This window comes from Phodopus roborovskii, unplaced genomic scaffold (genome assembly GCF_943737965.1).
Source record: "Phodopus roborovskii unplaced genomic scaffold, PHOROB, whole genome shotgun sequence".
Taxonomy (NCBI): domain Eukaryota; kingdom Metazoa; phylum Chordata; class Mammalia; order Rodentia; family Cricetidae; genus Phodopus; species Phodopus roborovskii.
Genome location: NW_026126418.1, coordinates 72,690,317 through 72,817,907, shown reverse-complemented (window position 1 = coordinate 72,817,907; position 127,591 = coordinate 72,690,317). Strand labels below are relative to the sequence as shown.

The 127,591-nt window shown below is 49.0% G+C and overlaps 3 protein-coding genes and 1 pseudogene across 3 annotated transcripts; 2 read left to right on the top strand and 2 right to left on the bottom strand.

Moving 5' to 3' along the window:
- Window positions 1–6,118: 6,118 nt before the first annotated feature.
- Fibcd1 (fibrinogen C domain containing 1) lies at window positions 6,119–36,131 on the top strand. The gene is made up of 7 exons (XM_051185138.1): window positions 6,119–6,606; window positions 13,004–13,477; window positions 16,921–17,080; window positions 17,446–17,582; window positions 30,733–30,829; window positions 34,946–35,125; window positions 35,587–36,131. Exons 1-7 carry the CDS (start codon window positions 6,535–6,537, stop codon window positions 35,844–35,846), a joined length of 1,380 nt encoding a protein of 459 aa, XP_051041095.1. The 5' UTR covers window positions 6,119–6,534; the 3' UTR covers window positions 35,847–36,131.
- Window positions 36,132–42,818: 6,687 nt separating this feature from the next.
- Window positions 42,819–43,590, top strand: Qrfp (pyroglutamylated RFamide peptide). The gene is made up of 2 exons (XM_051183876.1): window positions 42,819–42,881; window positions 43,093–43,590. The coding sequence occupies exons 1-2, from the start codon at window positions 42,819–42,821 to the stop codon at window positions 43,489–43,491; spliced, it is 462 nt and encodes a 153-aa protein (XP_051039833.1). The 3' UTR covers window positions 43,492–43,590.
- Window positions 43,591–48,486: 4,896 nt separating this feature from the next.
- Window positions 48,487–93,111, bottom strand: Abl1 (ABL proto-oncogene 1, non-receptor tyrosine kinase). Its single transcript, XM_051185137.1, has 11 exons — window positions 92,954–93,111; window positions 77,959–78,132; window positions 77,256–77,551; window positions 68,929–69,201; window positions 61,749–61,833; window positions 61,240–61,417; window positions 59,024–59,208; window positions 56,311–56,463; window positions 54,942–55,031; window positions 54,303–54,467; window positions 48,487–51,800 (listed from the first exon to the last, which is right to left on the bottom strand). Exons 1-11 carry the CDS (start codon window positions 93,030–93,032, stop codon window positions 50,110–50,112), a joined length of 3,369 nt encoding a protein of 1,122 aa, XP_051041094.1. The 5' UTR covers window positions 93,033–93,111; the 3' UTR covers window positions 48,487–50,109.
- A 17,059-nt stretch (window positions 93,112–110,170) lies between these two features.
- On the bottom strand, window positions 110,171–110,884 carry LOC127221932 (glyceraldehyde-3-phosphate dehydrogenase-like; annotated as a pseudogene).
- Between the last annotated feature and the right edge of the window lie 16,707 nt (window positions 110,885–127,591).

The window sequence follows — 127,591 nt, the reverse complement described above, 5'->3', positions numbered from 1 at the left end:
AAATGAGGGTGACATGGAAGGGGGCTGTGGGGCTTGGATTCTACCTGCATGTGGGAGTGTGGATTGGTCCAGCTGCATAGGAAAGAAATCAGGCAGTTTTGGGGTGGGGAACTGGGGTTGTGTGCTTGGCATTGGTGGGGGCTGGGCACTGAAGCCCACAAGCCTGGAAGGAGATGATTGATGTGCCCTTCCTTCCCACTGACACTGTTTCTAAGTGTTGACCCAGGCATCAACCTCCTCAGAGGCACAGTGACAACCACAGCATTAAGACCAGCCCTCTGGTATCCCATTGAGCAGCTTTCCCTGGGGACAGTCACCCCTCCCCTCAGTCTAAGGGTCCATACTGAATGAGGCATGCTGTCTTGCATCAGCATCCCTGGGAGCACATCACCACCCAGCCTCCCATGGGCAGTGGGAAGGGAACCAGGTGCTTGCACTTTGCCCTTTGTGGGTCCCCACAAAGGTGGTGGGGTAGCCACCATGCACAGCAATTTGGTCAGTTCTGTTGGACTCAGATGCCCTCCACTCTATAATCCTGCAGAGTGCCCAGAGGACATGTATGAAGTGTGTGTGCACCAGGAGCATGTGCACAAGTGCTCACGGCAGCTCACACCATTCCTCATGGCAGCTCACACCAGTGCTCACACCCTTGAATAGAAACAGACCAGAGGCCTACCAACACAGAGACAGCAGCAGTAGCCAAGGGCACACACACACAGGCAGATGAACAGTGCGGTCCAATGACAAGCAAAGGAAATTGGGCTGCCAAGGTGCACCACATGGCTCACACTTGAAGTATTTAGGAAAAGGGAAAGCAGGACTGGGTGTAACTCGATAGGTTAAGCCCTCACCTAGTATACAAGGAGCCCTGGGCTCCGTGCCCAGCACCAAATGGTGGTGCACATTCAGCACTGGGAAGGTAGAGGTGGGTGGATCATGAGAACAAAGTCTTTCTCGACAACACAGAGTTCAAGGCTAGCCATGGTTACAGGAGACCTTGTCCAAACAACAAAAACCAAGATGAATCAAGAACAGTTGTAACATTGGAAGGAATAGGACCTTCTAGGAGTCCAAGGTGCCAGAAGTGGCCTACATGTTGGTTGGCATGATGGACAAAACTCCCCTTAAGATCTACAGATTTGAAAAGCCGGGCAGTGGTGGTGCACACCTTTGATCCCAGCACTAGGGAGACAGAGGCAGGCAGATCTCTGTGTGTTCGAGGCCAGCCTGGTCTACAGAGCTACACAGAGTTTGTCTACAAACAAACAAACAAACAAAAAGATCTACAGATTTGGAACTGGGGAGGCAGCTCAGTGTTCTTGCAGAGGACCAGAGATCAATTCCCAGCACCCATGTGGAGGCTCACTACCATCTGTAACTCCAGTTCCAGGGGATCTAATACCCTCTTCTGTTCTCTGCAGGTACTGCACACACAAGCAGGCAAATATATATATATATATTTCAAAAAATCTTTGTTTTCAAAAAAGGCCTGCCATTTGGAACTGGGGAAATGGCTCTTATTAAGTAAAGTGCTTTCAGGCATGAAGACCTGAGTTTGGGTTCCAAAACTCACATAAAAAACTGGGCAAATGGCATATGTTTATAATCCCAGCCTGGTCTACAGAGTTCCAGAGCAGGCTCTAATGCTACAGAGAAACACTGTCTCAAATAAATAAAGAAAAGAAAAAAGATGTGCAGCCTCGAACAGGCACTATCCTCCATGGATTTCCCTAGTCTCTTCCTGTCACGTGGGTATAAGAAGGATGCTCAGAGATTGGGCACACAGCAGACACACAAACAAGAGGGCCTGGCCTCCCGGGTACTCTCTGTTCCTCCTGCTTGGCTTTTCTGCCTCATGGTGGACTCTGTGTATCTGGAGTTCCCCCACAGCCCCCCCCCGCTTCCTCTCTTTCCCGCCTTCTCTGCTCCGGCCTTAGGGTGCCAAGCTCTTGGGAAGTACCCTACTTCACCTCTGCAAGGCCTGCTCTGCCCAGTTTCCACCCTCTCTTGAGTCTCTCTCTGTCCTCTCCTAACCTGGTTTCTTGTGTCTCTTGTTCTGCCCTCTCCTCTCCAGTGATCCTTGAGCTTCCAATAGATGGGTGTGTATGTGTTCACACACGTGTACACATGCACACACGCATGCACGCATGTGCGCGCACACACACACACACACACACACACACACACACATTTTTTTTTAGGCTAAAGATCTTACTGAACATGACACTTGCCATTTTGGTAATGTTGGCTGACCAGCAAGAGCCAGGAATCCTGTTCCTATATCCTGGTGCTTGGCAATCACCCAGCTTTTATGTGGATGCTGGGATCCAAACTCAGGTCCTCATGTTTTCAGAGCAAGCACTTTACCCACTGAGCCACCTCCCCAGCTCAGTGAACCTCCAGTTTCGACAACTAAATGGCTCATCAGACTATTCTGTCCAATAAACCCGGGCTTCCTCCTGAGAGAGACTCTGCTTAAATGTTTAAAATGACATAATTCCTTTGTGCCCTGTATTTACCGAGTGCTGAGTGTGTGTCTGAGGATCTGGGCGAACTAGGGACACAGATGGAGGGTGAAGATGGCATCCATGTGTATTAGGACTGTATTGTCCAGTTCCCGGGTGCCAGTGTTGGTTGTGACACCTGAGACTTGCACATATTTTTCCAGGATGGTAATATCTGACCCAGCAGACTTACTTCAAAATGCTGAAAGCTTCATCCTATCGGACTCAGGTCACACACACACACACACACACACACACACACACACACACACACACACACACGGTCCCTGCTAATTCTTGCCTTTGATGGCAGTCTCTGGCTTGTCATCATGTTGACAAAGCAAAAATAAAAAAAAATAAAAGAAAGAAAAAGAAAGAAATCCACCCTGTCACTCGGACTCCCCCATCCCTGCCCAGCTTGGCAGCCCCCAGCCACCCCCGCCTTTGTATTATGAGTTTGTGTCAAGGTATGTTGGATTCTAAATTAAATGTCAGCCCACTGTACATTTCTGGCTCCAGTGTAGAAAATGAGGCGCTGGCGCTGGAGACCATCCAGTTGTTCGGTTCCCCGCACCTAACCACGAGGGTGACAAGCCCACTGAATCACTGCACAGTACCTTCCTGTGCCAAGGGGAGCCAGGATGAATTTATTTTTAATGATAAATGTGACTGTCAGAGGTGAGTGAAACCGCTTTACCAGGAGAGTGAAATGCCCTGGGCAGTGTAGGGGGAGAGGTGGGTGGACGAGGGCCAGAGGTCCTGACCTCTTGGCCAGCTGCCCCCAAGCCTCCAGAGACAGACACATTTGACATGCGGCCCACGTTCTGGAGCCCTGCTGCAGAAATGCTCTCTGGGTATCTCAGGCCAGACAGGGAGTGCTGAGACATCTGAGGAGAGATAGGCTCCTGAAGAGCACAGCCCTGGATTCAAAATCTGGATCTACAAACTGCTGTGTGTTCTTGGTCAAGGTGTTTAACCTCTCTGGGCTTCAGTTGCCTCATCCTTAAAATGGGGTACTAAAACCACTCACGGGTCTTCAGAGAGGAGACAGTGAAATCTGTCGCTATTGCAAATGGACAGTGTTCAGTGTGTGAGAAATCCTTAGTAAGTGACGATTCGGCATTAATTGCATTGTTTTAGGCTGTTAGGCGAGGTGTTTGACTGTATTTCTGTGTTTCTGACTATGTTTCATCATCCATGAACAAGACTAACAATACTTAGATTTATCGAGATAGCTGGGGGACCCTGCCTCCCCAGACAGGGCTGGATGGAAGGGTGTTGCTCCACAGTGCCACTCCTGAATTGGCACTGGAGTGTGTTGTCACTCTAGGTCCCCAAAGTGGCTTGTTTCCTGGTTGTCTCTATTTTTGTCCTCACTGCCCACCCTGTAGTCCTCCGTGTGAAAGCACCCAGGAGCCATGACCTCCTGCTGAACTGCAGTAAGATCCCTGGGGAGGACAGCTACCTTGGGCCAGCTGACAATCTGTGACTGATGGATCCTGGCTCAAAAGGGTGGGCAGGGCCTGGCCAGACCCTCTCTCTAGAATCTCAATTAAAATTTCCAGAGTTGCTGCCCTGTGGAGTCATCACCCAGGGCACCGTAGGAAGAAGGAACAGGACCGGAAGAGATGGTGAGTCGGAGTGGGGGGACCAGAGCGCCAGGCAGTTTTAGATTAAGTCTTTGTACCTCATGAGTACTGGGTTCTGTGTTCCCTGAGGCCCTGCCTGGTCCCTGAGCTGGCTGAAAGGCCAGTGGCCAGGATGCTGAGTGCCAACAGACTTGTCCCTGATGCTTGGCCTCCTTCTGCCTTGTAAAGGTGTTGGTCTGTGAAGTGGCCACTCTTCCGGTTAGGGTTAGGCTCATCCTAAACCCCTGTGGGGCTGATGAGACTGTGCCTGAGGTGAGTGCAGAGTACGAGGACTGAATGTGCTCTTGCCAAGGCTAGTCCACCACTGATCCTCCTGGAGTCACCTGAGCCAAGAGCTCCGTGCAAAGTGGTAATGGAGTAAGGCCCACAGCTCACCCCTCCCCACCACCTGCTCTCCAGCAGGCAGGAGAGTTGAGGACTCTTGCTGAGTAGGTGACCGATCCCACCAGCGAACATTGCCAGGAGGAGCCGCTAGGTGGCCCCCGCTTACCTGTCCTTCCACAGGCCCAGGAGCAAACGTGCTGGAGGCTCCTCTGCGCACCTGCCTGGTTTTCCCTGGTCTGTCAAAGCACCGTCCCGACCGGGGACCCTAGAGGCGCTGACTACTCTCCTTTGAACCCTTTCCCCCAGACTCCCGTTCAGAATTGCCAAGGGTGATTTTTAGTATACACCTGGCCTGGAATCAAATCCTGTCACCTGCTTCTGGTGAGGGTACCCCGGGAAACCCCACAGCTCTGCTCCCTCCTTGCTTGCTCAGTGAGGAAACTGAGGATCTGAGAGAAATGAAGCCTGGTTGAGGTCACAGCAGGGAAGTGCCCCATAGATGCTTATGTACGGCCCCTGCTTCAGAACCAAAAAAGCCCTTCTGAATGAGGTGTTGTTAACCCTTTGGATATAAGGAGAAACTGAGTCAAGAGAAGTTCAGTGACCAATGACGACAGTCTTCTGCCCTAGGCCTGAGACCACCTAACCCCCTTAATTGGTGTAATGGGTGGTTGGAGGGACACAGGTGCATCCCAAGGAGCTTTTCCTAACCCCAGCCTGGGGTTACTCAGTAACACCAGCAGTAACACCAGCAGCTTGCTAGTGGGAAGCCGGGCGGGGACCGCAGGAGATTCCAACCAGCTGTAGCGCTAAGTTCGTGCAGACTGGGACCCAGTTTCTATCTGGTAACAGTCTGGGAGGGCATGTGGCCATGGTGCCTAGCTCCAGCTCTGATGCCAGGGACCACTCTGCCCATGTCAGGCTCGGGCCCCACCCTCAAGAGGCCTGCCCCACGCCTGCCAGACGCCTACAGGGACGAGACGAGGGACGAAGACAGGGCGACAGACTGGCAGCCGGTGGGAGAGAGATGAAGACGGTGCCAGGGAACAGCAAGGCGGCCAGAGCCGGAAAACAGCTTTAGGGAGTAGCAGGGGGCCCGGGCATCTCTGCGGAGCTGGGGGAAGGGCGGCCGGCGGGGCCCGGCGTGGGGCGCGTGGGAGCCACGCGGTCGGAGCCACAACAGCAGCTCGTTAACCGCGCAGATTAAGGACTTTGTCAATTACCTCCGAAGGCTGCTCGGGCGGATTAAACGCTTTAAAAAGTGTTGCTGGTGGGAGGGACGACTAAGAAGCCCCCACTGGGATGGCTCACATCCCTCCTCCCGCGGTCGGGACAGCTCTAGGCCAGCTTTCGGGGACCGCATCGACGGGGACCCGGAATGGGCGGGTGCCGTGGGATGTGCAGGAGCCCGGCTGCGGAGTCGGAGACTCGAGCACGAGACCCCGGAGCTGGAGACAAGCGGGCCACGCGCACACTTGCCCGGGGACCTGGATCCCCGGAGTCCCGCAAGGGGCACTTGGTCTCCTCCCAGCCCTTTTCTCGGGGATGATCTCCGACTTAAGCGAGTCCCGATAGGAAGTTTGCACCGGGCGCGGCAGGACGCGCGGGCTCCTCGGGGAGCCCGTGGCTGTCGTCGCGCCTGCTGCTGCTGACTAGTCCCCGCCACCCGCGGCCAGGCTGGAGCGGGAGTCACTTTTGGAGTCGGCGGGGCGCGCACGCGCGCGCCCGGAAGCCGCGGGGAGCAATAAAAGGCCCTAAGAGTCCGAGAGGGAGAAGACGCGGAGACTGAGGCGGGAGGAGGAGGGCGGAGGGAGGAGCGCGCGGGAGGCGCGGGAGCGGACGCGGGGACGGCGCGGCGCGGGCGGCTCTCGGAGGCTCGCGCCCGCGCTCCCCGCGATCACAGGCGCTCACACGCAGCCTTGCAGGCGGCTGCCGCTCTTGGGCCGCCTCTGGTCCCCTGCACCGAGGGGGCCTCCCGCGCGCGCAGCACACCCGGTGCACCTCGTGCCTCCCTTGCGTTCGGCCGCGCCCCGCGCCTCCGCGGGTCCTGCGGGAAGATGGTCCACGAGCGGTGGAAGACCGTGGGCGGCGCGTCCCAACTTGAGGACCGACCGCGCGACAAACCTCAGGTACTCACGGGCGCGGGGACGGGTGCGGGGGCTGGAGTTTGGGAGCTTATGCCGGGCTGGGGGAACACCTGCTCTCCTCCCTCAGCGGAGACTTGAACTCGGGGCTCCCTGCAGAAGGCACTCGCTGCAGCCAGTCCCCACCCCCATCGGAGACCCCCGTGCTCGCTCATGCAGAGGAAAGAGAGGACCTATAGTTGGTTGTGGACCAGCCCTTCAGTTGGGGACAGCTGACAGACAGATGATCTGTGTGCTGAGTCCCATTCGCCCACAGCCACAATGGGCATCCTCCCCACTTGCAAGTCTTCAACCTGTGCCAGGCTCCTCGCACATCCTTCCGGGCTTCAAGATCAGGACCTGCCCCCCCCCAGCCGCTCCTTCCCTCTCCCTCCCATCTCCCTCTTTACCCAGATGCTCAAACCCAATAGGGGACAAGAAAATATTTATCTCCTATGAGAAGCCTGGGCACTGCGCTTCTCCCACTTTAAGACCAGGAGAGCAAGACTCAGAGATGTCCAGCTCCCGCCTGAGGCCATGCAGGGCCTGCAGGGATTTGAACCCCGGTCTGCCTGGTCCTCTCTCCCTACTGCATCTGCAGGGACAGTAAAGTACCCCAGCTCCGAGGGTGCCCCAGGGCTGTGCACTGCACCAGCTGGGACAGAGCAGGGAGGAGCTACCAAGGGCTGGGCAGAGGGGTGGCCGCAGGACTGCCCCAGGCTTAGCCATCAAGGGACTGGGATAGACAGGCATGTTGAGGAGGCCATTCGCCAAGGAGAACAGATAATGGGGCTACCCGTTTTAAATTTTAAATTTCTCCCAGACAGATGTCACTGGGGAAGGAACAGTGAGCGTTTGCCACCAGAGAAGGAGGGGGTGGCCAAGGCCCGCCCCTCACTCTTTAAAAACTGCAACCTGCTTTTCTTTCTGGAGCCACACTTGTCTGTCAGGGGGACCGGCTGAGTGCAGTTTGCAAAGCCCTGATGCTACCTCACTTTCTCTCGTCAGTAGCTCTTCACAAGTATACATTCCCACATCACAGGCAAGGATCAGAAAGGCTGAGGAATATGCCGAAGCCACATAGCACTTGGGCCAGAGAGTGAGAACTCTATTGTCCTTCTAGCCACAGTCCCTTTGGTTGCCATCTTGGGCACTCTGTTCCCCTCCTTACCTGCCCCTGTCTTCCCTGTATGCCACCCTGCCCAGTGCCAGGGCCCTTCCTGCTGAGATCTTAAAGAAGCTGTGGTAACTTCAGGAATTGTCCCTAAGGCTGTCCCAGCTGGGTTCAGTCTTCCTTCCTTTAGTGGCTTACTGGTCCTGACTGCTTGCCTTTTCCCTCCCTGGGCTATAGTCCACTTCTAGAGCTTTTCTCTGTTTTGATTGGCACTATCAGGGATACCCTACCTGTTCTTCACAGGACTGGAATGAGGCTGCCTCTTCTGGGAGGCCTCCCTGGATACCTGGGGCAGGGCTCTTAGTCCAGACAGTTTTGTTTTAAAGTATGCCCCTAGCTCTAGATCCCTTCTCTCCTCTGAGTTCCCTTAGGTCTCCCCTGCCCAGATTGTATTCCTTCCCAGAAGCCCAGGTCAGTTACTGAGGTTACCTGCTTGGTGCTTGGCCAGGTGGAACATGGGAGAGGAGGGTGGGAGCTTCTGGGGGAGTCTACTACAAAATGGGACTTCAAGGTGTACTGGGCAGGGTGTGGCCTGGGGACCAGCTTCCAGCTGCCCCAGGCAGAGCTCAGCCGTCTATGCTGGCTATGGAGATATTGGATACCCATTTCGTCATCGAATAGTGACCCAGTATGCACCAGGGTGGGTCTTGTGCCCACTGTATGCTTAGCCCAGAGGTCAGGACCTACGAGGAATGCAGAGAGAGTAGGGAGTGGAAAGAGGCTGGGCCTCGCTCTCTTTGGGGGACTTCTCCTTCCATCTTAGTTTTATCTTTGTTTCTGATTCATGCTGAGTTGCTGTTTCTCGCTGTTGCTTCTGTGAAATGGGACCAACTGTCGTGTTCTTCCTCGCCTCCCCTATAACATGGTGAGCTAACAAGGGAGTCACCGCTCAAAGTGCTGTGTGCCCACAGAAAGGCTGGTTCTCCCAGCACCCTGTCCCTTATCGCAGGGCGGGATACATGCGTGCCGAGACTGCACCCCAGCATCAGACCAGGCATAGCTCACTTCTTGTTCACACCATCATAGGAGGCTGGCAGATATGATAGAGGAGGACCCCTGGGACCAAACCAGCGGCCCGAACAAGTGAGGCAAAGGTGAGGGGAGAGAGCCTGTGTCCTTCCCTGAAACCACTGCTCTCCAGAGCTCAGTCACTTGGACAGTGGCTCCAGCCCTTCCTCACGTCTAGGCATGGCCACTCCTGGGGACCTCCTTAGATCTATCTGCCCTGCCTGGCTCTGTCCCCGAATTGTCTCTGCATTGGGTGAATGACCTTGACCAAGTGACTAACTCCAGCTTCATTAGGGTGTCTTCCTGTCCCTGCACAGCAAGGGTCTTGTATGCCTTGGGGCAGGAAGACACTGAAGTGATATTTGCCAGGTGTTCAAATAGTACTCTGGAACTTCACACCAGCTTCCAGTCCTGGAATGTCTGAAAGATGTCACCGTGAGCTGTCTCCTCGGAGGGAGTGGTGGCTTCTTGCCGAGAGAACCCAGTGGTTCCCCAGCAATTAACCTCCCAGTCATAACCTCCCAACCCTGTGTTTCAGTTATTTCAAAACTTCTAGAAACATTCCAGAAAGCAAGCAAGCTATTCTGTTTGGGAAGTCTTTCCTGAGGTCTAACCTTAGTCCTTGCTGTATTTAATTTATTCATATGGCTATTTACGGAGATCCTACATCATACCAGGAGATTCAGCCAACACCTCAGGAAACATGGAGTCCTATGGGGCAAACACACAAGTCAGGAACTGCCACAGGTCATGGTGGGTGCCATACAAGAAAGATTTCCTTCTCATTTACTAGAGTTGAGAAGTCACCACATCAGATTGGGGTGGGGGAGGACCACTGGAGGCCCCCATTCAGCAGTCTTTTGAGTCAGCATGGCCTGCCTGAGGCTCCCAGGCCCGGCAGAGGTGGGCAGGGAGAGTCACATAGAGCTGCTGATGACATTTGGCTGCCAGGGACCTGGGTATATGTGGCCCTAGGGAGGGAACAGCAGACACCAAGTGTGTACACTTGGGCTGGTCATGGCTAAACTGCCAGTGTCTGGGGCCTGGAAGGTTATAAGGACCCAGTGTTTTGTCTTCTCTTTGTTCAGGCCAGGGGTGACACTCAATGACTCTGGGGCAGGTGATAGAAATGTGGCCAGCTTTGGGGCTCAGAGCTAAGGCTCAAGTGAGCCATGTGGAGGAGGCCAGTATATGGGGGCCCTTCACAGACACCCAGGAAAGCGAGAGCCAAGCCGAGAATTCCCTAGGGAGTGAAAATGTCCTGAGCCTCTAGAAGGGATGGTGCGGGCGGTTCCCACATCATCTCTGTCACCTTGGGTACCTTCAGCAGCTGCCCCTAGGACCTTCCAGAAAGCCAGAGCATCCCAGTTCTCCCATGCAAAGTCAGCAACACTGGTCCACCCTAAGCGTAGCCACAGCCTCTGGCTGAGGCGCCTAGGCTGGGGAGACACCATGGCTGTCCCATAACACCCTGCCTCCCTGGCCCACATGAGACCTCTTCATTCAGCTGGTGGCCACGATGAGGCTCTCTGTCTAGGACCATGGAACCGAGCCACCAGGGAAAGAAGAGGAGGGGATAGGTGCCATATGCAGGGATGGAGTTCCCAGGGCCCCTTGGTACTATAGACACTCAAGTTGTTCTTAAAGACTGGCGACTCCAAAAAGTATATTGGACAAATGTCACCTTCCCATAGAGGTATTCTGGGAGGCGTCTGCTTCCCTCCCAAGGCAAGCCCCACTTAGCCTTCCATTGGACAAGCACTTAATTTCTTTTTAATTTTTATTTACTTTGTGTTGTGGGCAGCAGGGTTACACGTACTACAGTGCATAGAGAGGGCAAAAGACAACTTGGGAGCTGGTTCTCTCCTCCTATACATTAGTTCCAAGGATTGAACCCAGGCTGTCAGGCTCTCCAGCAAGCACCTTTACCTGCCAACCATCTCAAGGCCCAGCCACTGACTCCTATTGCAGGGATCGTAGACATCCCTTTAGCTGGGGACATGCAGCCTTCAACCCCGTCTCCTGACTTAGGCTTCTGCTTCCTTCTAGGCTCTATGACCTGTCCTTGGGAGGCTCTGTGCTGCCCTCCACCCCACCTTGTATGGGAGGATTGGGGTGCACTGTGTTCTACCTGACCAAAGACTGATTAATAAGCTCCAGCCTGAGGCACAGCGCTCGCCGCCTGGCCCGGGCCCCCTTATTATCTTGGGCGATTTCTCTGCGAGGCACGTAAGCCGCAGCCTATAAAAACGAGCAGCTCTTCATCTTTGGAGTTGATCTCTAAAGACTAATTCTCCTCCAAGAGCAGCCTGCTCCATCACTGAGCTCCCATGCCACACTGGTTCCAAGGGACCCTGCAACCCCCTCTTCCTCTGCCCCCTCTGTCCCCACTCCCCTGGGAAGACTGTGCCCAATCCATCAGGATGAAGTCCTGGAGACCCAAGCTGCCTGGGGACCTCAATGCCACACAATCAGAGGACAGGGCTTGGAAGTGCTCAGGTGTGACAGGCACCCAGTTACCAACAGCTTTGTCCCTGAAGCTCCAGCCTTGCTTAAGCAAGGAAGGAATGTTGGGGGACATTCAACCCACAGCCACCAAGCCCCAAGTTGTCTCTAACATTCTTCCCCCACCCCCCCCCGTGCCACTTCGGGATTGTGTCTTTGCTCACTGAGCCTCAGTTTCCACATCTGCACAATGAGTTCAGCTGCAGCCTTCACAGCAGGGGCTGCTTTCAGGCTTCAGAGGTATGGACATGGTACATGGCTGCTGGCCTGCCTGGGGTGGGGGGCTTGGTGCAGCCTGGGGTTACCTCCATTCTGTGTGTATCATCATGAAGGGGAGGTAGCCACATCTCAGAACCTCAGGCTCAGGCTCTGCCTGGAGGGCCTGAGGCTCTGTGGAGCCCGGTGTCCCAGCTTGCCCCAAAGGCATGGCCTGGCCCACCCACTTTCTCTGCCTCTGTATATCCATCCACTTCACAGGTCAGAACTTAGCTGTGCCAGGTGGTCAGACTGTGTGGGTGGGGCCGAGGTCCAGGCAGGTGTCCTTCCCATGTCTTACCAGTTCCCAGATCCTCAGCCTTTGTCAGAGCTCCAAAGGGATTGTGTCCCCAGAGAGGTTGAGAATCAAGTCATGGACACAAATGCCCCTGGAAGGGACACAGGGTCTGAGCCTGCACTGATGTGTCTTTTGGAGAGTCCCTGAGCCTGGCTCATGGGACTTCCTAAAAGTGATGAAATGGGTGACTGAATCGAAAGCGATAAAATCTGTCCTGAGCAACGCTGGGGGAGAGAAGGAACAGTCAAGGAGGGCTTCCTGGAGAAGGCAGTCCTTTGCCCTCAGCCCCTGCTACTCTCCTGCCAAGAGACTCGGGAGCTATCTGTGGTCTTGGGATTTGTGGGAGAGAAGCAGTTGGCATCTTAGTAAACACAATGGGTATTTTCTACATGGCAGGAAAGCAAGCTAGCAGTTAGCTACACCATAAGATCTTACCGTGTATGAGAAAGGGAAGGTGTCCTCCCAATGCAGAGGACACACAGAAATAACGCTCTGGGTGGAAGATAAAAACCACCTCCAGATGCTCTGAGCACATTGATCATGAGATAATAAAAGCCACTAATATTTATTGCAGAAGTGTAACGTGCTAGGCACAGCTCCAGGGGCTTTAATATACTAACTCATTTAAAGAGGCATCTCAAATTCAGAAGTTGAGAATGTAGGGGCAGTGTGTGTGTGAGAGAGTTGAGATTTGGTTACAGGAGGTGCCTAGCCACTGCCCCCCCAAAGGCGGGAGCTTAGGGTCAAATCAGAACTCTGTTTCTAATTGGCTGAGTGATTCTGGGCAGGCATCTTGTCCTCTCTGGGCTTTAGTTTTTCCCACATATAAATGCTCAGGGGCTACAAGTGACTTGGTAGAATGAGTGGGTCCCAAGACATTGTCAACACACAGTCATGGCCCCATTTTAAGTGACACTCTGGCTTTGGCTTCAGTTGTTCTCGGGCCACTTTTAGGACATCTTGGTTCACCAGCCCTCTGCAGCTTCCTTCGGGGTGGGGGTGGGGTGGAGGGGTGGGGGGGGTGAAGGGTGGTGATGGTGGTGGTGGTGTTTCTCTTTCCTCCCAGACTCCTGAGCCTCTCTGCAGTCACAGGCACAGGCTGGCCTCTAATGCTTGTCTTCCTTTCTCCTCTCTGTCTGTCTGTCTCCTGGGCTGACCTACAGCGACCAAGCTGCAGCTACGTGCTGTGCACGGTGCTCCTGTCCCTTGCAGTGCTGCTGGCCGTGGCTGTCACTGGTGCGGTTCTCTTCCTGAACCATGCCCATGTGCCAGGCACACCCCCTCCACCCATTGTCAGCACAGGGTCTGCAGGGGCCAACAGTGCCCTGGTCACCGTGGAGAGGGCCGACAGCTCCCACCTCAGCCTTCTCATCGACCCTCGCTGCCCTGACCTCACGGACAGCTTTACTCGTCTGGAGGGTGTGCAGGCCTCCATGCTGCGGGCACTGAGTGACCATCAGGCCCAAGCAAGGCTGGATGGTGCCCCCGAGCTGCTGGATGCACTGGCTGACCAGGTGCCCCGGCTGCTGGCCCGGGCCTCTGAGCTGCAAGCTGAATGTGCTGGACTGCGCAAGGGACACAGCATGCTGGACCAGGGCCTCAGCACCCTGCAGAGTGAACAGGGCCGCCTAGTCCAGGTAAGGGCCCTCTGGCGGAGGGTGTCTCCATTTGAGGGGTGGGGTCACTGGGCCGGTGCTCCAACTTGGGCCTTGTACTTTCCAGTTGTGGAGGGCTGTGTTCTCACATACATGAACAACATCCCAACCCAGCTTTTCTCCCACAGTTTCCTGGTAGCCCTGTAGCCTTGCAGACCCAGTGCTAGAGGGCCTCCCAGGCCCCCTGAGAGACTGAATTGCAAGCAAGTTTGCTATTACCCCGATCCCCCATCATTAGTTGCAAACTAAGGTAAGGAGGGTGCAGCTTATTCTCAGGTTGTCTTATGACAGCTCACTGTCCATGGGAGCTGTCACTGCTCTGTTCTGAGCTGCCCACAAGTTTCCAGGGATGCAGGGCCATTGAGGGGAACCTAGCCAGGCCTCCCATCTCCTCCCTCCCCACCCCTACCGGGTACCCAGCCAGGTTCCTGCAAAGGTCAAGTGGAGTTGGGGGTCAGGTTTTGGCTTTGGCTCTGTCACAAAGCCCTCTGATCTCCTTGGAGGAGGAAGGACTCAGAACTGCCTTGTTTACCTCTGCTGTTTTTAGAACAAAAATTTGAGGCTTGGAGAGTGGTGCTGGTGTGTCCTCGGTACCCTGCCCAGCTCCCAGCTCTGTGCTACTTCACCCCTCTGACTCAGCCCTACCCCACTAGCCATCCCTGCCATTTCTATACTCTCCTTATTTGGACACCCAAGGTGACCAGGCATTTGGTCATCCAGAGCTCATGAGCAGTCGCCTCTTCCCTCCCCTTGAAGGCTGCAGCTGGAGAAATTATAGCCCTTGTCACTCTGTCTGGGTGACTGACAGGGTGATGGGTCCCCTGGGTTGGGGGACAAACAGCCAGCTTCCTGCTGCCCCTCCCCCGGGCCCATCAGCAGAGCAGGAGATTGCCAGGACCTGGGTGACAGGAACCCCACTCTGCCGTCCCTGAACTCAGCCCTGGTGAGCTCAGGCTGGCTACAAATAGCCCTCTGAGCTGGAATGCCCCCCATGAAAGGCAAGATGGATAGTGTCCCCAGTCTCCAGTGCTGCAACTCACCTGGTACAGGGCCATCTGAGATGTTTTCTGTCCTTGGGGATCATTCAGAGACAACCAGCCATGTTCCCTCAGCCATCTTGCAGCACCTTCTCGAAACCCCTGATTCTGTTCCCAAAGCCACAATTTTCAGAGGTCTGTTGCTCAGGGGCCCAGCTAAAGCTAGCATTTCTTCCTGTTCACTTGAGGATACCATGTGGGGTCCATCTTAGCTTCGGCCACTAGGTAGGTTCTTCCCACTGTAAAATGGGGTACCAGGCCAAGCCCGAGGGAATGCTGGTGTTGCTGACTGCACAGGGCTCAGCAGGCTTCTAGCATGTAGAGACACCCACTATCTGTTCCATCCCTCCATCCATAGGCTGTTTAGACTGAACCTCCATTGAAGACCCTTTGTGAGTGCGATGGTCCACTTCCCTGGGGGCGGGGCCTTTGTTGCCCCACTCTGCAGAGGGGCACATTGAGGCTCAGTGGTGAGGAGCCTGATAGAAGCTTGGTCACTGTTGAGCTTCGCTGCAAGCAGCTGCCCTGATTTCACGGCCTCTGGTCGCCGCCAGCTCTTCTCATGATGGTTCGTGCGGCTCAGCGAGCAGGGACTGACTCCCTATTAATTCGGGGCAGGTTTATATGTTTCAGTGGTAATCATTTGCTAGTTTAAACCGAGGTCTCCTCTGCCTGCCAGGGAGTGGGAGGGGCCGTGCCTGAGCTGCTGAATGTCATGCCCATGGCCACTCAAAAGGATGGTCTGTGCAGTGGGGTTTCCTGAGGGGTCTGTGCCACCCCCTCACCAAGGGCTGCCTGTGTCCCCACAGGGGCTCCATGGAGCCTGACCAGAGGTCACTGTGGTAAGGCAGCAGGCTTCCCCTGCTCACTGCAGTGTTCCGGGAGATCACTGAATCTCCTGCTCAGCAGAGGGGAAACCAACAAGGCCGAGAGCTTCACTGGGCCCAGCCTTTGGACAAGCCGAGAATCATATTTTGTAAACTGCTGGCTGGGTGTATTTCTTTCTCTTTCTCCGATGGGCTATTATCTGGCGAGTGGCAGGTTCGGCGAGCAAGACCTAGCTTACTTTGTGCCGCCAGCTGTCCACTGTCTCCCACTCCACTGGGTCCCATAGCTCTCTGAAGCCCAGGGTGAGGATGCAGGGAACCCCCACCCCCTGCATCCAGCCAGCACAGTAAGAGGTTCCTGGGGGAATCGATGTTGCTCTATTGAGCTCCTACCCATGGACAGTGATGGAGGGGGAAATGGGAGGAGTATGTGTTACCTCAAATGGCCGGAGCGTCCCCGAGAACATTTGGTAGTGACAGTCCACCCCAGAAAGACAGGCCCTCCTCCTGGTCTGCAGACAGGGCAGAGAGGGTGTCACACAACTGATGTGGCACAGGACACTGGAGCCCAACCTCCTCAGGGAGCACCAGGGCCTGGCCCCCACCCCCACCTGGGTTGGTCCCTCCCCCTGCCACCTATCCGCAGGAGGAGGCAGCATGAATCCTGATTCTCAAATGTCTTCCTCCTCTGAGGCTTCAGGTTCCCTTTGGGAACGTGGAGGTAATGGTCTCAAGTCCTGGCTCTTTGCAGCACGAGAGGGCCCTGTGAGGTGATGGGTATCAGGCATCTGTGGAGATTCCCTGCAAGTGGGGAGTGGCGAAGGGAGCAGAGGGTATCCTTGTTTGGGACCCATTTTGAACCCAGTGACTAGTGCCCAGGCTCTATGCCCTTCCCAAGACTCAGGCCCATTCCTCCAAGTGCAGGGAACCATCCCCACCTTAGCCTCCTCATGTGGGGGCTTTAGAAGAAATAATGGTTATGATGCACCACAGCCAGGAAGGTAAATCGAGGAAGACCTCACTGGGGCCGATGCCACACTGGTGCTGTGTGTGTGGTCACAGGTCCCCACAGCAGCTAGGCTGGGGAGGTGACAATAACTCATTTCCCCCTAATAACCGAGGCTTGCTGGGGTGTTCCGTGTGGCTCAGTGGGTAGTGCTTGCCTGTGAAGCCCCAGGCTGGGTTCCCAGCACTGCATATACTGGGTGTGTAATTGTCTGGGTGTTAATATAGACATATACTGGTCTGTAATCTCCATTCTGGGGAGGTGGGGGCCGGAGCATCAGAGGTTCAAAGCCAGCCTGACCCACAGGAGGATGAGCTCAGGCTGATGTCTGCTGCTGCCTTTTCCTGCATTGGGTGCATAGCAGTGGCCAGGCTTCACCCAGAGTGCCCTCTGAACCCTTTAGAGCTCTACTGACCCCTCCAACTGCCATGAACATGACCCTGAGGCCAGGGCAAGCGGGGGGGGGGGTGAGGCAGGGTGAGGGGAGAGAGAAGGATTCCCTGGCAGGGGGCTCCCCAGGTCTGTGTCCCCTCTAATGTCTTCCGTGCTCTGCAGCTTCTTTCTGAGAGCCAAGGCCACATGGCTCACCTGGTGAACTCTGTCAGTGATGTTCTGGAGGCTCTGCAGAGGGAGCGGGGCCTGGGCCGGCCCCGTGTCAAGGCTGACCTTCAAAGGGCCCCTTCCAGAGGAGCGCGGCCCCGGGGATGCGCTAATGGTAAGTGAAACACACTTGCTTTCTCTGGGGGGCTCTGGTGCCCACTTCCAGGGAGAAAGTTGTAGTGAGGGTTGTCTGCCATCCTCTACCACCTTGACTCTGATAGACAATGACATGCTGCTGCTATAGAAAACAGACTTCCTGTGGGCCAGGTGACTCAGAGCCTGACCTGGTGAGCCATGAGCCCATTTTCCAGATGAGGAAAGCAAGGCCCCAGGGATTTACTCGGGACTGAGGGCCTGTGCTCTTTGCAAGCACAAGGTGGACAGACTTTTCCAAGAGAGCCGGGGACCTCTTTGGAGGGAAGAGATGATAGAACATAATGTCTGGGCCACCGTCACCCTGATCTGGGTCCCCTGTCACAGGCTCTCGGCCCCGGGACTGCCTGGATGTTCTCTTGAGTGGACAGCAGGATGATGGTGTCTACTCAGTCTTCCCCACCCACTACCCGGCTGGCTTCCAGGTCTACTGTGACATGCGCACTGATGGCGGAGGCTGGACGGTGAGTGTGTACATTTGTCTGCAGAGGCAGCCCACCCAGCATGCTCTGCCTGCCTAACTCCAACTCCTCCCATTCCCTGTAGACACCAGGTGAGTCTGCCCTCAGGGAGCAGAAACCAGATAAGAGGCACCATTGCTCCTGAGCCCTAAGCACCCATGCCTTGGTTCTCAGGGTGTACTGTGGAGTGGGGTGTGGCCTTAGGATAGAGGTGCTAGGGACCTGACCCTCTTGTGGACTGAGTAACACTTCTTTATCTATCCAGGGTAGGTACATGTTGGGGAGGAAGGGAGGGACTCTGAGCCCTATTCCTCCCTATGTCTGCGTGATTGGACAGTGGAAGATTGGGATCCTACCAGGCTGCAGGGATGGTGTAGCCAGCCACAGGTACCCTGAGGTTCCTCTGAGCTGGGGAAGCTGGGGCATCCCGAAAGCCTGTTGTCTGCAGAGTACTGGGCAAGAAACAGACTCGGGCTCAGCAAACGCTCTGATGTCTGCAGGAGCCATTCATTGTAGGGGAAATATGACAAAAAGGAGCAGGGGTGGCTTTGTCTCAATAGCTGGGCTGTTCTCACTGAGACCTGAATGTCACAAAATGCTCGCATATTCTTCAGTACTCCTCAAAGGACATTAACCCAGGCAGCAGGCAGGGACATCCGTGCACTGTGACTTGCTGTCCTGGCCGAGAGCGAGGGTACTTCAGGAATCCCTTCCCCACACCTGAGGGCTCTGACCCTGTAATGAGCCTCCCAGGCTTCTTCGAACCATTACCACTGTGTGCAAATTTAAAAATGCAAATCCCACAGCTTTAGTCCCAGCACTTATGAGGCAGAGGCAGAGGGATCTCTGAGTTTGAGGCCAGCCTGGTCTACAGAGCTAGGTCAGGACAGTAGGGGACACAGAGAAACCCTGTCTCAAGAACAAAACAGCCAATCAACAACAAGAAAATAGCTTCTAGATGTCAGAGCCATATAAACCAAAAATAAATAAATAAAGTGCAAATTCCTTCTTCCTTTATGCAGAATGAAGTGCTGTGCTTGACCCAAGGAAGCCTTGCTCTGTTGGCTTGGTTCCCTTGAACACCTACATGCACTGGGGGCCTCGGAAGTGTAGCAACGGGGAGACCCCTGCCCTGTCTGGTCAAGGGGCTGAGCATGTGCAGTCATTCAGTCTGGAAGTGTCCTGGGTTAGGCTCTTAAAGTACCAGGAGGGTGGGAGGGGTTTTGAGCACAGGCAGTGAGGAGCAGGTGACATCCGGAGGTCACAGAGTCCGCTGGGGTGTGTGGCACCCGAGGAGACCAGTCAGAGACAGGCACTGGGGAACACGGTGGGGTGGGGAAGAAGGAAATGAAGCTTCCGCAGAGGCCTGACTGTGATCTTGGGCAGAGCAGGGACACTCATTCTCAAGTGTCTGCTGTTACAGGTGGAGTTCAGTCAACAGGGTTGTGATGTAGTCCTCTGCTGAGGCCTATAAGTAATACTTGGGCTCTGGTATTCATCAATGGGTCTGGCAACAATGTGGCTTTTGCTGTGTGATCTTATGTAAGTTACTTAAGTTCTCTGAGACCTGATTCTTCACAAGATTGTTATTTATTAATTTATTTTGCTTTTTAAAGGCAGGGTCTCTCTGTGTAACCCTGTCTGTCCTGGACTGGCTTTGGAGACCAGGCTAACCTTAAACTCACAGAGATCTGCCTGCCTCTGCCTCCCAAGTGCTGGCATTAAAGGTGTGAGCCACTCGCACCTGGCTTCATTTTTCATTTTAACTCTGTGCACTTGTGTATATTCATGTACAGGTGCCCTTGGAAGAGGGTGTCAGATACCCTGAAGTTAGCACCGGTGTGGGTGCTGGGTGGGATTTGAACTCAGTCCCTTGGTAAGACTGGTTCAGGTTCTTAACCACTGAGCCATGTCTCTGGCCATAGCATTAGAACTTTTAAAGTCAAGCACCAGAAAGTGGCTGATAACAGGACAAGGAATGTGTGGGGCGAGCAGGAGATGAGACACCAGGTCAGGTCAGGGCTCCAGGCCTGGCTGGGGTTGGCCTGATATGAGCTCGTTCCAGGCAGCTGCCACTGGATGTGAGACATTGTGGCTTCGAAGCTGCCCAGCCAATCACCCAGAGTCCCCTCCCTGATGAGGCGGGGGTCATATTGTGACTCTGGGAACCAGGGTTTAACAGTTTTAGTCAGGCTCTGACTGTCTGTCAAGGAGACACTAAGTCGGCAAAGTGCTTGCCCCACAAGTGTGATAGTGCTCAAGCCTGCAGCCCAGCTCTGGGGAGGTTGACACAGGAGGGTCCCTGCAGCCTGCTGCTCAGCCAGTCTAGCTAATCACTGAAAGAAGACACCAGAGGTCACCCTGAAGCCTCCACAATCACAGCCACATATACACACACATGCGCGCACACATACATAAACACAGCCTTTGTTTGTGTTTTGTTTTTGTTTGTTTTGTTTTGTTTAGAGACAGGACAGCCCTGGCTCTGTAGGCCAAGCTGGCCTTGAACTCAGAGATCTACCTACCTCTGCCTCCTAAGTGCTGGGACTAAAGGTGTGTGCTGCCACGCCTGGCTCATGCAGTTTTGTTTTGTTTTAAAAGGAAATTGCAAAGTCCGCTTCTGTGCTTCTTGGGGGTAGTTAGAGTTCGGGTTCAGGATGAGCTGGGGGCCATGGGCCCAACCCTGGGGGGTGACACAGGCCACCATGGTAACCCAGATGGTTCATAACACTCACACAGGCTGCTTCCACTGCTTACCCAAGACCCTTGGCACTGACTACTTTTGGACGTCCAAGGGGGGCATTCAACACCAGATAGAGTTACAAAGAGAGGAGTAGGGAGTGTGTCAGGAGAGCCCTTGGGACTTGTAGGGCAGGGCAGCGTGAGTCAGTTCTGAAAGGGGTCAGTGTCCCCAGCAGAGGGGAGAGGGAGGTGTGGGGGGGGCAGAGTGAGCGAGGAAGGAGCTAAGCAGACTGCAATTAGGAACCAGTCTGAGTGCAACCAGGGTCCCCGGAGACCCTGAAGATGGACATATCTCTAAACTTGTCTTCAGGCTCTAGGGGAGAGCCTTTAAATGTACCGGATCCGTGTCTGGGGTTAAAAGCTCTTTTGTTTTTCTAACTGCAAAGAGGCTGAATTATGGCCTCTGCCTCTGGGATCCCAAGGCAGGCAGAATGGCCAGGGGGCCCCTGCCAGGCCCAGAAATCAGAATTAAGGGTGAGGATGGGCTTGTGCCTGGCTGAGGCTCTGCTGTGGCCTCGAGTCTGTCTTCCATTCAGGCTGATTTGAATTCAATCTCATGGGAAGTCAGTCAGGGTTTGGGTCTGGTAATGCCTTCGGCCTTGGCTTCAGGGATGATTAGCAGGGGTGGGTGGGGAATGGTGCCTGGTTTGGACCAGATTCCTTGAAGCCTGAATGGGGGGCTCTGCAGGAGACACCGGAGTGGTCTGCAAAGTGCTTGTGTGGCTGGTAAACGTTCATATCCATTTGGCTTCCGTCAGAAGCAATCTTTCCCCAGATGCCTGCGGGCACCTGTCAGGATCAACCCCCTGCCACACAGAATCTCCTGGACACTCAATTGTTGTTTGGGAAGGTGCTGGCCTCTCAGGCCATCCATCCTCATTAGATTCCCCATCAAAACTGCCCAGCTTCGGGCACCAACACTGCATGGTCATTCCCAGCAGACTAGACGCTGCACCGGGCCCCAAGCCCCTGAGTGGACTCGGCAGTCACAGCCTGACCTCTGGAGACTGCAGTGGAAAGGATAGAGCTCAGTCTAAGAGGTACATTGCTGTCTGAATACCACTTCTTACCTGGCATTGCCCTATGCCCTTTCTACCCCTCAAAGGCTGGCAGGGTAGCCTGGAGATGGTAAGAAGTTTGCCTCTGCTACCCAGCCAGCCTGGCCAGGGAAACTCCAGGCCTCCTGAGGCAAGTCGGTGCAATTAATTGCTACTGAACAATTAATTGAGCACCAGCCACGGGGAGCCAGCTGGGACTGAGGCAGAGTAGCTCTCAGCTGGGCAGGCAGATGGACAAAGGAGCCAGCTTGTGTCAAGGCTTGAGAGTCACTGGAGAGGCCCTGATCTTAGTCTAGCAACCTGGTGATGGGGGACAAAATGGGGCTCAGTGGGAGCCACAAGGCTTGCTGGAGGTCTAAGGCAGCTTCATATCACTGACATACCTGATATAAGAGGGTCCGAGTCAGAGGACAGTTGGTACACGTGGGTGATGGGCCCACGGGGTTTGCGCTCAAGTGAGTTCTCAGTGTCACGGGGTTTCCACAGGGAGGGTGACCCTGACAGGCAAGGAGAAGGGATGCAGTGAGGGCGAAGTAAAGGGACCCTAAGTCCTTGCTTTTGGGAGTGGGGGTGACACATGGGAACAACGCCCCTTGGGGCTCTTTGAGGTAGGAGAGACCTCAGCACAGGCGGATAGATGGTGATTCAAGATGGCCTTTAGGCTCACTTGGTCCCTGACCATGACTAAGCCATGCTCACTACAGGGGTGGAGAGGAATGGGATAGAATGCCAATGACACTGCTAACCCTGATACTCCCCTACCCCAGAAAACGAGGAAGGGCAGCCATGGATGATCTTGTGACCCAGATCGGAGACCTTCCTCACTGGGCCCAGACTGCCATGTACTCTGGGAAGCTTCTTGATTACCCTGGTTAATTCTACACCCCTTGCCTGTGCCTATCACAGGCTATCGCCTATCCCCATGTTTCCTACCTCAGTCTTAGGACAGGAACTGTGTTCTCTAATGATCACCTGGGCTTGGGCACAGCACCTACACTGTCCCCACACCCTAACACTTCTTATAGGAATGTCTCTCCCCTCCCTGGGCAGGGAAGAAAATCCTGCCATTGCTAAAGCCTTCCCTTTGTGTAATCATGGGTGGGTCCCACATCTCCAGCAGGGACTCAGGACACACACACATACCTCACCCCACCTGACTACTGCACAGACAGACAGACAGACAGACACACACACACACACACACACACACACACACCACCTGACTGTTGCACACACACACCACCTGACTGTTGCACACACACACCACCTGACTGTTGCACACACACACACCACCCCCTGGCAGTTGCACACACACACACCACCCCCTGGCAGTTGCACACACACACACTACCTGACTGTTGCACACACACACACACACCACCTGACTGTTGCACACACACACACCACCCCCTGGCAGTTGCACACACACACACCACCCCCTGGCAGTTGCACACACACACACTACCTGACTGTTGCACACACACACACACACCACCTGACTGTTGCACACACACACACCACCCCCTGGCAGTTGCACACACACACACACACACACACCACCCCCTGGCAGTTGCACACACACACACACACACCACCCCCTGACAGTTGCACACACACACACCACCCCCTGGCAGTTGCACACACACACACACCCCACCCCACCCGGTGGTTGCACACTGATACCTGCTCCGCATCTGGCGTTTTCCCACTGAGCGAGTGGGGTCAGGGGTTCAGCTGTGCCTCTAATTGGCTCCATACAAGAGGAAGCCCCCCTTCCCCACACCCTCTTCTCTCCTTCATAGGCTGTGGGGCAGGAGGAAAGCCATGCCCTCCCTGTAGAACTTCAAAGGAGCCTGGCAGGCAGTGAGTGCAGAGAGAGATGAAACGCTGCAGGGACCCTGTGTGGGGAGGCCAGGCTGCCAGACTAGCGGGGGAGACTATGGCCAGCCCTCCTCCCCTCAGGACAGCCAGTGACCTGCTGTGGCATCAGTGGGCCACAAAAATGTCCCTGTGCCGCTGAGCAGAGCCCACCCACCTTCATCATGGCTGGAGAATGGTCCACACTCTTCCTGTTCTCCTGATCTGCTAGCTACCTCCACCTGGAGCAGGACAATTTCCTCAACTCGGGTGTCCATCAGGTAGTGCACAGTGTCCATGGGACACCACACGTGAAACACTCAGCACAGAAGTTGATAAATGGCAGCTCAGAGCAGTGTTTTGCCAAAGTCGGCAGGCATTGGCTGCCAAGCCTGGGAAACGTGGCAAGGTGCCAAACCCGGGGGTACCATTTCCAGTCACAAACAAGGAGTGGGCTGTTTCCTTCTGGACACAGCAGCTGGTTTTGGAGGGGCAGCTGTCAGACCTACTGTGTGCCATCAGCTGGTTTGGGGCAACTGCCAGACCTATTGTGGGCCACCAGCTCATGGGGTGGGCAGTTGTCAGACCTACTGTATGTCACAAGGTTGTTTGGGGCAACTGCCAGACCTGTGTGCCATCAACTGGTTTGGAGCAACTGCCAGACCTACTGTGTGCCATCAACTGGTTTTGGAGGGGCAGCTGTCAGACCCACTGTGTGCCATCACCTCATGCTGACTTTGGTTCATCTTCAGGAGCAAGAAAGGGGCTCAAAGAGGTGGAAACATGGCTTAGAAATGTTTCAGGACTTGTCCCAAGTCAGGAAGCCCCAGCAAGATGGCAGAACATTCCTTGGGGTCAGGGCACATTTGGGGATACCTCCAAGTTCTTTGTTCTTGAAAAGTAGGAGTTGAGCTTTTTTGCTAGGCATTAGTGGCACATGCCTTTAGTCCCAGCACTTGGCAGGGCAGGCAGACCTCTGTGAATTTGAGGCCAGTCTGGTCTACAGAGCTAGTTCTAGGACAGGCCCCAAAAAAGCAATACAGAGATGCCCTGTCCCGGGGAGGGGGGGGGAAGAATTGAGCTTTTTTTCTGGCTCCTCTTCCCAGAATCATCTACTGGGCAGGCCTGGGAGGCTGGTTGAGGCCTCTGCCTGTCCCCAGGTCAGCAAGTCCCTTAGACTAGAAAAATCAAAAGTGCCCCCTCCTGGGGATGTTCTAAGGTTTAGGGACCACTGCTGCCCCAGGGTCATGGCCTGTGGGCAAGCATCCCTCCCCTCTGATTCTCAGTGCCTCAGTTTCTTCGAGCAGTCCAGTGTACCTCCAGGGACAGCAGCCTCTCTGAGCACCCCAGTTTCCACAGAGGGGTTCCCAATTGCTCAGAGCACCCTTGAGCCATGAGTGAATGCAATGTACTAGTACTGTGTGTATGTGTGTGTGGTGCATGTGTGTGAGAGTGTAGTATGTATGGTGAGTGTGTGTGTGAGTGTGATATGTGCAGTATGTAGTGTGTGCGTGTAGTGTGTATGTATAGTGTGTGTATAGTGTGTGTAGTGTGTATGTGTAGTGTGTATGTGTGTAGTGTGTGTATGGTACATGCGTGTGTGTGTGTGCACGTAGTGTGTGTGGAAGGTGTAGGGTGTGTGTGTGGTACATGTGTGTGTGTGTGTGGTATGTGTGGTGTCTGTGTGTGTCTGTGTGTGTGTGTGTATTGTGTGTGTGGTGCATGTGTGTGTGTGGTATGTGTGGTGTATGTGTGTGTCTGTGTGTGTGTGTGTGTGTAGTGTGGTGGAGGGTGTGGGGGGTGTGTATGGTGCATGTGTGTGTGTGAGAGAGTGTAGTATGTGTGGTATGTGCAGTGTGTGTTTGTGTGTAGTGTGTGTGTAGTGTGTGGGTATGTGTGTGTGTGTGGTACATATGTGTGTGTGTAGTGTGTGTGGAGGGTGTGTGGAGGGTGTGGGGTGTGTGTGTGTAGTGTGTGTGGTGTTTGTGGTGTGTGTATGTGTGTAGTGTGTGTGTGTGTGGTATGTGGTGTGAGTGTGTGGTGTTTAGTTTTGAGACAAAGTCTCATGTAGCCCACCTGACTTCAAAGCTGCTATGTAGCCAAGGATGACCTTGAACTTCTGGTCTTCTTGCCTCCAGCTCCCAAGTTTTGGAATTTTTGGAGCTCTTTCCCCAACCAGGTGCTGAGGATGGAACCCAGGACTTGTGCATGCTAGGCAAGCATTCTATCAATTGAGCTGCACCCCTGATTCTTCACATAAACTTTGGAGTCTGGGCAGTCAGAGTCTCCATCTAATAGACGAGGAATCTGAGGTACAGGCCTAAGAGGCTGGACACAGCTGTGCCATGTCCGCAGCCTGTGTGTGCCTGCCTCTCGAGACTACTAGCTCTCTGAGTGCTATGTTCATCCGTGTACATCAGCACACAACGGGCTCAGTGGTAGCTATGATTCTGGGTGAGAAGCGGAGACTTGGGAAGTGACACTGTGAGTTAAGTCTCTAGTACTGTGGCCCCTGGGTGCCACCCTAGAGTGCTCCCTGGAACTAAGAGACGGTTGGACTCACAGGTATGCAGACTGAGCCTCTCCTGCACCAGGCCACAGACAGCTCCACAGGGAATTCCCTGCCATCTCTAGTCTCTAACCACACTCCAAAGGTCACCCACACTCTCCAGTTTTGGTCTTGCCAACTGCTAGATGGGTGCCCACACCCACATGACTGGTATGAGGCCTGCTTGATCTGCTCCGTCCTCAGTATTACTGCAGACATGGGGTAGGCCAGCTGGCTTACTCTTTAGTGGGACTCCAGCAGGCCCAGACTTGTGGAGAGGGAGGCTGAGGAGGCACCAGTGTCCATGTGGTCCTCTGGCTCTGCAGATGCTCACGGACAATCAACTGCATCAAGTGCAGTTGCTGATTTTCCTTTCAAGTTGCCCAGCACCGTCTGCAGGACCATGTGGACCACAGGCTTCCTTGGCAGAGCCCCTGGGTGGTACTTCCAAGCTGTGCTGGTGGCGGCAGGAGGCCGGGTTTTAAGAATCCGAACCAAGAAAACACGCGCTGTCTGCCTTCCCACACATGGCACCTGCCCAGGAGGCCTCGGCGTCGGTGAGTGTTTCTCTGTTGCCTTCCAGCCGGAAGCCAAGTGAAGCCCAGGAGCTGGGCCAACACCCACTGCAGGCCCAGAGTTGATCAATAACTACTTTGCTTCTGGCCTTGGCTTCCTCAGCCTTTGTCTACCTGGGAAGCCTGGGGCTGAAGGAGGGGATGTGGACACTCCAGGCCTGTGGCTGGCATCCTCCTGCCCAGCTGATCCTTGCTGTCTAATTAAAGCCTTCATCCTGTTGTTGTTACTAAAATCCAGCTGATTTTCAGAACTCTAATAAAGCCACAGCTGCAGTTTGTCCTGGGCCCCAGAGTCTGGTGAAACACTCCATGTGCCCAGCATCCTGGTATTGTGGCTAACGGGAGCCACAAGCACCTCTCAGGATTTGTCAGGCCACATACTGTGCTGCAGTAGGTGTCAGTGTGAGTTCAGGGACACCCAGTCATTCGATATTTGACCTGTGGCTAGCATAGCCCTCGGCAGAACCCAGGAACTTGATGGCAGTGGTTCTTAAACTGTGGGCCTGGATTCATTGGCAGGTGGCGAAATCAATTTCCTGGGTTGTGATCAACGGTGCTTTTTTAAATCGAATAGAGTGGAACAGAAGAGGACACAGTAGGAAATGGTGCAGCCTACTTATCCCCCACACTGCAGCCTCCGTTTCCAGTGTCAACTATGCATCTGGCCACAGGGGTGGCAAGTGGACTTCTCTGAGACCTGGTCCAAAGATTTCAAAGTCCCATCTCCAAAGCCATGGCAAGGGGTGTGTAGTGGCCCCTCAGGGGTGGGCAGGGGTGTGTAGTGGCCCCTCAAGTGGGTCATAGTGTGTCTCAGTCCAACTGCAATGGCCATGTTGGCAAATGTTAGCGTTTCTCTGTATATGTGCCCATGTGTACATGTGTGTGCAAGTGGAGAACAATGTTTGATGCTGTTCTTCGGGCTATGTGCACTTGTTTTGTTTTGTTTGAAGCAGGGTCTCACCATGTGGCTGTGGCTGGCCTCAAACTCAAAGATACCTTCTTGCCTCTACCTCTGTTTATATACTTTTTTTTTTTTTTAATTTGAGACCTAGTCATCAAACTTGCCAAGTAGGAAAGATCAGCTATCCAGGCCCAGGGACCCACTGTCTGTCTCCCCAGTGTGAGACACTTGGCTTGGCTTTGTATGTGTGAGCACACATGCAAGTGCTCAGTGCATTCACATGGGTGTGTGGGTGGGTATGCACACCAGCGCTTGTGATGCAGAAGCCAGAGGAGGACATTGAATGTCTTCTTCTATTGCTCCCCGCATTATTGCCTCAGGACAGGATCTCTCACTGAACTGGAAGCTCATTTTCCAAGTCAGGCTGGTCACTAAGCTCCTGGGGTCCACCTGTCTCTGTCCTCCAATGCAGCAACTAAAGGTGCATATAGCTATGCCCAGTTTTCTACATGGGTGTTAGGGCTTTGAACTCAGGTCCTATGCTTACAAGGTGGTTTCTTCGGGGCCAAATCTAACAAGAATTAATAGCTATTCTTAATTTTGCTGTTTCTTTGCTGGGTAGATAAGAAGCAAGAGACCCTGGTGGGCCCGGGGTGTGTGTGTGTGTGTCTGCCCCAGGTGATCATTCAGGTGAGGTTCACGGATCTGTGGGGAAGTGGGGGGAGACAGTGCAGTGGCTACTCTCTGAGAGCAGTGGGGGGACAGTGGATGCTTTACCACTGTCCCAGACAGAACTCATCTGTGCTGGAGGAGGGATTTGGTGAACAGCAGGTGCCGTGGAGGGAAGTGATGGGCTCAGCACCATCTGGTCTGATGGTCTGGACGATCTTTACTGTACCCTTTAGGGTTAGGAGAAGGCAGAATCAGGCCAAGTTCTAGGAACTATAGCTTGGGACTGTGGGGCCCTTGCAGTGGACTGGGCCCTGCCCACAGCTCTGAGCTCTTTGGGGATGGGTTGCAGAACTGGGGGCTCTATCCAGAAACTTCAGTCGTCCCTCAGCCCTGAGCTGAGCCTGGCTGCCTGAGGGAGGCGCTGTTTGCTCTCTGACAGCCCTCTCCACACCAGGCCTCCCTGTTTGGTCTCCACTAGGGTTTCATTCCCTGTGTGTGGATGGGGTGCTGGAAGCCTGGCACCCCACTTTCCATTTCACATTAGGCAAGGCACTAGAAGGGTGTTCTTTGGAGGCCCTGGGATGCAGAGCTTTCTGTGAGGGATAAAGAGGATAGACACAGCTGAACTAGTAACAGGCCAGTGTTGGGACCAGGGCTCTGTCCCCCTTGCCGCCCCAGGAAGCTGCATTTCTCTGTGCAGACCTTTTTTCTCTGGTCTGTGCCCTGTGTGTGGTGGTGGAGAGTTCCCTGCACACCAGCCCTTCTGTGTTTTCCTGCCCCAAAGTCACTGCGGGTAGAGTCTGGACCTTGTGTGTCTTAGACTGGCTGGGATGGTACACCCGAAAGAGGGTGCAGCAGGCATGTGCAAAGGCAGGCTGGGGAGGAGACCTGCGGGGCTGGCATTTGGAAGGGAGAGCAGGGTAGGAAGGAGGGAAAAGCAAAGGAGACGGTGGGAAGGCCTACAGTGCCCATGTTTATCCAGCTAGCCCTGATTGCACACCCTCTATGTATGAGGCCCTGGAACCTCACAGCCAGGCATGTTCTTTCACAGATGACAAAACAGGTTTAAAGGGGTGAAGGATATGCAGCAGCCAGGTTCTGGAGTCCAGACCCTTAGCAACTCAACCTCTCCACTTGACCAGGCTGGGTCCCGGAGGTGTGGACCCTAGGGCCTCTGGTAGGAGGTGAGTCTGGTAGGGGCTTCCAGCCTGCTGCTCCTGCTGATCTCCTTCAACAGAAACAGGCTCAGCTTGCCTGCCGCCTTCGCCTTCCGGAGGGCCTAAGCTTCTGCCAGGATTAAGCCTTTCAAAGGGCGCGTGCTCAGAGTCCTAATGTGCGGCCGTCAATACGGCTCTCCACACCGCTCAGATCTCCCCAGCCTTATCGAACTTCTTCCCATCCAGTGGGTCCCTCCTGAGGACTTGAAATTTCAGGGCAGGACCAGGTCGGGGCAGTAGAAAAAAAAGTCATCTTCCCCTCAGCCCGTGACGTCAGAGCTGCCCAACTGCCTGTGACTGACGTGTCCCTGGGGACCTGGTGCATCTCGCTAGCAGACGCTACTGCTCCGCTCGGGCACCCGGCAGGTTCCGAGCTGCCGGAACCGGGCTGCTTAGTAATGAGAGCGGCAGCCAGAGCTCTGACATCAGACACAGATGGAGGCAAGTGGGCGCTGCCTCTGCAAATGAGCAGGAAAAGGCTTGTTAAACAGAAAGGCGGCGTGGGCCCCCGGAATGGGACTGTCAGCGATCGTGTAAATACTCGTCAGCTAGGCCAGGACGGCACCGTCCTTATTTCAAGGCAATTTAACCAATGGGACTCCACACTCCCAAATCGAGAATGTTATTAAAAAGAACAGAGGCGGCTCTGGCGGCTTGGCGGCTAGTTGGTACCCGAGTCACACCCGAAGCCTGCCCTGGGCTCCTGGGCCTCCCTTGAGAAGTGGCTTGGATTCTGGGTTCCCAGGCCACAGCTCCTGGGTTCTGCTGGGAGTGTGTGATTTGGGGAGAGGAGTTGTGTGAGAGGTGGGAATCTGGGGGTCAAGGCTAAGATGAGGCGTTGCTTAAAAACTTGAGAATGGACTACATATGGTAGTGTGGGTTTATAATTCTAGCATTTGGGAGGCTGAAGCAGGAGGATTGCTATGGACTGCTTTGTGAGTTCCAGGACAGATGAATACAAAGCGAGACTCTGTCTCAAAAATAAACAAAACAAAACAAAACAGACAACAATGCCTGTAAAAACTCCAAGCATGTGTCCCCCCACCTCATGTCTAACTTTCTTTGTCTCTTTTTGTTGAGATCACATTTCATGAAGTTCAAGTTGACCTTGAATTTTTAGTGTAGCCACAGATGACTTTGAACTTTTTCTCTTCCTGCCGCCGCCTCCTAGAGCTGTGCCACTGTGCCTGGCTTAGGCGGAGACAGGCACTATAGCTGCTGAGCCACAGCCTCAGGCCTCTGACTCCTGTTGAGAACCAGGAGAGCCCCCCACCCCAGCAGAAGTGGGCTTGGCCTGGGAGCTGCCCTGCCCACCTGCCCATGGTCACTCACTCCTCCTTGTGGGAACACTCCAGGGATTTGTGGTGGGGCAGTCAGTCCTGCCTCTGGCCAATACAAGCTCCTGAAAGCTTGGTCTACTCTAAGTCCCAGAGCCAGGAGCTTGGAAGGCCTCCATCCCACCCACTCCATCCCTGTGTCCCAGGATCCCAGGGCCTGGGCAGCCTGTGCGGAAGGGCAGGAGCCTGGAGACTGGGGTCCTGAAGTAGTAGATTCCCATGCTTTACCTTCCCTTCCCCTTGTAGGTGTTCCAGCGCAGGGAGGATGGCTCTGTGAATTTCTTCCGAGGCTGGGAGGCATACCGGGAGGGCTTCGGCAAGCTCACGGGGGAGCACTGGCTGGGTAAGTAAGTGTCCCTACACTGGGCACACTCCATGCTCTCTGCCTGTGCCTTCCCTTTCTGTAAATGAATTCCATCTCAGTCTCAGGAGAGTTGAGTGATAGAGACCATGAGAATAGAGCCAACTGAAGAGCGTTGTACAAGTGGGTCCTGTGGACGTAAGCTGTTAAATATGGCGGAGAAAGCTGGATGGAGTGGCCCTAGCACCCAGCAGACAGAAGGACCCAATTCCAGGCCAGTCACACTACATAGTTTAAAGCCAGACTGAGCTCTATAGTTCAAGATCAGCAAGAAAAATAAAACCAAAAGCTACACATGATAGTTCTTGCTTGTAACCCCAGCACTAGAGAGGCTGAGGCAGGAGGATTGCTACAAGTTTGAGTCCAGCCTGGTGTGCATAGGATTTCCAGTCTAGACTGTGCTACATATTAAGACGTTGACTCAAAAGCAATAGTGATGATAAACCAAAAATGTCAGCAGATAAAGGCACTTGCACCCAAGCCTGTGACTGTAGTTCAATTCCCAGGACACACCTGTGGAGGAGAACTGGTTCCTACAAATTGTTATTTGATCTCCAAGTGCATGCTGAGATGCAAACTAAACAAATGGGAATCAGGAATGGAGGGAGAAGAGGCAGATGGAGGAGGCCAAGGGTCCCTTGCACACCAGGTGGGGAGGGGCTGTTTCTGTGACTCTAGGTCAGAAGCAAGAAGCCTTGGCCTGTCTGACTGTCTAGCAGCTCCCTACAGTCCTGGTCACTCCAGCCATGGTGGGTTCAGGGGCTCTATCTCAGGCATCAGGAGGACTAGGGATAAGTGCTGCCCTCAGGGTCAGCAGTGATCATGCTGGGGTACTGAGTGTGCAGTCCCCATTGAGTGGCCAGTCCACTTGGCACTTTCATCTTCATGCACCTCCTGACGGGCTGAGATCCTGGGTGGAGGACCCCTGGTGCCCAGAAATTTCATTGACACCCCTAAGTGTGTGGGAAGCAGGGCCCATGGCAGGGTGGAAGAAGATGGGTGCCTGTGGTCAGCAGCCTGCTGTCCTAGGCACCAGTTAAGTCCTTGCTCCTTGACCAGGAGTCTAGGAGGGCAGGACTCTCCCCATCCTGATACCAAGATGGGCACTTCCTATGAGGAGAGGCCATACATCATTTAGACCATGGTCAGATTTACTGAGCACTCATGTCACACATCAGTCCCTGAGGCCTCACACCAGCTAGGAGGGTGGTCCTGCTTCCAGCATGCCTTCCACAGATGACGAACCTAAAGTTGAAGAGGTGGGGCCACAAGTCCCATTGGATATGCTGGGTATGGGGGGCCCAGGCAGGCTCTATAGGTAGGAATGTGGTGTGCTTCGATGCTATTTTAGGAGAAGGGACTGTGAACAAGGATGGGTAGGAAATTCCTGCTCGCCCATCCCAAGGTAGATATGTGAAGGAAACATTGGTGGCAGCCATTTAGAGGCCCTGTCCCCGCTTCCCACCCATGAGCTTGGATCAGGGTTGGCGCCTCACTGCTCAGTGGCATCTTAATTGAAATCTATCAGCAGCTGCAGAAGGTGGGGAGGAAGTATTTAAGCAAGGCTTTGATTAGCTCTGCAGACGAGAGCAGCCCTGACAAGAATGTCAACTGTGAGGTCTTCAGCCTCCCCTTGGCCTCACCTCTGCTTTTCTATCCCTCAGTCACATTCTCAAGGGTGGGTGGGTGGGGGGCTTCCTCTGTTCCTATTGACTTACGGATGCTCTTTATATACGAAGGCTATGGCTATTCATTAATTTACCTCTCAGCTTTTTTCCGATATTGTTTATTTCCCAAAGTTTTAGTTTTTGTATGTGTATGTGGGGTGGGTACATGGATGCAGGTAGGCGTGTGTATGTTTATGTGTATGAGTGTGTGTGTGTTTGTGTGCGCGTGTGCGCGTGCGCGCTAGAGGTTGACCTCAGGTGTCATTCCTCAAGCACTATTTACTAGTATTTAAACTTTTACTTGTTTTGTTTTGTGTTTTTAAATTGAATTATATTTGTTGCCATTAATTTTGTGTGTATATGTGTGTGGATACATGTGTGCTGGTGTGTGTGTGTGGAGGTCCGATGACAACTTATGGGAGTCAGTTCTCTCCACCATGTCGACGGTTGAACTTTGCAGCCAGCACCTCCACCCACTGAGCCATCTAGCCGCCCCTTTGTGCTTTTTTATGTTGTCTTAGATTCAGCTCTCTGGGGTACTGTACCGTGTAGGGTCCTGTCACTCTGAGGGACAACTGGGCTGCTTCATAACTCCCAATCCATTGTTCAGGGATCAGAGACACGACAGGCAGAAATCTCAGGCTGGTGAGAGCTAGAGCTTCCTAGAGTAAAGATGTAAAGAGGGAAGAGAGAGCGCTAAGACAGATGAGCCTCAGATGCCCCGCCCACTGCCAGGCAGGTTGCCCGCAGCCCCAGTGCAGGCACTGGGCAGGTGCATCCAGAGCCCAGCACTGTTAACCCCAGCTGTGGCATGCTGCCTGTAGGTCTTTGGACCCCAGTGACCATGTAGTGATGGTAAAGGGCATCTCTCTGCACCCCTGAGAAATGCAGTCTCTCCTGGCTAAGGCCTTCTGCCTGGGTTCAAATCCCAGCTCTGCTGCTTGGTGACTGCCTCTTTGAGTCTTCCTTCTTCTGCCCATACAATAGGGGATCATCGTGCCTGCCTTGCTGAGTCCTTCCTCACACCAGCCAGTTCTGGGCAGTGTGCAGTGGACTCAACCACTGGCTGTGCCGAGGCTCTGTAATTAATCATGTTCTGATGTTGCCCGATTGATCACTATGCAGGAGGTGCTTGGAATGGTGCCTGGCTTCCAGGTGGGGATTGTTGTCATTGTCACAAGCTGCCCGTGCACCTGTCCATCAGCCTTGCACAGGTGTGCAAGCCGTGTGCAGAGAGAGAGAGAGAGAGAGAGAGAGAGAGAGAGAGAGAGAGAGAGAACAGCTTGCCTTGATACCACCAGCCCTGGGTTGACAGCCCAGGCGTGGAGACAGGATGTGGTGGGATTGCCTGCTCTTGCAGCTCTTGAACCCACATCCTTCAAGTCTCTGGTTTGAACTGTGTCAGCAGCCCTGAGGGGGTGAAGGGGACAGGGATCCTGTGATGGGCTGCAGATTGCCTGGCAGAGGAGACCAAAGCTGAGCAGGGGAGGGTCCACAAAACTTTCATGCACACAGTAACACAAATACTAGCCCTGGGGAGGGGCTGATGAACAATATAGGCTCGGCGAACCTGTGAGGCGTTTAATTAATTACCCTCTTAATCAAGAGTTGGCCGTGAAAGCAGGGAAGTACCCTGTTTGTGTGAGACCCTGGGATGGCCCAAGGGACAGAGAGCAGAAAAATGGGAGGGAGAACTAGAGGCAGGGAGGTCAGGGTGGGGTAGTAGGGGTGTGCAGAATCAGGACCTGGGAAAAGCAGGAGATGCAGGCACTGCCTTCGCTCCATGAACTGAGAAATATTTATTGAGCACGTGTCATACCGGGTCCCACTGTGCCTACTGGGGTCACAGCAAACACTGACTGCAGAGTTGTGTTTAGGGAACTAAACTGGCAGGAAATTCACAAGGAAGCAGTTAGAACCAGATGCTGAATGTTAAGAAGAGGAGGGTGTCTGGATTAGCAGGGGAGGCCATCCACCTTCCCAAGGCTGAACAGAAAGGTAACAGGGTAATAAGAGATAGGTGGGAAAGCAGCACATGCAAAGGCCCACAGGCCAGGTTCAGTAAGGGGTCTCCACCCTATCTGAACGGCACTCTGACCAGCTCTCTACTAGCTGAGCTCCCGGTTCAGTGAGACACTGTCTCACAAGGTAAGGAGGAGAGGGACAGGGGACACCTGACAGGTGCACGAGATGCCAACACACACTACGTTTGGAGAGCACAGCCCTACGTAAAGTGAACACAGAATATACGACACGACAACTCAGTCTCCCGCTTCTGCCAAAATCACACCTTCGGGGAGAAGGAAGTGGCCCAGAGTGCAGAGCACACACTTGGCAGTTGTCCTGAGCATAGGTACTGAGCTCCGCCTGGCGGGAGGGTATCCCCGGATCCTTTGACCTCCTCCATCTTTCTCCCCTTCCCCCTTCTCAGGGCTGAAGCGGATCCACGCCCTGACCACACAAGCAGCCTATGAGCTGCACGTGGACCTGGAAGACTTTGACAATGGCACTGCCTATGCCCACTATGGGAGCTTCGGTGTGGGCTTGTTCTCTGTGGACCCCGAGGAAGATGGGTACCCACTCACGGTGGCTGACTACTCGGGCACTGCAGGTGAGGCTCACGGTGCGGTGCAGCAGGGGAAGCTGGCCTGCCAGGTTAAGCCCCTCTGCCTTCTGAGATCGGGATCTAGGCTACAAGTCCCAGGGGGGTCCAACTTCTGCTGCCCTATGTAGCCTAGGTAGCTTCCATGTTTCCCAGTGGAGAACTGAGCCCCAAGCTGGAGCCAGGGGATTCCTGGGGTTGGATTCTGTGGGCCCATTACGTTGTAGACAAGACCTCTGGGCTGGTCCTCTCCTCTCAGATAAAGGAATGGGAGTGTCAGAATGCTGGGAGGCAGGTAGAGGTAGCCTGGACACAGGAACAGCCAGAAGGCATGCATGTGGCATGGGGTTGGCAGGAGAGCTGCCTGGGCTCAGGTTTGAAGGGTGGCGTGTATGCACGCACACATCCAGGTTCTGGGGCCTGTGCATACCTCTGCCCAGGAATCTACCCTGTGTGCACATGCTATGCAGGTGACTCCCTCTTGAAGCACAGTGGCATGAGATTCACCACCAAGGACCGGGACGGCGACCACTCAGAGAATAACTGTGCCGCCTTCTACCGAGGAGCCTGGTGGTACCGCAACTGCCACACATCCAACCTCAACGGCCAGTACCTTCGTGGAGCTCATGCCTCCTACGCTGATGGCGTCGAGTGGTCTTCCTGGACTGGCTGGCAGTATTCACTCAAGTTCTCGGAGATGAAGGTCCGGCCGGTCCGAGAGGACCGCTAGACCGCGTACTGCCCAGCACTCAGCACTAGTGTCCTCTGCTCATGCCCAGTCCCCACACATCTCAGCCTGTGCCCACTCTATGCCCACTGTTGCAAGAACATTTTCTACCCCCCTGTGCATGGCTGACCTGCTCTTCATTAGGTAGGAATGGCTTAGGGCCAGCCCTTAAACTCAGCCAATGACAACCCCCTTCACAACCTATTTATCAGCTGATATGATCTCGTTTCTACCAGTGGGACTGGCACCTGGCAACCCCAAACCCCACCTGCTCCAACCTTGGTCCCCTACTTTTTCTGGCTCTGTGAGAACATCCAGAGTAGGGGCCAAACAGTACTCCAGACCCCTGCAGCCAATCAAAGTGGAAGACTTGGGCCTTCTGACACCTGCCTGCCTGCCCTAGACCCACTCCCTCTGGGCCCGGAGACCCCACCTCTTATCAGACACCCTGAATAGCTGGGGCTGAATGAACATGGCTTGTTCCTGTGTCCTTGTGGCCAGCTGGCCTGGGGCGCAGCTGTCTACAAAGCCCCAAGGTTGAGACCAGCACCCTTAGGCTGCCCTTCCCTGAGCCTCTGAAGACCTGAGAGGTTTGCCGCTTTCAAAGCTCATCTGCTTCTCCCCACTCAAAAGAGGTGTACCTGGCTTCCTGCATGGCAGCCATGACTCCTGCCCCACTTTGCCAGCCTTTGTGGCAGGGGTGGGACTGGCCTCTGCCAATGAGAACCGCTTGAGGTGGGGCTGTGCTAGGCTCTTGTGCTGTTAACCTCAGTGGAGTGCCTCTAGGATACTTGCAGAAGCCAGAGTGTAGAAGCAAGCAAGCCATGGGACTCAGCATGGCCCAAGGCTGCCTTCTCTGCAGAGAGGCTGCCCCCTGCTGGTGATGATGGGCGCTGCCATCAGGGCCTACCGGTCAGGAGACTGAGGCATCAAGCAGGCAGAACATCTGGGCCTGCACCCCACCGTTGCCCCCTACAGGTGATCTTCCAGGAGGGCAGGCTGCAGCCCCAGCCCTCAGCTACCCGCTTGGCAGCTGAGTAGCTTCTGTGTCCTGTGGGAAGCTGATGGGAGCGTTGAAAAGGCTGGAAGGTAGGATGGCAGGAGGAGGGGGCATCTGGAGGCAGGCAGGCAAGGACCATGCCCTTTCCTTCCGCTAGACTTGTAGCAAAGCCTGAACCCCACTGATGAACTGTGCCACCCGCTCAGTCCCTCAAGCTGGGTTCTCTGAGGGTCAAAGCCATCCTAGGTGCTGGACAAGACCAGTTGTGGCTTACTTGATCCTCAGCTGATGGCAAACAAGGTTCCAGCCCAGGGCAGCCAGGGTTCTGTGGGACAAGGGACACAGGGAAGTCCCCTCTCATTCCCTTTCTGTCCTCCATTCCTAGTCTCACGGCAGAGGTGGGTCCTAGCAGACACTACCCACTGCTGAGGCCGGTGCTGAGTAGCTTCTGCTGCCAGCCGCCTCTGTCATCGCAGCTCAGAAGTGCTGAGCGCTTTCTGATGTGTCATCAAACAAACCCCTGAGTGTGATGTTAACAGATTCACAGATGTGAGTGTCTGACAAGGCATGGGCTCCAGGCCAGGGCTGGGATGCAGAACACATGAGCTGTTCATCCCAACGGGCCCCTGGTGGACAGGTGACGGTGACATGCATTCCTGTCTGGACACACTGGAGACAATAGCCCTTCAGAGCCCAGTCACTGCCCCAGGGACACCAAACCTTCCCCCAGGCCAGACTGGTACTCTAAGGGGTATGGCTTTGCCAAATACTGGCTGAGTGGGCACAAATTCCTTCAGAGTGGGGAGAGGCCAGGCCAACAGCCCTAACCTCACCTTCCTAGCAGACAGACGGGAACACTGTCCCTGCACGCTGGGCCACAGCCTGCAGCCCTGGCTTGAGGAGTTTCCTGGTCTGATATCTGTGCAAGATGCCTGTCACTTGTGATTAGAGTGCCTACAGAGCAGGAGTGCTGGGGAAGCTTGGGGACAGGCCGGGTCCTCTGAGACATGATGTCATCAGGCTGTGGTCACTGACCCACCAGACCTACTTTGGTTTGACAATGGAATTGCCAAATTGACCCCAGTGAGTCCCATGATGTTACTTGGCCAAGCCACACTGCTTTCCTTCTGGGGTCTCCATGCCCCACACTAGGGTCTTGGCAACATGGATATTGTACTTGCAAACCATCAAAACTTCTTTTCAAGCCCACGCTGGCTCCGTGGATTCCACCAAAGGCCTCAAAACTGGGTAGACCTGTGTCACGACAGTGGTCAGCTAGCCAGCATGCAGAGAGTGGACAGCTCCTTGGTTCCCCTGCAAGCATAGGCTGGTGGGAGACCAGGTTAGAGCTGTTTGCCTGCTGTTATATTAGTGGCTCATGGAAGCAGGGCACTGGTGTTTGTGGGCGGAAGTAGCATCACCGCTGTCCGTAGCTTTCTTGCCCCCTCGTCCTTGTCACCTCGAGCCTCTTGCTGGAGCACGAGAGTCTGCGGCATGGTCACTGCAGGTCCTGGCCCCCAAGGAGCACTCCTGGGAGAGAGCAGGGCCTTGAATAATCAGAAAGTGTGAGCAGCAGTGTGATCTTCCATCTCCACAAAAGATGTCTTGGCCCGAGGCGTGAGGTGTGGACAAGGAGTAAGAGCAATGCCCATGGCTGCCCTGACCCCTGTTCTGTGGTCTGAGGGGCAGCACACTGGCAGAAGACTCATGGAACCCAGAACTGTGATGAAACATTGAGCCAATGGTTTGGGAGCCTTGGAGCCTCGATTTATTCATCTGCTTTCGGGGAGGCTGCTGGAAGCTATGATGGCTCCACACTGCAAGGATCCATAAACCCAAAGGCCTGGAGTCAGGCTGCTGTGGAACTGTGGGTGGGGAAAGGGGAGGGGTCCAACCTGAGGCTAGCTGGGATGAGCAGGACAGGTGTGCCTGCTGGTGGGCCAGGTGGGGCCCTGGGACTGGGGAGGAGCTCTGAGAGTCAGCACCACACCCCATGGGCAAATAGTGGGGGCAATTGCTACTTGGGGTGGTGTGCACTTGGTGTCTTGTATGTCCCTGTCTCCAATAAAGTCTTGTGGTACCCAACTCCAGCATTCACCTATAGTCCTGTCCCATTCCATGTCACAGGAGAGCGACACAGACACATGATGCTCTGGGACGGTTTTGCTCGACTTAGTAGCTCTGTGCACTCACTGAGTTACTGGCTAGGCAGACACAGCCAGGCCTGGGGAGCAGGGAAGGGTAAGGTCCTCTTTCTAATCCATCAGGGCTGGTCTGGGAGTCTGGGACTCACTGTTCACCAATGCAGATTTGCTCTATGCATGCTACTGGTGTCTCTGTGGTGGTGGACCTCCTCACAGGGGATGGATGGGTCCTGGGGTTCTGAGGAACTAATTAACAATCATTTTATTCCTCAAATCAACTTGATGCTTCAAGTTGAGGCCCAAGTTATTTCATGAAAGGCAGTGTTGATTGAGCGCCCGTGTTGGGGGGAAGGCATCAGCATGGGGCAGTCAGAGAGGCATCCTCACTGTTGAACTGTGGGAGTGTCCTGAGTCCAGGACACCAGTTCCCACTCTCTCCACCAGGTCTCATAGTCCTGCCTCTAGGCATCTCATTGTGGATCATAAGGCTAGAAGGACAGAGATGGGGATGCCTTGGGACAGGACTCCTGAGCCAACCACAGAAAACCAAGATGATAGTGTCCACCTGTCTCTCTGTGGTGGCACACCACCTACGTGGAGGCCTTGCCCATCTAGCCTGTTGCCTGACACTATTAAGCCAATGTCATGATACTTCCCTCAACTGGACCACTCTGGCTATGGCTCCGGGAGCCATTTGGATAGGTCTTACAGAGCAGTCTCGCTGAGCTTCCCAGAGCTATCAAGGGGCTTGGGGACACCACCAATAGGGCATGGTACTGAGGAGAGAGCTCCCCAGGGCTCTGTGGGGAGACTAGAGAGGCCAGAGTGCTGATGAATGCCTGTGGGGTGCTAGCCATGCCCACTTAGGGCTTACTGGGTCCACATGACCTTCCTACACCAATTTCCGAGGTTCAGGACTGCCTGAGATCATAGATGGATGGACTTCCAGGCTGGGTCCTATTCTGGGAGGAATCATGTGGCCAAATTCAGATGAAGTTCCAAGAGCCCGAGGGCTGGATCAGTGCCTGGGAGGGCAAAGCCCAGACTGACTGCCATGGATATGCCCTGTCACTTCCAGTCCCAGCCCTCACTCCATGAGAAGCAAGGATGAGTAAGTCCATACGTGAGGCTGTAGGCAATCTCAGATGGGTAGGATTAAGCCCTGTGTCCTCAGGACTATAACCCAGGGAGCTTTTGGAAAGCTGCTTCCTGCTTTGCTCAGCCTCTGACTTTGATGAGGCCTGTACTGATGGATGACACTGTATGCACCCTCAGCTCCAGCCTCCACACTGCCCTGGATATCAGGCGCTGGCAAAGTCCATGGTGGCAGGTAGTGACTGAAGAAAAGGGCTCAAGAACCAGAGGGACAGGCATGGGCAGGAGCCCAGGAAGTATGCCTGGAAAGTACTCTGGAAGTCTGGCTGTCCCTCCGAGGCAAGCCTTTGATTAAATCAACTATCTGAGCTATATTCCTGGCTCGAGGGGCATAGTATGGCATGTGGGAACCAGTGTCAGCTGAGGAACAAGTTGGCCACCAGGGTACCTGTCTGCAAAAAGTTCTACCACGAAGCTGCTGAAACCTCAACTGCCATTAGTCACCAGAAGTATACAGAGTGGTGGCCCTGGAATGGGCAGCTTCCAGAGGGCGTCTTTGGTAAAAGGGTTGGGTTGTGGAGGTACTGTGACACAGGCCCCCTAGACACACACTCACTGTGGTGATGCCAGGCTCATAAGAACAGCACCCAGCCATGGACCCTGCAGGAGGGAAGCCATGGTGTGTGGTGAGGGGTGTTGGTGTCAATCACCATGTCCTCACGGTAGGTACCACTGCAGAAGTATGAGAGTTGAGGACCTCATCGCCTCCCCCATGCCTTTGCCAAGGTCCACACCTTGCTACCATGATGCCCTGCCTCCAGGCCACCATGACAGTCACTGGGGAGCTGGGTGTGATCATATTCAGTTGGGGTTCAGAAGGGCAGGCCCCATGGCTTCATATCAGGATGGGAAGCCATGTCTGGGGGATGTACAGACAACATGTACAGCAGGTACACCATGGGGCTGGATGGTGAGAGAGACGGCACCATCTGTGGGACAGACAGACTGTGCTAGATCTGAAGCCGGACAGGGGCCTGCTTAGTTCTGGGTTCCATCACAACACCCCTCAGAAACAAGCATTCCTGCAGTTTCACTTGTCCTAAGGCTCCAGAGAGGCTGCCTCACACACCAGAACACCTCACCTTCCTCCACAAGGCACTGGATATGTGTGACCCTCCAGGCCCACAGCAGTGAGTAAGGCTACCCTCCCTGGAGGGCGAACACAAGGGTAGCACCATCAGACTTCTCAAGGGTGGGCAGTGATGTCTCCACCAGGGTCTGCCGGATCTGTGCCCCCAGTTCACAGGCAATGATGCCCTCCTCAAAGGGCAGCATCTGTCACTTTCATCAGACCACATCCTGTTTGTATTGTGTCTTTGTCCTGTGGCCCACACTGCCCCCGCCTTCACCACCAGCAACCCCAAAGGAATCCTAGGGCCAGGAATGCATAGCAATCAAGCAGGCTGGGGTCCATGATACCAGGGTTCTGCATAAAGCAGGGAAGCCCCAGGACCATGGCTACCAGACCAGGACCCAAGCAGCTCTGCCTAGCACTGGGGCCCAGGAATCCACCTGCTCTCCTGAGAGCAGCCCACAGCACAGTGAGTACAGTAGGGGACTCTCTGGGTGGGCTGGGTGCAGGCAGGTGTGGCACCTGGAACCACACAGGGGCAAGAGCGGATCCTGGGGGGCTGAAGCTTCTTCCAGATCATCCTATGCAAAAAAAAAAAAAAAAAAAACACCAATGCAGGTCAGCCCTAGCTGCCAGCCAGGAAGCATTTATCTCCTAGGATAAAGAATATTCCTCGGTCTTCATGCATTCCATAGGGAGAAGGGAACGAGGCTTGCCTGTCCCCTGTGGGGGAGCCCTTTCCACTGGGACCTGAGGAAGCCCCCTTAGCAGCAGCAGGCTGGAGGCTACTCCAGCCCCTGGGGAGCGGGGGCTTAGCAAGCTGGATTTGGGTAAGAAGCCGAGCTGCTTTTGTTGTTGTTTTTGAAGCTTTCTGGCTGAGCTCACTTCTTTGAAATATTTTCAAGGAAGCAGTTTCTGGAAAGAATGCCTCCTCCTCCTTCTATTCCAGCTTCAGGGGGCTCCTCAGAGGATGAGCCAGCCCAGTCAGGCTCACCCATGGTCATTGCAAAACAGACTTCCTCCGTGAGGGAGGAGAACAGCTTCCATCAAGGCAGAGGTGTGGGGGGGACACAGTGACAGTGGGTACACATGGGGTGCAAAGTAACCGCCACGGGAACCTTGCACTCAGCTCCCTCCCTTATAAGGCTGCAGGGTCTGGGCAAACCCTGCATGACCGAGCCCGAGGAATTGGGGGTGGCACTCTGGTTGGCAGGCTGGATGGCTGTGTGCAGGAAGCAAGCATGTCCCCGAGGCCTGGTACCAAGAAGCCACATGGACATTAGAGCCCTGACCCCCCCCCCCCACTCCAGCAGTGTGACTGGGTGCGGTTTGCCTGATAGATTTACTGTGAAGATAAGCCCATTCGGAGCCTGTCCTGTCCAGTGAGCCCTGTCACTGGCTCGTCCACAGGTAGGTGTCTGGGTTACACAAAGACCACCAAACCCATTCCCCCACTCTCTGGAGCAACTTGTCCCTGAGTTAGGGAGACAGCGGCGTTTCCCAGCAGACCAACTAGACCTATTCATTATGAAGTTGAAAACATGGCTGCTTTTCACTCTGCCCATGGCCCAAGAGTCAATAATTGTAATAGAAAATTGAACGGAATGCACACAGCCCTGAGGGCCACCGGGGCACCTCTGCGAACCAGCTGGCAGTCGAGTACTCTGGTACTGAGCCATGAGAGCAGGCAGCTCCTCGGCTGCAGGTGAGTGAGAGTGTGAGATTAAGCCTAATTGGTACAGCCAGCTCCTGCGGTGGCTAAGGAAGGCAGGGCTAAGCTGAACCAGCAGCTAACCCTCTAAGATGGGAAACTTGGGGACAGGGTTGTGTGTGACCAAAGCTGGCCACTAACTCCCCTCCTCTCTTTCCTCCACTCAGATGAGGAGCCTCCACTCTTTGCCTTACCTCCTTCTCCTGCCACTGACTACCTGCTTCCCCCTGCTGGACAGAAGGGGACTCACAGACGTCGGTGACGTAGGAGCCAGGATGAGCTGGGCCCACCTGGTTGAGGGACTCAGACCACACTCAGTTAGAGGCCCTTTCCTGTGGCCCAGAGCACCACAGCCGCAGGCCCTGCTTGTGGTGGCCAAGGAACTGCGGGCCTCACGCAGGGCGCACACTGGCTTCCGCCTGGGGAGGCAGGACAGTAGCAGCCAGGCGGCAGGGTTCCTGCCCACCGACTCAGAGAAGGCCAGCGGCCCCCTGGGGACCCTGGCGGAGGAGCTCAGCAGCTACAGCAGGAGGAAGGGAGGCTTCAGCTTTCGCTTTGGCCGGTGAGGGCCTTTGTGGACTCTGCCTGTATTTCCACTATTGCCCTGACCAACACCCGGCCCCTCAAGGCCCCAGACTCCAGAGAGTAAAGCCTGTTATAATGAATTGGTGGTAGATAGCTGTGTGCTCAACTTTTCATTGTCAACTTCGCTAAAGTGAAAAACTTGCGCGGTGTTTTAAAAAAAAAAACACACACACACAAATGAGCAATCACTCCCCCCCCCAAAAAAAAAACCTACACAAGAGCAAATGTGTCTTGGTTAGTAAGACTAAGTGTCCTTGTCCTAACCCATGACCCAGGCTGCTGTCTCAGCCACCCTCTCTTCCCAGTGGTCTGACTGGAGCAGCCCCCAGCCCCCAGAGGCAGGGCACCTGGGCTGTGAGCACAACAGGCCTCTGGCTCTGTTGCTCAATTGATGGGAGGTGGACTGCGAGATTACAGAGGGAAATCAAAGTTCTGACAGCCCCCACAGGGACGCTGGTAGCTGACATCTGAAGTGCCACTGTGAAAGAGCACAGTCCACCGTGTATAGAATGTGACTCTGAAAGTTACAAATGGAGGGGAAAAAATAACCCACCCAAACAAACCCAAGACAGTGAGTGTCCTCTCCTCCCCATTAGCACAGGATGCCTCTGGCCAGAAAGCCGTGCAGTGGGCAGCTGTGGCACCAAGCCGCCCTTTCCTGCCCATGCCCTCCGGCAGCTAGCCCTGACCATGGTAGTGTTTGCCAAGCCAAGGGCCTCATGGGAACTGAACTCGAGGAAGGGATGGTTTCTTGCAAGGCAAGGTTGAGTTTCAAATACCCAAACTAGGAATATACCATGTGTATCTTTTAAAATAAAAGTTGTAACAACTGCAGCATCATAATGGAATGCTGGCCTCCTCCTTCCAGGTCCTCTGGGCCCCAGAAACTTCTTTTCTTGAGCTCCTGGAGCCTTCACTTTGGGGAGATGGAAATCAGGCTGTCTGTACCCCGTACACCTCTCCTACCAGCCCCTTAATTGGCAGCTGGGTGAAGGTACAGGGAGATACAGCACAAGCTGTTTCCGTCTTTACTTCCCTGTTCCTTCCCTACGTTTCTTAGAATGGGGGGGGGGCTGACATCTCCACCTGGAGGGGGGCTCAGTCTGGGCTGTGTGCAGCCTGGGGCCAGGCAGAGCCTCCCTTTCAAAGGCTGCTGAGTCTCCTGCATCCCATCCCAGGTCAGACACACCCGTCAGAAGCAGCTCACTCCAGGGCTGGCTGTGACTGCTGAGATGAGGACTTATATTGATGTTTCCATGGCAACATCTCCCCTCCTCCTTTCGTGTGGCGGCTTGCCCCTGTTCACAATTGAATAATTTTCCATTGAGCTGTCACAATTAATTGGTGGATTTTTATTAGCCTTTTAGAACCACACTGGGCCAGGCCCAGCTTGGCACCTCACAGTATTCCGGTATTTTCCGTTCTGTTGGTGACTTACGTTCCCAGTAGCAGCTCTCAGTCCTCAGCAGTCAGGAAGCCACTTCATTAAGGCTGACAGGATCAGAGCCACAAAAGAACCACGTTGACTGTGGAGCGGGGCTGGGAGGTGAGGTGAGGAGGGAGGCCAGAACCAAACACCTGACGCTGTGGTACACAGCCTTCCCCAGAGCCCACAGTAGGCTCCCCTGGGCCTTGCACATGGGTCCTAGGCTGCAGTCACTGTGACAAGGCAAGGACCCCAGGCTCTATGAGGCGCATCATTCTGCCTTCCCCACCATCTCAGGAAGAGATGTGGGTATGTGCTGAGGGTGTGTACAGCAAAGGGATGCTGCTGCTCCCTGCTAGTGTGACACACTCCCTGGGTCAGTGTCTGTGAATGTAGTCCTGGGACACAGGCTACTTTGGTTCTACCTAGCTCCCTCACCCACCAGGGATGCCCACCCTGCTTCTGTGGAGCAATAGCCTAGCTCAGCCTCTCCATGGCTCATTTATACACATAGAAGACAGGCTGAGACAGGCCAGGGCAGAAGGGCATCCTGGAGCCAGGTCCCTGGCCTTTCTCCTCACTCCCATGAGGCGGAGTGACCGGCACACCCTCTCTCTGTGGGTAGGTGCTGGCACATTTTGGATTTTCTTTTGCAGTACCAGGACACCAGCTTGGGCCCTTGTGCAGACAAGCGCTCTACCACTGAGTTGCATCCCAAACCTGGCAGGCTCTTAATTTAGCAGGATTAGATTAATCACTATGGAGAAGACTGAGATGAAGGGGGAGGCCTTCAAAGGAACGAATCAGCTGTCATTACCTTTAATCATTAAAAGAACCAACAAAGCTATTTTTTTTTTTCAGTTTGCTTGTACATTGGAGCTCAATAGCCCTGAAAATCAGAACACTCAGACTGCTAAAGCATTGATCTGCTAAACCAGCTCGCCTATATAGTGCTAAACTCCCTCTTTAACCCCCTGCCCCCAAGTTTCTCACGCTCTGGCAAGGTCTAGGCCCTCTTCTGTCCTCTTGGGAATGAGGAAATCACTCCCCTCCTGACTGGGAAAGGGGAGGCTCTGGGAAACATCTACCCCGAGGCAGACTCTGCTTCAGGCTGTTCACCCACTGGCCTGGAATTTCCAGCTCTCAACCTGAGAGCTGTCTGTAGCTACTCCTGTATTTATTCAATACATAAACAAGAGCCGGGAGCAGCAGTGCAGGCTTGTAATCCCCATCCTCCGGAGGCTAATGCTGGAGGATCAAGGTTCAAGGCCAGCTTTGGTTCCAGATAGAGATGGAGGCCAGGCTGGACTAATGAGTCCTGGTCTCAAAGAAAACAACTTTCACTGTAGTGTGTAGTGTGCACATCTATAGGTTATTAGCTGCTAAGGTGGATGGGAATGTCTGTCCATATTTTCCTGTGTTTGAAATACTAATTAAATGCTTAAGGAAGAAAAAAAGAAAGGCTCAGGACAGCTAGCTGCCCATCCTCACTTGCTCCAGTACCAGACACCACAGAAGATCCACAGACCCCAGCCTTGAGTTCCTGCTCACCCTCTGCTTATATCAGGTGACTATCAAGGATGAAGGCAGTGCCAACGATGGGGTGGGGCTGGGGGACGCTCCACTTAATGTCATCTGTGAACCAGGGAGCTGAGAGCACAGTACAGTGCCTGTCACATGAGCATGAAGCCCTGAGTTCAAATTCACAGCACCCATATAAAAGCTGGTGTGTGTTTCTAATGCCAGCCCTGGATGGAGGTGGGTAGAGTGGATGACAGATAGATCCCTGGAGCTCATTGGCCAGCTAGCCTAAACTTCAGGTTCAACAAGGACCTGTCTTGAAAATACACTGGCGACTAAGGAAGACACTTAACATTGACATCTGTTCTACACACACACAGAGAGAGAGAGAGAGAGAGAGAGAGAGAGAGAGAGAGAGAGAGAGAGAGAGAGAGAGAGAGGGAGGGAGAGAGGGAGGGAGGGAGAGGGAGGGGGAATCTTTCCTAGAACACTTGGGAGTTAGACAGCATTGAGTTAAATCTGGGCCTATGAGGTCAGGCCAACCACTCAGCCTGGAGGGCGCTTCCCACGGGCAGATGTAGCCCCTCTGCACTGCACTATCTACAAACCACCTGACCTGGCAGGCACATGCTGTGTGGCCTTGGCTAAACTACTTCACCTCTCTGAGCCTCAGCTACCGTACACCTCAAAGAGGACGGCGCCAGACCTCAGAAGGATGGTGCAAGCATTCCATGGGGTGACATGGCATCTGCAATGAGAGCTCAGGTGGGGAACTGTCTGCAGGACAGTTGCTCCCGGAATATGCGCCTCTTCCAAATGTAGACACCCAGTAGCTGGCACCACCCAGCCTCCTGCCCTGTTCTAAAGCAGCAGCTGCAATTGAGCTTTTCTGCACCCTAGAACCCCAGCACAAACACAGCACAACTTACTAACATCACATGTATGGAGAGAGATCGCTATCATCTCTGCTTTCCTTTTGATTTTGTGTTATCTACTTGTGTGCACACGTGGAGGTCAGAGGACAACTCACAGCAGCTGGTTTTCTCCACACACCGTGTGGGTCCCATGGATTGAACTCAGGTCGTCAGACCCGGCAGCCATTGCTCCACATGGAGTCATCTTGCTGACCCCTCAGAATGGGCATGTGCAAGAAGAGTATGTCTCCGGACCACCCTCAGCTATTTGATTCTACGGAGCGTCTAGGCATCTAGGAAGGTCAAGAAGGCCAGTCTTAGAAATGAAATGACTAAGTTTCAGATGATACGTTAGGACCTTGAGAGATAGGAAGTATTTAATCCCTGAGTCGAGGTGACATGTCCCACCCCTGTGGCCTTACATGAAGCACTGAGAAAACAGGCCAGTAGTTGCCAGCCTGAGGCCTTGGGAAGACCCTGAGAGGCCCACTTCACACACAAAGGAGCAAATGCTAACAGTGGGGCTGCCCTGGAGCTCTCCTACTGCCCCTTTCAGATTGGCCACAGAAGCCCTGCAGGAGGGCCAGCGTCCACAAGGGCCCCTGGGCAACTCAGAACCACTTCCACATCTGTGATGCCATGGCAGAGGAATCCTTGCCGTGGTCCCTGGCAGAGGCTACACTTACTAAAACACAGCCCCCCAGGGCCTGCTGGGGTGCTGCTTCCTTCAGCTTCCGGTCACTCCCTGTCCCCTCAAACTTAATAGCTGGCACCTGGAAGGCATACCGTGCAGGTATGTAATACTGGGTGGCTGAAGGCAGGGGCAGGAAGTAGGCTCAGATGTAGAGACATGCCAGGGAGGTTTCACCCTGCCAGCAAGATTCTCAGGAGCTTATGTCTCTCCTGTGCCAGGCCCGGCACAGGGCACTACCACCTGCCGTAAGGCTGACAAGAGCTGAGCAGCTGGCAACTATGTGCCAAGGACACAGGATGACCAAGACATCCTGTTCATGGACAGCAGCGCTGTTCTGCTTTATGACAGCCAAACATGCTGTGACCCTTTGGGACATGAGGGGTAGCAGGGATGAATCACAGACCAAGCAATCTGTCAATAGTTCTGTAAACACTTATTTATTTAAAAAATACTACAGAGAGATTTGGATTCAAAAAAAACAGAGTCAATATACAGAACAAAATGTACTGGACTGAGAAAAAGGGGAATGCTGTCATGTGCCAGAGTGGGCACAGCAGCAACCTATTTACATTTCATTTATAAGAGAGCAAGTCTAATAAAAAAAAAAAGTGTAATACCAAAGTATAATGCAAAATATAGTGGCACATCATGTCAGCAATGACAGACCGGTAGGTACCTTGTGAACATGGTGTCAGGGGTGGGGGGAAGTTTGGCTTTTCAAGGCCGCTGGCAGTGTGGCACTGCCTCCCATGGGCTGCAGAACAGCAGCTGGAGGCAAGGAGGTGATGTGCTATGAGGACTACGGAAGAACAATCCAGAGGAAATCATCTCTACCGGAAAAACACGACCCGAGTCTAGGTGATTAGTGTGGGACTGGGGCCAGCGCAGTGCAGCCGAGTGGGGAAGCAGGGAGCGTGGAGGTGTCTCGCCTGGCCCAGTACAAGGTCTAGGCAGGCACCTGCTCTTCAGCTGACTGCTTTGGGTCACAGTCAAGGAGACACCCACGCCTGTCCCTTGCTCAGCTCTGGTCCTGGCTGCTGAGGAAGGAAGGCATGGCCTGGCTAAGCCTGCAAAGTCTACCCCACCCCCAGCCTGTGCTGCGGTGTCTTTCAGGACACTGGGCTAAGCACTGTTCTTGGTAGTTAAGCAGCAGCTCTGAGGAGCAGCCAGGGCTCAGGAGAGCCCTGGGCCAGTGCTCCTTCCTAGCTGTCTGTGCCTAGTGGTTGCTCCTTTCTGTGCAGAGCTTTGAGCTCAAAAACACCAGAAAACTAGACCCTCTTCATTGAGGCAAGGACCAGAGAGGATGAGCCTGACTTCAGGAGCAGGAGAGGGGAGGACAACTGCTCAGAAATTCAGATCTTTGGGGCTCCCTGGAGCATTAGCCTAGCAAACCAGCGACTGTCACCCATGAAACTGAAGCTTGCTTATTGGGATGTGCGGGGCACACCACTGAGGATATAAAGACTAGATGACAGAGCACAGTGCTCCAGCTCTGTCTCCAGTACCCACCCACCTCGACCTTGGCTTTAGCACCTCATGACCCTCAAATCAACAGCTTCCTTCACATGATAAAACAGTGAACCCCGCCTTTCTGGGACAGGTCCTAAGCATAGAATGTTAAGGGACGGCAAGCCCAGGGGCCTTAGTAACAAGGTGCATCAGAGAAGGAAGTTTTCCTTCGAGGACATGGAAAGAACAGTCCTTCTGAGCACACCCAGCTGGCCTTGGAGCTGGGTCTGAGGCACTGGGGAGGGATTGAGCCTGGTGGCCTGGCAGGCCGGCTGCAGTCTTCAGAGCAGGAGGCCCATACATAGGCAGTGAAAAAAGGTGACTTAGGGTACCTGGGCTGGGGGAGTGGGGAGAGGTGCAGGACAGCTGGTGCACAACACAAGAAGAGCCGACGGCATCAGGCCCTATCTCTCTGCCTGATGCTTTATAAAGCTCCTGGGCCAAGATGACAGCTCCCCAGTCCTCTGTCCCCCATCCTATGGGCACAAAAGCCCCATAGACTTCAGCATCCCCAGCTGGCATACACTGGCTGCTGCTACCTCTGTACGATGTCACTGATCTCCTTCACAGAGCAAAGCAGCTTGCTGAAGTCCTGTGTGGCAGCTGGGCCACTGGAAGCTGTTGCAGGGCAGATCTGCAGCTCTCGGAGGTTGCTCTCCAGCTTGTTGATGGCCTCACGGAAGGCAAACTTGTTCCTCATCTGCTGGATGGAGTCTACATAGCTCACACAGAATGTGTACAGGTTCTTGCCAGCCTCCAGCACAGCACTGTGGCTAGCCATCTGCTCTGAGTTCCGGGAGATGGCAAGACACAGGGCCTCAGTGCTGTCCAGAACCACACCCTTGGTGATGGTGCCACTGGCAATGCGCTCCGGCAGTTGGCGGGTCTTTCGAAGAGACACACGGGTTGATATAAGGGGGATGAAGGCCGCAGAGGATGGCTGGTCTCCAGGCAGGGATGAAGGTGTTGGCGCTGTGGGGGGTGTGGAGACTGGGCTGGTGGGGGTCCCTGGAGGCTTACCAGCAGACTGAGGCTTTGGCATGGATGGGGGCACAGGCTTCCTTTGTCCTTCTCCAGGCTGGCCGGCCTTGGCGGGGTCACTGTTCACAGCATCTACAGCCAGGCTTGAGCATTTCGTCTTGGCAGCCCCACCTGCCTCCCCAGCCACTTCTTGGCTGGGGCTCTGTGCAGGTTTTCCGGTTTTCCCTGCGGAGGCAGGTGGAGGTGGCGGGGCAGGCTTGAGCTTGGACAGGCGCCCCTTGTCTCTCCCTGGGGACTCTGAGCTGTGCTTGTGCCTCCTTACTCGGGTCTCCTCAGAGGAGGCCTTGTTAAGGCCCACTCTGTTGCTGGGGGGTGCTGGCTCAGCAGTGGCAGGAGTCCCCAAGGCATTACCCTTGGTGGCCTCTTCCTTGTGAGAGAGGCCAGAGGAAGGGGAGGCAGTAACCTGCCGACGGAGAAGCTTGGGAGTCAGGCTGGGAGGGCTGGAGCCTGGGCTGGATTCCATGTCCTTGAAGACTTCATCGGCAGCCTCCTCGTTCTTCCTCACCAGCCGGGGAGGGGGTGTCACCGTGCCTCTGGCCACCTGCTCAGACCTGGTCTCACTGGCACGCTTCCGAGGCAGAGCTGGCTTTTCGCTTCTGTGTCCCCCAAAGGTGGATGAGTCAAACTGCTTGCCAGCAGATGGCAGGTCCCGAGGCAGAGTGACTGACCGCCACTCTGTGTCCCTGGCCCCATGGGGCATGCAAGAGGCTGAGCAAGAGCGCAGGAAACGCTTGCTGGAGCTGATGCCGCTCTCCTCTTCACCGGCAGCCAGGCGGCTGCTGGTCAGTGTGCTGGACTTTTTCCACAGGTTGGGAGAACGGAAGCCAGAGCTGCCTGGCTCCCGGAATGCTCCATTGGGGACACCAGCCCCATTGCTGGCCTTTGGGGACTTGGTAGACTCTGCTGCATCTGAGGGGGTAAGAGCTGAAGGACCATTGCTGACTTCCCGGCCATCATCCTCACTAGCCCCTCTGCGTTCTGGCTGGCCATCCATCTCACGGAAGGAGCTGCTGCGTTTAGGGGGCGTTGGCGCCATTTTCTTCTTCTTCTTAATCAAGGCGCTGAACAAGTTGGTCTTTTTGTCCTTGGGAAGAAGACGCTCGTCTTCATTTAGGATGCCGTCTGGGGGCCCACGCTCTTTCCGAGGAAGCAGCGGTGATACAGCAGGCTCACTGTCCAGCACATCTGCAACAGAGAGAAGAGTGAGCAGGAGCTCCCTGGGAACACTACACTCAAGGCTGGGCTGGCCGCTCCCTGGGGAAGCCCCCCCCCACACACACACACACTACTTCTGCACCTCAGCTTTCCTAGAACAGGCACAACAAAGCTCAAATGTTGCTGGAGAGCAGAAGACAAAGAGTGGTGTTCACCACAGCTGGTCATCATCGTCAGGATCATGTGGTTCACGCTGTCACTAATAGCAGAGGCACAGGTCCCTCTCCCCAAACATAGAGGGGCAAGGGCTGAATGACCCTGCCTCCCTCATCCTGAAACCAGTTAAAGCTGTGGAGTCCCTCCAATGTCACACTCAAGTCAGAAGAAACAAGAATGCCAAGGGTCAGTCTTGCTGAGGTTCCTGAGGTGTAACCCTGAAGGAAGAGGTCAGGTATCCCCCGGGGGCATGACAATCAGCTGCTGTGACAGACAGGGAAACGTGACCTTTACAAAACTTCAAGTGGGTATTTTTAAAATATGAGTGACAGTTCACACAATGCCTTTGTGCAGTCAGGTCAGCTGTAGGAGGCATTCCTCAGCCTTCCGGACAGAGTTGGAGGGTGTACCTGTCCTAAGGCTGTCAGAGGCAAACACAGAACAATGGTGAGCAGAGGACCTCCCCACACCTCAGGCCAGTCGTAGAAGATGGGGAGAGATTCTACTGGGTCACAGGGTGATATCAAGAGCACAGATGTTAGGGACACCTCTGGCTCATAGGAGATGACCTATCAAAACACTTCATGACACTGCTGGGAACAAATACACAGGCCTGCTCATCACCTGCTTTTCCTAAGTACATGCTCCCATAGCAGCCTCTCTGCCCACTGTCAATGGCCCAACATCATGACAACCAACAGGGATGAAGGGACTGCCTGGGTACCATGGCCTCCAAAAGAGTAAGGAAGATGATTCAGTGCTTCTAAAAACCAAGCACACACCCACAGCACACATGTGGAGGTCAGAGGGTAACCTCAGATATTAGTCCTTCCTTCCAACTTTGCTGTGTATACCAAGCTAGGTGGCTCTTACATTTCTGAGGGTCTCTCTGCAGGAGAGCTGATGTTACAGATGTGTGCTAGTAGTACATGGGTTATGCAGACTGCAACTTAGGTCCTGACAACTCCTCAGCACAATCGCTGAGCCACATCCTCAGGAAAACTTACAAACACACACGCTTGGCCCTTGTGTGCACTGTCCCTGTGCTCAACAGTTTAATGTCACCTCGACACAAGCTAGTCATCTGAGAGAAGTGAACCTCAGCACTCGGGAGGCAGAGGCAGGTGGATCTCTGTGAGTTCGAGGCCAGCCTGGTCTACAGAAGGAGTTCCAGGACAGCTGCTAGGGCTACTCAGAGAGACCCTGTCATCAAAAACCAAAAAAGAAAAGAAAATGCCTCCATAAGATTGGGTTGTATACAAGCCTGTAGGTCATTTTATTAATTAGTGGTTGATGGTGGAGGACCCAGCCCATAGTGGGTAGGGCCATCCCTGGGCTGGTGGTCTTGGGTTCTACAAGAAAGCAGGCTGAGCAGGACACTAAGCAGCACCCCTCCATGGCCTCTTCATCAGCTCCTGCTTCCAGGATCCTGCCCTGTTTGAATTCCTGTCCTGCCTTCCTTTGATGATGAACTGTGATGTGGGAGCAAAAGCTAAATAAACCCTTCCCTCCCATAGTTTCTTGGCTCGTGGTGTTTCATCGCAGCAACAGTAACCCTGGCTAGGAAAGTCCCTGAAGTACTTTATGTGTTGTGTGGGTTTTACCATTGACCATTCAGCATCTCATCAGTATGAGTAAAGGTTTAAAAACATGTAACTGTGGATTCTGCTGAGTAAATACTCTTTATGAATCCCTATCAGAACCAAACTTTGTCCTGCCTGGTTGCACTCAACCAGACCCAAGGCCCATCAGGGCATGCTGGGAGCCCCTGGGAGCCTTTGTGAGTTCAAACACCACCCCTCTAAACCAGACTTCAGAGGGTCTGCAGGAGAGCCAGATGCTGGTCCAGCAGTACTCAGTACACAGCTGGCATGCAGGAAACTGTACACGTGGCTGCTAGTACCATCCTTGTACATCACGAGCCACCTCCTGACCCAGCCCCATTGTTTACTGAACCCAGAAGAGTGCAAAATAATACCCCAGAAACTATAGGGACCAAGTCCACACTGAGTGACTCCCAAGCTGCTTTATTTGGCTGAATATTGCTTATTGCCATGTCCTGGAAGATGCCCACAGCACTGTGAAGAACACATGGAATGGTGGGTAATGCTTCTTCTTGGCAGGCATCCCTGTTTTTTGCCTGTCTAAGCAATTGCTGAATGGCTCCCTGGGGGAGGATGGCAGCTCTGGGCAAGAGGCAGACCCTCCTCCCTGGGACTAGGCAGACCTGAGGAGGGTCTGGTGTTCTCTGCCAGTTCCACTGACAAGTCTCTGCTCACCCGCCCTGGCTTGAGGGGTGAGAAGGCATGGACTTACCGCTTTCTCCCAGGCCTTTCATGTGGAGAAGCTCAGGGGTCTCAGGAGTATCTTTCTGCTCAGCAGCTCTCCTGCAGGTCCTGGTCTTGGTGGGTAGCTCTGGGGCCTGCAGCATGCTGCCAGCAGCTCCTCTCACGCCCCGCTTCCCCAGCTCCTTCTCCACCTCTAAGGATCACACACATATAATCCAGCAGTCATCAACAAAGGTGCTGTCTTGAAAGGGATTCTCTCTCTCTTTTTTTCTTTTTTCTAACATATATATATAATTATTGTTATTATTACTTGTATGTATGTATGTGTGTGTATATGGGCGTTTTACCCCTGGGATTGGAATTGTGAGCCACCACCATTTGGGTGCTGAGAACTGAGCCTGGGTCCCCTCAGTCACTGAGCTGTCTCTCCAGTTTCCAGGTCTCTCTTTTTCTTAAGGTCTGTACAGTTAGGGAAAAGAGACACAGATGCTGAAGAAACAGCACAGCATTTTTTTTAGAACTCTATGTATCCAAAGACACAGAACCAGCCTCTATGCAGAGTTCCGTCTCTCCCTTGGCCTGGGCATTTTTACAGGAATGAATTGAAGTCCCGTCTAGCTCCAATCCAACTTTTCAACCCACTGCATGCTCCCAGGAGGTACATTACCATCTGAGATACTGGACTCCTGGAACATGGTTTCAAAGGCTTGGTGGATTTCAGCAAAGGAGGGCCGGTCCGAAGGATTCCATTGCCAACCTGGACAGAGAAGGCTCATGTCAGAGCAGCGGGAAGCACTGTTAGCCATCGCAAGGAATGGTCTGGACATGATGGAGGCACTCCAAGCCTGCTAACTGCTGATGCCATGGCAAGTTAAACTGCCAAATGCTACTGTGTCCTATTATAGATGTTAAGGATTTTAAGAGGTGGGCAGTGGTGGTGCATCCCTTTAATGCCAGCAATCAGGAGACAAAGGCAGGTGGATCTCTGAGAATTTAGAGGCCAGCTTGGTCTACAGAGCAAGTTCAGAAATAGCCAGAGCTGTTACACAGAGAAACCCTGTCTTGAAAAATTAAAACAAAATAAAACAAACTTTGCACCAACAATCTAACTTTTAGAATATCGGGGTTAAGTGCAGTGACCCTAGGACAAGTGTCTATCATCAAGACAGCACTTGCTGCCAAGACTGATAACAAGTTTGATCCCTGGGATCCACATAGTAGAAAAAGAGAACCAACTCCCGCAAGCTGTATGCCATGGAGTATACATCTCCATAAACAAACAACAAATAAATAAGATGTAATGAAAGTAAATGTGTAAAACAGCCAAAAGCTCGTCACAAGAAGACAGATGAGTGTAATTTTTAAACATTTACCGAAATGCTAGACAGCTGTATTGAAGTTAGGAAGCAGGGTGAGGAAAATCTAAATATATGGATAGGGAACAATGTCTTGGACACACTACTAAGAAGAAAGAGGTGAGGTAGTGATCATATGAACACAGATGATAAGACCATGTGTAGACACACAGGGCGGGCAGATGCACACATATACTCACATAAATACCACTAGAGTTCCATCACCTGGAATGCTTATAGCCAGGCATGTGGAAGTAGGACCCAGGAATCTATCTATTAATAAGAACCCAGATTTGGTATTCATCTGATCCTTCTATGTTTACAAAAAAAGAAAGAAAGAACATGGGCATGGTAGTGCATACCTATAACCCTAAAACTTGGGGTCCAAGCAGGAGAGTCCAGGCCAGCTAGGGCTACAGAGTGAGAGTCTGATCCAAAACAAGAAACAAACCAAAAAATATCCCTCAAAGCCAAACAAAAACAACTCATATGTATGGTATCTGTAAATAAACACACTGACAGGTGTTAACAGACAGGCACCCAAAAGCCAGACTCTATGAGTGGCTTGGGAGCATGGGAACATTGCCAAGGGCCCACTGAAACAGCCTTCTGCAGAAAGCTGCACCACTGCAATTTCTTCAGCGCCCACATGCACTTTCTGAATGGGTTGGGGAGGCTCACATGCTCGCATGAGTTCATAGACCTTCTCCGGGCAGCCTTCAGGGCGTTCCATACGGTAGTCCTTTTCCAACAGCTCATAAACCTGTGACAGGTCAATTCCTGGGTAAGGTGACATGCCATAGGTAGCAATTTCCCAGAGCAATACTCCAAATGCTGAAAGAAAGAAGGAAGAGGAAGACATCAGGGTATGCGAAGTGTTGGCCAGAGAGATGACTCACAGTGGGTAAAGTGTTTGTTTGCTTCACAAGCCTAAAGACATTTTCATCCCGGAATCAACAAAGGGGGAAGGAGAGAAGTGACTCCACAAAGTTGTCCTCTGACATTTACATGTGCCAAAGGATACACACGCACAGACACATTTACACATACATGCATGCACGCACATACAGAAATGCAAGTGGGTGAGCGCACGTGCACGTGCGCGCGTGCACACACACACACACACACACACATGCGCACATGAAAATGATGTAGAAGGCTTTTCCATACTGTGCAGCAGAGAGCTGCAGAGCAGTCTGATCTGTGACATTTACCAGGCTCCCCATGACAACAGCTCAGGAAAGGTAGGACAGAGCAAAACTATTTACTTATACTAAACTAAAACATGTGAAAGGAGAGAAGGGGAAAGGTGACCTCCTGGATTACAGGGTCTCTCAGATAAGTGGCACAAGGGTTAGATGTCAGATACCATGTTCTGCTCATAGCTCTGTGACTATGTAGCCGCAAGCCTGCGGGGCCATCAATTATTTCTAGGTGGGTAAGATTATCCCCAAGGTCCTTTACAGCTCTAAATAGTTTGTAAAAATCTTGTGAATTCTGAAAGTCTTGACATCCTTCTTCCCACCAGCAGCACCAAGGGTCCTCAGATCCTCAGAAAAACAGGTTACTCAGATCTGGGACAAGGAATAGGCCTGGGATATCTTGCCATTTCGGACAGCATGGATATTAAGGAAGACTACAAGGGTAGACTGTCAAAAGGGCAAGGGAGGAGTTCCCACTGGCCAAAGACAAGATACTCCACTGTTAAGAACTACAGTATACTGAAACATATCAGTGTGTATCAACAAAGAGCTCATAGTAACACCACAAAGGACTAGCAAATCCAACTGCCGTCACTACAGGGTACTTAGGAAAGTGGGAGCCATGACAGGCAGCTTACTTGAACCTATTTCTGCACCAGCTCTACCACTTGCCAGGTTTTTTTCTTTTATACTCTGTGGCTAACTGAATATGGAACGAAAGAATTGGAGAATGATACATGACAGCTCCTAGTAAACCACTTGGTCCGGGTTCTGGTCATTAAGAGCTGCTACACCACATCCCACCAGAGCAGTGATTTTTCAACCTTCCTCCTTCATAACTAATTTTACTGCTATTATTAATTGTGATGTAAATATTTTTGGAGATAGAGGTTTGCCAAAGCAGTTGAGATCTGCTACACTAGAGGGAGAAAAGTCAATCATTATGGATAAACCGATCTAAGAGCACGCCACCTCCTCTAATGTATTTAGTGAAAGAAAAGTCAACCCAAATGTCATCAGCTATCCAGATCTGATTTTGACTTTTCTAAGAGGATTGAAGCCAGAGGCACTGAACAGATGACAGCACAGGGACACAACAAACAAAGCCCAGAATCTGGAAACATCTAAAGGAAAAGTGACAGAGTTTATCAATAAAGCAACAGCAGGGAAATAGAGTCAGTGATAGAAAATACAGGCTAGAGACACACAGAACACATCCGTTAATGCAGCGAGTGAGCTGCAGCTGGCTCTCATATAAAACTGTAAACACAGGCATGGTTTTTAAGGTTTAACTGGAAATGTGAGCACTGGATAGTTATAATATTCAGAAGTCAGTCAAGCCTGGGTGTAGCACTGGGCTATGCTATAAGAATCATTTGTAAGAAGCAAATAGTGAAGTGTTTACATATAAAATAATACGGTATCTGGGATTTGCTTTAAGATAACAAGAGGCAAGGGAGTGGGTGGGGCATAGGGCTCACTACTCAACTCCATCTTTTCTGGCCATCCTCAGCATGAAAAATTCTTTAAGTCAGACATCGTGGCACACACCTTTAATCCCAGCACTTGGGAGGCAAAGGCAGGTGGATCCCTGAGTTTGAGACCAGTCTGGTCTACAAAATGAGTTCTAGGACAGCTGAAATTATGTAAAAAGACCCTGTCTCAAAAAACAAAAACAAAAAAACAAAACAAAACAAAAAAATAAAAAACTTAGCCGGGTGTTGGTGGTGCACACCTTTAATCCCAGCACTTGGGAGGCAGAGGAAGGTGGATCTCTGTGAGTTCGAGGCCAGCCTATTCTACAGAGTGAATTCCAGGAGAGGCTCCAAATCAATATAGAGAAACCCTGTCTCGAAAACAAAGCAAAAAACAAACAAACATAAAACAAAACAAAACAATTCTTTAAAAATAAAATAAACACCAGGTGGCACATGAGGTGCTCTGATTGCAGCGCGAACCACAGTCAACAGCTCTCTTGCGGAGAGGGTGACTGGGTGTCTGCGGGGTCACCACTGCACCGTCAGGTTTATAGCTAGCTAACATGGAACGAAGACACAAATGTGGTGCTACTCTAAAGGTCACTTTTGCTTCCTTTTTGAAAGAAAACAGGGAAGAGGATTTTAAAATAAGCCAACAAAGAGGGACGACAGGGGACCCTCACTAGCAAGGACTGCCCAGGACATGGCTCTTACCCCAGACGTCTGACTTTATGGAAAACTTGTTGTAGGCCAGGCTCTCAGGCGCAGTCCACTTGATGGGGAATTTGGCTCCAGCATGGGCCGTGTAGGTGTCCCCTGTCATCAACCTGCTTAGGCCAAAATCAGCCACTTTCACCAAATGGTTTTCCCCAACCAGGCAGTTTCGAGCAGCAAGGTCTCTGAAAAAGGAAAAGAGCCATCTGTAAGAGCTCCTTGTTGACATCCCAAGCCCAACCCCAAACTGTGCAGCTTCTCTACTGTTGGCAGACGATGTAACACTGACACAAAGAAAACCAAGTGTGGTCCCTAGAACTTTCAAATGCCTGGCTGGGGAGCAACAATCCTGATTGATGGGAGATGTCATTCTGTAAATATGTTTAATGAATAAAGCACTGTTGGCCAATAGGAAAGCAAGATAGGTGGGACTAGGAGAAGGAGGAAAGAGGAAGTAGTAGGGAGGAGTCCAAGATGGTGGACTGAGAGAGAAGAACGCCGGCCCCTCTCTCCGGTAAGATGAGACCACGTGGAAATACTTAGATTTATAGAAATGGGTTAATCGTTAAGACAGAGCTAGTCGATAAGAAATTAGTACCCGGCCAACAGCATTATATCAAATACAGAGTCTCTGTGTGTTATTTGGGGCTGGCGCAGCTCTGGGCCCAGGTCGGCAGGGAAAAACCTACTCCTAACACAGTCCCTCCACAAATACCAGTCGGGCTGCCATAGCAGTAACACAAGCAGACAGGGTGGCAATGCGCACAGGCCCTGCCCCATGACCTGGAGCATGTTAATTACCTTGGAACTCAGCTACCTCACCCATAAAATGAAGACAGAAACAGGGCCTTCCATGGGCAGCTGTGTGTAGTAATAGATAGTAATGTAAAGCACTTCTTTTGATGCTTGGAGAATAACAAGTGTTACTTACCTCTATGAGTGTGCTGCTACTGATCCATGCCAGGCACAGGGAACAGTTAGCCCAATGCTCGACTGACATGAACGAGTCTCTACCTGTCCTATCTATACTTAGCAGGAAAAATGAAATTGAGCCTATTGCATTCTTTACCTACTTTCTTTCCTCTTGCTTCCTGATGCCTACCCAAATGTGTTTGAGAAACTCTCCCATATAATCCACCTCCTCTCACCTCCTGAGTCTTCTAGAGAAGAAGGGGTCTAATCTTTGGTTCATGGACATTAATCATGAAATCAAAGGCAACTGGGAACCGAGGAATGAGAAGATGAGGCAGCTTATGGCGACGGCTGCATGATGCAGCTTGATCATCAGCAATGAGAGAGAAATTAAACACACAAGAGCTGTGCCTAACAGGATTTTTGGTAAGGCATTTTAAGTGTGTGAATGGAGGGGAACAGAGCTGGCCATGCAAGGCAAGCCACAAGTCAGGAAATCTCAATTTGCAGCATCAGAGGCTTCACTTTGCTGAGCGACAGGAGCGTTTGGATTGGGCTCTCGTGGAGCAGAAAAAATCTGTCTTCCAAGGGGCTGCCAGCATTTCACACACACTACTTATTCCTGGCTATGAAATCTCATGTCGAGGTTTCACACTTGAGTTAATTGGGTAGGAAAGGTCACCACAGTGGCGTGGAGAACATCTTGCATGACAGAGCCAGGCCAAGTCCATCAGGCTCCCTCCTGCACAGGTTGTCACTCTGCTAGGAAGCCACTTCCACCAGCAAAGCATGCAAACCCAGATAATTGTGGCACACTTGAAGGTCAAAACACTCTGGGTTTTAAAAGCAGCAAAAATGCCTAGTTCCTGCTTGCATATTCTATACAGTTCTATAGCTATGGAAACATCCTCAAACCCAGTGACAGCAGGTGAACAATGAGACACAAAGAGAAGGAGGAAAAGCCACACAATGAAACTAGGCCTAGGCTTCCAAAGTGCTTAGGCAGAGGCCTTACTGAGTGCTGGTCTTGGGACACACTGTTTCAGAGGGAGCCATGGCTATTAGGAAGGAATTTCATTTAATATTCACTAAGTCCAAAATGGCTCAGAAATGGGCCCTTCTTTCCCTGGGGATTAGCTGCTCCACTGGCCCAGGCCTGGGGTCTGAGGGACTCAGTCCCACCTGCTGCCAGCAGCACTTACGTCAGGCCAGTGAGCTGCTAGCACCAAGGTTGGGAGCTGAGCCATGAGACCCCACAGCTGGGTGTGGTGAAGCAGGGGTGAGACCGCTTTGCCCAGCCATACCTGTGGATGAAGTTCTTCTTCTCCAGGTACTCCATGGCTGACGAGATCTGTGTGGCCATGTAGAGCAGCACCACTGCGCTCACCTCTTGCCGGTTACACTCTCTTAGGTAGTCCAGCAGGTTGCCATAGGTCATGAACTCCGTGATGATGTAGAACGGGGGCTCCCGGGTACACACTCCTGACAACAGGACATGGGGGCTTCAGCACGTAGTCCTGCTCCCAAGGGAAGGAGCCCTAGGAAAGTCTGGCACTGAAGGAAGGGCTTCTGAGCTGGTGAGATGGCTCAGCAAGTAAAAGCGCTTGCCACACAGGTCTGCCCCCAGCACCCATGTGAAGATGGGAGGAGAGGACTGAACTGACTTGCCTTCTGAGCTCCCCATATCCCCCCAAACACCCAGTTCTCTTTGATGAAGAAGTGATGCTCACTCAGTGCAGGGACACCCGCACCGGAGCCCTTCACAGCCAGCTGCCCACACCCTTCTTCTGAGTCTGAGTCCGAGCTTGCTTACCCAGCAGCTGTACCAGGTTAGGATGTTTGATCTCCTTCATCACTGCAGCCTCCTTCAGGAACTCTTCCACCTCCATGGTGTCCTCCTGCAGAAGGGAAGTTCAGGTGTAAGATTTGTTCAGCAAGGAAATGGCCATAAGGAAGAACACAGCCAGGGCTAATACAAACAGCAGTGGCAACCTACACTCAGCCTAGGCCAGTTTTTGGTGACCACTGCTCTTGAGAGGCTAAATGCGTCTTTTCTTGGCGATGTGAAGAGTCCTGTTGGGCAAATTCTCACCCAAGGCATTATGGATTGAATGGGAGATGTTGCCCACAGGCTCATGTCTTGAACAGCTCTTCTCCAGCTGATGGAACAATTGTGGAAGGCTGTGGAACCTTCAGGAGGTCTCACTATGGGCAGGTCTTTAAAGGTTAGACCCAGTCTCTGGTTCTAGACCAGCTCTCCTCCTCCCAGGATATTTATGGGAATAGCTTTGCCACCACAGACCAGGCCACTCTGCCATGCCTTCCACACAGTGATGGACTGAAATCCTTACTGCTTCTGTCAGGTGCTCTGTCAGTGAGTCAACGGGGCTGTGGGTCAGAGCTGCTTGGCACTGCTGCCCGGGTCTTCTGTGGAGTCTATGGTACTGTTTCCACAAGTACTGTGTGCTTCCCAATATAACACTTTTAACATTAAAGAGGGAATGGTGTGAAGAATCTGAAATGCAGCCTCTCACTGCAGGAGTAGTGGACAGACACCAAGCTGCTTAGGCATGCGGCATCACGAGCAACTAACGAAGCAATCACCACGGACTAGGGGGTCAATCACCCAGATTCTCAACCTATCTTACCAGCAGCTGTCTGACAACGACTCTCAGCTTCATCAGTGTAGGTCAGAAAGTCAGAGCCAGAGACGGGCAAGCTGCCGCTCTTTCTACCTTTCCAGGCTGAGTCTGAAGGGCTGTGGTCTATGCTCCTCAGCATCCTTGTAACCTAAGCCACGGTCCTCTGAACCAACTACCACAAACAGGTACAGGCAGCAATGAGTGGCAGGATCTCCCTCGCTGTAAGAACAAGACTCTAGAGGCAAGGAGAACAGCATGCCACATGCAGCGTCTGCCTTTGTGGCAGGAAAGAGGCTTCTTGAAAATCAGCTTCCCTGGGTAGAAAGCTCCACCAGACCTCATGGCAAGTGTGTGTCTACACTGTCCTTGTGACCAAGTGTGGAACTGTCCACAAGGTTGGCACTATGCTGTTCCAGTTCCCACCCTGGCAAGGGGAGTGCCACTCCAGAGGATGGGCCAATCTTTTCTTGGTGTATTTTCCCTTTGGTCAGTCACGCTGAGAAGCAAAGTGTGGCCAATGCCAGTGTATTATCTGTTACCTCTGAACACAGGTTCCAAAAGACTAAACAGAGATGCGATCTGCTGCTGTTTAAATGTGAGCTGCTCTGATATTACCACAGCATGCTACTTGTCACTGTCCAGGCTAAGCAGAGGGCATTCATGCCCGTGCCACCCACCGGCTGCTGGACTCTCCCAATCCCTTCTATTTCTTAGCTGCCAGCCTGGCTATGGTGTGCAGCACTCTCATGTACCTGGTGACACACTCATGTTAAAGACTAGGGGATGCCCAGGGGTCAATGCTGCACAATACAGCTGGCTGTAACAAACTTACTCTCTAGGGATGTTTTCCAACATTCAAGCCTCTCTTTCCTAATGCAAAACACCACAGTACACACACAGACACATCACCTTGGAAGGCTCATTTGCTGGGGAGCCATCTACCCCTTTCTAAAAGACCCATGATCATGCTGTGTGTCTACAGATCCCTGACCTGTCTCACACACATGCACTCACACATGGTGCAACCATTCTTTCCTGTTTATCTGTATGCCTGTGTCCACCCTCCCCACACACACCCCTACCTCTCTCTCACACAACAATCGTTCCTTTTTTTTTTTTTTCAAAAAAAAAAATCAGTGTGAGTTTGTCTCCCCCTGCTGGAATTAGATATGATTTAATTTCTTATTTAAACGGTAACCTAGGTTTTTAACTACTGAAATTTAAAAAACAAAACAAAATATTAAAACCCCCATTCTAACTTGCAGTGCTCCTCTGCTTGTTTTTTTTTTTTTTTTTTTAATTCATGCCTTTCATTTGGTAACAGTTTTTATATTTACACGATAAAAATGGAAGGCATGCTTAGAGGCCTGAATTTCCCTTCATCTCTTTGTCCCTTGTGCTTGTTGGGGAAGGAGGTCCAACTGTTCTCTTCACAGGACCTGACTGGCTGCGCCCTCTTTAGAGGAAATGGGAACCTCTGAGACAGTTCTACAGAGTGGCTAAGAGGAGGACTTGTCAGTTATGCTGCTATGTGAGGCCCTGGTAACTTAATAACCCATGAGTCTCTGCCTTGTGTGCCCCCCCCCCATCTCTCAATGATCTTCTATGAACCCCTCTCTTTTTTGAGACAGGGTCTCATGTAATGCCCTCTAACCTGCTCCTCCTGTCTCTACCTCCTAGGGGCTGGACTGCATCTGTACACAGTGCTAATGAGTACGTGTTGTGGGAGCTGAGCCATCTCGGCCTCTAAACTTGTTACAGTGCCTGAACAGCAAGCAGGCATCAGGGCATGTACTCCTACTGCTGTAACAGTCCTAAGAGGTGCACTGCTTGTCTGGAATAAGGACTAGTTATCTAACAAACACGGGCTTTTATTTTATTTTCTTATCTTCCCATAGACACAATCCCTGAGACTCAACAGACAGCTATCTCTAACAAGCTTCCTGACCTCACCCCAAGTGTAGGAATTCTATGGCTTAAGAGAGAACACTGCTTTTAGAAATGGCTCTGCTCTTGAGCTCTAGGGTGAGTGAGGCCAACAGCACAGAGGACTGGCACAGAAAGGCTAAGAGTACCCTGGGAGATGCTGGCTCCTGACTAGCCCTTGTGGTGGGACGTACATTCAGAAGCTGTAGTTCCACATTTGGTTTGTAACTACTTCTCACAAAGAGCTCGCAAAAAAGCATGTGTTCTCAAACATCATAGCCACACTGATCTCCACGGCCAGCAGAGCCCTGGCGGTAGCGGTGGCAGTGCAAGAACTAGCCACCATGGAACAAGTTCCACTCACACAGCCTCTCTCCCTGGTATGCAGCCCTATGTGGAATCTGCAGTGTGGCTGTCAAATGTCGGTGTTGCTGCAGAATCCCCTTCCCTTTGGCTATTTCTAGAGTTCCCCAATAACTACTTCTAGAGAAAAAAATGTAAAGGCAGAAAGGTGGTCTTTCAACGGCGATGGGTGCAGTCGGGACTCCAGCCACCAACTGGGAGAGGGTGCTATATGCTCACACTGGGGCTCAGATAGCTGCTTTGCTTTTGGCTGTTTCCATGCTGCTCTGTCAGTGGGCTTCTGAGTTAGTATCATTGCCACAACTAGATCACAAAGCAGTCTTAACTGACTCCAAAGATGTTTGGGATGTAACTCCTTTAAAAGTCCAGGCTCTTTGTATTTAACAGCTGTCTTTGTTTATTTGTTTGTGTTGTGGAATATTATTTTAACTAGGTAAAGATGTGTTATATTTCTTTATCCCACAGAATATTACTTTAACTGTGTAAAAGTGTGTTACTTTTGTTTATGGTGCCTTTGTTTAATTATGTAAAGATGTGTTACATTTTGTTTCACCTTGCCTGGCTAAGACAGCTAATAAAGGTGGCTAAAAAAAAGAGCTGAATGGTAGAAAGGGTAGGTGAAACTGACAGGCAGAGAGAATAAACAGGAGGAGAAATCTAGGCTTGAGAGGAACAAGAGGAGGAGAACGAGGCAGCCACCAGTCAGGCAGACACAAGAAGCAGTGTAAGTAAGATATACTTAAAGAAAAGTAAAAATCCCCAAGGCAAAAGGTAGGTAAAGAGAAATATGTTAATTTTAGTTAACAGAATTAGCCAGAAATAACCTAAGCCAGGCCAAGCATTCGTAACTAATATGTCCCCATGTTATGGTTTGGGAGTTGGTTGGTGGCCCCAAAGAAAAACCCTGGTACATGTTTGTTTGTTTGTTTTTTGTTTTTGTTGTGTGTATGTGTGGGCATGCAATGCGTGCAGATGTGCCTCGGTACACATGCCACAACACATGCTTATAGTTAGGGAACAACTTGGGTAAAGTTTCCACCTTCCTCTTTGTTGTCTGTTGTTTCACTGTATACTCCAGGCTGAGTGGCCTTTAGGCTTCCAGCATTCTCCTGTCTCTGCTCCCTATCTTGTCATAGCAGCACTGGGTCACAGAGACATGCTACCCTGCCTGGCTTCATTAGGTCTTGGGGCTCTGGACTCAGCTCATATATGTGCATAGGAGTGCTTGACCCACTGAGCCATTTCCCCGGAAGAGTTTTCTGCATCACCCTCTGTGTTGACAAACTGTAACGCCAAGCAATCATGAGAATGAAGCAGGATAATTTCAAGATCAAGGCCAGACTCAGCTATGCACAGACTAGCATGGTACTCTCAAAACCAAACAGCAAAAACCAAATCTATACAACTCAGGTGCTAACAGCTACTTGCAGAATCAGGGTTTCACTTACAGTGCAACTACAGTTTCTCATCTAGAGAGGGCCCTTCCCTTTTCCTGTTCACCAAAGGTAGCACCTAACTTCCAGGCTAAATATGGAGGGAGGGCTAGGTACAAGAAGGTCTTGCACCCCCTGCTGGTTAAGGATGGGAGGACAATGATACTCTGTGAGACTGCTGAAGGAATGAAGCTGGAAGGTCACAGAGTCCTGAGGAGTGTTTCAGAACTATAGCCAAATCCATAGAGCAGTGGTTTCTCAACTTGTGCATGGCAACCCCTTTGGAGTCACCTATTGGATATCCTGTATATTGGATATTTATATTACAATTCATAAAAGAAGCAAAATTACAGTTACGAAGTAGCAATGAAATAATTTATGGTTGGGATCACTGCAATATGAGGAACTATATTAAGGGGTCACAGCCTCAGGAAGGTTGAGAACCACTGCCACACAGGATGGAGGAGATGGCAAAGAGTTGGGCTTGGGATCTGGGTGCCTGGGTTCAAACTCTGGCTCAGTACTCCAGGTTCCACAGCCTTGATGGTGACTGGATTAATTTAGCTTAATTTAGTATAGTCCTTAACTTCTGTAGAGGAGATAAAGAGCCAAAACACTTTACTACTCTTATCTGACAAATGGGTAATGAACACAGAGCCTCAAGCCTGCAGGGCTGGGCAGTGGGGACGGTTCATTTAGCAACTGCAGGGCATGTGTCTGGAGGTAACACACCTCCACAGGGTGCATTGCCTCTCTCTAGTCAGATGCCATACACCCATCCTGTCACTCTTTACCAACCATGGCTCACATGCTAATGAGGCTCTTGGGGAAAGTGCCAGACCAGGCCCTTCTCCTCCAGAGTCCCTTCCATGTGGAGAGCTGCAGCACTGCCCATCAATAGGGCAGTTTTGTTTCTCAGATACATACATTTCTTTCCTTCTCTTCTCTTCTCTTCTCTTCTCTTCTCTTCCCTTCCCTTCCCTTCCCTTCCCTTCCCTTCCCTCCCTCCCTTCTTTGTGTGTGGAGACCATGTGTCATGACACATGTGCTGGTTAGAGCACAACTTTGGGAGTCTTTCGGGAACTGGTGTCTCCTTTCATCATGTGGGTTCAAGGGATCAACCATAGGTTGTCAGTCTTGGCATTAAGTGCATTTACCTAAATGAGCCACCTCGCAGACCCTCTATCTCTATTGGAGGTTTTCAAATTAGCCTTCCCTTGTTGCTCAATCTCAGGAACCCTGTGGTTTCCCTCTTCTTTGCTGGGCTTGTAAATCCCTGTCAGTGGTGCCTGGCCCTGCCAGCCAGTGACACGGTGGCCTGATATACTGGACATGGGACATCACTATGATCCCCTCATCCTCTGTGAAATGATAGAATCAGGTTTGTCCTGAGCGTCTGGCTCTCAATAGCCCTTCCTCCTCAGCTGGGACTTTCCTTCCTGCCCGTCAAAGACACAGTGTCTCTCCTGGCCTCTGTTCATCCTCACAGCCATGATTCACATTCTCCTACCCACCACAGCCAGCACTGTCTCCTTGCATGGCAAAGCCTGACCTCAGACACTGCCCCAACCCACTGTACTGGCACCATCGGTACTTTGTTCACTTCTCATCTGATGTAGACCACCCAGGCCTGAGACCTAGGGCTTAGCCAGTAAATGTGAGCAACTCTGTATCTGTTAAGTTGAATCTGGAAAATATCCAAGAGCACACCAGGCAATCCCACCTATGCTCCTCTTTCCCCAGCACTGGTCTGCCACATGGCCAAAGGAAGGGGAAATATTAAATACAGTTATTGGAAAGCCACTTTTCCTTTTAGAATTAAGGGATGCAGTCTTGCTCTAAACAGCTACTTATGGCAACCAAAAGTTCCAGCCTGCACTTTACTGTCTTTTAGAGAAGAACTGGACCTGTCAGATGTACTGCCTGGCTGAGCTGAGACACAAGTACAAACTCAGGTCTGTGTTCCCAGCAGTGGGCAGCTCCGACTGCTATTCAAAGGCTATCATCAGAGTCTGTCTAAAATAAGCACAAGAAAGCAATGTAGTGAACACTAGGGGACACTCTCACCACAGAGACAAGCTCGCATGGCACAGATGCAGGGAAGAAGGGGCCCTAACCTCACACGGAGGACTTCCATGGAAAACATGAACTACCTGCAAACACCACACACTGGTCAACAGTGGAGAGGTATGTGGCCCTGTGATGGAAGGAAGGCCATAGCCCAGTGACAAGTGCTTCTCGGAGCTGCTCCAGGAAGGACTTGTTCCTGTTTGCAGAAGTCTGGCCTGTGGGAGAGAACTAGACAGTGCCAGGACAACACACACCTGCCTGCTCTATCAGCCCACAGAAAACCATAGAGGACTCGTCTCTCATGACTCTCCTTTTCCAGCCTAACCTCTGTGCTTTTCTTAACTCTGATAAGGAAGTGGCTTCCATGTTACCCAACAAGAATAGAAAGCAGACTTTAAAGAGCACTGCCACAGAACAAGGGACCCTCTGCACGGGTCAGTGCTCAGCACCCGTGGAGCCACAGATGGAAGATGGTCAACCTCACAAAGGCCTGGGCACACCTGAGCCTCAGCAGAACACCCACCCCCAACAACACACCCTTCAGTCAGGCCCCGCCCACCTTCAAGGTCTTCACAGCCACAGTCAGGCTGTACTTCTTCCATACGCCTTCGTACACCTCCCCATACTGGCCTCCACCCAACTTGTGCTTCATGGTGATGTCTGTGCGCTCCATTTCCCACTTGTCATAGTTGGGGGACACGCCGTAGATGGTTGGCTTGTTGCGTTTAGGAGCTGGGTAGTGGAGCGTGGTGATGAGCCCATCAGCCACCGTGGAATGATGGTGAACTAACTCAGCCAGAGTGTTGAAGCGGCTCTCCGAAGAGACGTAGAGCTGAGGAAGATACAGAACAACCCTCATTCACAGAGCAAAACTCCAGGGGAAAGGTTCCGCACACACTTTAGAGTCAGCCTCTGAAGCTTTTTCTAGCAGGAGTGGGACTTACTAAGAGATACTCAAAACCCCAAGGACATGTGCACCTGTCTCCACTGAACCCCACCAGCATTCCCCCCACTTCTTTAGCCTCCAATGTATTACTTTTTTGTTGGCGGTGGTTAGGTTTTGTTTGTCGAGACACGATTTCTCTGTGTAGAACTTGCTCTGCAGACCAGGATGGCCTCAAACCAATATATTACTTTTAATGAAATCTTTGTTATTTTTGTTTCATATGTATATGTAGTTGCATGCATGCATGTACGTATGTATATATATATATATGTGCACCATGTGCATGCCTGGTGCTCTTGGAGGCCAGAATAAGGTGTCTGACTCTCTGAAACCAGAGTTACCTAGAGTGGTTGTGAGCCACTGTGTGGGTTCTGGGAATGGAATTGGGAGCTTTTGGAAGAGAGCAGCAGTGCTCTTAACCCAGAAGAGTCATTTCTCTAGTCCCTACCCTCCAATTTAAATGTCTTCCCTGAGTGCTCAATCTGAAGCCACCACAAGGTAGCATCACCTGTCTTACTTTTCTTTGTTGTACTAAGCGCTAGCTGATAGTTTATGGTACAGTCTGCCTCTACCCAACAGAACTTCCATGGGAGCACAGTTCTGGGCCATCTTTCCTATCCTGTTGTTCCCATGATAAGAAACTATTGAAAAATAGGTACTTAATACTTGTTGATGAATGAACAACAGAACACAAGAACTTGCTGACCTGGAAAGAAAACAACTTTAATTGATAATGAAGAGGGTGGGAATTGATAATGAAACTTGTGTCTCAAGCTGCTTACTTGCTTGGGACTTGGTGGAAGGCACCCGGCACCAAGACTTGCATTGCTGGCAGCTTGCCTAGTGAGGCTGTTTCTGTCAGCACCTTGCAGGCCAGAAGACAGCACAGTCTTTTCCATGACAGGGACATAGAAGACTCTTGAGATGGGGTGCTGCTTTCAGGCATTCTGAGAGCCACAGCACAGAGGGCCTCCTAGGGATCACTGCAGAGTTCTCACATGGTCACTGCTGCTCCATGCTCACATCTACATGCAACAGCTGGGCTCCGGGCACATCACTGAGCACCCTGACTGACTTGCCCCAGTAATAAACTCATGGTGGGAAGGAGGGGATGGACTGAGACAGTGCTGATACTTGGTAAGTCATGCACAGAAAGAAAGGATCAGGCTGTAACTATAGCTTCGACATATGAAGAGTGGGGGTTGGGGAGCCCAAAACACACATAGCAGGCATAAGGCCTTTGGCTGCTGGTTATAGTGAGCGCCACTGCCACCATAATATGCACATTCCCTGGAGCAGTGTGGTGATGTGGGAAGCTTTAATGGGTGTGGTCTCAGAAGAGATGTATAAGGTCTTTGTGGGAACCCAGAGCTTGCCTGTAACAGAGTCCTCAGAGGGTGCTTAGGAAGGAGTCAGCCCGGCCCCTCCTCCCTTTCAGACGAGAAGTCTGTTCCTCCATGCACTCAGTGAGGGGACTGAATACTCCACCAATTCACTGCTCCTGGGCCAGGGGCCATTGCCAGTCTGTACCATGCTGCTTCAGCGTACAGCGTACAGCTAAATAAAACTGTCTCTGTTAATTAGCTGCTTCAGGTTATTTCACTGTGGCGAAAATATGCAGGCACAATTATTTTCTGAGGCTTATAGTATTAATATTGGATCACGAAAACACTTTAAAGGGAGATAATCACAAGGGTAGCTAGGGTCTAGTAGCAGAGCTATGCTTCCTTCTCTGCTTGTTGAGGGCATAAACACATTATAACCCTTTCCTCAGTGCTGGCCACAGACACAATGAACTCTATAAAGTTTGGAGAGACAGTTCCCAGTCTCTACTGCTCCTCAGAAAGCCAGGTAAACTAAGTTCATTTTCTAACCTAAAATTTACACACCAACACTTAAAGTATTAATATTACAGCCAGCTGCCCTTAAGGTGCAGTGTGGTTCCACTGCCAGCCACATTCCCAGAGTCATACTGTGCACTCTGCCAGCTGCCTTTTGACTGCTCTAGTGTTTGGGAGCCTTGGTGATGATCAGGATGAGCACTGGGAATCCACGGTGTGTACAGAGATGCAGGTTGAGCTAGTGTTGAGTGACTGCTTCTGTGCTACTCCACAAACATACTGCACCCAGCCAGGACTCAGCCTCTTCCTGAGTGTTCATGAACAAACTCCCAGGTGCCATGCCATAGGACAGCGCCACCTGTGCTTTAGAACTGAGCCAGCTTCTTCAGAGCTGCTCACAGAATGCCAAGTAGTTCCCACCCTGTGCAGCTCCTCTGAAAGGAAGCTAGTTAGTCAGTTAGCACACTCCTCCAAGAATGTCCACACCACTATTCACTCCTAGGGAAAGCAAAACACAGATAATCCAGAGGCCCTGGAACCAACACTTCCTGCCTGGGTTCCACTTCTGTCAACTTGAGCCTGTCACTTCTGACCATGAAAATAATGTATGCTGGAAAACATCAAGAAGAGGAAAGGGCGTTAGGGCTTTTGGGAACTGTGAGAAAGCACAGCTGTGGCTTGCAGAAGTAAGAACAAAAGGCAACAGAGGCAGAATCACCTAGAAGGTGCCCTAGCCAAAACTGCTTCAGAAAGCACAGAACACAAAAAGAGGCAAACAAGTCAGGAGGGAAACAGAAACCCTTAGGCCCTACAAGAGTCTTTTGCATCCCATTGTTGACTGATTGGCTGATTTGGAAATAAAATAATCATTTTTACCAGCCCCGGTCTGCCCCTCCCAGCATTCTTAAATGTTCCCTTTAGTAATCAAGAGGATTGCATCAAAGCCCTGCTATGTGGGACGCATTCTTCAGTGTGCCTCCCCATTCTGACAGCTGTCTCTCACTCTGGGGACATGATTCCAACCAATAATGCTTCCTTAAGTGTGACCCTCTGCAGATAGATGCTTCATCAAGGGCTAAGAAGTGTCCAAAGTCTTTGGGTGCCGGGACAGCTGTCAGAAACACTATGGATCATGGGAGTGGCCTGTATACCCTGAGGCACACACGCCAGCTTTAGGCAGAGGGGACTCTAAACTCTTCCACACTTTAACCAGTACTTAGACTAATCTAATGAGCTACCCCTCAGACCATACCTAGCCATACTGTTTCTGAGGCTGCTGATTAAACAGCTCTGATGACAAGACAGCATGGGCTTGTTCAGTGATCATCCTGAAGCAGCTTGGCTTGCTCCACAAAAAGAAAACAAAGGAGAGCAAGATGTCATCTTCAGACCCCCCCCCACCCCCAGGGAAAAGGTAATCTATAGCCTGAAGGTTCTTTCAAAGGGCCACCACCCTGGAGTCCACTCCAGACTTAAAGACCTAGCTCTACCCACTACATGGCTGAGTCAGCCTGGCTCTACCTGCAAGCTGTATGGCTAGCTTGCCTAAATGAAGAAACACCAATAGCACTCACTGACAAAGCAAACCTTTGGGTGTTTCTGTGAAGGAGTTTCCAAAGAGGACCGAGTAAGGAAGCCCATCCCCAACGAATCCAGACAGCACATCCCATGGGCTGGTGTCTGGGACTGAATAAAGGTGGATGGAGAAGACAGGTGGTCGTGGTGGTGTTGCAAACCTTTAACCCCAGCACTTGGGAGACATGAGGCAGGCAGATCTCTTTGAGTTTGGGGCCAGCCTGGTCTACAGAATTCTAGGATAGCTAGAGCTACACAGAGAACCCTGTCTTAAAAGAGAGAGTGGTGATAGTGGAGAAAGCCAACCGCATTCATTCCCTGTTTTTTGCTTGTAGATCTTCTAGGGTATGAGCAAGCATCAGCACCCACCTGCCCACCTGCTCCACCAAGACCAGCCGAATGAAAAAATCCTTTCCTCCCCTAAGTTGCTTTTGGTCAGTGTTGAGAAAAGGAACTAAAACAACAACAGACTAATTCTGTATACAAACCACAATGCTGCACTACAGAGGCCTCCAAAGATAGGCAAGAGGACGTGGACACTCAAAAAGAAGGAAATCAGATAGGCATATAGCTTGATGGTGTGTGACCTTAGCCCTGTGTTCTGGAGGCAGGTATGGGGCAGCCTGGTCAACATAGCAAGTTCCAGGAGGGGGTGTATACAAGCTCATGTGGTACAAATCAAAGTGTGAGCCAGGCAGGAAAATGCTACAAAAGATGACAAGGATGCTAGCCCACCACACACCAATTCAAAGGGCAATGGTCCAGCTAACTATTCAAAGGGTCATGCTAGAACCCTCAAAAAGAATAGAGGATCCATAGGCCTCTATACACTCGAAAGTGTGGCACACATGCTTTTCTAAGCAGGAGAAAGACAAATTTAATAAATAGACTAAGGATGACATGTGTACTGAATCTGGTAAGGTCACCTTCTTCAATAATCAGAGTAACAAAGATGGCGTAAGGTTTGATGGAAGGGAAGCATGCAGTAGTTTCACTAGTGACCTGAGAAAGCAGATTGGAAGAAATGCTATAGAAGGTGGCTTGGCAACACAGATACTAGCTTTAAAGAGCGTACAACCTTTGATTAGTTCCAGCCATTATCTTGCTCACGCTTATACCCTGCTTGAGCTGGGTATAACTGCAGCAGATCACAGTCAAAAAATTTTTATGTGGTGGGCAGTGGTGGTCCAAGCCTTTAATCCTAGCACTTGAGAGGCAGAGGCAGGTAGATCTCTGTGAGTTCAAGGCTAGCCTGCCTGGTCTACATAGTTAGTTCTAAGACAGCCAAGGCTAAATAAAGAAATCCTGTCTCAAAAAAAGAAAATTGTTTTGTTTTACTTTATGTTATAGTTTTACACTGTAGCTCACTATGCCACAATGTCTGGCTTCAAACTGAGCAATTTTCCTGCCTCTCCTTCCCAAGTGCTGGGATTATAGGTGTGAGCCACCACAGGACACTAACAGAGGCAAGTCTACATGTGCCACTGTGAAACTCTCCAAAACACCTTGTCACATAGGCAGGCAAAGGCAAAGAGCATCAGTGTGTAGACACTACCTGTGTCTCCGGCTTTATGCGGTCTAAAGGGGGCTGGCAATAGTGGGCAAGAGTGAGTTGGGAGACAGAATTAGTTTCTATTGTAATTAGTTTGTCATTTGAAACCATGCACATACATTATACACAAATATAAAACAAGATTTTGTGTGGTAGTGCGCACTTAATTCCCACAGTTGGGAGGCAAAGGCCGAAGTGTGGCCACAAATTTAAGGCTCACCTGGGCTACACAGTGAATGCCAGCCAAGACAGCACTAAATAGCAAGATCTTCTCTCAAAACCAAAATGTGTGTGTGTGTGTGTGTGTGTGTGTGTGTGTGTAAAATGTATATGCATCAGCCAAGCAGTGGTGGCACAAGCCTTTAATCCCAGACCTGGGAGGATCTCTGAGTTCAAGGCCAGCCTGGTCTACAGTGAGTCCAGGACAGCCAAGGCTACACAGAGAAACCCTGTCTCTAAAAACAAAAAAGAAACAAACAAAAAAGACATGTATTAACTGAAGTTCAGCAGATAGAACCTATTGATATCTATCCTGGCATTATGCTGACCCTACCCCCTGACAAATGGCAGGTTACACAACCAGCCTTGAAGCAGATATTTAGACAGCTCAAAGGGCCCTGTGTTGCATGGCTACCTCATGCGTGCTTTAAGTGGCTGCATAAGGACTCTGTACATAGAAATCAGGCAAGCTGGGTCAGCAGCAGCTTCATGACTCCAGTTTCAACCACCCCAACTACTGAGCCTCATTCTAAACTGCTCCCTTTCCCAATGAACTCCCAATGAGTTGTGTGGTTCATGTTTCATCGCCTGAAGCTGCAGCAAACTGCAGCAAACAACAACAGAACCCAGGTCATATGCATACTAGGTTTTATACCATGGAGTCAGGCTCCCCAAAAATAGTTTAGATGCTGTGGCAGTTTGAATAAGAATGGTCCCCATAGGCTTATTACTTTGAATGCTTAGTCACCAGGGAGTGACACTATTTGAAAGGATTAGGATAAGAGGTATGGCTCATTTGGAGGAAGTGAGTTACTAGGGATGGGCATCCAGGTTTCAAAAGCCCATGCAAGGCCCAGCTTCTCTATCTCAGCCTATAAGTCAGGATGTAGCCCTCAGCTATTTCTCCAGCACCATGCCTACCTGCCACCATGCTTCCTGCCTCTAAGCTCCCAGCCATGATGATAATGGACTAAGCTTCTGAAACTGTAAGCCAGCCCCCAATTGAAGGTTTCCTTTCTTAGAGTTACCTTGGTCATGGTGTCTCTTCACAGGAACCAGAATGCCATCTGTACTATGCAATTTGCCTGTCAATGCTGACCTTTAACAGAACTTGGTGCTGTGAAGAGGGAGACCCCAGCCTAGTGCTACCAATTACTCAGTATGTGAAAATCTTGGACTTTCAGAAGTCTTGTCCCTCTAAGCCCCACACTCACTGATGAAAAAATGGAGATGACATCAGTACCCTCCTGTAGTGAGATAGTCCTTCTGTAGCACTGACCACACCCATTGGGGGGTGGAGTCATGAACGGAAGTGACCTGGGGAAGGAGGTCGGAGGGGGCGAAGTAAGGCGCTCTCTTTCTGGCGTGACTCGGACAGGAGAGGATCGGGTTGAATTTCCTGGTGTTCATCTGTCTAGGTTGTAAGTTATTTCTCCCTGAATAAACATCTATTCGGCCTATTTGTTTATCCTGATCCTTATTTACCGCGATATCTGGTGTCAGAAGCGGATTTACCTGGGTTTCGCCCCCAGGCGGCAGAAGCCGTCCCCCCCCCACCTTCCCCAACGGGCAGGGTTTAACCAGGTGGACTCACCACAGCTTTGGGACATTTGCCTCTTCCTTACTGCAAAGGAGATCTTTGCCGCTAAAGCAGACCTGAGAAGGCACTTACCGCTTAGCATTTTTTGCCCATTTCCGCACGGGACTTTGCATTTGCGCACATTTGCGCAGAGCCGCTCGGCGGCACCCGCCCGGCTTGCACGCGTTTCGTCTTGTGTTACAAGTAACTCCAAAAGTCCCCTTTTAACAAAATTCTGCTTGTCATAGTTTGTTAAGAGCTATGAGGGTTAAAGAGAGGAACTACAAGACACTAACAGTAATTGGATTTTCCCCTTCTCTTTGTGGACATTTAAGGAGCAATGTTCATGCAAAGATCACCAGTTGGAGACCAACTGGTGTACTTTGATGTGACCTCTGTTAAAATCTGGGTGCATTTATATGTGTCTACACCCACACTTTATCACAGGAAGTCCAAGGTGGTGCTGTTAACACCTGGACCTGCAGCTTTACACATAATGAGTGACTACTGATTGAATTTTTCTCACTAAAGATCAATCATCATCACTATTAAGAATTTACAAAAATACATGCCTTTAATCCCAGCATTTGGGAGGCAGAGGCAGGTGGATGGATCTCTGTGAGTTTGAGGCTACCTGGTCTACAGAGCGAGTTCCAGGACAGGCTCCAAAACAATACAAAGAAACCCTGTCTTGAACCACAAACCCAAAGAACAATAAGAATTTATGAAAAGTGAGAGTCTTAACATAAGAACTTACGTTTGAGACCCAACAGTATCCCTGTGGTTTTTCAGAGAATCCTACACACCAAGACCCAGGACCTGTGATATTAGCTGGCTGACAACCAATGGTCTTTCATGAAGCTAATGAAAACTCCTTCTGTTTACTTGGAAGAGTCCTGAGACACTGTCTGGTTTGATTGTTTGAAACAAGGTCCTTATGTAGCCCAGGCTGACCTTGAATTTACTATGTAGCCAAGGACAGCTTTGAAGTTCTGATTCTTCTGTCTAGGCACCCTGAGTGCTGAATTACAGGTATGAATTACCCTGCTTGAGACATTCTGATTGAGCCTTTTGACATAATTCAATGGCCTGGGCTATCATCTATGTTTCCCTGTGTGCCCCCCCCCCACAGCCCATCAGTTCACTGCTGATCCCAGTAAGGGTGGTTACCCACCTTGCCATCAGAGGCAGTGTTGATTCTGTAGTGGTAGACCCTCCCTTCATATCTCAGAGAGATGGACCTCTGGCCAGGACTACTCTCACTCTCCCGCACCAAGAAGCTGCCATTGATCCCACTGCTCAGCAGATACTCAGCGGCGTTTCGGGACACGGGCCCGTGATACCAGGAATGTTTCTCCAGGCTGTTGACGGGAGTGATGTAGTTGCTTGGTACCCATCCTTGGCCATTTTTCGTTTGGGCTTCACACCATTCCCCATTGTGATTATAACCTAAGACCCGGAGCTTTTCACCTTCAAGAAAAGACCAAATAATGTATCAGTTTTGATGACTGGTTTCTTCTTCCTAACTTTTCTCTAGCATATCTCATCTTGTTAGTCATGAGTGCACAGAGGACAACTCTGCCTTGGCATCTAAGATTATACAAGTTTATTCAAAAGTTCTGCTGTTACTGCAAGGAAACTTTTAAAGGAAAAGTGCTTTTACTTAGTGATAAAAACAGTAACAAAACCCCATGCTTCCAGCCTGAGATCCAAGTGTCCTCTTCTATAGGAACATGGGGAATCATGTGCACAGGACTGCTGCCCCTGAGCCTCCTAAGGGTGGGCACTGTGCTCAATAGACATCTCTGCCCTCTCAGGGAGCAGGGCAGGCCAGCCAAGCCACACCCCCCCACCCTTGCTTGCTATTTCCCTGTTACCTTTAGTGATGCTGAGAGTGTTATCTCCACTGGCCACAAAATCGTATAGCGCCACAAAAAGGTTGGGGTCATTTTCACTGGGCCCAGCAAGAAGGTTTTCCTTGGAGTTCCATCGAGCTGCTTCACTGAGACCCTGGGGCTCAAAGTCAGATGCCACTGGCCTCTGCAGGGCTTCTGCAAGACAAGAAAAAGGCAAATGAAACTGAAGAGAACTTGGGAGACATGAGCTGAATAATTTTCATGGCTTAACACACACACACACACACACACACACACACACACACACACACACAAATTAGAGACAGGGTTTCTCTGTGTAACAGCCCAGGCTGTGCTGGATGGAACTCACTCTGTAGACCAGATTGGCCTTGAATTCACAGAGATCCTCCTACCTCTGCTTTCTGAGTGATGTGATTAAAAGCATGTGCCACCAGTACCCAGCTACATCCACATATTCTATATATTAAAATTTTCAGTTGTCTTTATCAAGTATTATGAAAGGCACGGAGTATTTTCATTCTAGCTGATGATTTCTTGCAGGGGAATTAAGTAAGAATGGGCCCCACATGCTCACATATTTGAATGCTTGGTCTGTTCACCATTAATGGAACTATTTGGGGAGGGTTAGGAAATGTGGCCTCATTTGAAGTTAGCTCTGCCTTCTACTTACAGATCAGGATGTGAGCTCTCAGCTCCAGCCATGTGCCTGCTGCCAGGCTCCCTATCAAGATGGTAATGGACTATGACCTCAAGAACCATAAGCCCCAAATCAAACTTTTTTTTTTTTTAAATGAGTTACCTTCTTTTATTGCTTGTTGTGTCACAACAATAGAAAAGAAACAAAGGCATTCCTGTTCCCAAACAGTGTAAGTCTTTAAATGCATTCACTCAGGCTGGAAAGATGGCCCAGCAGGTAGAAGCAATGGTTGCCAAATTTGATAAACTTAAGTTGGGTTCCTAGGACCCATGTGTTGGTTGGAGAGGACCGACTCCTGAAAAATGTTCTCTGGCCTCTACATATCTGTCATGATATAAGCACGCACACACATACACACCAAATAAATATAATAAAGTAAATTCATTAATTCAATATGCATTTTCTCAGAAATAGACATAACCTACCTCTACAGTAGCCACCACCTACAACATGGAGTACACATTCTTTAAAGTACTTTTTCTTTTTCTTTTTGAGACAAGGTTTCACATAACCTTACACTCCTGAGTCATCCTCCCAGGTGCTGGAGTGACAGGCCTGTGCCCCCACAACTAGCTTTAACAATTACACATATCAATATTGATATAAACAACCAAGCCTTTCATCCCATCCTCCTCTATGCTGGCCTGAGAGCTCTCCATCCTCTACTTCAGACTGCCCTTCTGCTTCTGCCATTCCCCACAGGAGAGTGTTTCTCTCCACCTTCCTGCTGGCTTCTTGCTCCTCTTCCCACTCAGATGTAGCATCATTACACATTTCTTAGCCCGTGAGGGCCCTAACTGGCAATCTCTTGTGTTCTGAAATCAGAAAGCCTCCTTTCTGCGTCTGTCACATCTGAAGCTGGAGCTGGCTATGGCTTGCACTAGGAACAGGTACTTCTCGTAGATAGTTTCCTGTCCTTTTTCTCTTTTTTAGCCTTGAACTGTACTCCAACTGTCTAGGCCACCTTTGTGATAACAATTTGTAAAGGACTTTTCCTGAGAAAACCAATCTCATCCAGAAGGTATGGCAATGCAGGGCATGGCAGCACAGGACACTGCATGGCAGTCAGGGTGCTGTGGAGTGACAGGGCAACTTCACTTAAGTGAAATCACAGTGAAAAATCAAACGTGAGGAAGAGAATGGCCTTGAGAAGAGAAGACTTACAAATGAACCCCACACAAATGGTAACAAAACAACTAGCATGCCTCCATATGGATTTAGAGCACTGGCCCTACCCTACTACCGCCCCAACAAACACTATTTTCTTGACAGTAAAACAAATCTTGGAGATGGGTCTAGCTGCATTCACCTAAGATAATAACAAAATGCCAGAAAACTAAATATAATGGGCCACCTATAGTTCCAGCATTAGGGAGGCCTGAGGCAAGAAGAGTCCCTCAAATTCAAGGCTAGCCTGGGTCATGGAGAGAATTTGAGATCATCCTGGGCTATATAGTGTGTTCCAGGATAGTCTGTGCTACATAGTGAGACCCTGTCTCAAAGAATGATGGGGGGGGGGCAGGTGGTGGTGGCGGCAGTGGTGGTGCACACCTTTAATCCGGCACTCAGGTGTGCAGATCTCTGTGAGTTCAAGGCCAGCCTGGTCTACAGAGCGAGTTCCAGGACAGGCTCCAAAGCTACACTGAGAAACCCTGTCTCCCCCCCCCCCAAAAAAAAGAATGGAGAGAGGGAGGAAGAAAACTGACATGTGTAAAGGATGTCTACAAGAAGCCAGCATAAGTAACACAGCTCTTTCAAGTTCAGCTCTTATAGAAGTTTGTCCTCAGGAGTCATTTTCTACAGAACAAACCTTTACTACTGATAACTGTCACCATGCTCAGTCATTTCATCTCATGCATTGAGGGCAAAGATCACTTCAAATTCGAGGGTCATGTCACATGGCCATCTCCTAGCTGTTTAAACAGAGAAAAACCAGGCCAGGCCTGTCTTCTGTCCATGCTTTCCAAGCACTCTGAGCTCTCACGTGGTCAGGCGCTAACTGAGTAACTGACCAAAAAAGCTGGTTAAAAAGAGATTTATTTTTGCTTTTGCTTAAAATTCTTTCAACTAATACACAAGACATGTAAACTGTACATTTTAGTGGAGTAACATGAAAAGTTTAAGGCATGAAGCCATGAAGCCACTGTGTGTCATATATTCACATGCATATTTGGGTAAAAGCCTGTGCTAGAGATGCATGTTGGATGTCTTCCTCTATTGCTCTCCACTGTACTTTTTGAGACAGGGGCCTGAAATTTCACTATTTTGTCTAGGCTGGCTCGCTAGGACCCAGGAGCTCCTAGGACTCATTCACTTCCACCCCAACACTGGGGTTCTGGGCACATGCAACCATGCCTGGCCTTCCCATGGGTGATGAGGATTTGAACTTAGGTCCTCTTGCTTTCACAGCAAGTGCTCTTGACTCACTGAGCCATCTCTCAGCCCCAACTTAATTACTTTTAATTATGTATTTGCATGTGTATTTGTGTGCAGATGTATGTATAAGAATGCAAAAGTCTATGGAAGCCATAAGGGGGCCAGAAGTAGGTGTTAGATCCCTTGGTGCTAGAGTTACAGGTAGTTGTGAGCTACCTGATGTGGGTGCTGGGAACTGAACTGGAGTTCTTTGTTCAGCCTCTGGTAGAGGACTCTTAGCATAAGAGGATTCTTACATAACAAGAGCGGCTAAAAGATAAATCCTCACTATGGGAAAATGTGAACAAAACCCATAAACAAACAATTCGTGGAAAACTAAAATCATCACTAGATATGGAAAGTGTGTAAAGCCTTGCTAGAACAAAGAATACCAATTCTTCAAGTTGTCAGGCCCTCTGGACAGCGGCCGGAGTGTGAGTGAGACAGCATTATGACTGGCATTCTTCTACACTGCTTGCAGCAAGGTATGCACTGAGAGGCTGAGTGTAATACAAACCATCCTTAGAGACTCACAATCTTTCAACATCTTTGGCAATTTATCCCAAGACATACAAACAACAACTTGTGTACACCAGTTTAAAAAGATAGCACAAAAAAGGAAGGTCCAAAATATCCACTGATCAAGTTAAGTCAGACTATGCTCCGTCCATAAAATAGGACACTTTAAAGGCCATCTGGGATGCTTTCGCGCGCGTGTGTGTGCGCGTGCGTGTGTGTGTGTGTGTGTGTGTGTGTGTGTTTTCCCTCCTGATTTTTTTTAAGACAGTGTGTGTCTATGTACCCCTGGCTGTTCTGGAACTCACTCTGTAGACCAGGCTATCCTGGAACTGAGAGACTGCCTGCCTCTGCCTCCCGAGTGCTGGGATTAAAGGTGGGCGCCGGTAGCTTTCCCCCTCCCTGGGATGTTTTAGACAGGGTTCAGTGGCAGAACACTAGCCTAGAATGGGCAGGCCCTGGGTTTGATCCTCAACACTACAAACAAAGTATTTTTCCAACAAAACAAAACAACAAATCTCTCTAATGGCTTAGGAATGTTTATAACACATTCATTAAAATTTTATATTATATCCTGGCATATATAGTAATATCCCAACTTCATAAAAATTCAAAGAAGAAACATCAGCAGCTAACATAAGGGTGTGGGAGGGATTCAAATCTTTTAGCTGTCTTTTACTCTTTTATATTATGGCTCATTTGTTAAAATGACCAGGTTATTTTTATAATCAGCTCCCAATCCCAACACTAGAATAACATGTAAATAGAAACCAGGGATGCTTACATAACAGACAATTTAAAATGAGCAGCTCTGGGGAGGGGCCCCTCCCACTGTCTTGAAAGCATTATGTGTTTCCTTGCATGCCCCAACTTAGGGCCAGCAGCACAAGGCATTGGAAGGTTGGGCCCATACAGGAAATGAATGCTGGGTCATGCATACAGAAGTGCTTTTCTTCTCAAATGCCATTTGACCTCTTTTTTATCAAACATTCTGTTGCATCTGGATTTGATCAAAGTTACATAACCAGGGGGAAGTGGCCTGGAAAAACACCTGGAGTAAGCAGGACACAGATTCTGTCCAGAGGTGAGGAGTTAAGTGGATCTGTCCCAAGGTTAGGACAGAAGCTCACAATGTAGGTAGGGGGTGAAGGCTTTTTTAGAAGAGAAAACTGTTCTGCAGCTGCCCCTGGTCCAACAGGGTGGCCTCCAAGCCCTCTCTCCACCCCCGCCCCCACAACCCTGGCCCTCAAGTTAACAGCCAAAGCCCAAAGGGAAGTATTGCTCATGCATGCCTCTGGATGGAGACAACGAGTGCAGCCTCGGTTCAACAACAAAACCTTCCAGCCAATTCCCAGTCCAGGCTGATGTCAAAACTGACTCATAGTGCACTGATGCCAAGTTACTTTCTTCATTTCATAGTCAACTATGCTAGTCAACCATAAAAATGATCACAGCTCACAAGGCCAAAGTTGCAGAACATGCTCAAATCTGTGTTGCTCAAGACATTAACTTCTGCAGTCCCACTGTCAGGAAACCACCCCATCACCACCGCCAAACCCAAAAGCTTTACTCAAAAGAATGCCTCAAAGAGCGCCTCTCCTGTTGCCTCAGCAAGTCTTTTGGCAGTGGATAATCCTTGGACAATAAACTGCAGTGTGTGCTATGATCCATTTTCTTTCCCACCACAAGCACTTTCTGCTGTGTCCCTCTGAATCACATTTGGATCTTTAAATGTGCCTGTTGTCCCCTTTAAGACCATTTTGTTCTCTTACTGTTAGTAAGCATGTTACTGCCCATCAGTGACACTCAGCAAGAGTTGCTAATCAGCCAGTTACAGCACCAAAAATTGGTGCCATCTAAACTGTCTCCAAGCCACTAAAAAGCCTTGGCTCAGCTGGGAGGGTATTAGACTGTTGGTAAGTACAATAGGAACCATGCTACAAAACCCCCTGGTCTGTATATGATTAGCTTGTTTGGACAGTAGTCTAGGAAAAAAGCTTGGGCCTTTCGAGTATAAGTTAAAGGTCGTTTAAAAAAAAAAAAAAAAAAAAAAAAAAAACCTTTTTCAAGCTTGTGAGTCACTGATGAAAAATGTTTACAAAAGATTCTTGGATATGGCATATCTGGTCTAGACCACTGTGAGCAGTGAGGGGAACAGATGTTGGCCCCTGGGTTCCAGGGGCAGGAGACTTCACTGTCCCAAGGGGAGAGGAGACTTTACCTCCAGGAAAAACATCCCTAGGAAGCTCCCTGCCTTCCTGTTGGAACCGGTACCGAGTACAGGGCAGCCAGTTGCACAGCCCTCACTGCTGTACTCACCTTGGGCCCTGGGAGCCACTTCTGAGTGGGGGAGGGCTGGACAGAGCAAAGATGTGTCCCTGAGCTTACAGTCCTGTTTCCGGTGCTCAGTCCAAGGACTTAAGCCCTGCTGCTTTAGCCTTATTTCCTTGGTGGCTCCTTTGAGATTTCCTCTGGCTCAGGAATCTCTGCAATGCACAGATCTGTAAAACAGACCCTTTGCAAAGGAGAGGGCTTTGTGTTTTAGCTCCTCTCTGTTCCAGCTGATGAGGTCATGCTCAGAATATTCTCATCAGTCTGTAACTGCCTCGTGCACTTTTCACAATGTGAGGTTGGAGGAAAAGTATTATTTCCCACAATGTGAACTTGCTGAAAGCAATTCCATCTTTTTTTTGTAACTCTGACCTTTACATACAGTTAAGATTATTTAAAAACCAAAACCACATTTAACAAAACACAGCCTTTCTATTACCCTCATACCCAGCACCTGAAACACCGGTGAGAACTCATGGCTGTAAAAGTGAACACCCAAGAGGGACCATGTCTCTGGGATGCAGTGACAGACAGATGGGGTCTCCTTGGGAGAGAAGACTGGACACAGAGGCAGCACTTGGCAAAGAAGGGGATTATCCAAGGCCAGCCTGATACCCCAGTCTCAATAAAAGCATGCTTCCTTTGAACACCTTAGCTAAGAGATGTCAGGGAGCGCTGTCAATGAGGCAGCTGTGACAGGTGGACACTTGACTTCTGCTGGAGACTGGTGTTGTTTTCTGTTTCCTGTGTTCTTAAAGAAGCAAAATGGCTGGTTTTAGCTAGAGGTTAGTAAGGCAAGGATGGCCTTCCCTTGCATGGTCATGAGATCTCTAAGTGCCTTCCAGAGTAACAACTTCTGCACAGGGCTGCTAAGGTACTTAATGAGACCCAGATACTAAAACACCTACCATAAAGAAGAGTACTTTGGAGGCTGGTGCATGCTAGTGACCAGGCCATACTATGGAATCCTCTCTTAAAAATAATGCAGTTTTAGCCCTTCCTGCTTCTGGATAGTAGAAGTACTAAATGAAATATGTTTCTACAGAAATCCCCTATTTAAACAAACAAACAAAAAAAAACAAAGTTGAGTCATCCCAAGGTTTAAACATTTTCCTTCCAATCTTTCTATTACAATGTACTTACCCAGGCAATGAAAACAAAAGAATTCTCCCTGAACCCCTGATCCTATCAAACAGCCAAAATACTAACCTTTCTGAAGATATAATCCTTGTTTCCAATATAAAAAACAAAGGAACTTTGTCTCACCCTTTAAGAATCTATTGTTGGTGTGGGGATGGCTTAGTGGTTAAGAGTACTTCCTGCTCTTACAGAGGATCTGAGTTAGGTTCCCAGCACCTATATGGTAAGGGTGGGGCTCACAGCTGCCTGTAACTACAGCTGCAGATCTCACATCCTCTCTGGTCTCTGTGGACACCTGCATACATGTGACATACACATAAAAATAAATAAAAGAAAATAATTTTTAAAAATTAATATATTGGTGGTTTTTGTTTGGGTTTGGCTTTTTGAGACATGGTTTCTGTGTAGCTGGCTGTCCTGGAACTCCCTCGGTAGACCAGGCTGGCCTCTAACTCAGAGATCTACCTGCCTCTGCTTCCCAAGTGCTGGGATTAAAGGCATGCACTACTACTACCTGGCTTAAAAATTAATCTATTATTAACGAAGGCTATAATTTGGTGGCAATGGATATAGCTTTTCTTTAATTTTGGTTTTTATGACTATGATGCTTTGGAATGGGTTCTCTCCTTTGACCTGAGGTAGAAATCAGGTCAGCAGAGTTGCCTAACAAGCACTTCATCCACTCAGTCCCCTTGACAGCCTTCTAAAAACTTTTTTAAAATATGGGCACTACCAGCTTCCAAAACTTCTCAGAGCATTTCAGAGCATCAAGTCCACATCAGCACTTTCTCTCCTTTCTATAGCAGAGCACCCAGCAACCAGCCACCTCTATACTACGTGCCATGGAAGAGTCTTCTGAAATATCAACCGCCTGCCTGCCTGCCTGCCTGCCTGCCTGCCTGCCTGCCTGCCTGCCTGCCTGTCACTGGTCAGCCACCATTTATTAACAGTGTTATCCAGGCCATGTTCAGAACATCTTGTGCTTTGTAAGGTGGTGGCTTGTTGGCAGCTCTTTTGGACACTGCTCTTAAGCCTGCATGGGCCTCAGAAAATGCACTGTCAGTCCTATTCACGGCAGAGAAACTTCAGGCTTCTCCTGAAGCAGGTGCCAAGGCCCTACAGGGTCTAGGTGAGGAGCTATATTCTCCCATCTTTTCATCCCAGCCTCTCTGGAGCCGTTGCAGGCTTGCCTGCCTTCCCAGCCACTGCTGCCTCACCTGACTGATCGTGAAGACACCACTCACTGCCCTGGCAGACCTTTCCCAGCCTGCAATATCCTCTGGGAACCCCTCTGCCACTGGACTTCCCTCCTACTTCTATGCCACTACCTTATTACTGCTCCCTCTCCATACCTGAGCACCTGGTATTGACTCTACCACCAGCTATCACACAATATGGAACCTTCTTGTGTCCTTGGCTTGGGTTCTGATGTGGTTAAGCCAGATTAAAATCTCAGAACCCTGTATCAAAGATTCTCCTACCTGTGCCTGTCTCAAGGACACCAACAGCTTTGGCCAGTGAAACTCTCAGGAGGGGTCAGCACAACATAGTACAGCACAGCACAGCGGAGCCCTCTATGCTTGTTAGGTCAGAACTGAAAAGATGTGCTGTAACAGTCTGTTAGCCCAAACAAAGCTAGCAGAAATGTAGGACAAAGCAACCCAACCAGAAAGCCTCTAGCATGTCCCAGGGAACACCAGTTGTTTCCAATGAAACATAAACTATGGCCAAGATCCTAAACAGGGTAGGACATGAAAACACATCTTTTTGTACTTTCAAACCAAATGGGCAAACAGCAATGGTGCAGCCATGGGTATCTCTATGGACCATTCCAGAAGTTCCTGCACTGGCTGTAGACTCCAAGGGTCCATAGTGAGTCTGCTAACCACACAAGGTTTTTTTGTTTTGTTTTGTTTTAATTGTTATGTATAGCAGATTGAGAGCCAAGGATGGTTCTTTGTCCTTTGTGTGTGTTCTTGGTCCCTTAGGACCTGACTGAACTGGATCACCCAATAGTAGCCAACTTCTCCAATGGTCTCACTAACCATTAGTATTTTTATCGATAATTTGGGTCACTGAAACACACAGACTTGCACGCATACACCCAAGCACACATGCACACATATATGCATGAAGGATTCAGGCTCCAAAAAGCCATGTCTCACTCTACCCCCACCACAGTCAAGTCAATTGTAAGATGAACTGTGTAAAATGTGCAACATCTTGGGAGGGCGCTGTGAACATTGGGGTTCTATAGACTCAGGTGAGAGGCCCAGCACCACATCTGGCCCTCCAGCATCACCACCTTCCAGAGGAAAGAAATGGGAGCCCAGTGAGGTGACTTCACCTGCTAGACCCTCCCCTTCCAGCTCTCTCTCAACTGCCACCCATCCACGCACCTGTTTCCCAGTCTCATGTCTCTGTCTCTCCCGCTGGCCATCCTCCCTGCATCTAAGCCCATGTCAGTCTCCCTTCCCTCCTCTATTTTCCTTTTCCTCTCCCCAACTTGGTTGCCTTTGTCTCCATATCTTCTGGGCTCTCCTTTTTCTCCCTTTCCTTTCTTTCCTCCCACACTATACTTCCTACAGGTCTCTCTCTCTCTCACTCCACCACCACCACTACTCAACGCTGTGTGTTAGGAAAAAGAGACTTGAGTATAGAAGTGCCACTTCTCGCCTGATGACAAAGTTATATTCTCAGAAGTAAAAGGGCTGGCTGGGGAAATGATTCAGTGTGAAAAGCGCTTGCCATACAGGCACGAGGACCTGAGTTTGTATCCCTGAAATACAACAGGGGGTCAGCTAGCCTGTTGTACACAGTGCAGTAGCAAACAACAAAAGACCCTGTCTCAAACAAGGCAGAAGGCCAGGACTGACAACCAAATCTGTCCTCTCACTTCCACATATGCAGATGTGTGCAGTATCTATGCACATCCCTATCCACACTCACACACATGAACACATGCATACACTATAAACATATTACACACACACACAGCCTATCACTTCTGCAGCCATAACTTCACCATGCAAGGAAACAGGGCTGACCAGCTGACCACTGTTAATGGTGAGTAATATGTGCAAGGGAGTTTCTTACTGTCTGCTTTTGATAAGACTTAAAATTTCCATGGGGTGGAAGAATCACCATTTGCATTGGCTTACACTTGAAAGGCTGAGGCTGGAGGCCTGTATCAGCTTGAGGCCAGCCCAGGCTACCTAAGTATTTATTTACATAAGTAAATAAATATAAAAATCTAAGAATACATTTTATAAATTGTCCTTGTTTTATGAATTATGAAGGAAAATTAAATTCTCCCAGTGTCTCATTTCATCTTTAGTTCTAGTTTTGCATGATATATGTGCTTGTGTATGTATGTGTGTGTGCCCGCATGTGTATATATATATATATATATGGTAGGTTTTGTGGGGAGGTAGTTTTGTTTTTGAGACCAGATTCACTATGTTGGCTGTCCTGGAACTCATTATGTAAGACCAGGCTGGCCTCAAACTCAAATAGATCTACCTGCCTCTGCTTCACAAGTGCTAGGATTAAAGGCGTGCCTACTAGGCCCAGCATATGGATGTCTATGTGTGTTTGAATATGGATGTGTGCACACATGTGTATGTATATATATATATATATTCTCCTCATAACCCTCCTTTATCAGGCCCCACCCCCATGCTGGGGTTACAAGCATGAGCGCTAGCCTGGCTAAGTGATATATATTTAAAACCTGTCTATTCCTATTTTCCCATGTATGCCTCAGATCAGTAATTATACCAGCACAATTACAATGCCTCAATTTTTAAAAGCTCTGAGCAGCATGGGATTTTGGTTTGTAAACGCCGGGGGCTATGGAAATATTTCTTCTGCAGAAGAGAAATAAGATACTAACTAAAAATCAATGGGAATGCTTCATGTACTATTAAAATATTCACCATGGGACTTAGGAGAGGACCAAGGAGGGAAAAGATACTTTTCAATTTAATCTGAAGAGATGACTCAGTGCCTAAGAGCACTGGTTGCTCTTCCAAAAGCCCCAGGTTCAATTCTCAGTATCCACACAGTGGCTCCAGGGGATCGATCAGATTCCTTCTTCTGGCATCTGCAGGCACCAGGCATCACACATGGTACACAAACATACATGCAGATAAAACAGCCATAAGATAAAAAATGAAAACTTTTAAAATCTAAGAAGACAAAGTATTAGTTTCATTGCACATGTATTTTTAAAATTTCAAAAATAATTTATTAACAGAAAAATTATGGGTCGCTCTAGCTCAATTCTGTCATTACTTCAGTCAACGGAGAAACCAGTAAAGCCTCCATTTTAGATTGCTAAAGATCTCTTTATAACAGCTTACATTTGCTGGTTCTTGCTCTGTGACAGGCTCTAGATTGAACAATCTTCATGATGTCTCTCAACAATGAGGTGGAAACTACAAGACTCGTTTTATAAATGAGAGCATGTCCACTCAGCAAATACCATGCCTGAATCATCTGAGAGGATGCCTGGCTCCAGAACTGCCTTTCTACACATCAGGGACCTAGGGTGGGAGAGGAAGGCCAACATAGCTAGAGGGTAGGATGAGAGGCATTTAGGGATCTGAGGGGGAAACCTGATGCTGCTAGGACTTGAAAGGGGAGGCCCAGCTATATCTGAAGGCACCAAAGAGCAAACCCCAGTTAGCAGAAATACATATATTTGCCTCAGCTGTTTTTACAGTGGTCATCATGGTTCTCACACATCTTTAAACCAACCCACAAGCTAGAAAGAGGAAGTCTCCCTGACCTGGGCAAAGGAAGTGGAAGCCAAGCAAGTCAGAGTTACATGGGGGATCTAGGGCCAACTTCCAAAGTGCTGCCACCAAAGTGATCTGGTAGCCTTCCCTTGGGACTTCAACAAAGCTAGCCTGAGAACTAAGTGAGGATGTCTGGGGGCTACATACTGTCACATCATAAAAGTTCAATGATATTAACATAACCCAAAATGACAAAGACTAACAGAGAGAGCCTGGGATCCTCTTCCTCCTAGACAAGGGAAGCAAGTAGTGCCCTCAGGAGTACTCAGAGCCCAGTCCTAAAAGCATACTCCTGTGGCTGGCACTGCAGGAGGCAGTGGCTGGACAGTCTCATGCTGAGAAGCTTCAGAGTGGGCTCTTCCAATAAACAATTAAGGTCAACAAGAGTTCATTTTGCAGACTGCATAGAAACAGAGCCCAGGTACCTCCCCATACCAGTGGATGAATACAAACAAGGGCAGGAAAGCTGAGTCTTTCATGTGCCCAGGGTAAGAAATAGTTGGTGAGGCTGGGGTTCAAAGTGGACCAAAGATTAAAACTGACATGGTCATTCTGAACAGATACTTAGGAGAGCAAAATTTCAGCATCACAAAGGCTTCTTATAAAAATACAATCTACTTCTAGAGGGCACAAAAATTGCCTCTTGGAAGAGAATAGGAGAGCCAATTACTCTTTTATTAAATACTCTTTCAGAAGTTCCTTACAAGTATTTTTTGTTTGCTTGCTTAAAAAATGTTAATTGCACTGTTGCTTTATGAAGACTGGTCTAGCTGGGAGTTTCTGAAGATGATGTTGAATGCATACAGTGTGTTCCATTGGGAGACAGAGGGGCAAAGGGTGAGCTTTCTGGGCCAGGCACTGTGGTGCAAGCCTGTAGGTAATCCTAGGTGCTCAGCAGGCTGAGGCAGGAGGATGCCAAGTTCAAGGCCTAACTGTGTTTACAGCCTGCCTGGACAACTTTGCAAGACCCTATCTCAAAATTCAAAATCTGGGAGGGGCCTGTGGGTGTAGTTCAAGGCCCTGTGTTCCAATGATCAAAACTTACTTATTTTTTTTTTTTTTTTTTTTTGAAGTGGATTCTCTGGATCCAGACTACACAAATTCAAATCCTGACATCACTGCTTGCAAGTACTATCATGTCAGAGATGTCACCTAACCTTCTGGTGCCTCAGTTTCTTAGCTACAGATGAAACAGTCAGGGCCACCATAAGACTGGAAGTTAGTTCAACTGGAGTGAAGTGTTTGGCTCACCACAGCCACCTAATAATTACTGCTGCCTGTGTTGGCCATGCCTTCTCTGACAGCTAGGCTCAAGAAGCAGGGAGCATGAACTTGGTAATAATGGAAAACTCACCATATTCAATTCTCTCTCTGGCCTGGGATGCCTCAGACTCTGAATGGGTGTCGATGAACTGAATGATTGATTTAGGATTAGGATATTAGTAAGAAATGAAAAGCCTGGATTATTTCTCCAGATGCTGGCAACTGATCTCTTCCCCAGAGACAGACAACACTTTAATCTTTAAGACATAATTACTGAGCTGGTTTGATTCTCTCAGCTATAGAACAAGGACTCTGAAAGAGTCCTGGAGCTGAAAGAGTTCCTGGAGAGACACTTCCTGGAAAAAGCCTGTGTGGACACTTCTTAGGAACTTGACTTTAGAGTTCACTTTAAGGCATGCTGGAAGACTACAGATATTTTCCCCCTCTTAAAACAATAATTAAATCAACCAGCCAGATAATGCACTAAATAGCATCTGACCCCCAGGAACAAGCTGATATGCAGGCAAAGCTGGGCTGTAACCTGACTGCAGTTACAAGAGTCCATTCATCTCTGCTCCAGCAGCGGCCTCAAAATGGAGATGATAGAGCGTCGAACTAACTGGATACAGATGGGCGGAGAATGTGCAGAGTGGAGCAACTTGGGAAAAGTAAGCAGCTTAGCTGAAGATAATTCTGGCTGCTCAGATGCCAGTTTCGGAGGAAGAATAAACCATCTCCTCCCTCCAAATGTTAGCGTTTGAGCTCATGCCATCCACATGAGGCTCCTCTAAGGGATCCAGCCCCTGAAGTCCGCCCGGAAAGGGATGGAGTCTTGAGTACAACTTGTGGCCAAGGGGAAAATCTCGCCACCTGTGTTTGGGCACTTAAGTTGGAGATGAGTTATGAGGGGCCCCTTTGGCCTTTGAGCCAAAGTTGAAAAAGAAAGAAAAGCAGGCTAGAGAACTGAACCGCCTCTATTTCTCACCCATTTCTAGAAAGAGAAAGACTAGAAAACAGTAGAAATCAAGATTGTTCTAAGATAAACTTGACATTTTCACTCCTATCTGAACTCCTACATGAAGCAGTCAGGAAGCCTGGGCACCACCATGCCTGTGAGTGCTTCTGCTCTTCTGTAGAAGGCACAACTCTCCACAAAAAGTCCATTATGTCCTAAAGCTTGGCCAAGGCCCAACCTCCAGCACCCTCCACTCATCCTCCCCCAATTTTTTTGTCATCCTTTCCGATTAGAACCAAACACTAAACACAACAGGATGGGGGCATGGAATCAGAGGGGTGAGAGTAAAGCAGGCAAAAATCAATAGGCTCAAGGTTTTTCGAGGAACCAAATGTAAGGGACTCCCCAACCAAGCACCAAACTGGACGCTCTCAAAACCCCTGGAAATACCAAGCAAACCCATTCTGTTTCCCTCCTGAAAAAAAAGAGAATTCCCAAAACTTCTTCGTGGTCTGTATAAAGGTGGGGGTGGGGGGAGAAAGTTCACACAAAACTCTGTCCATAAATGGTAGAGCGATCCCTTTGTACGCGCGGCACTTGGTGGAGGTCCACCTTTGTGACACACAATTCCCAGCTGGCAGTGGAAACGCCACAACGTGGGCTCATGAGGACCCTAAGGCCTCTGGCACTGCCTTTTTTAAACTTTCTGGGCAGGAGCCGAACCATGCACTAGGGCCTTGCCAGCACCAGAGCCGTGGCTCTCTCTCGGCGAGTTCTCTGGACCAGCAAGCGGCCGCGGTGGCCTCAGGAGAAGGCTAGGGGGCCGGGAGCGCGCAAGACAGTCCTGGCGGGTCCCCGGCCCGGGCAGGAGTTTACCTTCCAGATAGCAGCTGGAGGACGAGGAGAGCCCCTTCTTGGATTTGCAGCCCACCAGCTTCAAGCAGATCTCCAACATGGTCCCGCGGCCGCGACAAAGTCCTCGCTGCCCTGCCGCCCCGGGCCCCCAGCCCCGCCAGGCCGCACTCGCCCCAGCCCCGCCAGGCCTCTCGCTCCCAGCACTTCCAGCCCCGCCTGCTCCCAAGCCCGCGCCTCGCGGTCCGCCTCCCGCCTAGGCCGGTAACAAAGAGTCCTGCGCCCCGCCCCGCCCGCCTCTTAACCCCCTCCTAGCCAGGGGAAGACAGCGGCCCCACGTCCTCCCCAGCTGCCCTGCGGCGCTGGCGCGAACCTTGCCGCGTGTCGGGGAAGGTCGGTGGAAATGCAAATTCCTCCCGAGTTACCAATACTGTACGCGTTTATATTCGGGAAGCCGAGGAGCGACTGTGATTAAGCCTAAAGTGGGTGTCTGAGGAATGTGAACAGTCAGGGCTAGAACCCACAGGAATACCGAATACCGGACACGGCTCCAACCTCTCATTTAGACCTGGAGATGCGAGTTTAAGCTTAAGAAATTCCGTCTCCACAGTGAATGGTCATTGTGGCCTGAATGGTAGCCCTTCTTGACCTCATTTTCAGAACTTTCCCTCTTCTTTTGGTGCCATGAACAATCAGTGTTTGAATCCAATTCATCATGGCACTGAGTTACTATCTTTTCCTAAACGCTGGCTAGAGCAGGTTACCAACAAGATGTTAATTTAGCAATAATCACAGCAGTGGGCTACTGGCAGATTCAGAATCTAGGCTGGTGGGAAACAAGGACCCCCAACTACAGCCAATAATTTAATAAAAAGTCACCCAAGTTCCAATAACAAAGGGAAAATAAACTTAGGAAATAATGTCACATAACTAAAACTCTGGTCCTCTTGCACATGAAAAGCTGACTTGTACCAGGATGGTCCTCTATGAGAAGCAGCCCCATGTGCCTTGCCACCCGGGGCATGTGCACCATAATCCTGTGAGGAAAGTCAGATCATGACCCTCATTCATGTGAGAACAGACACTAAAGAAAGTCACATGGTAGAAACTGGAAGACATGATCTGCCTGGTTCCAAAGTTTAACCTCCAGACCAGTGGGTTAAACTACCCTCCCATCAAGAATCTAGCTTCCAAGCACTGGATAGCTGACCTGTTTCAGAGAAAGTCTAGGTTAAGGGACCCGGGTTCAAAAGAAAGATAGAAAAGCTGGACAGTGGTGGTGCATACCTTTAGTCCCAGCACTCAGGAGACAGAGGCAGGTGGATATCTGTGAGTTCGAGGCCAGCCTAGTTTACAGAGTGAGTGCCAGGACAGGCTTGAAAACAATACAAACCAAAAACCAAAAAAGAAAAACAAAAACAAACAAACAAGGGGGAAGGGAGGCTAGTCTACCCTAAAACACTGAGAGCTAGGATGTCTGGAGCACCAGGCACAGATAAGGAGCAAGGACTCCACTTAGGTTTGCCTAAAATAGCAGGTGTTGTCAGCAGTGCCGTGTCTGTGTCTGTCACAGGACTTTTCACAAGTGCCCTGCCCAGTGCCAATCAACACTGAAACTTGTCTGTGCTGAAGCTGAGTGTACCTGCTTTGCTGCTAGTGCAGGTGTCAGACCAGGCCTTGAGAGCATCCAGTGGGGCCTAGAACTGATGCCACTCCATCTGGAGACAAAGGACTAGAGCAACCAGGAGGCAAGTGCAACAACTGGATACTTTCCTGATCATGGGAGACCATTTTCAGAGACTGTCCACACGCTGACTAGTGTCTTGAACCTTCCAACCTCTATATAATGCCAACAATAATATTGAGAGGTGTGCCACCAGTATAAACACAACAAATGATGTAGTATCTGTCTGTTCTGCTACCATTTGAAGAGTCTAAGGGTCTTGGATCAAACTATACCCAAGCCCATCATACAGCATATCAGATCACAGGGTTATATTCAGATTGGCAGCTTAATGCCAAGAACTACACATTAAATGACATTTTGAAATTCAAACCACATCCTTGAATACTGCTCTGTAATACAAGTCAGACATTTATTCACATGTGCTGTACTTCATGCCGGGATGTAAGCTTGTTTTTAAAAGCTAATGACTACTACTAATATTCTGCTCTTATGGCTACAATGACCTTATCCTCTAAAATCTTCTCAAAATGAGTAAGGCCTATCAATTGTCCAAATCCTTTATGATTTAGATATAAAACTGTTCATCAACAGGCCTGGCAATACACTCTAAGTGGCAATGATCATGGTAGCCATTGCCAAGTTACACACCAATACAACAGACTGAAGTAGTGTTTCCAAATATAGCTTCTGAACTCTGGCAAGATAGGAAGAGCACTATGTATAAGCAATCTGTTTCAGTCATCTCAAGAAGAAAGGCCTGAGGGCTGCATTTCCAGTCAGCCCAAAGCAAAAAGCTAATGATGACTGGGAAAAACAAAACAGGCACAGGGGCATGCTTATAACTCCAACACTTGGGAGGCAGAGGCAGGAGCATTGCCACAAATTCAAAGCCAGCCTGGGATACAGACAAAATTCTAGGCCAGCCACGACTATATAGTGAGAAACTATCTCAAAGCAAATAGAAACAAGATAGGTAACAGAGGCAATAAGGAAAATGAAAGGATCAAGGCTTATGTGCTGGGCCACTGTCATCTGGGAAATCTATAGACTTGTACCATATAACCAGTATGTCCAAGCATACTGGTTGGAGACCTCAAAGCAGCTTGGGAATTCTAGACAGTTTCATTATCCTCCTCCCATACAATAAATAAATGTAACAAAACAGAAGTTTAAGATGTATTGACAGAGAGAGGCCACCTGGTCAGTGTTGAAAGTGTAGTGTAGTCCATGGATAAACCTGGCTGTGCCTGCTCACTACTGATTCCTGTCTGAACTGCAGCATACTGTATCAGATTGTGTGGGCTAAACTGCTATAGCCCCCCCCCACACACACACACAGAGACCTGGGAGACCAGAGGCCATTTGGTCAAGGGAAAGATTGGATTTTACCAGGAATGGGACAGTTGGGGAGGGAAGGATTTTATAAATCTAGAATTTACTCATCTGAAAACAACTTGTAGATTTAAGAAATATGTCACAGTAGAATGAGCTAGAGGAATCTGAAGAGTTTATATCAGATTTATTTTAAATTTTGGGTTCAGCCTCTTGAAGAAAAAATGGAGCAGGCACCCACCAAAGCAGTGGGTCAAGGGGTGGCAGGAATCAGGAAGGGAGGCAGGGCCCTCCACAACTGAGTCCTACATTCTTTTCAGCACAGTTGGTCATGCTGGGGAAACAGGTAGTTTCTCTACCTTGGTGCATATGCCTGGCGTGTCCATCCAGAGAATTAGACAGCTGGCATGATCATAACAGCCACAGCACTTTACTGACCTACAAGGACACACGTGCCTCTACAAGTCTCACAAACTGTTACAACTATTTGTTGGTCATCAGTCACAGGTCACTAAGGCCTTGTGACTCCAGCCTGGGAGAGCTAGGTAACTAACAAGGCCAAGCAGCAGAGATTAGATGAGCTTGGACATGCTGGAGATCTGCTTGAAGCTGGTGGCTGCAAATCCAAGAAGGGGCTTGGTTCTCTCCACCTCTCAGCTGCTACCTGGAAGGTAATCCCTGGCCAGGGTTCAGGAACCTGGTAGGACTGTCTTGCCCCAGCCCTGTGCACTCCCTGTCCCTACCCTTCTCCCTCTGTGAGGCCACCGCAGGCACTTGTGGGTCCAGCAGACTCCCCAAGCCTCATTCATAACTTCAGTTTTCTCATCTGTGCAGTGTTGGTAGTGGTCATAAGAGTGGACTGAACATTAGAAATAATGTACAGAAGGTGCACAATAAAAACCTGCTACATCATTTCCCAGAGGGCTCTGCACCAGTCGGGGACAGAACTCTTGAATGAGCAGTAGGTCTAAGCTGAGAACACAAATGAACATTCTGAATCAAGAATGACTGGAAAGCTGGGTGGTGGTGGTGTATGCCTTTAATCCTAGCACCTGGGAGGCAGAGGCAGGCAGATCTCTGTGAGTTCGAGACAAGCCTGGTCCAGGACAGGCTCCAAAGCTACACAGAGAAACCCATTCTTGGAAAACTAAAAAGAATGAAGTTTTCCTAAGGATAAGAAATCTGTTAACTTTTTGAAGGGCAAGAGTCAGTGGCTATGGGTCAGGAGCAGCAACTTGGGTTCAAATGTCATAAAGCCTCAACTTTCATCTAAAGTCAATGTTGGGGAGTTTGGCACCCAGGCCCCTCCACCCCACAGCTTCATCAGACTCTCCTGCATATCAAAATGATGTTCCCTTATCTTCTCCATCCCCTGGGGATGTCTAGAATGAGATTTTCAGTGTAAGCCTGATGCAAATTATCTTTCTAGAAAAATCTCATTATAATTTGGGAGGTGGAAGCAAAGGGATCAAGAGGACAGCCAGCCTAGGCTAAGGAGACCCTATCTCAGAAACAAACAAAACAAAACAAACAAACTCTATATATATATATATATATATATATATATATATATATATATATATACACACACACATATACACACACATAATATGTATATAACTAATTTTATAATTAAATGACATAAACATATTTGTTTAAACAAATCTTCCAGTTTGATAAGATGAGTAATATCAGTGTGCTCATGTTAATTATTATTTTTTTACTTTTAATCAAAGTACTATACACACTTGATTAAAAATCAAGCAGCATGAAGGTTCTTCTAATAGTCTTAAATAAAAGATTAAAACTAAGCGTAGGCATGGTGCTCACCTTTGATCCCAGCATTCCAGAGACAGAGGCAGGTGGATCTCTGAGGTCAAGGCTAGCCTGGTCACATAGGGAATTTCAGGCTAGCAAGGGCTATACACTGAAAATCTATTAAGAAAGAAGGGAGGGGGGTAGCAGAAGGAGAAGAGAGAAGAGAGAGAACACAGAGTAAAACTGTCCTGCAGCTTACTCTGGTCTGTTCACAGAGGTGGGTCCTTTGGGTGTCTAAGCTCCACACCTGTGCTTCCAGGCTAAGTCTACACAACCTGCTGACTCATTAGAGCAGCATTACACCATCTGCAGCCTAAGCCTCCCAACTGTGGTATCAGGAATTTTGGTTAGACAGGGAGGTGAGGTTTGCATTAATATTGTTTACTGCTCATTACACCTTTCTTGGTGTGGTTGGTATTAGTTATATTGCCATCTCTCTCCTCTTTCCCTCCATCCCCCTATTTGTTCCCTGGGGAGTGGTGGCACACGCCTTTAATCCCAGCACACTCAGGAGGCAGAGGCAGGTAGGTCTCTGAGTTTGAGGGCAGCCTGGTCTACAGAATTCCAGAACAGCCAGGACTACACACACACACACACACACACACACACAAACACACACAAATCCTGTCTCAAAAAAAAAAAAAAAAAAAAAAAAAAAAGGCTATGTCCTAGTTATTATTTTCTTCTCAAATACTTCAAAGATTTGTCAAAAAATTACTGGTATTTCCCCAAATATTGAAACACTTCAACTCTTCTCAATGTTGTTCATGGGCTTACTTCCTCATTTGCCTGGAATTCATCACCCAATGGTTTCTTGGGTGAAACAAAAGTCTTACAAGAAACCTGTATACTACTGTGACAGTCTAGCTGGGTATAGAATCCTAGGCTAAATGGGGTGGTGGTAGTGGCATACACCTTTAATCTCAGCACTTAGGAAGCAGAAAAAAGAAAAAGAAAGGGTAACGTCCCTGAATTTTTAAGACATTTCTCCATTGTTTTCTAAGTTTACAAGATAGCTATTTAGAAACATAATCCCATTCTGACTTCTAAACCCTCATAAATAGCTTTCTTTTCTCTTGGAAAGTTTTTTCTTGGAAATTTTTAGAATAGAATTTTCTTTCCGCTTTGGCATCCTCAAACTTGACAATGATATATCTTGGAGTAGGACTCTTTTGTATATAATACTGGGCTATCTATTTCAGAGAGTGACATTAATTTAGGAAAACATTTCTCTAATCCTGGAAATTTCTCCTATAAAAAAATATCATCTGCTGGACAGTGGTGGCACACGCCTTTAATCCCAGCACTTGGGAGGCAGAGGCGGGTGGATCTCTGTGAGCTTGAGGCCAGCCTGGGTCTACAAATCGAGTTCCAGGACAGCCAGTGCTACACAAAGTAACTCTGTCTCAGAAAGGAGGAGGAGAAGGAGGAGGGGGAGGAGAGGTAGGAGGTGGAGGAGGAGAAGATATATATATATATATATATATATATATATATATATATATGTATATATATGTATATATATATGATATATATAAATATATATATATATATATATAAATTATATAATCTTTGTTAGGAGAGAGTATGCATGCCACAGCATACTTGTGAAGGTTGATGGACAACTATGTAGAGTCGGTTCTCTCTTTCCACCTTTATGTGAGTTGAACTGAACTGGGAATTGAACTCAGGCCACTAGGCTTGTGTGACAAGCGCCTTTAACTGCTGCTGAGCCCCATTTTTTTCTTATAACTGCCTCCTAATCTCCTAACTTCTATTTGTTGTTACTATTATTACTCCTTAATTCTTCCTCTCTGGAATTCCTGCCAAGTGGGCACTGCTGCCTTGGGAAAACACTTCTAACACCCACCTAAAAGCTGAGCATGGAAGTCTGTAACCCTGACACTGGAAGGTAAGGCAGGGGGAACCTAGGGTCTCAGTGAGAGACCTTGTCTCAAGAAAGAAGATGAGAGTGACTAGAGAAGACACTGAATGTTGGCTATGACCTTAACGAAAACCGCACACAGAGAAATGTACATGCACACAAATGAGTGGGGTATGATGAAGTCACTGGGCTGAAAAATTATTTAAAATCTGTTGCAGTAACAGGTTTCAGATCTCAGCTTTGCTGAAAGAGGAGCATCCAGGCTCCAAGTTCTTTAATCCATTCATATCTGCACCTTAAAGTTTAACTGTAAATAGGAATATCATTAAACACAAATAGCATAGAGCACTCTTTGCTCAATTCAAAAGTGTGAATTCAACTTAAAGTATTTTTCATGCTTGCACAAATGTCTGTGTTCTTGTATTTGGGTTCATTCTGCAGTGAAGGCCAAAGAATTTTGTTTCAAATTAGTAAGTCTTGTTTGTTTTCTTCTGACCTGAATATTAAGTAAGATTTAAGTCTCCATAGCCAATATGGTGGCACAACCCTAACATTCAGAAGACCAAGGCAGGAGAATCGTGAATTCTAGGTCAGCATTGGCTGGTAGTCCTTATCACTCATACACAGACACAGGCAGACAGAGAGAGAGTGAGACAGACAAACAGACAGACAGACAGACAGACAGACACACACACACACACACACACACACACACACACACACACACACACACACACACGAAAAAGAAACATCTATGAAATAAGATGTCTCATGGGTGAACTTAGGGGGCCAAGTAGACACTGTTACCCTATCATCCTTTTGCTTTAAGACTAGCACTTTGCTTGGCTAATGAGGTTTGGCTAACTTGGAAACTGGGAAGCCAACAGTTAACGCCTTTCCTCTCTTTCCCTAAGACTAAAGGAATCTGCCCAGCAGCGGAACTGGCCCGTGAGATCACATTACTTTTGGGGGTGGGGAAGAAGGCAGCTGGAGAGGCCTGTAGAGAGAGGGCTCCAGGAGAAAGAAAACAAGCTGTCCAACCCTCTCCACAGTGTAAACCCAGCAGGGAAAAAGGAGGTAGAAGCACCATGTTTACCCAAGTTATCAGCTTAGTACTGTACCCAAGAAAGCAAAAGCTTGGGACATGAGGAGTGCAGATCAGCACTGACTGTTTTATCAGCAGTGTTTTAGACACACACGAGGATGGATGCGCGCCCAAGTCTTCCCTCCACTCAGAAAAAAAGGGACAGAATTAAGTGAGACAGCCTGCTCTTTCTCCTTAAAGTGCCAGATTGGACACATCGATCCGGAGCTATATTATGAACAGGGAAGGAAAGACTGCAGCTGATCCTGAAGAGACTGGTCACCAAGGAGCACTATGCTCAGAGCAAGGAAAGGGTGGGTCTGGGCTCCTGGCTCCCTTGAAAGGAAAATACAAACTGGGCTTGCCTCGTAAAGTCCACCTGGTCACCTTTCCTACCAGTTAGCACAGAAGATCCATAATGCAGGATCTCCAAGTAATCGACACATTCCCTAAGTGTGTCTGTAGTGGGCTTTGTGTTAGCCAGAGAATTGATTAAGCACTAGTCCTGGGTGTGTCTGTGAGGACAGTTTAGAGTATGAGTTAAGGGACTGTCCTATCCTAGCAGCAGAGGACCTTACAAAGCAGAAAAAGGAAGGTTACATTTGCCCTCCCTGCACCTGGCTCCTTGAACAGAACAGGATCTTCTGCCCTTCAATCTCACACTTCCCTTGGCCCTCAGGCTTCTAAAAACACCACCAGCTTTCCTGGGTCTCCAGCTTGCAGACAGTGTGTACAGTGAGACTCCAGAGCCTCTAATCTAATGAGCCAAGACTCATGATAAATATCTCCATAGAACATAGCAAGAATAGTATCAGTGTGAGGAAAACAAAAGCCATGTATACTCTACCATGGATCTAATGTAGAACTGCATCCAAATGCAGAGAGCCCTTCCTGCCCAGTCAGTGTTCAAACTGGTTTAAAATGGGCAAAAGAGCCATTGACACATCACCTAGAAAGCAAAACAAATGGCAGATAAACACCCAAAAAAGATGCTCACTCAAGTCAGGCATGGTGGTGCGCACCTTTAATCATAGCACTGGAGAGGCATAGGCAGATTCAAGAGCAGTCTGGTCTACATATTAAGTCAAGACATAAATCATGAGACCGTCCCTCAAAAACAACAACAAACAAACAAACAACAACAACAAAACGGCATGAATGGCCAAGAGACAGAAACACAATGAGTTCCTACCCATGCCCACTCCAAGGGCTACAATGATAAACCCAGTGCTAACCAAGGTGTAGGAAAATGAAAACACAAAGTCCCTTTGGAAAGGAGTTTGGAGGTTTCTTAAAATTTGAGATAAAGCCAGGTGTGGTGGTGGACCTTTATTCAAACCCAGGAGTGAAGGCAGGCAGATCGCTGAGTTCAGATATCGGTGAGTTGGAGGCCAGTTTATTCTATATATCAAGTTCCAGAATAACCAGGGCTATGTAAAGAGATTGTCTCAAAAAACAAAAAAATTAAAAGCTGAGATAAAACATTGTGAGACTTGGCAATTCTACTGCTAAGCATCAACAGAAGACAAATGAGAGTATATCCATATAAAAGCTCTATGTGAAAGTTCACAGCAGCCTTATTCATCAAGACCCCAAATGGAAAACTACCTAAATGTTCATCAAGTGGCAAGTGAATAAACAATCAAAAAGTGTATCTCAATAATGGAACGAAGTGCCGATGCACACGCTACTACACGGATAAACCTCACATGATAATGGGCTGGGTAGATGGCTCAGTGAACTGCTTGCTGCACATCAGGAAAACTTAGTCCATCCCTACACCTCATACAAGGCAGCATACATTGGAGAGTGCAAAACGGATGACCTTCCAGTTAGTCAGGAGAGCTTCAGGTTCAGAAGCTGGCTCAAAAACTAAGGTAGACAAATATAGAGGACATACCCAATGTTGACCTCTGGCCTCTGCATGTGTATGCACTGACGAACACACATACCACATGCATGGTAAAAAAGAAAAACCAATCACAGAACACAAATTGCATGGAACTTTGTTATGTACAATCCCATCTGTGGTGCCTAGGGTTTAGGGCTGGGCACAGGGCAGAAAGCAGGAGAGGCAGAAGGGTCTTTGGGAAAATGAAAATGCTTGAAAACTGAGTTGTGTACACTACACATTTACTAGAAATTACTAACTTACCCACTAAAATGATAAACTTTATGCACATAAATTACACCTCAGTTAAGGAAAAACAAAAAGAAAAGAAAAAAAGAACACCTCAGCAAAACTGCTAATAAATCCAGGAGAAAGCATTGTGTTCTAGGACAGACACTTTATTCTTGTTGAGTGTCATACAGAAAGCTTAGAAACACACATTGTGGAGACTGGCTCCCTGCTGTGAAGACAGAAAGCCAAGCTCTGTGTGTTGTTGCTGGCACTTGGCTCATTTGAGACCTTTCTAATGAGGGTATGGGGAACTATCACTTTCCCACACTCCTGACACCTTCCTACAGCCAGCACAGGCACCACAGGGTTTCTCTAGGGACTGGGGGAGGGGATGCTGCACATACAAATGAGGCCATCAAGATAGTGGGAGCAAGAGACAGTGCTCAGGCTGCTCACAGGAGAGACACGGGGAGCCAGTGCCTGGTACTGCAGGGACCAGTGGGGCCCAAGACTCAGAGAACGTGCCTCCCACTGCAGGAAAAGTTCTAGATAATAAATACTATGTTCCTAAAATGCCGAGGAGGAGCTGTAACCAATTAGCTATGGAAATCAATTAACAATTAGTACTTCATGAATCGCAGACTTATAATAAACAAAGGAATTTTGAGAATCAGACAATGAAGAATTTTCAGTTGTGGTGAGATGCTCACTGGGAAACAACACTTGTGCAAGTCTGGACCCGAGTTCACTCCCCAGAATTCATGTAAAGGTTGAAGAAAGGAACTGACACCCAAAAGTTGTCCTCTGACCTCCACACAAGAACCACGGTAATGTGACTCCCCCCCCCACCACCACCACCTCTCTTTCCCACACAATTTTAATAACAATTGTCATTACTGTTTAGCTTCTTCCCTTCCCAGGCAGGCAGGGAAAAAGTACAGAGAAGCAGAGCCCTGGTTGAGTTTATTTCTGGGGCGCCAGCTCCCTGCTCAGGGTTCACTTACCTAACCTGACCTAAAGGGTGTGACCACCTGTCCTGCACTTGATCTATGTATGACCTGATTCAGGTTTGAGTTAAACTTTCTTATCTCTACTTGTCAGGTACCTTTGGAAGAGACTCCTGACATTTTCTTAATTAGAAAGAATAAGTCTACCTTAAACATATCAGCACTGTCCCCAGAGGCTGGGCTTCCCTTCCCAAGTTTATATCTATACTCCAACAACGCTTCACAGATACTCAAGCACCTCACACATAACTCATTACTTACAGGGTGCATAGGCCAGAAGCCCTCAGGAAAAGCAGTGTCAGCAAGTTGCAGGTGGCAGGCAGAAGTAGGGCTATATGTTCAGGGGACGAACCATCCTTTGTCTCATGGCATCACATCACATGTGGGATGCTGGCAGCCCCATATGGTACAATGTTTGTCTTTCTCATTTCCTGTTCTCAGAATCTCACTGGGAATCTGGCGATATTCGATAACAGTCAAAATTGCAAACACATTTGCCCTCTGACCCATCAATACTACTTCTGGAGATTTACTTTACAAATTTTACCACCACCACCCCCACACACAACACTGTTTAAATATTAAAAGTATCAAGTTAGACTCTGATTAGCTTTCTAGTGGGGTGTAAGTGTTCCCCAATAAACACCCATTTATCATTTATCTTGGGTCTAGTGAAATCATTACACCCTCGCCTTTAGTGGGGTGCATGAAGTCCCCCAGAAGTGTGTCAGTATTTGTTACAAGTGAACAAGTGTCAGGCCCTCAGACTCATTTATTTCTTCTCTGAAACTGATTGTCAAGATCCTGCCTGCTGGCTCCCTTTTCCAATGTGGCTTCTACTGTCTGCTTCTCAAGGAAAGGGTGCCACCTGTGTCCTGATGGCTGTTAACACTCCCAGGCACCAAACATACAAATGAGGCTATCAAGATAGTGAGAGCAATGGACAGCACTCAGGATGCTCACAGGAGAGACACCACAGAAGGAAGTATATTAGAAAGAAAAGCAATTAAAATGCAATTAGGGGGCCAGAAAGATGGCTCATGGATAAAGGCTCTTAAATGCACTGACCTGAGTTTGATCTCTAGGACCCACAAGGTGAAACAAGAGAACCAACTCCCACAGTTGTCCTCAGATCACAACATGTGTTGTGGCATGTACACATGCACTCATGTGCATACACACACACACACACACACACAAAGGTACACACAGCAAACATTTTTTTAAGTCATTAGGAAATAAGCACTGAACATTCTGCAAACATTTATTTTTTGAGACCCTACCAAGAACTGGTATTCTCTAAGGCACTAGGGCGGAGGTTCTCAACCTGTGGGCCCCAACCCTTTTAGCGGGTAGAAAGACCTTTTCACAAGGGTCAAATATCAGATAGTTACATTACAATTCATAACAGTAGCAAAATTATAGTTATGAAGTAGCAATGAAATAATTTCATGGTTGGAGTCACCAAAACATGAGGAGCTATATTTAAGGATCACAGCATTAGAAAGGTTGTGAACTCCACTATTCTAAGGTCATAAGAGGTGAAAGGCATGAGAAGAGTCTCTGGTCCCAGAGCTAATATTCAGGTCAGGAAAAGACACAATAAAATAGGGAAATTCAGCTCTTTAAGTTTGTGGAGGTAAAGCACAGAAGAAGGAAAAAGTGTTGTACTTGGGCTGTAGGTTTAGATAAGATGACCAGAAAAGCCATCACTGAAGATGACAACTGAGGCAAAGAGAAGAGAGAATGGGTCAAGTGCTGTCCTGGCAAAGGAACCATGTGCAGAGGCTCTGAGCAGGGAGGAAAACTGAGGGAGGTTCAAGGAAAAGCAGAGGCCAAAATGGCTAGACAACAGTCAGCAGGGAGACAGCAGACACATACTGGGGGCAGCAGGGAGAGGCACGTGCAGATTTTTGGCTTTAATTCAAAGGATGTAGGAAGGTGCTGGGAGGTTCGGGAGAGAGGAAGCAGGAACAGGACCACAGACACAGGATTAGACTGGCTAATGAAGGGACAGCAGAGGCGAATGGGATCAATGGAATGGGATGGGCAGGGAAAAAGAGGATGTGACCTGAACATATTTGGAAATTATGGTTAACCTAGAGGGTTGTGTGGAGTGAGAGTCATGGAAGACTCTATGATGTGAACATATACACACACAACATAAAGAGGGGCAAAGAAAGATAAAAACATTAACCAAAGAAAATCTTTCATTTATTCATTCATTCAGTCAATAAGCCATTTATTTATTTTTGGTTTTTCAAGACAGGGTTTCTCTGTGTGGCTTTGGAGCCTGTCCTGGAACTCTCTCTGCAGACCAGCCTGGCCTCGAACTCAGAAATCCATCTGCCTCCACCTCCCAAGTGCTGGGATTAAAGACACGTGCCACCACTGCCTGACCCAAAGAAAATCTTAATGGCATATGAAACAACTATATATTATTTGGTTTTATTTTGTGTGTGAGCATGCATGTGGGGAAGGAAGGGGTAGTACATGTACAGGCAAATGAAAAACAAATATTTAAAGACAAATATGGCAGAGGCTGCAAAATACTACAGAAAGAAATTAGAAGTTCAAAATTAATGGAAAAATGACTACATTCGGGGATTAGACAACTCCAGATGTCAGCTGGTGTTATAAAGTCAACACAATCTCAACTAAAGATCCAGCAGGTTTCTAGAAGAAATGAATGGGCTGAGCCTCTACTTACCATGCAAACGTTGAGGATTTAAATATATAAAGCAGAGACTGATAGTTGACTGTAGGTCTCATTAGTGTATCAGCCACCATCAGGATGGAGAGCAGGAAGAAGACCCTTACACATCCACACCAGATTCTCAGCAGTGATGCAGTCTACGGGGAGGATGGCTTCTGTGAGCAAGGGGATGGGGCTACTCTGTTTCCTGAATGTCACAGTGATTAACTAGCAGTTTCTGACACTGTGCCTTTCCAATGGCAGACTGTCCTCTCCTGAGGCTGAGTAAACCCTTCTCCCCTCTGCCTAGTCTATGTGGCCTCTTACTTACATGACATCTACAGAAAGCTGCCCATTGGTGTTCAGATGCTGGTTAAAGAATTACCGGGGCTGCCGGGCAATGGTGGCAGGTGGTGGCACATGCCTTTGATCCCAGTAGAGGCAGAGACAAGTGGATCTCTGAGTTTGAAGCCAACATAGTCTATAGCCAGGGCTACACAAGGAAACCCTGTCTCAACCCCTCACCCCCAAAAATGAATTACTGGGGCATGGTAAGAGTAGTTACAGAGGATCCAGTGGTTAGGAGTACTTGCTGCTTTTGCAGAGGACCTGGGTTCTGTCCCCAAACCCAGGCTCAAACATTCTGTAACTCTAGCTCCAGGGTATCTGACACCCTCTTCTGGCTTTTGAGAACACCTAAAAACAAATATACACACAACACTCTGTGTGTGTGTGTGTGTGTGTGTGTGTGTGTGTGGATGTACATGTGTATAGCTGCCTGTGAAAGCCATTAAAAGGCGCTGGATCCCCTGGAGCTGGAATTACAGTAACAGACTGTTGTAACTCCTAAGTATGAGTGCTAGGAACTGAACAAGAATCATCTGCAAGAGCAGCAAGTATTTCTAACTGTTAAACCTTGCAGCCCCACTGCAAATCTCTTTCCACACACAAACATGCATACTACTGAATCCAACTATTTGTGATTCTGATGAAGAACATAGCCATTATGTCCTTTAAAAGGCCTCCCTCTAAACCACGTTATAGCCTTACATATTTCACTCCCTAACAACTTCTTTAAGTGACATACATTGTATATTATATTGATGGGGGAAAATATTGGCTTTCTCTTGTATCTAGAACCCTTTTTAAAAGATTTATTTATTTGTGTATTTATGTATATGAGTACTCTTTCTTCATGCACACCAGAAGAAGGAATCTGACCCCAATACAAATGGCTGTGAGCCACCATGTGGTTGCAGGGAACTGAACTCAGGATCTCTGGAAGAGCAGTCAACTGTTCTTAACTGCTGAGCCATCTCTCCAGCCTCATGTCCAGAAACTTTGATTAATTCCACCCCCCCCCCCAAGACAAGGGTCTCAGGTAGCCAGGGCTGATCTTGAAATCAGCATTCAGACAAAGATGATCTTGAAGTCTGATCATTTTGTTTTCACCTCCCATTTGTTGGGATTATGGGTATGTGCCACCACAGCAGACTACTAAATTTCAATTTTAGTTGATAATTAAAACAAATGATTATGAAGAAATATGAGTATGTCCATGAAAAGTGTAGTTTTTCTCTTTTTATTCTTAAGGAGACTGTTCAACTAATGAAGAGCCAATGATGAACCCTGTTTTAATTTACTGACAATGTTGACTCAATGTTAATAGCTTTACTCTTGCAAAGGACAGATAAATCTTTCATTGAGAACTTTTAAGCAAGGCCTGGAGAGATGGCTCAGTGGGTAACAACACTTGTTGTACAAGCATGAGACCCCCCCCCCCAGTTCAGACCCCAGCACTCACATTAAAAAGTTAGGTGTGGCCACATACACCTGTGCCCCAGCACTGTGTGAAAGAGATGGGGGACTGGAGATACTTGCCTGCCATCTGCCTAGCTCCAAGTTTAAATTAGAAACATGTCTGTAGAAGATGATAAAGAAGGACATCTGATATCCTGCCCTAGCCTCTTCAGAAATATACACATCTGCATCCAGCTCCTGTGCACATATACACACACTTTCACTCTCACATACATAAACAAAGGGAAGACTACAAACAGATGACATGCAAAAAAGAGAAGCAGAATGTGAGTCCCCTGTCTGTCAAATGACACAATGACTCACATCAGATAATGAATTTCTTTCCTCTTTATCATCAAAGTGACATAATTTTTTGAGCTTTCTGGCATTTAGGGAACTTATGTTCACAAAATGTTCCATATTTTTTTTTTTTTACAAAACTGTCTTTATAATAATTTTACTTATCATTGTGTTTCCAAATCACTGCCTCTCCCAGCTCTGTCTGTGGCTTTGCCAGTCCAGCCCTGGTCAGGGAGAATGCATAGAAAAGCTCAGCAGCCCTGGCTTAGTGAGTCAAACCGGAAGTCAGGAACCTGGGAATCTTGAGAGGAGTGATGTAACCCTGGAAGGGAAACGAAGGAATTGCAGCCCTCACTGCATCTTGAGAGAAGACTAAAAGAATCCAGAATTTCCACAATGGAACTTTAGAACATCCAGGAAGCAATCAGAAATCCTAGACATTTGGAGTCCAAGAAGACACAGTAAAACCCAAACAGAGTCCTACCTGATTTGGAGGCACCCTCATAGCTGTCACACTGATGTACAAGAGAAGGCACATTCCCAATGAGTGGAAATCTTACTGAGGTCAGAAATCCCAGCAAGGGGACAGAGACAACACAAAGAACTCAATGAAAATTCCAGAACTGAAAAAAAAATTAAATATAAGAAATGAAAATTCCACTAAATGTGCATAACAGCCAACTGTTAACAGCATAACAGCGAGGAAAGGGAATGGAATGCCAAGATGAGTAGGAGCAGCCATGGTGGCTTACACCTGCATTCCCAGCATGTGGGAGGTAGGGATTATGCATCCAAGCACAGCCTTAGCCTACACAGTGAGTCTCTGCCCACCTCCAAAAAGGAGCAGGGTAGAAAACCAATACAAACAAGAGGAAAAAGACTGAAAGAAAAAAAAAAAAAAAAAAAAAAACAAACTCACAGTAAGTTCTAGATGATGCCAAATGGTGACATGGGGAGCTAGAGTTGCCAGAAAGCAAAACAGAAAGAACAGGACTCTAAAGAAACAAGGGCCCCAAACTGTCTAAACTTAATGACATACAGAAACTTGATGCAAACCACTAAATGAACACCAAGAAGAAACAGAGCAAGCCACATACAAAAACCAAACACCCAGGCCTCTGTTAAGATCTTTTTTTAACGATAATAGAGTTCTCATGTTGCCCGGGCCAGCTTCAAAGCCACAATCCTCCTGTGTCAGCCTTTTAGGGAGCTCAAACTACAAGTACACACAACCACAATCACTTGGTGATAGGCAAAAAGTGAAAGCAACCATTGGGTGATCTAGCAAATAATGGGAACACTGATTTATCAGAAAGTATGATGACCAAGAAAGTTGAACTTGGAGCTACAGAAATGGTGGTTCAGCAATTAAGAGTGAGGACTGCTTCTTTTTTTTTTTTTTTTTTTTTTTTTTTTTTTTTTTTGGACAGGTGCAGTGAACTTTATTGATGGTCTCAAGAGAGCAGGGCTCCCTAAGACCCTTAATTCTGGGGGTCTGGGATGGAAACTGTGAAGGAGATTAGTGTCAGGGGTTGTTGGACAGGGACTACTCAGCAGCCAGGGCCTCTCTCTTGTTCATGTCCTTGCTGGGGGTGGATGGTCCAGGATGGGCTCTTACTCCTTGGAGGCCATGTAGGCATGAGGTCCACCACCCTGTTGCTGTAGCCGAATTCATTGTCATACCAGGAAATGAGCTTCACGAAGTTGTCATTGAGAGTGATGCCAGCCCCAGCGTCAAAGGTGGAAAAGTGGGAGTCACTGTTGAAGTCACAGGAGACAACCTGGTCCTCAGTGTAGCCCAGGATGCCCTCCAGTGGGCCCTCGTATGCCTGCTTCATCACCTTGATGTTGTCTTGATGTTGTCATACTTGGCAGCTTTCTCCAGGCAGATCCACGACGGACACATTGGGGGTAGGAACATGGAAGGCCATGCCAGTGAGCTTCCCGTTCAGCTCTGGGATGACGTTGTCCACAGCCTTGGCAGCACCAGTGGATACAGGGATGATGTTATGGGCAGCCCCATGCCCATCACGCTACAGCTTCCCAGAGGGGCCAACCACAGTCTTCTGGGTGGCAGTGATGGCATGGACTGTGATCATGAGTCCTTCCACAATGCCATAGATGGCCTTGGCCAGGGGGGCTAAGCAGCTGGTAGTGCAGGAAGCGTTGCTGACAATCTTGAGGGAGTTGTCATATTTCTCATGATTCATACCCATCACAAACATGGGGACATCAGCAGAAGGGGTGGAGATGATGACCCTCTTGGTCCTCTTGCAGGGGAGTTCTCAGCACCCATGTCAGGTGGTTCATAGTCACCTGTAATTCTGGGTCTAGGTATTCCAACACCTCTGGCCTCTGTGGGCACTGTACTCTAAATGCTCATATCCATGAAGACACACACACAAAAACAGAGCTCAAAACAAATCTTTTTTTAAAAGATCATTCATTCATTCATTCATTTATTATGTATAATGTTCTGCCTGTAACATGCCTGCGCACCAGAAGAGGGCACCAGATCTCATTATATATGGTTGTGAATCACCATTTGGTTGCTGGGAATTGAACTCAGGACCTGTGAAAGAGCAGCCAGTGCTCTTAACCTCTGAGCCTTCTCTCCAGCCCCCAAAATAAATCTTTAAAAAAGAAAACACACACACACACACACACACACACACACACTTTTAAAGTCTGAGGGAAGGCAGAAGACAACCAACTAGTTAACTCAGTGTTCTGGACCGCTTCTGGAATGAAGATCTGGGTTATAGCTAGCTCAGCATGAACAAGACCCTATCTTTGATCACAGTACTCAGAACAACAACAACAACAACAAAAAAGGACAAAAGTAAAACAAAGATGCTTAAGGAAAAGAAGATGGGGGACTGAAGAGATGGCTCAGCAGTTATAGCACTGGCTGCTCTTCTAAAGTACCTGGGTTCAATTCCCAGCTCATAAATGGCAGCTTACAACTGCCTGTAACTCCAGTTCCAGGGGATCTGATCTGACACCCTCACACACACATACATGCAGGCAAAACACAATGCACATAAAATAAAAATAAGTAAACCATTAAAAAAGAAGAAAAGGAAGAGATCCGGTGCAATCCATGGCAAGACTATGCTGAGACACTAAGAAAGAAGCTCCTGAGGTAGATAAAGGGATGGGAGTTGGCAAAATGACTACACAGGTCCACAGAAAACAGACCTATTTCAGAACACCGTGTGGTCTACATGGAGCTCACATTTACATCAGGAACAGAAAATAGCCCTTTTTTGGGCTTGTGTATGGAATACAATACCCCAGATGAGATAAACCTAAAGAAGAGTACACCAACCCAACACGTGATGAACTTGTGGCAGTTCTGCAGACTGAATCTAGGGCTCATGCGAGGCAAGCTCTCTACCAACTGAGCTGTATTCCCAGCTTTCAGAAACTAAACAGAACATGTTGACATCAGGCTCACTGGGAAAGCCAACGGGTGACAGGGTTTTCCCTCCAAAATCACAAAGGCCACATAAGCATCAAAAGATCACATATGTAGCAAATGTGTCCTTTAGGGATCAAGTAGAAATTCAGGTATTCCCAGATGAAGGAAACTAAAAGAATCTGTCACAGAGAGAACAGCAAAAGCTTAAGGAAACAAGCTGTGATCCAATGAGTTGTACCTTCTGCACACCACAGCACCCTTTACGTACTTCACCAGCCCAGAGCTGCTGGTGTCACTGCTGGTGCTCACTATGGCATTGTATGAACCAAGAATGAAGGCCCTAGAATCCCAAACACAGCTCCAAGCATCAGCTTCAGTGAGGCATGAACACCTCATGCCCGCAGCTCTCAACATGTTGTACAAGGTGCTGGAAGAGGACATTTAAGGATGTTATTCTGAATTCATAAACATCACAGTTATGTGTGTGTTTTTACCCTTTTCTCTTCCTTCCTTCCCTCCCTTCCTCTCCCTCCTCCTTTTCCTCCTTCCCTTTATCCCTCCCTCCCTTCCTTCCATTTCCTTATCTAGTAGGGATGGAATCCACTGATTTGAGCATCCTTGGCAAGCCCTCAACCAAGCTACAACCCTAAGACCTTCCCATTCTTTTTTAAAATGTCTTTTATTACTAGATTATAACATAATTACATTTCCCCCTTCCCTTTCCTCCCTCTAAACCCTCCCAAACACCCCTAAAAAAATGCTCATTTTCAAATTCAAGGTCTCTTCTCTCATTAATTGTTGTCACATGTATGTATATGCATATATATTTCTAAATATAATCTGCTTAATCTGTACAATGTCACTTGTATGTATGTGTTTAGGGATGACCATTTGGTATTGGATAACCAATTGGGCTGTTTTCCCTGGGGAAGACTGTTTTTCCCAATCTCAGAATTCCTTAGCTGCCTGGAGCTCTTTGTGTAAAGGCCTCATGGTCTCTGCCTCTGCACTCCTCCCCTCCACTTGGGCATGTCTACTGTTGTCCTTGTTCATTCATGTTTAGGCTGTCACGTTGGTGAGACTGTAGGTGTAACTTCTGATATTAAAAGGAGACACAGTCTCACAGCAAACTCCCTGATCCTCTGGCTCTTAGAATCTTTTCACCCACTCTTCTGCATTGTTTCCTGAGCCTTAGGTGGGAGTTGTATTGTAGATGTATCCATGGGGACTTGATTCCACACTCTGCATTTTGAGTGGCTGTGGTTTTCTGTAATGGTCTCTGTCAGTTGCAAAGAATGATTTCCTTGTTGAGGGGTAAGGACTACACTTACCTGTGGTTTATGAGGACAAATGTTTAGAATGTAGTTATGTTTTATGCTGGTTTATTTGATGGGAGATGTCATTCTGTAAATATGTTTCTCATACTGGTTAATGACTAAAGCACTGTTGGCCAATAGGAAAGCAAGATGGGCGGAACTAGGAGACAAAGAGGATTCAAGGAAGTAGTAGGGAGGAGTCAACATGGAGAGTCTGGAGAGAGCAGGACGCCAGCCGGCTCTCCAGTAAGATGAGACCACGTGGAAATACATAAATTAACAGAAATGGGCTAATACTTAAGACAGAGCTAGCTGATAAGAAACAAGTAACTGGCCAACAGAATTATCAAATATACAGAGTCTCGGTGCGTTAACTGGGGCTGGCGCAGCGGCAGGACAAGACCAGCGGCAGGAGGAAAAACCTACTCCTTACTTTTATTAAAGTGGCAATTGTAGATTCTCATCCAAGATCTATGACTTCACTAGCTCTGAGTAGTTGGCTAGGTTTCCAGTACCAGACATGATTTGCCTCTTGTTGAAAAGGACTTCAAGGGACTCTAGGCAGTCCAAGCACAGCAAAACATGGCTCTGGCAGGTCTTGCCCTTTTCCCCCATTCCCTCTGCCTTGCTGAAAACCCATAGATTAAATTCCTAAAGCTAGCCACCAAGGTCTATTCCTTTATTTGGCTACTTCTTCCTCCTGAGGCTGACTACCAAGGTTCGGCTATCAAAGTATTAGAGTCCAGCAATCAAAAGCCCCCTTTTGGCTGCCCTAATTATCATGCCCAATCAAAAGTAAATACCTCAACCTAACACTGGGTTTCCCCTTTTACCTTTTTTTTTTTTTTTTTTTTTTTTTTTCTCCTGAGACAGGGTTTCTCTGTGTAGCTTTGTAGACCAGGCTGGCCTCGAACTCACAAAAATCTGCCTGCCTCTGCCTGCCAAGTGCCAGGATCAAAGGCATGCACCACCAAATACCTGGCAAAACTTTTTTACATAGTTAAAATAATATTCCATAACAGTCTGTATTGACTTTCAGACATCAGAACTCTTTAATGGAAGAGAGGTGGGGGTGACAGGGAACAACAACAACAACAACAAAAAATCTCTCCAGTTTTACAAAATAAAAAGCTCTAAATCTCAACACTACGGGCTGCAATAGTAATGATGGCTGCAATAGAAATCAGCAGGTGGAGAGGCTTCACTGGCAGAGTCTTCTGGTCTGCCATGCTTGGGCTCTTATGGTTATCATTAAGAAAACACTTTCAAAAACAATAGCAAAGGCTAGCTACAAGGACAGACTATTCTGAAACCACTTCCATGAACAGGGTTTGTTTAAACAAATGCAATAAGTGAAAGCAGCTGTTGGAGAGCCAATGCATCTGAAGTAGAGTTCTAAGATCACCCATTTCATCATGCCAGGGAATGGTTCCTTCATGGTGCTGTGAAGCAAGGAGTGGGTAGCACATAAGCTAAGACACTGCAGAGCAAGGAGTGATACCTAGTGGACATCAGGGACCTGTGGTGCAGGTGGACGGATGCTCAGAGGAAACCATGTGAGAAACCACTCCCCAGGCCAACTAGCTCTACACTTCCTTCTTCTCCTAAAGGTCACGCTGAAGGAACGTGAAGGGTCCAAGGCAATGAAGAGCATGAGGTGAATTCACTTCCCATGAGGTTTTCAAGAGAACCATGAAGAACAGGTAAAGTCATCAGAAGGTTAGGTGGTAATGCTGTCACAGAAGCTGGTACCCAAAGCTCCTTGTAGGCTACAGAGAGACTACAAGGCATGCCTCTTCCTGTCTGAAAGCTAGCACAAGCCTCAAGGACTGCAGAGCCTATGTGATAAGGCTTGATTATAAAATCACTGTCCTTAACTTGGCAATAAAAGCACAAGGAGCTTGCTCCTGAGTGACCGATCCTTGCTGAAGTCCTGTGGCCCGGTCAAAACATAGCTGAGCAAATAAATTCTGAGTCTTTATGAAATCTGGCCTTCAGAAGAGGACTGAATAGGCCAGGAAATACACATTCCTGTGGCCTCCTAGGTGTTTCAAATTGGGCCTTTGTGGGAGGAAAAGTTCTTCCTAAGCTTGTGAGCAAAAGAAATGAAAAATTAGTCAAATAAATGAGCTGGATCATAAAGCAAGACTTCTTTGTAGGACATACCTTGTACACTTTCTGGATGATGAATTTACAGCTTAAGAAAACATGACCTGGGCTTGAGAGATGACTCAGTGGTTAAAAGCACTGACACCTTTTTCAGATGACCCAGGTTTAATTCTCAGCACCCACATGGCATCTAACAACTGTCTGTAACTCTAGTCCCAGAAAATCCAATGCTCTCTTCTGAACTCCTAGCACACTACATGCATGTGGTACACAGCTACACATGCAGACAAAATACCCATACACACAAAATAATAAAATAATTTTAAAAAGAAATTTATCTGTACTGACAGGATTATTAAAAAAAAACAAGGCCCTCATATATCCTTCATTTTGGCTGCTCTTGGGCAGCATTTCCTTCCCTCCTTCCTAATGTTTACTTATTTATTTTTGAGACAGAGTCTCTCTTCAGAGCCCTGGCTGTCCTGAAACTCTCTATGTAGACCAGGCTGGCCTTGAACTCACAAAGATCTGTCTTCCTCTGCTTCCCTAGTGCTGGGATTAAATGTGTGTGCCACTATGCCTAACTGAGCAGCATTTTATTGGCCATTTCTATGAAGAGGCATGGTGTTATTAGTGAAGGGAGTATATAACTGGCTCCCAGAACAGCCTGCCACTTTCCAACTCAGGCAAGTCCCTTACCATCTTGGTGCCCTACCAACTCCATCTACTGATGGGGGATGTCCTTCTGTATATATGTTTCGGGCTGGAGAGATGGCTCAGTGATTAAGAGCACTGGCTGCTCTTTCAAAGGTTCTGAGTTCAATTCCTAGCAAACACATGGTGGCTCACAACCATCTGTAATGAGACCTGGTGCCCTCTTCTGACATGTAGGCAGAACGCTGTATAAATAATAGATAAATCTTGGGAGCTGGAGGGATGGCTCAGAGGTTAAGAGCACTGGCTACTCTTCCAGAAATCCTGAGTTCAATTCCCAGCAACCACATGGTGGCTCACAACCATCTGCAATGAGATCTGGTGTGCAAACACACTGCAGGCAAGACACTGTATACATAATAAATAAATCTTTAAAAGAAAATCTTTAAAAAAAAAATCCAGCGAATCCCTGTATATATGTTTCTCTTATTGGTTGATGAATAAAACACTGTTTGGCCCATAGCCAAGCAGGAAGCATAGGCAGAGCAACCAAACCAGGAGAAAGCTGGGAAAGGAAGGCAAAGGGAGGCTGCAGAAAGGGACACCATGTAGCTGCCAGAGGAGTAACAGGTCCAGGCATTCTCTGGTAAGCCAAGACCAGGGGGAATACATACATTAATAGTTATGGGTTAATAATTATGAGAGAAATAGCTAATAAGAAGTCTAGCCATCCAATAACAGTTTTGTAATTAATATAGTGTTCATGTGTTTATTTGGGAACTAACTGGTGGTGGAAGCAGGCTGAAAAGAAACTCCAGCTACAATCTATTATAAAGATAACCCCTGCCACCTCATATGACATCATCGCTTTTGCTGGAGTGCAAATTTTTCAGGTACCACAGTGGAAATAGATTGAAAGTATCTCTTAGATGGGACTGGAGAGATTAAGAGCACTGGCTGCTCTTCCAGAGGTCCTGAGTTCAATTCCCAGCAACCACATGGTGGCTCACAACCATCTGTAATAACATCTAATGCCTTCTTCTGGCCTGCAGGCAGAACACTGCATACATAATGAATGAATGAATGAATGAATGAATGAATGAATGAATGAATGAATAAATAACTGTTTCTTAGGCCCTCCCAACTCAGCACTTCCTTCCTGTGTCCAGGAGGCCAGATCAGGAAGCATCTGGTGTCCGACAAAGCCAGAGAACTGGAGGTCTGGAAGGAGCAGCACAGGCAGGAAGACCCTGATGAAAAAGGAAGAGTGCCAACCTGATATGCATGGAACTGAGGAGACCTTCCCTAGAAACATCTGAAGCCTCAGACTACCATGTGGCCTGCTGAAGGGCACAAAGAAAAGACAGATCCCTTAGCAAAGACAAAGTTCCAGAGGCTGTGAGACTCAGCCCAAGTGTGGCATGTCCTAGCAACACCATAGCATTTATTCTAGAAGAGACGAAAGGGCTCAGTGTGCTTCCTGAGTGTCAACACACTGCTGTTTGTAGCCTAACCTCTGATGGGAAGAAATTATGATTGCATGCTAACAAGCCTAGGTCCACAGACAGTCTCCCTTCCTTCTTGGGTTCACTTCCCTTGACATGCACCATTGAAAATGTCCTTTGTGATGGATTCTTGGCAGCAAATTCCTTTTGTTTTTATATAACATCTTATTTGTTTGTTTGAGATGGGGTCTCACCATGTAGCCCCGACGTCCTGAAACTCGCAATGCAGTCCAGGCTGCCCTCAAACTAAGAGATTTACCTGCCTCTGCTGGGATTAAAGGCCATTATGCCCAGCTCACCGTCAATCTTAAAAGATAGTTTTATAGCTCTACAATTCTAGGTTAAGCATTGTTTCCTGTCTGTTCTTGTCTAGTCTGTACTGGGACTTCCATTCTCACTGCACAAAAGCCAGCAGGTCTCTGCTGGTCTCCTTAGGTATACTCTGTCTTTTCTCTACAACTATTTGTAGAACCTGTTTCACCGTCAAGTGTTCTACAGATGCATGTTTAGACCTAATCTCTGGCCTTTCCTACTACTGTTTTGGAGTTTGATGAGCTTCTAACATTGAGGATACATATCTCTCACTGTCACTCTAGAACCTGAACCACAAGCCTTTGCCCGACATTTCTTTACTTAAAGGACCTCAACTTTCCCAGAGTGGTGGCACATATCTTTAGTCCCTGTACTAGGGAGGCAGGGGCAGGTGGATCTCTATGGAAGCCAGCCATGACTGCATAGAGTGCCTATCACAAAACAAAACTGCTTGTCAGTGAAAGCCCACATCACTCCCATCCCACAACAGGAAAATGTCTGACAGCTATAAAATCACAGCTCCTCTTAAGTTCATCAGAGTGTCATCACATGAGTACATGGGGGTTGAATTCTATTGAGCCACACTCCCTCCAGAGAGAGACAAGACATGCAAAAATGTGTAACCTTCCTCAAAGCCCGGGAGGATGAGGGGGGTGCCAAAAAGCTACACAGGAAACAGTTTAAATGTTCATGAATTCTTAGAAAGCTAAGCATGGGCTAGAAAACACTGTAGAATTCCTGTGAGTCCCAGACACTGAGTCCCTTGCAAGGTCTTCTTAAGCAGATACTCAGGAGTCGACTTCAAGACTGGAGAGAGCCCCTGTGGATATTGGACCAGGCTAGAACTTGACCCTTTCCAGACCCTGCTCTATGCAGTACATGCACTTTGACTTGAGGAGTAGTGCAAGGTCCTTCCTACCTCTGGGATTCTGCTGCTTCAGGGCAGGAGCAAAAGTCATTGCTTGCTGCACTGCCCACTGACTCAAGTAAGAAACCAGCTACAGAGGGAGGAGAGGCACAGAGCAAGTTCTTTCCCATCTAAGATTCCCTACCACACACAGATATGCACAGGGAATTAAAGTGCACGAAGCTAAGAAAACCAGTAAAGTATCTCTTACCAAGAGCCTAATTCCAAGAACAGAACAGCTGTCTATCAATAGGCAGTGACACAGGCAGGAAAAAAGTGAAAGGAAAAGACAAGCCTTATCAGTATTCTAAAAACAAAAGCAAACAAACCTGGAGGGCCAGTGTGCTGGCTAGTCTTATGTCAGTCAGACATAACTGGAGTCTGGAGACCTAGAGTTACTAGAGAAAAGAGCCTCAATTGAGACAATGCCTCTAAGATCACACTGTGGGCAAGCCTATAGGGCATTTTCTTAATTAGTGATTAATGGAGGAGAGCCAGGCCCATTATGGGTTAGGCCTGCCCTGGGCAAGTGGTCCTGGATGCTATAAGAAAACTAACTGAGCAAGCCATGGGGAACAAGCCAGTAAGCAGCACCCTTTCATGGCCTCTATATCAGCTTCTGCCTCCAGATTCCTGCCCTGCGTGAGCGCCTGTCCAAACACCCTTTCTTTCCCAAGTTGCTTTGGCCATGGTGTTTTATCACAGCAATAGTAAATCTAACTAGGACAGCCAGTGATAGGCAAGATGGCTTAGCAGGTAAAGGCACTTGCTGCTAAACCTGAACATTTGTTGATCCCCTGAAACCACATGATTGAATGAGAGAATAGATTCCTATAACTGTTCCCTTACCACCACAGTAATACTGTAGCACACATGTACCATGAGCACAAACACATACAATAAATAAATAAACAGTAAGTGTAATTTTAGAAAAACAATGTAAAGGAAAGCTGGAGTGGCCCTGACAAAGCCAATCTTAGAACAGGAATTCTTAGTGGAAAGACATAACATTGCTGCTCACAATGAAAGGGCTCAGCTAAAGAAGCTGTGATAGCCAAACACACCCAGTCACAGGGCTTTCAGATATGTAAATGATGCAAATGAAAGCACAGTAGTCTCTGGATTCTGACTAGTCACTAATTCTATTTCCTTGCATTTATATTGGTATGAGTTAGCTTTTCTACTTAATTACATAACAACCTTTTCAAGCTAATGACTAATTCTGAAACATGGTATATTTTTTAGTGTAGCACTGTTTGGCTTGGCAAAATGACTTCAGAACCCTTCTGGTGCAAGCTGACAGATACATTTACTGCACAATGCAGAGGTAGAAATGACAAAAGAAAGGTCCAGCCCTTCTTAGCCACCAGAGCTCAAAAAGAGAGAAAAGAAGACAAAGGGTCATCACTTTTCCTCCTACAGATTCAAGAGATGAGATGATCTGTTAGGGCCCAGACAGGACAAAGAAACCACACCAGTAAATTCTAACAGAAGGACTTCATTTAAGAGACTGGCAACTAACAAAAGGTGGTTTTAGCTAACATTTTATGACTATTTTCTTAGATTTTACATTTGTCTTTTTGGCATCCATTAGTCCCCAGGCTGAACTAAGAGCCTACAATCCAGAGCCTAGGCTTGCAACTGCCTCCTTACATAACTCAAATTTACAAATTCAGCATTTTCCTGCCCTACATCACCCAAGGCAGGTGCCACATAACAAAGAACAGCCACTGCCTCAAGGCCACCAGAGTTATCCATACCAGACACTCCTAAGCTGTCTCCTCTGCCCACCTTACTTTCCCCACACTGTCTGCAAGGAAGACTCTTCCCTTCATTCCTTCTGCCCCTGGTCAAACCTGGCACTTCCTCAAGGGACTTGCATGGTATGACATTTCTCCCTGTCTTCATGTAGGTACAGAAAACCTTTCCATGCCCTTAAACTGCCCACATTGCACTTGTCCAAATCAGCATTCACCTCCATAAATTACACCCTGTGAGTACCCAAGACAGGGAGGAAGAAAGATCTTGGGGAAGGGGGTGTGCAGAAACAATAAATACAGAAATCACCTACCACCTAGGCTGAGAAAAATCACTATGACCTTGCCAGCGCCTCCTTCTTCTGCCTAAAGCTCAGATCCAGACCTCAAGCAGAAGCTTGAGCTGGCCCAGGGAAAAGGATGTGTTAGGCAGTGAGACTGGGTGGAATACTGTGCATTAGCTGTGAGGCTGCTCAGTGGTCCACCTGGGCTCACACTGGGAACAAGAAAAGATCCCTCCTCCCACAATGACCTAGTAGGGTCCTGTGAGCACCTTTGCTGGCAAAGTCTGGCACCCAGCAGGCTGCACAGAGCCATGTTTACAGTTAGTGCCCTGACCTCAAAGCATGATGAAGGAGAATGGGCCTGAAGGTGAGGGCAACAGACTGATGACTGGACATATGGAGAAAGCAAGGAGGAAGGAAGCTGGCAGTTAGACTGAGGGGGAAACACTGAGATTTTGGATTGCCTTCCTGATGGAAATCTAGACGAAGACCACCAATAACTTCCCACTCAGCCAGCCACGCAGATGGCACAGGATGGAAGAGACGGTGACCACAGCAGAGCTGGATCTGGCCACTTGGAGCTGCCCCCTTAGTTTGTGTGCTGAGAAAGGAGCCCAAAAGTTCAAGCTGAAGGTGTCCACACCCTCCTGGTGAACATGAGGAAAGGACAGGTCCCTCTGAGCAAACATACAAGGAAAACATCAAAACAGTACCACTAACCAAAACAGACCACAGTAGTAGAGAAAAACAAACAGGAAGGACCTAACCTAAAGATCCCACACCCCTCAAGATACAACTGGATCTCTCTGGGGCAGACAGATCCCTGTCTATTCTGTTTCCTCTGGCCCCTCTTTTTTCTCCATCTCTCTCTTTCTCTACCTCTCCCTCACTACTTCTGCCCTCTCTCAGAGGAAGCAGCTCTTTCTCTGTTCCCCCTCTTTGTCTCTTTATCTCTTCTCTCTTGTCTTAACCTCTGAGCCATTTCTCCAGCCCCTTTTCTCTTCTTACCTTCCTCTCAAAATTATAAAAAAAAAAAAAAAAAAAAAAACCACCCGAACACCATTTTTTAAATTTCTTTATTTATTTTGTGTGCATTGGTGTTCTGCCTGCATGTATATCTGTGTGGAGGTGCCAAATCCTTTGGAATTGGAATTACAGATAATTGTGAGCTGCCATGTGGGTGCTGGGAATTGAACCTGGGTCCTCTAGGAAGAGAAGCCAGTGAGTGCTCCTAACCTCTAAACCATCTCTCCAGCCCCTGGACACCATTTTTAACAGGGAGCCTGGTGAGGGAGGAAATACGGACACAGAATTGGTAAGTAGGAGACTGAAACACAAGGCATGGCTGACGGCTAACTGCTCTCCCCTCAGGGCAGTTCTGAGGTAAGCAACAGCAGTACAGATTTGTTTAATGCTGTAAATTCTCTGCACAGCTGGGAGACAGATAGATATAAATCTACAACCCTACTACTAAGTTACCATGTCTCAGACAAGCACATGAACCTGTAAGTGCAGAGAACATTACACCTCATCAGATATGACTCTAACGGTCACATTAAATTTATATTTCATCACTCCATATGTCAACTAAACCATGGCTTTCTCACATCCAGGTACTAAGCAGGCCAGACCCTGCTTAACCCTCAAGATCAGATGAAATGACATTCATGGAATATCTGTAAACTAAACCATGGCATTCCTACTCGTTGTAGGATCCATCCTGACTACAAAGGAGCTTTTATTTAAAGCATAAAATACTATAGATTGTAAGTTAAAATGGCTCTGAAAAATAGAGAAGAAATTGGTAGAACAGGTCTTACATTTTACTGCATGTTTTTGTTTTTGTTTTTTGGCTTGCTCAAATTCTCTCTCTCTCAAGATCTATTTACTTATTTTATGTATGAGTGTTCTATCTACATGTATGACCTTATGACAGAAAAGGGCATCAGATCCCACTATAGATGGTTTTGAGCCACCATGTGGTTGTGGGCAACTGAACTCAGGACCTCTGGAAGAGCAGGCAGTGCTCTTAACCACTGAACCATCTCTCCAGCCCCATCTCTCTCTTTCCAAAAGGAGGCCAGAGGAAAACTTGTGGGAGCCCAGTTCTTTCCTTCCTCCATGAGGTTCCCAGAGATTGAACTCAGGTCATCATGCTTGGCAGCAGGTTCCTTTACCCACTGAGCCATCTTGCCAGACTGAATTTTCTCTCTCTGCATATATTCTCTTACACACACACACACACACACACACACACACACACACACACACACACACACACACAGAGTTCATACTAAGTTCTCTCCTTAGAAGATTTCCTTATGGGGCTGAGGAGCTGGCTCAGCAGTTAGGAGTACTGGCTGAGATTTGGGTTGGCTCCCAGCACCCACATGGTGGTTCATAACTACGTATAACTCTAGTTCCAGCAGATCTGACACCCTCTTCTGGCCTCTTTGGGCACTGTGCACACATGGTGTACATGTATACATGCAGGCAAAACACTCAAACACAAAATAAGAATAAATCTAAAAACAAAGAACATCCTCATTTTGAAGAACTTAATGTTCTACCAACAGTCTAACTCACAGCTGTTTACATTCAAATGGAACATACTATTCCACAACTCTGAATTTGAGGTGTCTTTTGTTTCCCCATGTTGCTATGTAAGTTAAAGGAAAGGAGGCAATCTATAGGCTGTGTGAGTAGTGGCACACCTAGTGTCCCACAGTATATACAACCCTCCAACTGTCTGTTCCCTGGAATCTAAAGGAGGCAAAACAAACAAAAGAAACCCCACACAACTAATTCATTAACCCTCATTTTTCACTTCAGTCTTCAACTCCACAGGCCAGTTAACCTAACATTAGTGGCTTGAATTTAAAATGTACTGATACCTAGAAGAATTTTGAATACAGACTACATACTGAATGCCTTAGATTAACACTGGATTTTGTCTTTGTGGTACTGGGATGGAACCCAGGGATTTCCTACAGAGGCCAGCACTTTACTTAGCACAGTTCAAAACAAGTATCATTCCTCTCCAGGGATTTGGTTCCCAGAAGCCACATGGCAGCTCACAGCCAACTGTAACTCAAGTTCCAGTGGATCCCTAATCTGGCCTCGGTGGGCTCTTGCATGCATATGGTGCAAACAAATTCATGCAGACACACACACATACAATAATAATAGTGTGTGTGTGTGTGTGTGTGTGTGTTTACTTTACTTTACATTTACTTTAAAATGATAAAGTAAAGGGCTGGAAAGATGGATCAGCAGTCCAGAGCATTTGTTGTTCCCCCAAAGGACCTTGGATTAGTTCCCAAAACTCACATTAAGCAATTCATAATTGCCTGTAACTCCGGCCTCCATGGGCAACTGCATAAACTAGGTACAGAAACATACATTCACAGTATGTGCACACACATTCACAGTAATAAATACTTTTGAGTTTGTTTTGTTTTTTGAGGCAGGGTTTCTCAATATAAGAGACTATACACACTTATATTTTGTTTCATTTGGGTGGTCAAGGCATTTAACCCACCAATGCACTACTGCTGGTGAAAGATGGAAGCACTACTTTATGTACTAGTCCAAACAATTTACAATTTTAAAAACATTTACACTTAACTTGTATTGCCACAGTGCAGGTCAATTCTCTACCTCTACCATGTGAAATCTGTGGCTGAAGCTCATGTTGTTGCTCAGCAGAAGTACCTTTTCCCACTGAGCCATCCACTAGCTCCTTAAATGTTTTTTTTATGTCTTCTTCATATACATATATACGCTCCTTCCTTCATCAGGGGTTAATGTAGACAGGTCTAAAAAGGGTTGGCCCCTTTTGTCTTATGGCTGAGGACTAGTGTCTTGCCTTCACATCCAGGCTCACAAGGTGGGTTTCAGAAGTGGGGTTAGTACCTCACCACCCATGTATCAACAGCTCGGACATGGGGGAGGAACAGCAGGGAGGCAGAGATGGATAAGTTTTCATAGTAAACAGCTTTGCCATCATGAATGATTACTATTAAATGCACTGCTGCATATCCAGGATCTCCTCCTACCTCTCTGGTTGCTATTGCTATAACTACCACTGAAGCATCTTAAAAAGCTGTAACTGCAGATGGCTGTCCTTCACCTGGCAGCCTCAATCCTCTCAGGACAGTGGGGCTGTCTGGTGAACAAGAAGAGATCCTAAGATGGGATTTTTGTTTAAAACAGCATGCTTCCCATCAACATGTGATATTTAAGTCCAAATCATAATTTTCTGTTAGTTTTTTTCTTTCCTACTTATCACAGACTTTTTTTTAATTTTCAAAGAGAAAATGACAAATTTGCAAAACACAGGGATTTTAAATAATTCTAAATATGCTCTCGTAGATCCATGCCCTGACCTCCTGGCCTATGTTTCTACCCACCATGTGCAGTAATTATCCAGTTACAACATGACAAGAAAGGAAGACCAAGATTCTGGGTCAAGATGGTAGCCTTCAGTCTATACTCTTAAATCACATTAGAGGGGATACAAAGGCATAAACTGCAGCCATGAATAGGCATGAAGTAGCCATTATCACACAGATTCCAGAAAAGTTGGGACCTGAAGGTGGAGAGATGAGCACTGCTCACAGTCAATGCAAAGGGACCACAGGTGGACAATTTAGGAGGAAAGGGTGGTGAGGAATGAAAGGCACCCAACTCTCTGCAGTTGAAGCTGGAATGTGAGGGTGACAACTGATTTCATGCCAGATGGGAACATGGAATAGGAGTGAAAGCTGGGATCACAGATCTACACATGTAACAGACTTGTCAAAATACACACCTGTTACCCAGAAGGACTAATGTGTCCACTGCGCTTCTCACAGGAGTTAAGGAAGCACTGTTTTTCGAATCAGCTTCTGAATATCTGCAGTGTTTTCTTTGTAAACATATTTGTCTTCCTGCTAAAACCATTTGAGAAGCACAGCATCAGTTAGTGCACATGAGTGTGTCAGCTGCCTAAAAGAACAAATATGCCTATAGTCTGACAGCTAGCTATTCCACTGAGTCAATAAAACAAAACTCAAAACAAAAAAACAAAACTTGCACTTTGACTGTATATCTAATTTTTTAAGAAAATGCCACCATGTGGTGAATGGTTTTAGTGCACTCTCAATAGATAAGTGACTGTGCTACACTTGAGAAAGTATAGAACTTTGCAGCCCAGCACAATAGACAATCACAGCTGGGGCATAGCACATAGCAAAGTTCTTGCATAGCTGACCTTGAACTCATAGATATGCCTGTCTCTGCCTCCCAAGAGCTGGGACTAAAGGCATGTGCTGCCACCGTCACTGCCTGGCACATTATAAATCTTCTAGGATTAAAGAAATAGCTGGGCAGTGGTGGTGCATGCCAGAACACCACACAGAGAAACTGTGTTGAGGGGGAAAGGGAAAGGGAGGAAGGAGAGAGAGAGAGAGAGAGAGAGAGAGAGAGAGAGAGAGAGAGAGAGGAGGAGGAGAGAGAGAGAGCTGGTAGAAATAAAAACAACAAAAGCTGTCAGTCAATCCTTGAGCCAAAAGCCTGGAACACCAAGCTGTGCTGGTAAGTGGATGCCCGTGCTGTGTCACACCCACCTGAAAACCACAGTGTGTGGTTCTCACACACTGTCATATCCACCCTAGGGTTCTCAAGATTGTGTGCTGTATCTACTCTGAGAAGCACAATCTACACTGCCCAACCACACTGTGCCTGTCCACTCCAGGGTGCTCACACATTGTGCCCATTCAGGGAGGTCACACCCTGCCACATGCACCCTGAAAGGCACAGCTCAACTGGAGCAAGGCTTACTTTGCTGAGTTAAATATGTAAGGCTCAAAAGTCACACCCTGCATGATTTCCCATTCTGGAAAAGGCAGGGATAGACCAGTGGAGAAAGTGATACCCATAGAGGCCCACATGGGGGATTTTTAGGGGTGATCTATTGGGTGATCGATAGGCTTGTCCTGTGTCCTGAATCTGGGGCAATTTCTCAGCTGTCTGCATCTGTCAAACTCTACTATAAGGAAGGGTGAAATTTACAACATGGAGATTACAGTGCAATAACCCTAAAAACTTAAAATGAACTGCAGTAGAGACTGGGGACAGCTCAGCTTTCCTAACTCTGAGAATTCTGCTTTCATAGAGAAGGAAGTTACATTCTATAAAAGTTAAACAACAACTAATGGGCTGCCTATGACTGTAGTGGCCTACCCTAGTTTAGCCTTTGATCTTTGTGAACTTTGTAATTACACATGATGGTACAGCTTACTGAGCTGGCCATGCAGTAAGGTCTCTTTATATTTGCTGCTGGATTTCAGTGAAAAGGACCCGGCCTCTAGTCTGTACATACCCCATCTCAAAGAATTGTGCTGCACAGACCTTATCCACACATCTATGACCCCAGTTTCTCTGCAGCTAGTGGGCTCTGCTGAGCACTGGCAATACCTTTCCAAGCCACTCCCATAAAGCCACCTCCCATCAATGGTTGTAATAGGCAGAACTGAAGGACAAGAGCACCAGCACCCACAGTGACCTCATTTGTTCAATGTCATTGTTCCATGTGAGGTTCCTCTGGGGCTCTAATTCAGTTCTCATAAGGACTCTAGAAAGGGTCAGGTATAGGTGAGCTTCCAACGCAGATATGTTAATC

What these genes read in the sequence shown, in the direction of transcription:
- Fibcd1 (XM_051185138.1), top strand. Translation starts at nt 6,535, where the DNA reads ATGGTCCACGAGCGGTGGAAGACCGTGGGCGGCGCGTCCCAACTTGAG. An exon ending in AACAGGGCCGCCTAGTCCAG is followed by an intron (nt 13,478 to 16,920) that starts GTAAGGGCCCTC and finishes CGTGCTCTGCAG; the next exon opens with CTTCTTTCTGAGAGCCAAGG. An exon ending in CTGATGGCGGAGGCTGGACG is followed by an intron (nt 17,583 to 30,732) that starts GTGAGTGTGTAC and finishes TTCCCCTTGTAG; the next exon opens with GTGTTCCAGCGCAGGGAGGA.
- Qrfp (XM_051183876.1), top strand. Translation starts at nt 42,819, where the DNA reads ATGCACACAGCCCTGAGGGCCACCGGGGCACCTCTGCGAACCAGCTGG. An exon ending in GCTGGCAGTCGAGTACTCTG is followed by an intron (nt 42,882 to 43,092) that starts GTACTGAGCCAT and finishes TCCTCCACTCAG; the next exon opens with ATGAGGAGCCTCCACTCTTT.
- Abl1 (XM_051185137.1), bottom strand. Translation starts at nt 93,032, where the DNA reads ATGTTGGAGATCTGCTTGAAGCTGGTGGGCTGCAAATCCAAGAAGGGG. An exon ending in ACACTGCCTCTGATGGCAAG is followed by an intron (nt 69,202 to 77,255) that starts GTGGGTAACCAC and finishes TATCTTCCTCAG; the next exon opens with CTCTACGTCTCTTCGGAGAG. An exon ending in GGAGTCCAGTATCTCAGATG is followed by an intron (nt 54,468 to 54,941) that starts GTAATGTACCTC and finishes TGTGATCCTTAG; the next exon opens with AGGTGGAGAAGGAGCTGGGG.